Raw genomic sequence first — 144,179 nt, forward strand, 5'->3', positions numbered from 1 at the left:
AGTGTCTACCTCACTTTGACAGCTTTAAGCTGTTTACAGTTTTAAGAGGTAGAGAGAGAGAGCTGAAAAGAGAGCTGAAAGCCTAGTATGACTCTCTTCACTGATAAAATGTATGCTCCATATTTATTGACTTGCAAATTTTTACAATAAAATAATAAAAAAATAAAGCGGAGGTCATTACAAGGTTTTGTTGTACTTTTGTTATGATTTGCTGTTCTGCTACAGTGTTTTTGCAAACAAAACACTGGTTGCCACAGCTACCAATTAATATACCTCTGTTTTATAGATAAAATTAACACTGTATTTCTAACAGTTGATTTTTCTAAGAATATGGAAAATCCAAGCAGGCCAGTAAGGAAAAATGATATTTGAGAATTCTGAAAATCCTGCTTAGGTAAAAAAGATTATTTTGGTAGTAGGAGTGTGATTCAGCTTTCAGAGAGGAAAACCTGGCTTTAAGCAAATATTTGTCTGACTCTGGATGGAAGAAATAATTAGGTGGCTGAAGGTGGAAAGCTGAAGAAAAAAAGGAGGCCATTCAAAACAAACTGCAAGGACCACTGGGGAGGACCACAGTTGTCTCAGTCTGCAATGGCAAAATAGACTGAGCCCTAAAATCGCTTTCAGAAGATTCCCCAGGAACTAAGGGACATCAGGAAAGTCTTGCTTTCTTGGAATTTGTTGAAGTGTCTACAGTGTTAGAACACAATGCTAAAAGGACACTTCTGTGTCATTGAGACAACCTGAGAAAAGTATAGTACTATTTTAGGAAGCAGAGACAAACAACACACCATTTGTAGGAGATTACATGTACCCTTGTAATTTACCAAGCAAATCTCAAACAGATTAGAATAAATAAAGATTTTATTAAAAAGATGAACAAATACACAAATTAGCATAAGTCAAGCTGCTACAAATGTTCTGGAAGCTAATTAAAGAAAGGGCTCTTTTTCCATAACAGAAAGCAAGGTCATAAGTAAGACATGATGAATATATCCAAATCATCAAACCAGTGGATATTCAGAGCATGTAATCAAACTGAACTACAGATGAGAAAATTACTTTGTCATCTTAAATCATGAAAATTTACAGAGGAGTCAGATTTTTCCTGCTTGAGGTACTTAGCCAATGCTTCAGACAATACAGTGTTCTTTCTACTGAAGGACAGAAAGATTTGTAAGACATAAGTGTCTGTGGGGCCAGAGTCTCTTTTGAACTCATATTCTGGAAAGAATAAATTGTCCAAACAATTATTGTTTCTTGGCTCTCCTTCTGAAAGTATAGCAATACTTACAAAAAAAAAAAAAAATCTGATTTATCATATTTTCCTCCAGTTTCTAATTGCTACAATTTGTTTTCTTTCATCTCCTTTTAATTTTCTTCCTTCAGATTGTCTCTTTCAAAGACTGCACAGAGGTAGGACAGTTAAACCCACAGCTTCTGAACAACTCTATTCTTAACTCCAGAGGATATACAGACTAATCAGAGGGTATCTGGGACTTACTTAAAGAAAACTAATAAATTAGCAGGTCCCACACCAACAGACATGGATTATGCACATAAATAACATCAGAATTGAAGGAGTCCCTCGTTAAAACAAATATTGCTTTACATTTCTGTGAAAGGGTGACAGTTCACACTCATTTTGAGAAGTAGCATTGGCAAAACATCTCTAAAACTCTAATGGGTCTGGTGTAAGACCAAATTCTTGCTGATGTCTTTGACATTTAAAGCAGCAAAAGTAAATAGATTGTATATGGCCACTTGATCCCCTGGCCACTACTGGCTCCTCCAGGGTAAAAACATAGCAGATGGAAAACAGGATGGGAGGTTTAGGTAATATTAGGACAGAGAAAACAGAGAAGGAAGCTCTAGTCTCTGCTGATCTCCTTTCACATGCAATGGCACTTTAAAGAACATTGATAACAAATTTGTTTTGGAGACTTTCTTGATTGCTATTAGGAATTCCATCATTATGGAATTTCATCCCACAGAGATACAAGACTGTCTAAGAAGAGCAGACCCACTGAATGGCCACCTTTATGCTTACAACTGAGAAAGGGAGAGCCACAGAGGAGTCATGTCAGGGAAGCACAAGTTGACTGTTCAACGATTTCTTGGACCGTGCCCCTGATTCTGGTAGGAAAAACAACAACAAAAAAAAGGCAGCTAGTTAGCAGCACTGCGTTTTGTGTGGATCTGAATGGTCACTTGGAAGGATTTTTGCAAATTACCTCAAATAGATTATACCTTAGGTGCTGTGTGACAAGTGCCGTGTGATTTGCCATGCTGGATCTTAAACTGTGCTTTGGCAGGACATAGCAAGACAAAGTCTGTGGCAGTTTAATGAAATGGCTTTTGGCTTCTGCACAAAGATAAAAAAGAAGCCAAAGGCACACCAGCTTCAAAATGTGAGCTCTTCTGTAAGCTAGTATCTCAAGGACATTATGTACACAAAGTATGCCTATGGTAACAGGAAGTCTAATTTTAAAGAAATCCTTCATCAAAAAATAAGAATCCCAATGTACACCATCCAGCATGCAACAGAACAACTGTCACAGACATGCAAAGCACACACCTGCCCTACATCTGGACAGATGGGAACTCTCTGGGAGAAAATCTCCCATGCAGAAATGCCACCTGAGCTGCCTCACTACAGGTGTGCCAGATCGCTCAGGACATCATTAGCAGTGGTTATGCTGGGCAAGGGGGAATAAGCAATAAATGTATGGAAATGTTCTCCTCTGTCTGTGGCTTCTTAACGCTGGTGGAATGTCAACAAAATCCTACCTAGGTGTTCATGGAAAGGAGAAGAGGAATAATAGCCTAACTACAAAAACTGTATGATCACCTTATCTGTGGAGGAGATGGTCATCTTTTGATAACACTGGAAAGAAAACATGCCAGGAAAACACTGACAGAGAGGGAAAATCATCCACAAAGTAGATTTATTGTGGTAAACAGTGACAGTACGGTTGCAGGTACCTATGCTCTGACCCACAAAAAAATGTGACTTTTGGTGCTGCCACGTTACAGTACAAAGAGGCTGTAGAAGTATGTCTCAGAATATTGCTTTGAAGTGACTAGTGAGAGCATGTCAGCCAGGATCCATAGCAGAAAGTACACTGTAAAGTGATACTCGCTTTTCATTGCATTGAGACTTTGCTTTACCTAAATTACTGTGGCTACTGGTGAGCCAAAGCTCAGACAGGTGAAAGGAACTGATAGATGCATTTGCTTTACCTAAATGACTATAGCTCTTAGCAAGTAAAGACCCTGCCAGGTGAAAGGAACAGATTGAGTCAACACCAATAAAACTTTCCTAAAAGTCTTACTTTTACTCTGTAAAGTAGCTTTTCTAAAATGTGCAAGATAAACAAAAATCCTGGGTTGTGTGCTGTAGTGGATGGGTTTATTTTATATGTTCAGGACAAGCAGAATAATTCATACATGGTTTTATTTTTTTTATGGATCAGCCAGCTGTTTTGTGCTTGAGCCAATATAAATTTTGCTCACATGTCCAAGAAAAGCAGCAAATGCACTATGAAGTACTATCCAAAATGAGTACCTAATGAAAGTAAGTTGCTTAGTCTCTTGAAAATTGTATTCAACAGTGATTTGAATGTCAAATTAAAAAAGATATACAAAATCATATCTGAATTTTATCTGACAACCTCAGCATTTTTCCACATTTAAACAACAATGGATTATGACTATGTGCTTTCTGGTAGATGTAGATGTAGCCTTGAGGAAAAATTCTGGGATAGAGACTACCAAAAAAAATCCCTTACTGATTAGTTTATGAATCAAAAATATATATTTCACATTTTACAGTCTGAAATCCTACCACAGCATTTGGAAACCATCTGTCAACATCAAACTTAATGACAAAATAAATTGGATTCCTTTTATTTTTAATTTTTCTTCCAGCTACACTGACTCCAAATAGCCATCAAGATCACCATTAGCTGCTAAGTCAATGTGGCTTTAGAAAGCAGTTCCATAAACCTCCTGTGGTTACTTTCCAGACACTTCACTTTACAAGAGCTTGATGAAAGACATGTTACACTAGCTCATCACTAGTTCTGCTTCCATCTCTTGCAACAGGATCAGCACACCCTAAGGGCTTCTGAAGTCCAGCATCCTAAGAAGCCCTAGAACATTACCTGTTGAGGGAATAGACTGGCACATTTAGGGTACATTCAAGGTCTCCCTTCCTTTTTACCAATATTAATAGCAATCTATATATTGCCACTGACATCTCCTATTGTTTCAGTAAGATATTTCTTCCGATATTCAGTAAGACACAAAGATATTGTATCAGTAACATAGGACTGCGTCAGCTACCATTCTGAAGGTCACCTGTTCTCTTTCTACCAAGTGTTTAGGTTGTACTTGGTTATCTGCACTTCTGGCTTCAGGGGAGCACCTTAATGATCCTCTCATTTTTTTTTCCCCGAATGTTTTTGTCCACTCACGCCCCCATCCCCCCCCCTTTTTTTTTCTTTTTTTTGATCCCCCTCCACATCCCCCAAAAGGCAAGGACAGAATGTCATTTCAAGCTGTGAGACCCAAACTTGGATGTTGCTCTTTCTCCCAGGATCTCTCACTAGAAGGCATCTTCTTTTCTTCACATGTACTCTGTAAACTATGTGGATGTTCATCACTTCCAGTCCCTGCAGATGTTCCCTTGCCACTCCAAGTCCCCTCTACAATTCCCCAGACCATGAAGCATATACTTCTCCATTACTATCTCCATTTCTTACAGTGAAAGGGATTGGGCTCATTCCAGATTTAACTGGTTTTTTTAATGGGTGAAAATCAGGAGGTACGTACCTTTTCAAACATTAACATATAAATCCACTCTCGAAATAACAGTTTAATGCTTGTAAATTGTATCAGTGTAGTGAAAGTCATGAGTCACACAAAAGAAGTACCAAAATATTTCTAAAAGCCCCTAGAAACAGATACAATTAGAACCAAACATGAAAAATTTTAGTAGGGCTCTTCAAAAGCCCCTTAAAATATGAAATGCCCTTTCCTCCTCTGTAAAAGGCTATATTTTTGGAACTGATGGTTTCAGCAGTTTTGAAATATTGCTTCAGCTGTTGGCTAGAGCATCATCTCACTCCTTGTTTCGTGGGTTAACACATCTGAAATATATGAACAGGAACATTGTGTTACAGGAGCATTGAGCATCTTAGCTTTCTACTGTAAGAAACTGCACGTTTCTGCTGAGTAAGCATGCACTCTAGATTACATCTTCATTGTACAACTGAAAAATTGAATTTATCTTTTGTGGTTTTGAAATGTATGTTTTGTTCCACTCAGAATGGGGAATCAAGTTCATTCCCTCTCCTGTTTTCAAAACATATCTAATATAGTAAATCAAAGTTGAAACAAAATATTACATTGAGACATTTCAATGTTACAATTACAATTCAACTTGTAGAAAATGTTGACAAAATTTTTATTTTCCTAAGAAATAATTTGATGTTATCACATCAGTATTTTGTATAGAGAAATTATTCACTTGTAACATGCCAATCTGTTCATCAAAATTATTTTGATTGCTGTTTTAATTTATTGAAATGTCCCATAAAGAAAATCTGTGCTACAAAGTGCATTGTAATATATTTAAATGTACCTGATTTTATCTCCTGTCAGCAGTTTGTGTCACCAAAATTTCTACATGGGAATTCTCTTTATCTACACATCTTTCATTTCTGCCTTTGATCCATAAGTACAAAATGAGCAAAAAGACTTTATAAATATTGTCCTGTTTGCAATTATCCGCATCTGATTAGTACAGATCCTTTCCAGGAACATAACACAGGTAAAGTGTTCATGCTTGTGAATCCCACAAGAAAATATAAAGGTATCTGTCATGTCTACACTATTTTTCATCCCAATATTTCAGTGAACTCTCTCTGCTTAAAGTAGTAATAAGGAACCAAAAAAATTCATTATGCTTTGTAACTTGGGGATAGCTTTTTACTGTCTATCATTTCACATCAGCAAAGTGCCTTAGAGCTACTCTTGTTACACACTCTGAAAAAAAAAAAAAAAAAAAAAAAAGGATCAAATTGAATATGCTCATTGATCATTATTCTTTAACATTAAAAATTAACTGCCACTTAAAGGTCTCCAATTATGGTTCAGTTCAAGAAGGACATCACATGCAATGTGTTCAGTTGTGCTCTCCTGGATTTATCTGTGTTGCCCCAGCTTGCTTGCTGCAACCTTCCAGTGATGGCTCATGACATCCTTGTGCATCTATTTGCCAGTATTTCAGAACAGTCATAGACATAGTATTAGCCTGTTTTTACTACTTCAAGACCATCATCTATGTTCCTTATTAAAAATGATAATAATAATTAAGAATAAATTCCAAACAGACTGGAGATGTTTGGAAAGAAATGTTGATATTTAAAAATCTAAATAAAGACTGTAATAAAGAAAGGTAGAGGTGAAAATCTGGGTGTAGATGAAAGTAGATATATCAAAATAACAGAACTTGGATGCTGCTAGCTATATGTAGCAAGACATAGAGTAAAATAAATTAAAGGTCATTAGTATATATAGCAACCTGAAAAAAGAGATGTTTATTCTGATTGCAATAAATATGAAAAAAGATGCTTTAAACAGAGAGAGAGAAGAGCTGAAGAGGAATAATTTATCTGAACAAAGGAGGCAATAAATATGAATAGATGTAGATAAAAAGATCTTTCAGCACCTTTACAAAAAAAAAATAATAAAAAAAATCTCTTGACAATTTTTGTAATTTATGCTCACACAAGAATGCAGCTATACATAATATTCAGTTTTAGCTAACTACTTGTGAAGGTTGCTGGGTGCTTCTAAGATATTTCTACCACATCAAGTTTTCTCCTCTTTACCTTTTTTTTTTTTTTTTTTTAATCTGCTGGAAAAATAACCTGATGCAATACTAACTTGGCTTCTGAGAAAGGATATCCCATACATTTCATATCTAGATGACTCTTACTGAAGAATATCAGGCAGTTGTTTGCCCAAAAAAGCTGTGGCAGAAAATGGAATAGTGGATATTGATTATGACATTCATGAAAAATGTTGATATATCATATGCAAAAAAAGGAGCATAAATTAACATCTGCCTGTCAAGAAGATGACAGATATCTGTTATAAAATACCTGCATGGTCTTTTCTTTCAGGCTCAGCAACCTGCTCAAATGTCATTCAATTAAAAATAATAATAATAAAAAAAAGTTAACTGACAAATGACAAGCTTTGTCATATACCCAATCATACGCTATAAAATTTGTCAGCAAGGAGTGCTCACCCACAAAGATAAAGAGAGACAGGTAATTAAAGAAGTCATTTGGCTTGCTTGCATGAAGTGTTACACTACATAAAAGATTTAGGGTCAGGAAGAAATTTTCTCCCAAATGAGAGCTAAATAACATTCTTGCTGGTTTCCCTTGACTGAAGTACACTCACAAGTTAATTAGGAATACATGGATTATATTCCCTGATAGGTATTGAATGGATAATGCTGAGCATAGATTTCCATTTTAATTCTTGTCAGTTGAGGAAAGAAATGCTCACATTTGCAGGTTGTGTGAGCTCATGAGAATCTGCTGAAAGCTAGAGTCAGTCAAACTTGGTACTTTGAACCTCTCCAGGCTTCATGCTATGACACCATAATTCACATAGCTCCCGCTAGGACCCATCCAAGGAAATAAAAACCCTGTACAGAGCTCACAGTGACAGACACAGAGGGGCTAGTTGTTGTTTCTGAACATATGTTTGATTATTGCTTTGGCCATGAAACTTATAAACCTCAATTACAACTCAGGAGAAGTGTCTCTTCTAATCAAATCATCTCTCAAGCAGTCTGGGACCTCTCCAGTCACAGCCATTATATTTTTTTTTCTCTTGTGGGATGACTAAGCTGTTATTCAGTTTTCCATCCTACCTGTAAATTGAAAACAAGTTTTCACACATCACAAGCAGATACAGCTGAAATAAGGCCTTCACATTTCCCAAAGTCCTAAAATATATTTTCAGAGTTAGTCAGCATACAAATGTTAAACAAGAAGAGTCTGAGGACAACTGATTCTTACTGAACCACCATGTTTAAACCAAACCTCAGTGGAAATAAAAAATAAAATAAATAAAATAAAATAAAATAAAATAAAATAAAATAAAATAAAATAAAATAAATAAAATAATAATAATAAAAAAAAGAGAGTGTCCAGTTTAGGGCTTTACATGAAAATGATTCTGTCAAACAAAATTGCTGTTAAAATTAAGCAGTACCAGTATGTTGTGAAATACAGTATATTGGGTATTAAAAAGCTTTTAATATTTTTTTTTTCTCTAGGAATAATTTTTTTCTCCCTTCAAATACATCTTTTAAGTATAGAGAAAATAAGTTATTCTAAAAATATTTTAATTTTGGTGAAAATGGGCAAATAATATTAACCCATATGGGTAGTTATTGTTCATCTGTGTTTTCAGCCATCATTGAGAGAGAAAGACAGAACATATATTCATACATGTATCATTCACATACACAAACAAATTCTTCAGGCTGCAAATAAGTGTATAAAAATACTTTCAGAAGTTTATTTTCCATCTCAAAAAACATTGCTTACTTTAATAAAAACACAGAACTATTTCAGGAAATTAAGTTAGATAGACACTGTTGTCATGCAAGATTTTAACCAGTTTTTGTGTAGAAGAAGGCCTTAGGGAGCTGGATTAGGACACTGCAGAGGATGGGATATATACATAAATGTCTATATCTGAGCTAATCATTCTAGGCTGCTTTTACTGTCAATGGAGAAAAATAGTCACTCCTAGGCATAATTCGTCTGTCACTGAAGTTGGTGGCTAGATGAATGATGCCTAAAAATTGCCTATAGGGAGCCCGGAGTGACTAACTTGGAGCTAAACTACGCTGCAGATTACAAAGTTAGATGAGTTGGAGCTCATACTGCATGAAGGAATTAATTACACTAAAAGCGAACTTTTCTGTTCCTTCCTTTTCAGAGCCATGCTCCGCAGCCAGACATTTTTGTCATGAAATGTAGTTGTTGTAGCTGTGGCATGAGTGCATCTGTGTTGCCTGTCATGGGAGGGGAGGGAAGGAATGTATAGTTTCATGGCTATTCCTATTCCCTTGATAATTTGACCACGTGCTGTGCCCCTTGTTCTCTCCATCTGTTGTGACACTGTTGAATCAGGTCCCCAAGACCAGCTGGTAGAGCCATCTTCCCACCCTGTGCACATGCTGGTCATTGCCATTCTCCTGTTGTAAGAATCAAAGTTGTGTTTTTGCAGTAGAAAATTCCACTAAGCTTGTATATTCAAAAGTGATTGTGCAGTCATAACAGTGGGGAATGTCAAGCAGATAAGGGGACAGTGGAAAGTCCCACTGTTCCAAAACAAAGAGGATGGCTAAGAAAAACAAGATGAGCAGTGCAATATCAGTAAGAACAAAAAATCATGGGCCCTCTAGTCGTGAGAGAAGAAGGGGGGGAAAAAGGAAAAGGAGAAATTAAATGTTGTTCAAATAGAACTGTACATGTATGGTAGAGTAATAAGTGTCGAGTAGTTTGTGGACCTGTAGTACTCAGCCAATGAGGAAACAGGCGAGGAATTAAGCATCGGGTAATATGAAATATAGGGTTATGATATACTTTCTCTGTGTGATCCTACTTGCAGGATGCCCGCCATTGCAATTGCAAATAAATTAGCTTCAAAGAGAAAATTATTGAGATATTTCTCACACTATTCTGTTGCCACTAGTAGCAAATGATGTTTATCCACTTGGGATGCTATCGTGCCTTTTTTTTTTTTTTTAAGTTTAGGATCAAATGTTTACTAAGGACCTCTGAGAGTTTTTCATCTAAGGACAGTCATTGCAGTGGGTTGCAAGAAGGTTTGAAGTTCAACCCTCACAGTGGGGTAGAACTCACAACCCTCACATTTTCATTCTTGTAAACGGAAACTGTGCACATAGCCTTGTCTCCTTTGAAAAATCTCAGACTGAGCAGGGGAATGAAGAAAGGTAGACAGTGTACAATAGCAATTAGGAAGTCATTAAGGTTCCTTCTAAATTTATGTGTTTTTTTTTGTTTGTTTGTTGTTGTTGTTTTTTCTCCCTTTAATTAACATTCACTTGCAAAGGAAACCTAAGGTTTAAAATATTTGTTAAGAGCATGTTTGCAGGGTTAACACATCCTGCTGATTATTTACTCTAAAACTATTAGTAAGGGGAAGGAACATTTTTGCAAGTACTTGTCTTAAAATATTCCTCTTTGAAATATTATTGCACACAGTATGATGTTTTTCTGCAGTTGACTCACACACTAAGTTTCAAACTTCATTGATATCTCATGAAACACTCACCTTGACTAGGTTTTGAACTAAGCCTTCAGTATACAACATGAGAGCCATAAGTAGAGTTGATCTGATGATTCATAACATCAAAAAAAAGCACAATATTGTTGTACTACACTGAATGGATATTTTCCTGAAGCAAAGTTCCCCAAAGGTATTTCTTACTACAGTTTTCATATATTTCAGAGCTGAAGAGACCAACCAGCCTTTATATTATTCGGCTTATAAATAAGCTGAATCTGATTTATGTTAAAACCTCATTACATTTCTGTGATCCTCTTCTCAGATCCATTTACACCTAGAGTAAACAAAGACCTAGTGACAGTTATGAACATGCTGATCCGCAGATTTTTTTTTCTATTATTAATATTTTTTAATATTAATGATCTCTACATTGCCAGTATATTTTTTTAACAACTTATACAAGGTTGTACTGGGTTGTGATATTTGCCATTCCATGTGGTGTTAGTAAAACATGGCAGATCACCTGCTTTGTATTTCCCTCCTGCTAAACACAATGGAATGAGGACAGGAAGAAATATGTGAACTTTGAATTTCTGAAGTATATTTAGAGAAATAAAAATATATCATATTAGAAAATGATAGTTCTTTCTCCATCTGAACTCCACAGGGTAATATGGGTTTATATTTTTATTGGCTGCATGTATTTTCCTAAATTAATCATTGTCTTGAAGTCAGGCAAATTCCATACCTACTAAAGCACCCCCTCTAAAGAGCACAGGCAGTTATTACTCTTGGACTTTCTGTGTTTGGATATGTTCAGAGCTGCAAGGAGTACTAACCTCCAGTGGCATAATTTTTTTTTCACTCATTGAAAATATATAATGGACATGGCGATCTTCCTTCATTCACATGGAGGTCTCTTCCAACCTGTTATCCTTTGATTGAATCTGAATTACACAAATATTGCCAGAAAACAAATAAAATGGCCAGATCTATTTTATTTTATTTTTTTAATTAAATAGTTTCAGAATTTGCTTTGGTTTAAAATAAATAAATAAATAAATAAATGGGCAAATAATGAAGCTTGTAGGAAAGGCAAAATTAGCTGCTATAAGAGTACATGTAACTCACTGCCCAGATAAACCTTTCTATAGTATCATTATGTAAATAAAAATTTCTGTGCTGGAAAAATAAATTCAGTAGTTTGGCTGACAGAGGAGGAAAGAACTGCTGTGGTGCATAAGAAGGCCTCAGCACAGGCCAGTATTCCCTTCATGGAGATTTAAGGACCCTCAGCTGAAGCTGGTGGAGAAGACAGCGTGGCTACCACATATGGGTAGGGGGAACCAGCCCATGCACAGCTACATGCTGCAAATACATACTACAGGAGCTGAGCCAAGTGGGGCCAAGTTCATGCTAGATCCTCAGAGTCAGCGTTATCAAAGAAAAATGTAATGGGGGAATTTATCATCTATTCCTTGCTTCTGTTAACAGAAAAATTTAACAATGTAAAGTTCTTACTCCTTTATAATGCTGTTCCAAGGCCATTCCATAATGACTTCATGACAGAATTGCAGTGTCATTTCAGTGGAAGCTAACTGCCAAAGGTTAAAAATATTTTATTTACCTATCCATGTGTATTGCTGCCTAAATAACTTCAAAAACTGGATCCTTCATAGCTACTTAGAAAAACAAAACAAAACAAAGCAACAATGCCATACTTTTCTGTTCATATTATATAGAAAAACTAGTGCAAAAGCAACAGAAAGTCAAAACCGCAGCCTTTCATCTAATGTGTCCATAATATGAATTACTCCCAATGACAGTAGAAAATTGTTCTGAGAGGTTTCTTTTTTCTTTTTTTTTTTTCTCCTTGTCATAATCTAGTGCATTTCATCAAGAATTGGCAAATATTTTTAAACTGAAAAAATCAAAATAAACATAAAAAATGGGTAAAGTTTTTAGCAAGCAATAAAATAAATATATTTCATAATTCAAAATAGCACCTAAACATCAAGAAATAATTATTGTATCATTGTCAAACTCTGCACAATGGAAGTAATTTTGAAAGGTGCATAGTTTATTCATTTTAATTTGCTTTTTGGTTTGGTTTGGTTTTGTTGTTGTTTTTTGGCTTGCTAGTTTTTTCTTTCAATTGTTCAGTCAGGTTCATTTGACTCCCAAGGGAAGCAAAAATGCAGCCAGGAGATCCCTATCCCTTCTGTTATTTATTTTTCTGTCATTTGGCAACTGGGTTGGCATTTTATTTTTTTCTATTTTTTTCTAATTTAGACTGATCTTCTGCAGTAAGCCATGAGATCAGAAATTAAGATGGTAAGATATGGAATTTATAATATGACACCTCAACAAGGCTCTAAAATTTTACATAACTAGGCGTATTTTAACAAGAATGGCTCAGTTTCATAGCAAGTAGCTCTCTAAATTCATATGGATATTCCTTGCACTCTTAAGGAATTTGGCTTGCTGTCACATTATCCCCTACCTTTGTGGTTTGTAGGTTTTAGTTTCTGGGGCAAAAAAAAAGGAAAAAAAAAAAAGTAAGGAAAAAAAAAAAAGAAACAGCAGCACAACACTCCTGAATTTATTTACACAGGTGAGAAGGCATTGGATATAGTCAAGTTTATTTATCTTTTTAAAGGGAGAACTCTGGCACACACTCAAAATATGAAGCCATGAATAATAGGCTTATTAGAGGCAAACCATACTGACCAAAGGGTGCAGAGAAAAAAAGGGTCAGTTGCACAGAGAGATTACGTTAGGCATTTGACAATCGCATATTGCCAGAAGGACTGTGCAGGCGAAGCTGCTTACGCTCCTGACAAAGCTCAAGTGCCTCAGGTTTCAGGACGACACTCTGCTAGATACCCAAGGCTGTGGCATTAGACATACTGTTTGTCAACTTCGTACTAATTTCCTTCCCAAGGGTGTTCGCAATGCAGAAAACCACATCACTACTAAATTCTCTCAATAGCAAACAGCCTTGCTTCCTTCATGTGCTCAGAAAATACCTAATTTAAAATAATAATAAACAAACAAAAAAAAGAATGAAAAGTATGAATTTGAAAGCGTGGTGGCACTCTGCAAACTTTTGAGTAACAATTTATTGTCTATAAAACCAGTTTCTCACTGAGCCCTCAGCTGCCTCTTGCAAGTTAATAACTTATTAAAAGGCAAGTGAGCTCTACAAGGATCTGGAGTCTGGGCTGTTCAGTGAGCTGGAAAAGATACGGATATAATTCAGGGGAGTAAAGCAGAAACTTACTGAGAAAACAAGTTGCAGAGGATCTCATGATATTAAGCAACAGTGATGAAATTCCATTCAAAATAGTCTAGCTAAAATGAAATTCGATGTTGATAAAAGGAACCCGAGTGAGGAATAAACCAACTTAACTACCTGAACACAATGTTAGGCCTGATATTACCTAATAACACTAAGGAAGAGATTTTGGAGTCACTGAAGATAGTTCTCTGAAAATGTCACTTTCCTAACAGTGGTGTCAAAGAATAAATGGAACTAGATAAATTAACAGGACAGAAATAGAGGATAAAGAAAATATTATATGGCACTGTATATATCCATGGCATATCTGTATCTTGATTCCTATAAGGAATTATGGTCACCTGTTTTAAATGGGATGAGATACAGCTAGGACAGATACAAAGAAAAGTTAAAAGGTTGATCAAAGGTATGGAATGACTTCTGCATGACTAGATCTAATTCACTGAAATTGTTAAACTGATAAAAGAAAGGACCACAGGTGGGAATATGGCAGAGGTATATAAAATAATGAGTGGCATGAAGAAGAAATATTATCCTGATGGACTTAACGTCAGAACAAAAGGGCATCAAATGAAATTATCAAATTGCAGGCTTAAGGTGAGCATACTTAAACTACAGAAGTGTCTGCCACAGGAAACCAAGGAGGCCAAAACAGTAAATGGGATCAAAAAGTAGTGTTACAATTAAAAAAGAGTTCTCACTTTAGCATCACAGTGTCACATTTTTACTGGCTGGATGGTCACACTCAAAAAGTTGCAGTCAGCAGCTCAATGTCCAATTGGAGATCAGTAACGAGTGGTTTTCCTCAGTGATCAGTATTAGAACCAGCACTGATTCACATCTTTGTCAGCAACATGGACAGTGGGATTGAGGGCACCCTTCACAAGCTTGCGAAAGACCCCAGGTGCTGCACCTGGGCCAGGACAATCCCTAGCAAGGATACAGGCTGGGTGGAGAATGAATTGAGAGCAGCCTTGAGGAGAAGAACCTGGTGGTGTTCATTGAGGAGAAACTCAACATGAGCCAGCAGTGTGCAGCCCAGAAAAGTAGCCGTATCCTGGGCTGCATCAAGTGAGACCCCACCTGCAGTACTGCGTTCAATCTGGGGCTCCCAGCACAAGAAGGACATAGAAGTATTGGAACGAGTCCAGAGGAGGGCCACAAAGAGAACCAAAGGACTGGAGCACCTCTTCTGTGAAGACAGGCTGAGGAAGTTGGGGTTGTTCAGCCTGGAGAAGAGAAGGCTCCAGGGAGACCTTACAGTGGCCTTACAGTACCTAAAGGGGGCCTACAGGAAAGCTGGGGAGGGACTCTGTCAGGGAGTGTAGTGATAGGACAAGGGGTAGTGGCTTTAAACTAAAAAAGGGTAAATTTACGTTAGATATTAGGAAAAAAATCCTTACTAGAAGGGTGGTGGGGCAATGGAGCAAGTTACCCAGAGAAGCTGTGGATGCCCTATCTCTGGAAGTGTTCAAGGTCAGGTTGGATGAGGCTTTGGGCAACCTGGTGTAGTGGGAGATGTCCTTGCTCATGGCAGTGGTAAGGTCCCTTCTAAAGTAAACCATTCTATGATTCTGTGATTTTTAAATATTTAATTTTAACAGAAAGGATACAATCATCATTACCAACAAAGGGGAGTCATTACATGGTTAGGATCCCTACCCTAGTCTCTGTTAACCCCAGAGATCCTTTCAGTGCTGCACATAAACACCTTTCCTATGCATTGTAAGCACTTCTGTGGATTACATGAAACGCTTTTTTCACTCCATCTAGGGAAAGGAGCACTTGTGCTTTAATGTATTTGCTGTTTACATGAATCAGTCTGCAGCTCTGGCAGCAGTGACAGCTGCTCTACGAAAAGGTATGTGACACCTTGAGACCCATTTCATGCTCCCAGATTATTAGAAGCCGGAACGGTGTTGTTTCTAGATAAAGGTGCCTGCCCCGATTTGGTGAGTGAAAACAATTTAAAAGATCTTGAATGTTGGTAGCATTATCCATTCTCATTACAAAAAGTTTTTCTTTACTAGCAAGTAAAATGCAAGGCATATGAGCTAGCTAATTGCTATAAAAATTGTTTCTGTAAGGATTATTCATAATTTAGCCTTTTTGGATGAAGGTACATGGTTTAAACAACATCCATGGTAGAAATGTGTATGATGTGTATGACGTGGTACCAGAAAATAAATAATTAATGATGGATGGTATTCCTTTCCTCTCTTTCTCCTTTCTGTAATTATCTGTGTTATGTGAATCTGAGTGCAGTTATAGAACTTCAAACAGGAAAAATAAGATGTGTTACCAGGCCAAGGCAGTTTTGTTATTTTTTGTAATAAAACAAAAAATCCTCAACTTGAATTCCTGGTTACAGTTCTCATCATTGATCCAGGAATCAAACATAACAATCAACAAAGAAAAGCTTTCTGAAACACCAGTTCATTCTTGCTCATACCTAGTACAACTTCAGAATTAAAAGCATCTACCTAAACTGTGTTTCACCCCATCTCCCTCACTCCTTTATCTCAACTAAATGTACCACTCCTCCCAAACAAATACCTGAACAACTTAAAAGGTGACCCATTAGAGTATGTTGAATAACAGCAGTTTGAAGTCTATCAAAGCCTCTGTGTCTAGCATTTCCAACTAGCTGGAGCTATCTGGCTTCCATCTGGGAGCAGCAATGTACCCAGTGTGACCACCTATGCTGAAGAGGCTGTCAGATGCTCCTAGTGCTCTTCATTAGCTGGGCACAGGGACAGTGAGGAAGGAGGATTTCCCACTCTAGAAAAACTCACGTTTTCTCTGTGGTAGATTCCCCTCAGCTGTAGGTCCTGTCTCTTGAGTCCAACAAAGCTCTGGCCCCTTCTGACTTAGCACCACAAGCCTCAGGTATCACCTACTTAGAGGTTGAACAAAGGATTTTTCCAATTTCTGTTTTTCACTGAGGTTTTGAACTCATAAGGTGCTGAGTTACTGTCACTGATCAGCTCATAGTGTGTAGGTCCATGCACCATAGGCCAGACTGCACTAACACAGGCTTTTTCAGTCATTTATGGGTTATTGCTAGCAGGCACCGTATACTATATACCTCTACATTCAGAAAAATAAAGTCTTACAAATAAAGTCTTAAACAGATTCCTCACCCTTGCCTAAGTTCTGTACCTCTCCTCTGAACACACCTTTTTTGCCACTCTTACAAAATTCTGGCACAAATGATTTCTCCATCGTTAACATAGAATTGCAACAATAATTTTTCAGTGAACTGAAGCTGAATTACAACATCTCAGACAGGTATATTCTGAAATCCATCTTCCAGTGAGCAGTTGGCTGCTCAATTACAAAGCTAGGCAGATTGGCCTCACATCTGTAGCCTTTCGAACACTGCACTGTCAGTGCCGTTCTGTTGCTGAAACCACTCCCAAGCTAGAATGGAGCTGTAATACCCAGTTTTGATAGGTGTTGGTTAAGTATGTTTATAATTCATTCCTGGGTTGTATGTGTAATTTCACCTGCCAGTTTCATCTTTACCTCCACCTGGATCCAAACATATACCCTATCATACTCAGGACTAGCCTCTCTAGCACACAGGCTAGCTTTTCAAACTTAAGATGTCTAAAGTTTGCCCCCAGCTCTATGTTTAAGTTCTCATCAAGGTCCTAATAACCCCAAGGTAGGTTTGCTCCTGAACTGCAAAATTAGCTTACATCAACATTTAGTTCCTATTTTGTTCTTTTAGCAAAAGTATGAATTTTATCTTCATTAAGAGTATCAGAACTAATTCACAGTAAAACAGTGCTTTACAGTGCTCGATTCAACCTCCTTCCTGGTTCAACTAGTTTGGTTCACAAGCTGTAGTTCTTTTCTCAAGTACTCAGTGCACTAATGCCTTACTCCAGCACAGATCTTCAATAATCTTGTGAATTCTTACAAATTATTTCTTAGGAGCATTTTGTAACAAATTTCTCACAGGATGTAGAATTTGCTGCAGCCCTGAAACTTAAAACCATACTGAATATTATGTCTGCTTTTTAGATGTTGGAATGTTGAAAGGAGCTTGTTATCTCTAAAAGTACTCTATTACTCTCTATATAGTTTTGTCAAAAGTTATTTTCTTAGGAAAAAAAATGTACCATTATATATTGAGCTACCTTACATCAAGCAATACTCCCAATAGGTGACTAACCTTTAAAGATAACAAAATCACCACAGATGTCAGATATTTGCCAAGAGCAGTTAGGCCTCTGGTGACTCAAGGCATGGCAGGAAACAAAAACAAACAAACAAAAACAAACAAACAAAAACAAACAAACAAACAAACAAACAAACAAACAAAAACCCCCATATCTTTCTGGGGAAAACTTTGGTGGCTATCTAAGCCACTGTTTTTACTCTTTGGCTTAAAAGTGTTCACACTTTTCCCTTAAAATGAAACAAAACCCAACTTTCTTCATTACCTCAAGAAAGACTGCCCTCTACTCCCTACCCGGCAGATAGACCATTTCTTTCCACTTACAAAGATGTCATCTACTTATTATCTTTCTCTAAAAATTATGTTTTTAATTCCATTCCAAAAGAATTTAAAGGATTTGCAACTACCATTTATAAGTCAAAACCACTGAAGCATCAAATCATATCAGACTCGTAATAGTATAAGTCTTCTGTAAGAGCAAAAGCTATGCAAATCCTTCTTTGCAGCTTGGGTTTGTCACATCAGGATGGTCACAAGAGTACAGTCTTCAAATTATAATAAAAAAAAAGGTTAAATGTATGCATCATTTTTTGTTCTTATTAAAATCATGCATATTCATGAATATATATGTTAGCTGTCTATTGCAATAGTTCAAGAAATCAGAACTATTGTGCCTAACAACATCTGTTAAAGATAGTTATAAAGACACTATATTGATTTAACCTTTTCAATATCCTATAATTTTGTCTAGCTGGCAATTTGCCCCTATTTCACAGCCCAAAAGCTGAAGCCACAAGTTTTATGAAATCAATTGAGCTGTGGAAGAACTCTGAAAAGGTCACTACAGTACATTCAGCTACTGCCTTTCACAGCTTGTATGGGGGCTTGAAACCACCTTCTTGTGCCAAAGACAGCAAGCACAAATCCAGAAGAATGGGTATGCCTACACTGTGGCTTGTAGGCAGACAAAAAGTTGTTCTGCCCATGTTCCAAAGTTGTTGGATAGGATCCAGCTATGATCTGGTTGTAATGTAGATATATTTGAATAGCAGTATGGCCCTGTGTTTGAACTAACGTTTCTCTGAGGCACTTATGTAATGCACAAGTAAAATGTTCCACTGCATTCTCATTCTAGCTGAAATATAAGCCTCAGGCAGAGCAACCCTAGGAAATGTCATCCCAGTGAAATGCCTTGAGAGAGTCTCAAGAGTCTCCACCTTGAGAGGGTGGAGGAATAATCAGGATCTCTTGTCACCCCCTTCTCCTTCACAGAAATGTTTTCAGATACTTCATTAGTAACAGAGATGCTTCAGTAAAGCACCAGATAACTTTAACAAGAATTGGATCAGCTCATAGAGTATCAAAACTTTTCTTCTGTTTGATTTTGCATCACAGCTCAGGAGAGTATTTCAAAGCAGGGGATATACATTTGAACTCTGACTTCATGTAACAGGCAAACATGGGAAACAGAGAAAGAGAGCCTGAGAGGACAATCTTTGCAATATTTCCTGAAAATAATCATTCCAGTTAGGATATCTGCAAGGGTAATTTTGCTGGTTTGTCAAATATTTGTATCAGAAAGTACATTCAAATGATATCTTTTTACAGTATACCAGATTTCAGTGCTTTTTTACAGGTTTAATGAACACCAGAAATGATCAATTACTTCCAAGCTTTACACTTACATCAGACCAAAGACAACTAGTCTGGTACATGGACAGAGAATCACAACAACACAAATGGTATTTTTAACAGAATGTTGCACTTTATTATCATCTTTTAACTTTAATATCAAACCTTCTCCATCTCAAAGAATCTGGCATTCCTTGAGCCAACTGCAGCATTAAAGCAGCCTCATGCCAAGTAGCAACTTTTGAGATTGGCCTTTTCATCTTCTTCTGTTGGATTCTGTTTTCCTCTGACTCTACTCATCTTCTTCCTGCAGGGAGAAATGCAGTACACATGAAGGTAGCTGGAGCAGAGTCTGTAAAATCTCTTCTCCAGCCAAGAAATCAGTGGTTATCTGAAAGGTTTCATTTTCACCTGTGGGAGCTGTTTCCTTTGAACTTCTCACTTGTTCTTGACAGGTTTTAGCAAAAAAACAAACTCCATTTTAAGGGTGAAAATTTAAAATTTTTATTTGTGCTTTTTATTAACTAACACTGGCGTTCTGGCAGAGTGAACAGAAGAATCTACTAAATAACTTATTCTGAAAGAAAAAAAGAAAAAAGAAAAAAGTCCCTCTGCATTCGAAAATTCTGATGATAATATTTGATTAAATACTGTCCTTAGAACTTCTCAGAAATGCAGTTCAAATACGTTTTTGGAGCAGGAACTGTAAAACACATGCACAGAAAATTTTAACTACATAGGTTTATTTCATTCACACACAGCTAATTCTCCCTCTTTCCTGCCTTATAACTCAGCCAAAGGCAACATGTAGAGCCTGTGAAGCGTTATTTAACACCACCATCAGAAGCAGGTATTCTAAGGAAGTAGGGAAAAGAGGAAATATCCCAAGCATCAGAGCCTACTTCTCCACTTATGTTCCTATGGGTCCACCGTCTTGCAATAATCTCAGCAAATTTGCCCCATTTATTAAGACAAAGGCTATGTTCTACCATTTGTTACAGTAGTAGAATCTTGTGGAAGACAGTCAAATGCTAGCAAATCACATGAAGTACATGATGGCACTGTTTCAAAATTCCAAAAAAATTTGCATTGAGTTACCAAACTTCCTAAAAGGACAAGAGAGAAAGTGCATTGTGCAACACTCTGGTGATAGTGACTGATTGAAATCAGTTCTGTTTGTGGGACATTCCACAACACATTTAAGCCAAATTAAAAGAGAGAGACAAGTTGGCCAGACCAGGCTACATTAGTAAGAGACACAGCCAGGTGCATGTATTCCCCTGACCAAACCACCAGTGTGGAAGTTGGGTAAGACAAAGAGATACTTTCAACTCTTCAGCAAAGATAGAAACATGCCATGATAGAAAACACGATAGAAGCTGAAACAAGACAGGCAGTAACATAACTTCTGCTCTGTGAATATGATTTCTGTTTTGTAGTTCAGGTTCAGTACCCCTGACTAAAATTACCTCTAATGCTGATAACAATCAAGGGCATCGTGACATAAACTCATTACTGGTTTGCCTGTAACATAAACTTAAATAGCAATATAAAGCAAACAGGTATGGAATATTGATGTCTCCAAGACCTTATCCTCAACAGAGATGAGCTGATGATTTTTTTCTAACACTGCATTTATTAAATGTATTATTAAAAACACATTGCATTTATTTCAAAGAGTCTGTGTGCACTATTTATTGTTTTGTTTCTAGAACCCACCTTTTTAGTGGAAAAAGGTGCTTTGCCCTTCTAGATTTTCAGCTCCTTAAGATATAAGTTAATGCTGAAGTACGAGACACCTCTTTTAGTACTCTGACTTTTGATTTGCTTTCCAGCTTCCGTAGTTACCAACAACATGACACAGCTTAAGGGCCAAGGAAGACTATTCCCTGTGGCAAAAGTAATTTTGCGAAAGATGGGTACAGCGCAAAATTTCTCCCAAGTGCTGTACTGCACGTTATCTGCACTTTTGAGCAAGGAATCCATCAAGATGCTTATTAGGATAAGAAAAGTTCTGTATTAAAAGAGGCCCCCTTTCATTCCCATCCTGCTCTCTATTTTCACTGTTTAACTTCACGTAACTTATCTACTCATTACTTCTCAAAATGGGAAATGAATCAAGCTCTTTTTACATGTATATGTGCATGGAGAGGGGGGTGTTTTTTCTTTTTCTTTTCATAAAACTTTCTACTGAGCCAAGAATGCCTGAATATTCATAATTAAATGTTATTTTACTTTTAAATCAGATATTAATGATATATATGATTCATGCTCTGCAAATTGCATATTCCAGGGGGAGGGACTTCTGTTAAAAGGCACAATAAAGTGAATATCTGGATAGAACAAGATCTGCTTAATAGATGGAACAAGAAACATAGACAGCCTGAGGAGCTTTTCAGGTGGAGATGAAAGTCACAAGTGTGTGTGTGAATTAAAAAGAACAGATCCATTTATCTCTGTCTTTTTACACCTGGGCTGAATGCTAAGAACCATCTGTCAAAATTGTATGTGAGGCAATAAAGAGCAGTTTGTTTATCCTTGAATAAATTAAGAGACTCAGACAGGATTCCAGCAGAATCACGGTGAGTTAAGTTAATTTTCTTGCAATCCACTCTGGCAGTTGTCCTTTCTGAAGAACCCCAAGAGGGCTTTTGATGGATTTTCTCAGTGGTGAAGGGGACAAATATCCAAGACATTTCACGATCGGCTCTTTCCTTGCAGTATTGTCTTCCTGGTTGTCAATGTTCTCCTTTCAGAGCAGGCAGATGTTATAGCTCTGAAGAGGGAGAATGCTAACTGGAGTTGCTAGAAACACAAGACTATACCATTAAGGGATGAATGATTCTGGGAAAGAAAGAAGAAATTTTCAGCTTTGGAGCATCTGAACATTATGGTGTCCATCATTGCTGACGGAAAGTATGTTTCCACATATGAAACCAAAGAACTTATTAATGGAAAGGTCCAAATGTGATTATATGGCTGGGAGTCCTTCAAGAGACTTTTGATCAAAGCCAAGTCAGGCTTCCAAACAGAATAAATGAAACACCATTACTTATTATTAGAAACATCGGAACTGTAAACTACCTGTTAGCTGTGCTGTAAATGATGCACAAATTTGAACAAGTTATTTAAATTTCATCTTTCTCTGTTGTAGTGAGTAGGGAAAAAAATTATATATGGTATAGAATATATTCTATTGTCTATATGCTACGTACGTCTTCAGCCAGACTGACTCAAAATAGCAATAAGCTTTAAAAATAAATATTAAAGTTTACAAATAAGCAATTCCCGTGTGTCAAAATAAAACTTTCTAAACATGCAGAATAGTTCCAGGACCAATAGACCAGTGACATTTGGAGTAAGAGAGATTTGGATGGGAAAAGGGATGGAAATCTCCCAGAGAAGGAACTGGAGAGGAAGAAATGCCTAATAAAATGTTTGGTGTTCATCCTCATGGAAACATGACCTTGTAATTACAGTACTCTCAGAAGAACTCAAAAGAACCTAGTTCAGCTCCCTCTTCGTCCCCAGGCTTCTGGCACAGCCTTGGCTAATTAACCAGATCCCTTTGAACCGCAGAAAGGGCAGGCATAATTGTAACCCTCCTCACTGCCTAGTCATGTCTAGTTAGACTGTCTGTTTAAAATGTTTTTTCCTTGTAAGGTATGAATTGTTCCCACTTATGCTTTTGTGCATGGTACTTAGCACAGCTGGAGTAAAGGCTTTAAGTTTTAAAAGGGAAAAACAAGGTGGGGAAGGAATTTTTTGTTTCTCATTACTATTCAAGTGTCTTGCTGGAATTAATCCAGGAGCTTTTCTTCTAAGGGCAGATTTTGTGGCATGACACCAAATTCTCAGAATGGCAGACCTTGCCATCTCAGCAATGCAAATGAAGAGCAGAGGATCTGCACATGAAATTTTAGGGTAAACATACTGCTGGACCCTCTATGGAGAAGTGAAAAGGACTCAGAGAATCTTGGCAGCCTTAAGCCATTATCTGATATGTGATTTTGAGTACTTTTAGCAATCCTCTTGTAGGGAGGCAAAGGATAAATTTTTGTCTGGCAGGTTATGGAAAGGATTTCAGTGTACAAAATTAACATAAACTGAGAAGCATGGATATTGATCACAGAGAGAAAATATAAGGTTCCCTGCCTCTTAATGCTCAGTGAATTTTCTCAATGTGAGCTGTAAGTGGCAGAAATCTGACCCTGCTAAAACTACCTTAAGTATTTTTTCAGACTGACTTAATTAGACTGACCCTGCCTGGGGTCCTCACACTATTGCACAAATTAGTGTTTTCTGTTTGTGTGACCCACAGGCAAATCTCTTAGGGTGGTTTGAACTTGTCATTCTGCTTTTCTTGTTTACAAAACTTGTGCTTTTTGTAGCCTCTGGGTTCATGTAATGGCCTCTTTTCTCTCCTCTATTCACCAAAAAAAAAAAAAAGTGTAAAACTGTGTGTACATGCCTATTTATATGTCTTGACATTATTAACTCATGCAATGTGGAGAAACACCCTGTACTAGAGGGCTCTGTTGCCTACCATAAATCAATACAGATGATGGTATTGGTGGTCTATTAAAGGCACAGTGGTGCAATATGTGTTGTAACCTCAGAGAAGTAGCCAATTTGTTATTGATTGCTTTACTGATCATCTCATTTGCCTTATTACCACAAGACTCAACTCCTGGAATTCACTTTAATGTTCCAAATCCAATTTCACCCAAGAAATCTCAAAAAGACTGGAAAAGTCTTGATTAAAAAAAAAAAAAAAAGAGAAAGAAAAAAGATACTTTTAAAAGATACTTAATATACTTCCCTGCAGGCAGTAAATAGAAGTAGTGCCAGATAGTGATCAGTCATATCACAAAGAATTCAGATGAACAATTTTAAAATAATCCATAAGATAAAATTGTTTTGCTGTTTGGCAAATGCTTGCAAGTGATAATTCTTTTCTTTCCATAGAATTTTAGATCTTCCTCAGAACAAGGAAGAAAAAAAAAAAAAAGAAAAAAAAAAAGGCTTCATTCAGGTATTTCAAAGTAATACTTTGACAGAGATAATAGAAAATGTCATTACCCTTGAGAGAAACTACGATAGATGTGATGCTTTCCTGATGGTATAAACAGATATTACATTGTTCAGAAAATCCAGGTACATTTTAACAGATCAAAAAGTTAAACAAATCTATCATAAATATCTTCTGTGCTCAGAGGTAGGTCAGAAGTACAGAGGAAAACAAAGGAAGCCAATCCAATTTTCCAAGATTAACAGATCTCCACTAATGACAGAAAATGTGCTCAGATGATTTGCAAAAATGCATGGTCTTAATTTGAAAGAGCCTAAATTATTTTTTTTCTACAAATAATAATAATAATAAAAGGTAAAAGTTAAATAAAATTTTGTAGTAATATTTCACTCAGTAAATTTCATTTTCACTTCTCTGTTATTTTTTGTCTTGGCTAAAAGCAGACAGCTTAGTCAAGACATCCAAAAAATCTTTTGATTCTCTTATATTTATTTAAAACAATTAAAATTGCCTAACCCCTTGGTGTTTTTTTGTGGCTGATCACTTATTATAAATACTCTATTCTGTTCACACACTGTTCTTCAAAGATATATGTGCAAATAAAAATGTGCTATGGTCATAAACAACTGACACTTTCTGGGTTAAGTATTGCCACCACAAGCAACAAAAAAGTGAAGTCTTGGATATTCTCTTTCTAGCAGAATAAACAAGTTCAGGCATGAAACTTTAAGTAGAGTCTAAGAGAGAAAGAGAGAAAGTCATTTTCCCTCTGTAACAGCATATATTAAATTCTGTTGATTTTATATGTTGAGTAGAATTTTTCCATTGTTCTGAATAAGATATTCCGTAACTTATGCATGCTAGTAACAATTCATGAGATGTGTTAGACAAAGAATAAACCAACACAGATAAGCTTTTTAAAATTAGAATAGAAATGAAGTAGCGAATGAAAGCCATCTAATTATTGATCTCCTTTCCTGCAGCAGCTTTTTTGTACATGCGAAATGTGCGTAGTTCAGATGGAGCAGTTGCTCTAGCAAAATTTTGCTTCTGAAATGCACTCTCCAGTTAAATACAGCTGGCAGTCAACAGATTTAAAACAAACAAACAAACAAACAAACAAAAAACTAAATTGAGACATTAATTTGAGACATGAATCAAAACCTTAATTGATAACACATTTTTATTTTTTTTCAGTTCCTGGTCCTTTTCCTTTCTTTTGATTAAGTTCTCAGAGAGTTAATATATGTACTTCTGAGAAGTATAAAGCCATTATTATAAGTCTCAGTACCGTGGAGACATTTCTCATTGAGCCCTAAAGAGAAATAAATTAATTTTCATATACTGTTCAATCATAGCAGAAGAAAAACTGAGCCCCTTAAACTCAGCCATATCAATGAGCTGAACATAGATAATGATTTCCTGTTACACAGAAATTGTTCAAATCTTTGATTCTCATAAAAATCCAGAGAGTGTGTCAGAAAACATCAAAGACCTAACATCTCAACATTACACACTCCCTGAATTAAGAAAAACAAAGTTCATCGTTAAGGAGATTTGAGTGAAATGAGCAACCCTAATCCAAAAACAAAACTAAATTTGGTATTCAAGTCTTAAATGGAACCATTCTAATTTAGTGAATACTTGTTGGAAAAAAAAAAAATATTAATGAATATCATGGACTTTTCTTTCACCTTGTTGATGAGTGGCTCAGGATATGTAAATTTCTTCATTATATCTCAAATTAGAAATTGTTCAGGAAGTAACAGTTTTGTAAGCACACATACATGCTCATAATTTTTTACAAGAAGATGAAAGCTCAGAGAAAATGATGTAACTCATCTTCCCTTATGCTCACAAATCTGAAATGGTCATCTCTATAAAGTATGGGCTGAAAAAAAAAGCCCTCCTGTCCTCAGCCACTATGACTGAGATTTCCCGGGTACTCTAGCTCCAAAGAATGAAGAGCACAGAGAAAAATTCTCCAGGAAGAGCAAGGAAAAATGGGATACTAATTTAATTCCATTTTTGTTTATTTCAGACATTATTGTCAGCATAAGGAGGGGATGCAGGAGATTGTTTTAGGAGATCTGCCTGTGTCAGTGGTCTCAGAAATATTAGCTTTATAACAGAGAAAAAAAAATATTTTGTAAATATATTTTTGAAATGATTGAAATACCGCTCATTGTTATGTGAGGGCATCTGCAAAGAGGTGGAGATAGCACTGTATTTGCCATGAGGAAATGTGAAATCGTACCTGCATCTGGAAAACAACTATTCATTTCCTCTTGGGAACACAGTCAGTGCTGGCCCATCAGGTGAATGTCACTGATAATGCTACACAGTTTTGGAGAAGTCTTATTTTCCTTATGTCCCTTGAGTTCAACATCAGAATCAGGAAATTGAATTTTATCTGGGAGTGGAGATAGTTTTTAGTCTCGAGAAGAGGATTTAGTCTGGAGAAAAGGAGGCTCGGGGGAGTCCTTATTGCTCTCTACAGCTACCTGAAAGGAAGGTGTGGTCAGCTGGGGGTCAGCCTCTTCTCACAGATAACTAGCAATAGGACAAGAGGGAACGGCCTCAAGTTGCACCAGGGGAGGTTCAAGTTGGAAATTAGGAAATATACTCAGAAAGTGCAGTTAGGCATTGGAACAGGTTGCCCAGGGTGGGGGTGGAGTCACTGTCCCTGGGGATGTTTAAGGAAAGGTTGGACCTGGTGCCTAGGGTTAGTGGGTGATATTGGTAGTAGGGTAATGGTTGGACCACATGATCTTGGAGGTCTTTTCCAACCTTAATGATTGTATGATTCTATAATGAAGCACACTGAATCCAGGGCTGAGGGACATTTGACGTGCTTACAAAAACCACTTACAGATTGCTAGACAGCTTATTTCAGTGGTCCCTCTGACTACCTGACATCTGTCACTTGCAAGAGCAGCAACTCTCCTGACATTGCTTTAGGGCAGAAAGTTTAGTCCTGACAACAAGAAGGGCCACACCCAGAAAATTTCCAGGGACACATTTGATTTCCACAATGGCATTCAGTAGAGAACTGACCCAGCAGTGCAAGCAGATATCTATGATCAGTAGGTGTCCCCAAGAGGGTTTGCTCAGTGAATGCCACCTAGCTGCAGAGTCACAGGCAAGGAGTATGAAGTGGAGCTTTCGGTAGACCAGTGGCAATGAGTGAAGTATGGAACAGCTCCTGGGGACATGGAGTGGAGGCAGAGAAACATTTTTTAACTGCCAGTTGTACTAAACTGGAGAAAGAGTCCTCTAGCACCACTGTAGCTTGGCCACAGGCTCTCACCACCCTCTTCTCAATGTTTACTCCCTGTCCATGTACACAGCAGTGTCCTGACATAAATAGTCCTACACCTCAGAAAAGAGATTACTCATTCCTAAATATTTCAGCTTTAAATTTAATATTTCAGTGTTAATCATCCATTTGAGTTTATACAGGAATATCAGAAAGCTGTGAGACTTCTAAGGAAGAATTTGCAACTCAAATTTAGATAACAGTAGAACCTGTCTTTATATAGAACATGGAAAAAGTACGTTAATTGTAGGGATTCAGTTGTCTTCATGCATCTCTACACTTAACTCATTTCCCCGTGTCCTTTGAAAATCAGTGCTACTTTCACTGCATGGCTCTCCAGATTAAGAGCTCCAACTAAGTCCTTATCCACTTTCTAGCAACAGTGAGGAAGCTTTTCTTCAAGAATACAGTGCAGCAAAGTATCCCCAGGAACATGGCCATATTTGCAGTTTGCCTCATAAAAGACATCTAATGAATACAGTGAAGAAAGGAAATTTTAAATTATCATCCGCAGTCACTTGTGGGTATGTGGAATGATTCTGGTGTTGCAGATATATCTCTTTTGGAAATATTACCCATGGTTAGTTTTTCTGTCTTTTGTTTCCACTGCTAACATTAAAGATTAAAGATTTCACTTATTTTTCGCTTCCTATGCTTCCTAAACATTGTTCTTTCTCTCTCTCTCTCTTTTTTTTTTTCATCTCTTCCTCCTCCTGATTTCTTTGGCACAGTGCTCAAGTGGATGCGTGTCTTTTCCTGTATCTTCCTGCATATTTTTTGGACTCCTTGGAGTCAGCCAGCGTTACCATATCAGGTCTCATAAGGTCATTCATTCTCACACCCTTCAAAGTCTCCACAAATTAAACAGCCAGCTTTCTATGAACTAACACTTTTAAATTGCTTCTATTCACACTTTCCAGCATATTCTGCTTTGATAAAGAAGATTTCAGGACAGATCTCAATGGTTTGCCTGCCTGAACAGGTTATCTTTTTTTTTTTTTTTTTCCTATAACTCCTCTCACAGCAAGGTACCACCAGCAAAATACATCATCCCACAGGGAACTTCCTTCAAAACAAGTCAGTTGACTTTCACCTGGGCTTACTGAAAGACACATACTGAGGTAGAAATCACAAAAGATGTTTTCTGAGAGAGAAAGAAAATAAGGTTTGGGTTCATATGCACATCGTTAGCATGCATATATAATACCCCAAACTACTGCAGTAGTCCCTGTTTTTTATGCAATCAGAACATGCAGAAAATAGATTATTTTGTTTTGCTTTCAAAACAAACCGAAGACAAGCAGAAAAATGTTCATAGTACTCAAATAAACAAACACATTTTTGTGCTTGTCATATGGACAGATAGAAGAAGGTACAAAAGCAAGAACATGGGCAAAAGATAAACATAATTATAGTTACCCCTGAAGTATGTTAACCATCTCTTCAAAAAGAACTTTTAATTTTTTTGTTTTCAAGTGACAGAGGCAATGTGAAGTGAAGCCCAAGTAAAAGCTGGTCTTCCTAAGGCTGAACTAAAAATAAAAAAATAACTATCAAGAATATGTTTTTACTATCTCAGTAGTAATTTTTAATGATTAAACATGGAAAGAATGCAGAATATGAATATGCTATACAATTAATGCACACATACTGTGCGGGGTACTACACCACAAACAGACTGGGTTCAGACTTTGTAAACTAAGCATCTATAAAGCACTGAACATACATCTTTGAGAACTGTACTGCAACAGTATCTTGTTCGAATTCCTACACCCTTGCTCTGGCTGGACCTCTTGCTACCGAAGAAATGATGTTGAAACAGCATAAAAGTGTTTTAAAAGAGGCAAGATTAAGTCTGCAATAGACACTGCTTCAGATATTCCAGATGTTGTTATAGCTGCTGTAATTGAATGTTTCTAACAGAAAAAGGGCTGCCACAAGACACACCACCACTGGAAGAACGTAAAGTAGTTCAAAATCACCTTACACCACTGTATCTTGGGCTACAGGCTCTCAGATGCACAGCACAGACTACCAGCTCCTATTTCACTAAGGTGCATCATTGCTTCCTGCAGAGGTTTTGTTTCTAGGCTTATATGAAACAAAAATGTTATGATGTGTATGGAAACAAAATTCAGTAAGAAAAACATTAAATTCATCTAGAGTTTTGGCCAGAAACTGTGAGTGCCCTTTAGTTTAATTGGAAGAGCTTTACTGTTCTCTACCCTTGGTCACTGATGGTAGGAGAATTGTTCATAGAACATAATTATGAAATGGAGGAAGATTTTTCAAAGGATCCAAAATGTATTTCATTCTTGAATTCCCCTAAAATAAAGATTAGATAAATAGAGTACTTGACCTTCCTATGTATCACCCTTAACCAAATCTCAAGCCACAACCAAAACCAGACAAAAAGAATGAACATCAGCACATTCTGCTTTTGAGCCCATGGCATGGGCTCATAAACACTTTATCAGAATTTGAATTTGAGGCCAAAATTTAAGTATGCAATATACTATTTCAGGGACATTAAAAAAAAAAAAAAAGTAATAATACAAATAAGCCACCAGCCATATGTTAGTAAGTGGTGCTTGGCTTTCCAGTGAAAGAAAAGTTAGTTGTCGGAACTGAAAAATCACATCTAGGCAATGGTTGTCCCAATGGTTGTCCCAAGCCAGGGCAATTTGGCAAAGTTGATCACTTCAGGAAAGAAAATCAGGCCAAGAGGCCTTTAACTTAATACATTGCCAATTTAATAAAATGCTCTTTGATTCTTATATGTTTAAGCTCATGTTCACTGAGCAATAAGTAAACTGGGAACAGGCCTGACCCAAGACATGTGAAACCACCTGTAGTAATGAACAGTAGTGGTATCTGATAATCACCAAATGATCCACTGCCAGTGTGAGTACTGTCCTCATTCCAGAATGGAGTGACCTACCTCTTAAAAATAAAAAATCCTCTATTAAATATTGAGATATAAGAAAACAGCTTATTTATAAGGCTTTGAACAAAATAATAGTTGATGATTTCCAGAGGCTGACCTTTGGAGTCACAGCTAATAATTACTGTTCTCAGGACTGCAAAGTTCCTTGGTCATAGTAGAAATTAATATTCACACACTGCCAACCTATCTAATAAAAATATAGAAGAAAAGGAAGTCTTCTGTGAAGTGATTTTATTTGGGGTATTTAAAAGGAACAGTACAAAATGTCACCACTGCTAACACCAGAAGATGCCAGGATTCATCTTTCATAGCTCAAAACATCAAGAAATTAGGTCTCTGAATCTGAATTAATCACCTTCAAGTCCCTTTATAATCAGTAGAGGGAAAAAAGAAAAAAAAAAAAAGAAGAAAAAAAGAAAGAAAAAAGAAAAAAAGAAAAAACAAGCACTGCCCAATCAAATTCATTCGAGTTTAGAGATCTCTTAAGCATTTACATCCTGCAGCTACAAAAAAGTAAACTTTGGACTGTTGCACTATAATTAATATGTCAGTGCCCAGGCAATAATCTCAATTTTCATCATAATCTGCTGTAATTTCATTTTCTTTTAAATAAATGTTTACTTGACATTTATGGACTTAAAAGGTCATGGCAAGACAAGTGCCTGGGAAAGCTTGTTTCCAAGACCTGTTAGAGAATCCCTCCCCACTCTCTTACAATACTTATTGTGAAATTAATATAGTACAAGCAAGAATAATTCAAAAACTTAAGATAATACCACAGTGGACAACAGACAACTCTGAAAAAATCAGAAGAGAGAAGTTGGAAATATACTTGATCAGGCAATACAACATTTATTATTATTTTAAAATTAAACTGACAGTTAAAGAAAAGAACAAATAAAATAACTGTCCTCAAAATAAGCTAGTTAGCCTTCCTGCCTCAGTTTCTTTAGGCATAAAAACTTGGGATAATACACTGCATTTTATTAAATACCGGTAAAAGTAAGCATGTGCCTTACATGATCAGTATAAAAAGTATTATAAATTCTATAACAGAACATTTTCTCACCAACAGTGAAATAAAAATATATTTCTGCTGTCAAGTGATTTATGAATAGCTCTGACCTTAGGTTAGGCAAGAATAGATTATAAACTCCCACCTTCCTATATTCCAGCAGCAGACACAAACACTGTTTACTTTCCCCATAATTTAAAAATAAAAAAATAAAAAATACTAAAAGACTTGAAAGCTCCTATGGCTTTTTCAGTCTATAAACTGCATACTGTAGTCAGTGTATCATTTCAATAATACCCCCATATAAGGTTATTTATACACAGTGTAACATTTCTGTACCTAAGGAAGCTGGAAGCCAGAAAGTTTACCGAAATCTTCTACACTGATGTGCTTTAGAACTGAATGAATAATTATTAAATCTTTTCTATTATGGTCTATTTTTCAGATTTTCAGAAGATATTTAATCCCCTTAGTATTTCCCTTATTGCTACCCCCGACTGTATATTATGCACTGCAAAATTAAAACACTTCATCCCACTCCCACGTCGATTTTTTCATTTCTGCTACTGTTATTTTTTGAGGTAGAAAAGTACACATGTGAAAGACTACCTGAGTCTTGTCACCAGCATTTATCACGCTTCATTCCTCTTCCATACAAATACATACACACACATATGCTTGAGGGCTTTACTCCTGACATCTAATACACAGAAACATATTGACTCATAACTTGAAAAATCAGCCTTGCTTAAGTCCATTTGCAGAGAGAACAGGACCTGAGACTATCCACGTATTGACTGCATTTCTTCTACAGAAAAAAATATTTGCATATTTATGAGATGAGTTTACTCAATGTGGCTGTGTAAGGCTTCCCATATTGGTCAAAATCAGGACCCAATACCATGAAAAGCAATGTGGTAGACTGAGAATGATTTTTTTAATTCATGTCTATCATTATACAATGTAAACTAAGCCTTTTAAAAGCATTCTCTTCTAACAAGTCACTTATTTGACTTAAGCATATATACAACTGGTAATCATGGTCTATAATTATGGAACTTGATTTATCCCCCAAAGCCTCCATTTAAAATTTTGAGATCAATGTAGAAAACAGAGAAAAAATAATGTTGAAGGAGATGAGGTGACAGAGGAGAAATTGATATTTTCCCTTTATAAAATTTCAGCTTATGGATAAGTATCTCACCTTCCCACTTTCTTTGCTTATGTTCACAAAGCAAAACCTTCTGCATGTTGCATTTTCAGCCAAGTAATTTTTTTTCTCTACTGAGCAGCACAGGGTGTTTCCCATATTAATTATACCCTTAAAATTCATTCTCTTTGTTTGCAGAGCTTCCCGTCCAAACTCTTGGACTTGCATGAAAAGTCGTTTTTATTGCTTCATGTTGCAGCAGACTCTGTCACATTTGTGGATGAAGACATACCAGAGTGAGGAAACTACCTCTGTTTCTGTTTCCCTGTATGCTGCCCCTGAGAGAAGTGGAACAATAATTAACAACCTGCAAGCATCTGAAAAGCCTTCTGCTTCACTCCTTGCTTATTTCAGCTTCTCAGGAAAGCAATTGGAAGAGGCTGGTCCCAAACCAGCCATTTTCCCCTTTCATTTTCTGCTGCGCGTATGTGCCAGCTAACACCACATCTATTTTGTACTTCAAATCCAGTGCACACACAGTCACTTCTGGTGTTTACTGTCTCCCACACACCCCTGGGGAGCATGCAAGGAAGAACACGAAATCACCAAAACTTAATGGTGTCTGTTTTACTTATTTTGCTTACTGTAAATCGATCCAGGGATTTAACACACACACACACACACACATACACACAAACAACAAAAAAAAAAACACTTCAGGACTTTTACAAAAAATCATCCAAGAATTTCTGGGGTTTCTTCACTTCTGTGTGCAGAAGCAGCATGTAGAGAATCATCATCCCTGTAATTCAAATGAATGTTGGCATTCACTCTTCTTCCTAAAGGATGTTATTTCCAGGGTCCATGTAGGTCCATTTCCAGGGACAGTAGGCAGGTCTTTGCCTTTCACTGGGTTCCAGTGCAGGGATGGATCGTGAGACTCCCTCTCTGGAAAAAAAGCTATCGAGTTATGTTTCAGGGTTATTTGAAAGTTGAATACTTTCCTGACGAATTGTTTCTGCAGTGATTGCCAATTTTCTGCTTGAGAGGTTTATGATCAAATAGTTTCTGGCAGGAGCTTTTTGTTGGGTTCTTTCAACTGCTGGTTTTCCGAGGACATTTGTTAGTGAATGTTCAAATTTTTTCTGCCGTTTCTGTTAACATTTACAGAACAAATTTCAGCACCTGCTAGAAGATGTGAGGCACTGATAATACATAGATGGAGAGGATATGGGATCAGCTGTGGCAGGAAATAATAAATGGAGTACTTTGACTATGCAGCAGTAGATAAAGGTATGAATCCAGTGGTAGATGTTAATAATTTAACATTAAAAATAAAAGTCTTGATATTTATTTTACACTAACTTCAAAAGGGCTCCTCAGGCTGATAGGAGACATCTGTCCCCAATATGATCCCAGAGCAAGTCCATTTCCAGCATAGTTTTCAAGAAGTATATGTTGAGGTCATTTTTGGACATCTGAGCATACCTGTTATAAAAACAAATCTAAACTATGATATTTATGCCGAAATGCACTTGCAAAATCAACTAAATCAATTAAAAATGCACATAGTTAACACACATAAAAAGCTTGCATATGCTGGGAGAGTCAAGATGAACACATTGAATAATCTGATGCTTGCATGGGGCAATATGATAATATTAATAACTATTTTATTCCTCTACTATATGCAGCAGAAGGCTGAGTAAATGAGACTCACTTAAGTTAATACTCGACATAAAAATAAACCATTAAGAGGCCATTCCTATATCATTTGCATTTACAAGGAAAGCTGTTTTAAAATATATGTACTTAGAAAATTGATACTCACCATGGAGACTTGAGATAAGCTGAAAAAAAAAAAAAAAGTAGTTAGCATTATTCTCTCGAGATAATCCCAGCTGATGAAGAAGTGGGACACCCATTACAGTGGTAAGCAAGCAACTTTATTCATAGTGGATTCTTCTTTTTGTCATTTTTTAAAATTGGTTTTGGTGTTCTTCCTAATTGAATGTAATGCTTGTGAGAGTTGGGCTGATAGCAATTGAAAATTAAGTCCAATATGTTCCTTCCTAAAATCAGCACAGCACAGCAAAGACAGAAACTGTGCAGCCCTGCCCAGCTAAATATGCCCTCTGTGTTCCTCTGTTGGGACCTGGGGGAGAAACCATTAGCTTTCCTATTTTCTGTGATGAAGGTATCTTGATCCAGCAACTGCATTAAAACCATGTATTTTCCAGGTAAATATAGTTGTCATTCACTTTCAAAATCAATTACATCTAACCTAGAGATCTATCTCTGAATCATTTACTATTATTATAATTATCAACATTATGTCTATTATTGTTATTATCACTCTCCTCAGAGCCAACAGACTACTTTGTGATGGGCTACATACTGTGTGTATATATTTAGAGAAAAAACACATGGGCCACATTTAAAGACAGGTCCCACACTGAGGTGGGCTGAGACCACAGCTCTAGCATTCTCTGCCAAGGAAACCCATCACACAGGTGAAAGTCCTTTCTCAAGTGGTTATGATTTACATTCGTGAATGAGATAGGTGACAGATTAAGCAAGACCATTTTAACAAAGACTCAAGACACAAGCCAATAAAGTTAATTGCCAGCACTCATTTTAAAATAAGGACTATCATGCAGCATTTTTGGAGCACCATAAATAGCTATATCTATTTTGTTAGGATCTTTCCCTCTTTCTGTTTTTCTTTCTGTTGATGTGCAGCCCTAATTTATATTGCATACTGTGCTCCTTCTAGGATGGCAACACCTGACAAGTGGGGAGAGTTGGGTAGATTCAAATGACACTGCCTACATCCCCGCACCTCCTCTGTTCTCTTTTGCCTGGTAAGAGTATCCCTACTGACAGCCTCTGTGGGGAGTCTCCTCAGACAGAAAAAAAATCACTCTTTGAACTGTTTTCTCACCTGTGCCTTAGTTAATTCTTTTCTTCTTTCCTTCTTCAATGCACACTTTCATCCTCCCCATGCCAACATTGCCATATAAAGCAGAAACAACTCATTTTATTCACCACCATTCACTCCTTCTTCCTCTTGTTCTGTAGTTTCTCTGCCCACACTATGGAGAGATATATTTTAATTTTCTTGTAGCCATCACTTACTCAGAAGGTTTAGTTTCTGCATCTTGTAGGAATCTGTAGTTATTATTTACTATACAGTTTCCACATCATGGTGTCTCTTGATTTGTTCAGAAATAATGATGATAATTACCACTACAACCCTGAAGTGAGAGATCCTCTACCTTACTGCAGTTTACATCTTTCCAATATATGTTATGTATTGTTTCTAAGTCTCCATTCACAAGTTTTGTCTAAGCCAAACTGGAAACAAAGATAAAGCAAATTAATGAATTGGCATAAATATAACACTTGCACTTGCTGTGTATCTTTTTAAAGCTGCTGGTTTTTTTTTTGTTTGTTTTTTTTTTTGTTTTTTTTTTTTTTAATGAACCAGAGGGAAGATAACTTGTAAATGCTAAAAGATAATTGGTGACAGGGCAAAGAAGACAGGAGGACACTGAGCTTTTACAGCAGGGGAGCAAACATTCCCTTCCGAATAAAGGCTGAGGCAGTATTTCAGATAATTCCACTCAACAGTGAAAAATCTGTTCAAAATAAGCCAAACAAGAAGGCACTGGGTCTCAGATGAATATATTTATTACATTCTGTAACCTTCTCAACAAAGCTATCAAGGCTAATAGTAGCATTAATAGGAGAATGCAAATCAAAAGCAATCCCTGGAGTAATTTATATCTAGTCAGCATGAGGGAATGCAAGCTGGTCTCTGAAAATTAACACTTTATCAGACAGGAATAATGATGAGAGAAACTCAGGATTACCATTTGGTAGTTAAAACATATATACCAAGACACTCTACTTTTTTTTTTTTCTTTCATTTCTTTTTTTTTTTCTTTTTTACTGATTTCCTGTTACAGTCCTACAGCTTTAATAAATGATCAAGTCAAAGGTCAGTCCCTGCTAATTGGGATATAGGCACTTCCAGGTCTGCCTGCTGCAAAGAGTCACTAATTCTAAATTACTGCTTTTGAACTTGATGTTGGGAGTCATGGTTACAGCACCACATATGGATTCCAAAGTTTCAGAGGAGAGCACCTATGAAATCTCCTATAATGCACATACCAGTGTGTGTGTGTCGGGGGGGGGGAGAGGGGTGGGGAATAGTACACTGTACTGCATATATGCTAATTTTTTCATAGTTAGATAGACATTATGCCACTACTCATGGGAACAAGAAAAAGAAGCTTCTTAATGGCAGGGGTCTTCTAATAAAACAAAACAGATATGTGTTCTGTTCTGGGAACACAGAGGTGAGTGTCTTAAAATTCATTGTTGCCAAATAATGATAGTTTCTTTTTGAATTAGAAGAATTTATTAAAAGTATTATGTGAAATGCTACTATTCTGGCCATGATTTGAAAAAAGCATTTTGGTTTACATTATAATGAAGTATTCACACTTAAGGACTGGGACAAGGTCTGTAGCACACTGCAAAACTGAGCCAATAATCTGACATAACAATAAACATTCCTGTGTCACGACATGTTGCAACTTATATTTTATGAGACTGCCAATCCTTTTTACTTCTGTATTTCCCCTTTTCTGTAAGTTAAAACCCTCCTTCCTTCCCTTTAGAGAGCTGAACTAAGTAACGTTTTCTATACAAGCCTGATTATTGGTATTATTAGTATCACCACTGAAAATACATACTTTCAAGATGGCAATGTGGTAAATCATTCTGAAGAGATGCCACAGGTGCATTTATATTCCATGTATACACAAAATACAGAATTTTTTCTCCACACAGAAATTTTGGCCTATGTCTTTCTATCATAGAATCATTAGGGTTGGAAAAGGCCTCCAAGATCATCTGGTCCAACCATCCCCCTACCACCAATATCGCTAATCCTATCGCTAGTTACTTGTGAGAAGAGGCCAATCCCCAGCTGACCACAACTTCCTTTCAGGTAGTTGTAGAGAGCAATAAGGTCTCCCCTGAGCCTCCTCTTCTCCAGACTAAACCACCTCAGTTCCCTCAGCTGCTCCTCATAGGACCTGTGTTCCGTGCCCTTCACTATCCTACCACTTATTACCACATCCTACCACTATGCTACCACACTGGGCAAGGAACACAATTTTGTCTTCTGCAAAGGTGAAACAACACCTTCATTACCTTCCATGAGGAGATAAGGAAGATAGGGAGATAAGGAACCTCAGCCTTTCTATGATTCCATGAAATTCATATCCACCTTAAAATGCCCCATATTATCTTATGCTATTCATTTCAGTACATACAGTCTGGGCATATTTAAAGCAGATCTTGAAGCAACGTCCTTACACTACCATGTAATATTGTCCAAGCAATATGTTTCTCTGTCCTTACTGGGTTCTGACATTTTTAATTGGATTTTGGGTGTCCAAAATCTACATTTCAAGTAGGAAGGATTTGTAGAAATATCAGAAATATTCAGGAATACAGAAAAGAATTATATTGACAATTCTTCCACTGAATTTGAGGGGAATCAGTGAGTTCTGAGATACGGAGAACAGTTTTCCAGACGATAAAAAATAAAGCTCTTTAAGAACAGGAGTATTTACAATTAGAATGATCATTTACATTAGTAAGGATGGTAATGACTTTATAATAGGTATAGGCCTCTAGAAATCATACACTATTGTGTTAGACATGTTGTAAACTAGAATTAATGTTCAAGTCAGATATGAGTATATCTACACTGCAAATAAAAGAGACCATGGAATGAGGCTGAGCAGAACATACCTGAATTTTTGAAGTACATCATCAGTTACAAGCATACCTCTACAGAATGAAGGAGAGGCATTGATATTCAGTCAGTGCTTTTGACCCCAAAACCGTCCAGCCAAATAAGATGGTAGTGAGGAACTGACAAGAAGCTGACCTTATAACAGAGAGTGTTTTACTCATATTGAATCTCATTTAGTGACATGACAAGCTGGATTGAGGCAATTTCAAAAAGCACAGCATGCAGGAGGGAACACAAAGGAAGGGGTGGATGAGTGTGGTGGATGTGGTGAAGCTCCTTACTGGGCAGAGAACGCTTATGCTGGGTAGCACTTATAAGCTTATAAACATGACTGGCAGTGTAAGAGTCAAAAGAAAGCAACAGAAAAGAAGGCCCTCTTCTAAGGAAAGGTAAGCACCAGGACACAAGAAACAATAACAGAACCCAGTGTGATACAGACCTAGAGGGTGTTACACATGGTGCACATGGCAAATATGCTCTGGAAGCAGTTAGCCTTAACTGGTGTGGAGATATAGCACTTAACCTCATTGCCATTGACTGTTTCTATTTTGGCATAGAGGGACAGATTGCCAGGACAGAGAGACAGGGAGATGAAGGAAGAAGACAGATAAGGGGAAGAGGAATAGGGAAAAAAAATTAGAAAAGAAAGAAAGAAAGAAAGAAAGAAAGAAAGAAAGAAAGAAAGAAAGAAAGAAAGAAAGAAAGAAAGAAAGAAAGAAAGAAAGAAAGAAAGAAAGAAAGAAAGAAAGAAAGAAAGAAAGAGAAAGAAAGAAAAAGAAGGGAAAAGAAGGGAAAGGGAAAGGGAAAGGGAAAGGGAAAGGGAAAGGGAAAGGGAAAGGGAAAGGGAAAGGGAAAGGGAAAGGGAAAGGGAAAGGAAGAGAAAAAGAAAAAGAAAAAGAAAAAGAAAAAGAAAAAGAAAAAGAAAAAGAAAAAGAAAAAGAAAAAGAAAAAGAAAAAGAAAAAGAAAAAGAAAAAGAAAAAGAAAAAGAAAAAGAAAAAGAAAAAGAAAAAGAAATAAAAGAAAAAGAAAAAGAAAAAGAAAAAGAAAAAGAAAAAGAAAAAGAAAAAGAAAAAGAAAAAGAAATAAAAGAAAAAGAAAAAGAAAAAGAAAAAAAAGAAAAAGAAAGAGAAAGAGAAAGAGAAAAAGAGAAAGAGAAAGAGAAAGAGAAAGAGAAAGAGAAAAAGAAAAAGAAAAAGAAAAAGAAAAAGAAAAAGAAAAAGAAAAAGAAAAAGAAAAAGAAAAAGAAAAAGAAAAAGAAAAAGAAAAAAAGAAAAAGAAAAAGAAAAAGAAAAAGAAAAAGAAAAAGAAAAAGAAAAAGAAAAAGAAAAAGAAAAAGAAAAAGAAAAAGAAAAAGAAAAAGAAAAAGAAAAAGAAAAAGAAAAAGAAAAAGAAAAAGAAAAGAAAAAGAAAAAGAAAGAAAAAGAAAAAGAAAAAGAAAAAGAAAAAGAAAAAGAAAAAGAAAAAGAAAAAGAAAAAGAAAAAGAAAAAGAAAAAGAAAAAAAAAAGAAAAAGAAAAAGAAAAAGAAAAAGAAAAAGAAAAAGAAAAAGAAAAAGAAAGAAAAAGAAAAAGAAAGAAAAAGAAAAAGAAAAAATGTGGATGCAAAACACAACAAGGACTAATTTCCCCAGTGATGCTCATATGTTCAGAAAGGTGCTAAGTCTTCACACACTTTCCAGTTTCCAGATGAGCAGACAGTGATAACAGATTGGTTCTCTTTCCTCTATGTCTGTCAAACACAGTCTTCTCTAACCTCTGAAACTGTAATTATGGCCAAAGCTGAAGGTTACTTGGTCTTTTAAGATGTTATCCCCTGTAGGCCAGCTTCCCTGATGTTGCAATTCAGTACAGACCAGGTTCAAAAGACTTCAAACCACGAGGAAAGACAATAGAGAGAAAATGGAAAAATAATGAAGCATTTATAGTGTCAAGCTGAAAGAGCAGGAATGAGCAAAAAGCATGGATATGCTTTTGAAAGACTGCAATACAAATACACAAGTCCAAGTACAACACTGCCTTGCCAACAGACCTACTCAGCAAAGTGTGCTGTAAAGACCTGTGAAGGTATGAATCCTGTTTGTGACTGTGTATGATTCAGTGAGTAGAAGAATTTTTAAGATGCTCCTGTCAGGCAGAAAAAACAAGGCTTAGCAAGAAAAACACCTAAAGAAAAGCATACAGTGCTGGTAAATAAGATTACTGAATGCCTTAAGGTTAAGTTTGTATCTAGCTTAGTTTTTCATCAGTCATCTGATGCACCAAAAAGTCTGGTGTTTGCATTTCATTTTCAAAATTTTGACTTTGTTGCATTTAAACCAGCTCTAATTTGTGCAAACATTTACTTAATACCTACCATAAATTGTGAAACAAGGAGTACTTGCGAGGTAGTTAAAACAGAGCTCCTTCTCTCTAGGGATGCCATTACTTCTGCAAACATGGATTCAGCCTCTCACAGTATGTGGAAAATATGCCAGAGAAATATAGTTAAATGCTAGATTTACCCTCTGGTGACTTTCTCCTGCATATTGTAGGAATAATAGCAGCCACCAAGGAAAATAGAAGAGGTACTAAAATATTTATGTCACTTATAGAGCAGGAACGAAACCTGGCAGCAATTTTATTGCATTATTCTGTTAAACAAGAGACAAACAGAAGTGCTTCATCATTTTTGGCTGCACATGCTGTATTAGCCAGATGGTATCAGATGTGCAGCACCACTGTAGTCCTCATATTGCAATACCACTCTAGTCTAATATTTGTCTGCATTCCATTCACACCTTTATTTGCTTATGGCATAACTTGCTCAAAATGTTCAGTTTGATGTAAATTTTCCAGATTTCACTTTCTCTACATTTAAGAATAGACAAAAGCAGATCAGTCATTTGGAAAGAAGGGAATGACAAATTTCCAATGTTGTGAAAAACTATGTTAAAAATATTGAATACTTATGAATGTTTGATCAGATTTTAAAACAAAACTCAAAAACTAAAAGTTAGACCTTTAAGTGCACTTGCAATGTTTTAAAACATCATTTATATGCATGTTGCTTACCTCCGCAACCCTTGTGTCTAGTTGTGGGACTGGGACTTTCTTTTCTGTATATATCTTTTTTTTTTTTTTTGCCATAGTGTCTAACTGTTGCATAAGGGGATTGAAATATTGTGTGGTCCTCTAGCACTCAAATAAACAAACAAACAAAGACATAATGTTAGGCATATTCAAGTTGGGAAACATCATCACCTAGAATAGAACAAATTACTTTAGTTATGGATATTTGGTCTCTAATTCCAGTACAGTTTTTTTATATCTAAAGCACAGTGCTTCTGCGAGACCTCACCAAAGCAGCTGAGTGGGTTTAGACGGCTGCAAAAAGCCTCAATGAAATCACTATGGCAGGGCTAATAACAGAAAAATCTCACGTCTCTGTAATTGAGGACATGCCTTGTCATCTCAATCAGTAGCTATACAGCACTGATGTCATCTTAGAGACGCTGGATCAGTGTAGTAGGTAAAATGTTTGGGGTTTGGATGTTATTGTGAGGAATACAGAAAACTGGGAATTGATACGGGTTTTTTGGTTGGTTGGTTGGTTTGTTGGTTGTTGGTTTTTTTCAACAAAGTTTCATTGTGAAGATTTTGGTGTTTGAAACATTGATACTTGAAGAAATTTTCAGTTTTTTAAATTAAAAACTAATTTTTTAGGAGAAAAAAGGTTTTGTGACTTTTTTTCATATTTATATTTATAATCAATGACTAGGGAGAGAAAATATTTCTTGTGTAAAAAAAAATGAAATAAAATGTCTCTATGAAAAAAAAATCATTTTATCAAAAGGAAAGATTTAGTTAGATTTAGTTAGATATTTTTACCAGCTCTACAAAGCACCTGTGTAGATCCAAGTTGATCTTAGTGTCAGTGTATAACTTTTAAATGGGTAGAAATTCCTACCTATAATACTGTGGTCCATGCACTATTTTGTGTAGGCCAGATATACAGAAGTTCTGAAATGTGAAAACTTCTTAGCTGGCTTCCCTGTGTTAAGCCACACTGACGTGTGGGAAATACTCTATTAGCTGTGCAAAAGTACTGGCAAAAGTTAGCGAGTTAAATTAGTCCCCAAATTAAACTTATCTCCCCTTGTTATACTTGAGAAAGTTGTTCCCAGGAGTTAGAAATAAAACAGTAGGGTGCACCACGCTGTAATACACCGCACAGTAATTTTACACAGGTGAGGTCTAAGTAAAAATAAGTATAGTAAGAAATTGGTTCTTTTAAAACTAGTTCATAAATGGAAACAGTTTAATTACCACCCATCATTCAATAATCCTGAGGACTACAAAAAATAAATAGAAGTGAAGAGTCCTGGGAGAAAGAAGAGAAAAATTAAATGACAATATCCAAATAGGTCTGAAGGAGGAGAAAAAAAGACTTAGAACTACATAAATTCAGGGTAATAGAAAATAAATAAATAAATATAAAGGAATAATTAAAACTGAAACGAAAGACAACAACCCATAAGATGTAAGGTAATTTACATAAATTGAAAATTATTAAATCCATAGTTTTTATTGGGGGGGTCTAAATGTACAATCTCAGTTTCTAATCAGTGTAGGTGAACTGAGTTCTTTACATTGTATACTTACCTCATGAATCTTTGTTTTTTAATTAGAGCATTCACTTAGAAAATAAAAATAAACCAACTATTTTTGCATACAAATTAATCCTAAGAGAGAAAAGAGATTGATCAAGTTGCTGTTATTATAAGACAGAGTTAAATTTTTTTTCTATTAGTATTCCTCTCACTAACAAATATGTATTCAAAAGATAGCAGATCTTCAGCTAGTACAAACTGGAATTGCTGTATAGTCTTCAGTACAGTCACACTGATATACACCATCTTAGCATCTGGCTTGTTGTTTCTATTACCATTTTTCTATTACTTGATGCTGTTTCAATTTCCTTCAAAACTAGAGAGATCTAATAGGCAGTTACTTATACTATTGTTTGAAAATAAAATAAAAAGAAATGTTCCTAATGGCATTTAATGGGTATGCAGAAAAGCAAAGACAAGCGTGTTACTCTAATGAGATTGCAATCTATGTTATGTGTCAGCTAATACCACCCCCTGTTCAAATTTTCTAGTGCTTCACATTCTTAAGTACTTTACCATTTCTACAAACTGTTTTGCCTGAAATGTTAGGAGGGAATAGCGACCAAGAGCTCTGATGGATCAAGGGCAAAGAGGACTTTGCTGAGTAAGCAAAATTTGAAAGAGACTGGGACTAGGAGCTAGTAAAGGACAGAGTTGCTTGGTTAGCGTAGACAAACAGCTGAAAAATGTGGAGAAGTTTGTTTCTAGAGCTTAAGCAATTTGGAACAACTGCGTAGGAAATGGAGAAATAAAGGGAAGAACTGTGTGAGACATGCTGGGGTTCAGAAATATGACAAATGGACAAAGAGAGGGAGTGAGATTGCTAAAAGAGCCAAACAGGTAGCATGGAGGTGATCTGAGACTGATTAAAAGCTCAGAGAGACTAGGATTGGCACAAACAGGAAGGGAGGTGGACATCAGAAGAGTCAAGAGTGGATTGGCCAGTCAGACTGCAGTGACATATCGACAGAGGACTGATTAAAACAATATAGGAAAAGAAATGGGAGTGGGAAGAACCCAGAAAGGGGAAAATACAGTGACTAAACAGGGTCAGACGAGAGATTTAAGCTCTCCTTGGTCAGCTGGCATTTACAAACCCACTCTGCAGGGGTTGGTGAGAAACATCAACAAACAAAAATTATCCCCCAAATTTTCCCCACTTCCACCTAAATTGTCACTGTGTATATCTCATGCATCCAGAAATTTAAGTTCTGTGAACACAACAGGGAATTATAAACTTTGTTCACTTCTGAACACTGCTCTGGGGAGAGGGAAGTTCTAGACTTTCTTTCTTTCTTTCTTTCTTTCTTTCTTTCTTTCTTTCTTTCTTTCTTTCTTTCTTTCTTTCTTTCTTTCTTTCTTTCTTTCTTTCTTTCTTTCTTTCTCTTTCTTTCTTTCTTTCTTTCTTTCTTTCTCTTTCTTTCTTTTTCTTTCTTTCTTTCTTTCTTTCTTTCTTTCTTTCTTTCTTTCTTTCTTTTTTCCTTCTTTGTTCGTTTGTTCGTTTGTTTGTTTCTTTCTTTCTTTCTTTCTTCCTTCTTTCTTTCTTTCTTTCTTTCTTTCTTTCTTTCTTTCTTTCTTTCTTTCTTTCTTTCTTTCTCTCTCTCTTTCTTTCTTTCTTTCTCTCTTTCTCTCTCTCTTTCTTTCTTTCTTTCTCTTTCCTTCCCTCCTTCCTTCCTTCCTTCCTTCCTTCCTTCCTTCCTTCCTTCCTTCCTACTTTCCTACTTTCCTACTTTCTCCCTTCTCTGAAGCTGGATAGTGGTGGATGTACAAGGCTAAGTCTAGAAACAACCTATGGGAAACTCCTTTATCACCTCTGCATCTGTAAATAGCCAATACAGTAGCCAGCAGTGTAAACAATTTCACTCTCTCCCTTCCTGATGTTAGCATCATTGCTACTGCCTAGCAAAACAAACAAAATTTCAATCTCTTGGAAAAATAGAAATCCTTTTATATATCTGTGCTCCATCTTAAACTTGGGAACATTTGCAGTTGTGGTCAAACTAACACCTGTGAAAGAGTCTACAAACCCCACAATATTTAAAATTTTTTTAAAATTTTTTTTAAAAAAATTTAAAATCTGTGGGTTGCTTATTACAGCCTTGTAACTATCAGTGTTTAGTGAGCAGCCTGGGAATTACTGTTCTAGTGGAAACAGGAACAATTTTAGAAACCATCATAACAGAATAAACAGCAAGTGAGAGGGAAGAGTCAGTGGGATGATTGAAAATTCATGTGGGAAAAGTGTCTTGACAGCTTACCAGAAAAGTCCATTAAAAAAGATGGCCTTCAGACTAGTTACTTCTACATCCCACTGCTGTGCAACCCATACAGGGATTTCTTTAATTGTCTTTGAAAAAGCATCAGTTCCCACTGAAGCTTTTGTCTTGTTGCTCTGATTTCTTACATTCTTAGAAAATATTACTTTTGAAATAAGTTTTTCTTCTTGCCAGGGGTTTTTGGTGTGCTTTTTGGGTGATAAAAGAAGGGAAACTGGGGACATCTCTGTTTTTTACACAGTAGCTCTGAAATGTTCTCCCCCCAAAATGTCTGATCTGATTGAAATGCCGAGGAGTGGTGTTTGTACTGAAGAAGCGGAGGCTGGCTTGTTATAGCAGTACTCTGTCAGACTCACTTGAAATAGAAGTGCTGTGCTGCCTTTGCAACACCAGTGCTTGAGTGACTGACAAACCTGTCACAGCACTTCAACAAACAGCAGGGAAAGGCACACATTTTTCCTAACAAGAGGATAGTTTTTACAGAAATCTTATATTACAGCCCAATTATCCCCTTTCTTAAAGAATAAGCCCTGTTCTCCAGATATGACTAATACCTCTGAATAGTTTTTGTTTTCTTTTTTTATCTAAAGTTTAATGGCTTCCTCATTTATATTTGCAAGATTCTGTTACATTAATGACAAATAAGGCATCTTTGAGCCACTTGGCATTTGTTTATTATATCAATTTTTAGCTATTTTGCTATGGAGTGGTGATTTTTTTGGCACGATGTTTCTTGTAAATCCATGTGCAGTCTTTTCATGAATAAATACGATATATAGATGGGCTTGTGTTTTTTTGTTGGTGGTGGTGGTGTTTGTTTGTTTGTTTAAAATGACTTTGTGTAAAAAGATTTTATTTGTGAAAGGACTGACTGAAAAGGAGTGGCAGATTAGGAAAAACTGCCATCTCCTTAAAGTGAAGGTTTGGATTTTTGGATGACAGAAGAAAAAAACAGACCTTAATTTCTTTCTGCATTTAAGCTTACTCCTTTTTCTCCCCTCTTTCAATCCACTGCCACAATACTCAAGCCCTCTTGAGTAGTAGGACTACTCTTCTAACAACTCATCAGTCCCTTGCCAAGAAACTAAGGTGGTTTTAAGCTGACATACTTTGGGAGTCTGTTGAATCTCTTTGGTCTTTTGACTGCTGCCATGCTGAAAGGAAACTGCACCTTAAAGCAGCTATTGTTTCATAATTCAAAGGCAGTAGAAACTGAATCAATAAATTAAAAAGGTCTGAGAAAAACAGCAGATCACATATTACCCATATCGATAAAAAGTAAAAGAAATTGTACTAAAATACTTTAAAAGATAGGATGGACCTGCTAAAAGCTCTATCAGAGTATCGGAATCTCTCTTGAAATGTAGGTAATAGTGGAAGAAAACTCAAATGACATTTTCTTCTGCATGTAATGAGGACAAGTAAATGGAAGACAGATTTTTTTAGTGGTTGGCTGGTTCCACAGCATCTGATGTGCCTAACAACTTGTACAGGAACTTAGGTAGTACTGTTCTTCATTCTAAAAATATATTTCAGATACATCTGATTTTTATCAGAGGAGACTAAGGAAATGTGAGAGAAAAGGAGAATTTAAAACTCATCTGAGGCTTAAAAGTCCACTTTACAACTTCAGAAACCAAGTTCCCAATTGGATTTAGAATAAAATAAGTCAGAGTAAGACTATGTGGACATCAAGATTTCATCCTCTGCCTTTTGTTATACAATGGCAGTCACACGTTTCTGGGCAGACTCTGATCTTCCATCTGTGAGCGGTACTCTACATGTGCATAAAAAAAAAAAAAAAAAAAAAAGAACCTATGGCAGAAGGACCACAAAACTCTGTGTTCAAGATGAACAAAATAATATACGACATGGTATTTTTTCTGACAGAGCACTGGCTTAGGCAATGCCTAGAAAATAGGAAACATGCAACTGAATAAAAGGAACTGCATTATTTCTCAAAATTTCTGAGTACTTGTAGTGCACAGACACAGAGAATTATGGCAACCCTGCTAGCACATAAGAATTCCTCACAGAGCTATAGACAATGTTCCTGCAATACTTGAGTTGACAGCCCACCGAAGAAGTGAAACAGTATTACTCCCAAGTTAGGTGTTGGCATATAAGTCATCGTGTTGCTATATGATGTTTAGTGATTCTAAAAGTTAAACACTACTGATTCTAGTGATTGCTCTGAACAGTGCAAGAAAATATATATTACTTTTATATATATATATATATGATAAAATATGTAACTGCGTCTTATCAAAAATATTTTTCCTACTTTAAAATTATGCCAATTATGCCAACACCATGAATGTTCCCTGCGGTACAAATGGTGATTTCAGATAGCTATGAGTCTAGCAAGAGTCTGGGAAGCTAAATGAAGTGATTTTAAAGATGTGCCAGTCCTGAGGAACTGGGACAGAACAGTGAAAATCCTGGAGACAACAGATGCCCTCCAAGCAGGGTGTTGCAGAGTCTGCTTTCAACACTAATATAAAATGGGTAAGACCACTGTCTTGTGACAGAAGGAATCAAATCTATCAAGGAGTGGTTTGGTGTAAAAACTTCCATATTTGTATCTTTGGGTGACTGCAGTTATCTGAAACACAATGAAAACAGATTACCAGTACTAACAAAAGAAACTAGCAAGTTGTCCTAGGAGAGCAAATCTTATGACGTTTGTTGGGGGAAAATAAATAAATAAATAAGAGGACAATTAAAACCACACCACAGAATTGATGTTTTACTCAGTCCTCTACTGAATAGCCATACTGGGGGGCTATCAAGACATGTTTTACATGCTAAAACATAAAGCAGAGGCCAGGACAAGCAGAAGGGTGCATGCTGGTGGTGCCAAACCACAGTAAGTATTGGTACATATACAGGATATGTGGAAAAATGTTTTCATGATTATTATTCAGCTTTCTGTGAAATAGTTTCTTCTGAAAGACAGAGTGACTGTGCCTGTCAAAGATGGTTTATTGTTAGGTGTGGTATACCTGATGTAACAGTAACAATCTACTGATTTAGTGAGCATTAACTTAAACAATTTGCAGTAACATTTATTTAGTTATTTCATGGAAAGGAAATTTCCCGATTTTCATTAACCTCAGAACCCCTGATCTAACAGATTAGTAAATTAAGGAGTAAAAATTGTTACAGAGAAAGATTCAATTTATTTCATTTTTCAGGGGCAGGCTGCATGGCAGATAAAGTGAAGTACTGGTTGCCACCTTCTGACACTCATCGAACATAACATGAGGAAGACGAAGGTCTTTGACTAATATGGGAAAGAAGAATTCAGCATATGCAGAAATGTAAAGAGGAAAAATAAAACACAGCAAGAAGAGTTAGGTCCTGGAAGCAGTGATGACTTCAGGTAAATGATGAAATGCATATTTCCATCAAGTATTGTGACTGCTGGCAATAATGGTTGTCCAACGGCTTGCTCACAGCCTCATGAGGTTGTTATCTCCCCTGGACACATCCTGAGGAGGAACGGACTACTGCACTTTCAGAAGCAAGCAGAAAATAAGAGAAAAGTGTGCTCAAATTTGTGTGCAAAGATAAAAGTTTCAGACATATGGGTAAGTCCCAACACATTATACTGTCAGAACAAATGAACTTAATACCAGAGTCCCAAAAGTTAAGTACTGCAATTGCAAGCATCGTAGAGTCTTGCATCAAATTTTACAACAGAACTTGTCTTTTGAAGCAGAAAAAAAGAATAGCACAAACGCAGATGTTTGTGTTAGGTAAGGATGCTGGAAAAGTAAGGATGGGTGAGGTGAAATTAGATCATACATGTACGACTACAAGACTCTCCCTGTCTAAAATAAGATTAATCAAATTAAATTTATGTGCTAATTTTTACTTCAGGGATAAGTGAAGGATAAAACACTAAGATGGAGTCACAGAGCAATTCAGATTTCAGAAGGGAAATATATACTTAGTTCTCAGCCAGATAATTAAAATATATATATATATTAGATAAATACTGAGAAATACTGTTTTGCTGTGTCCCTTTAAAAGAAACACTGTTTTTCAGACATATGTAACACAAAAGGTTAATACATACAAATGCACAGAGGGCTCATTTTAAAGTCTTTTTTAATATTTTCCTTACAGCACTAACAGAAAGTATATGGAGATATTGCTCTCTCACGTAATTCATGGGGTGTTTGGAGGATTAATTAGTTAATGTTTATACAGTACTTTGAAGATCAAAAGCACGGAATAAGCACTAAGTATTATTGTAAGAGGCAACAAGAAGCAGGAAATGAGAAACCTCCATCTCATAAAAGGAAAGAATTTGGTGCTTGTTAGTTATCAAGTGTTCCCCTCATTTGTTAGGTCTTTCATTCAGGGAGACTGTCATTTATTCTTTATGTTGCTAAGGGTTACATTTCAGTGGCTGTGAACTGGAGCTAGTAACACTAGCTCTTCAGGCTGGTAGACAGCTGGGAAGAATATCATAATATTACAGCTACTCAGCTGCACTTTTTGCTTCTTTGCAGCAGAAGGGAAAAGTAGGGGAGAGGATTCAATAACAGCATGTCTTGGATGTTTTAATTCTGCCTTCTATGTAACTATCCAAAAGTCCAAAATTGTGGCAGAAAGTAAATATCACAGTCCAGAAAATGTTTTCAAGGGCACAGTCATCATCAGACAGGGCCTGTAAGTCACAGCTGCCTGTCCTCTGAAAGATCAGGCACAATTTGTTGGCTTCTGAACATGCTGATGTTTGCCTTTATGGGTATGCTGTGGTCAAGTTCCAGAACTGTGCCTAAGCAGTAACAACAGCTAAGCTTTCTGATCTTTTAGGAAAACCAGATGGTCAGGAAGCTTGTTCAGAATCAGACAACATTTCTAGGTGGAAAAGGAGAGCTTGTTCAAGCAATCTCAGGTATGGAAGTTTGTTCATTTGTTTTACGCAAAAAGTCAGATTAGATAATTAACATGGTCTAAACTGGCCAGACCTAAGGTCATGTGCCAGTCCTCATGATGCTACAAGAACAGAAATTCATTCACAGGGAACCTTCTCATCAAACAGAAACTCAGATCAAGGATCCAAAGCTTTTCCTAGCTTTCTGAGCTTTTTAAATAAAATATTTCAAGAGGTGTCCCTGCTTTCTAATCTGTTCAAGGTGAGGTTTCCCTTTTCATTCTGAGTGTTTCATTCTCCTGGCTCTACTACTAGATATATTATTTTAATTTTATGTGGTTGGGAAAAAAAAAAAAATTCATTAACAGCCACCAGCATTTTAGTATTCTGCCTAATTCTGCCTAGCACTACATTCATTCCCAGTTGCATTTGCTACTGGTGAAATTGCAGCCCAGGGTTCTTACATCTTTTATGCTCCACAGTGCAGCACGCATACCCTAAGGAAAAACAAAGCACATGAGTTTAAAATGCCTTCAGGGTAGGGTTCAGTACCTCTGTTGAGATATTCCGTTGCTCCACTCGCCTCATCAGAGTACCTCAAGTTGAACTGCTTCCTCTGTAAGTAACATAAAAATCATCACCTTTATCTGAAGGAAGTGAAGATTCTTGGGAAAGGCAGAAGACCATGTGGATCTGACTGACTTTCCAAGTCTCCTAGACTGGGCTGACTTTGGCCTGCCTTAGACATCCTGCATATTTATTTTAGTGCACAAAGTGGAGAATCTGCCAGCCCAAAACCAGTTGAATTCCTGGGGAAAGAGGTTTCTATTTAGCAGCAGAATGGATTTCTGTCAGGGAAACATTATCCAGAAGCTTCATCACGAATTCTTATTTCACTCTTTACTTCTTGTTTAACAGGATCACTCCAAGAAAACATGGAACTCAGCAGTAGTTATTTCAGTGTTATATTCAGTAAGTGAATGGCCCTTAAATTAATCTTTTGAGATACAGGAAACCCTAAACTAACTTGACTGTCATATGCATCATAACTTAGTTCATTAACACAAGAGTATGGCAGCAGAATAGTTGAAGTGGTTTACTTCAGATGTCTGCTTGAGTTCAATAATCCCTGAGAACTGTCAGAAAGACCTACTCCCATTTATCTTGGCAGAAAATAGGTATCTGGTAAATACAGTAGAGATAATTGCTGACCCCATTACTTTTTTGAACATAACTGGAAACAGACACAGTTCTGCTTAACCCATATTAATCTGCTAGGATGACTTGGCTTCAAGCAGCCCACAGGTAGCAGTGAGCCTCAGAAGACTAAATGGGGACTAGGCTCAAAAGTCTCTTTAACTGTTGACTACCCAGTAAACACTGAATTTATAGTAACTGTAATTAACTAGAAAATCTGCAGTGTTTCCCAGACTAAACTTAGATAAGTTCAAAATCTTGTTCAGTGCAGAGATACACTCTAGAAATAATCAATCTTTTCTAATTCTGGAGTTAAAAGACTTAAGGTCTCCTGATCCTCCTCCTCTTCCACCTTCTTCTTTCTTCTTCTTCTTCTTCTTCTTCTTCTTCTTCTTCTTCTTCTTCTTCTTCTTCTTCTTTCAGTAAAACAGGAGCACATCCACCAGTTTCTAAAAGCTAACCGAACAACATAAAAAAAATGTTGAAAAGGCAGCTGTGTCTTCTCCCTCCACCCTGAGAAGAGAAAGCTCCTAAAAGGATTAATGGTTTCAAATGGCTATGGGGAAAGCTGTAATCTGTATTTAAATAGAAAGATTACCTAATGCCTGAGTATTCATTTTTCTTTTTATAGCAGGAGGCGTATTATTTTTTATCTGTATATTTTAATGTTAAAAGGACACTGTGGTGCAGGTCTGTGGTTTATCTCACCAGTGCACAGATAGATGGGTGTAACTTAACCTGGCAGAATAATTCTGAACATTTGTCCTGAGCAACAGCACAAGAAACAAAATATGGCTAAAACACAAAAATGTGTGAGGTTGTTTTTCTTGCAGCTAATATAGGAAGCAAGCATGATGCAGAGGCCAAGTTCATCGTAGCCCAAGTGCTATGGCAGCACTACCAGTATGATTTGGGAATGAGGACCTTGGAAGAGCTGTCTGACTCATCAAATCTTGTCCCTTTCCAATGCAGATGATTCATGCCTTTCTCATATGAGGATGTTACCAGAAAAAAATAAAATAAAATAAAATAAAATAAAATAAAATAAAATAAAATAAAATAAAATAAAATAAAATAAAATAAAATAAAATAAAATAAAATAAATCCAGTGACATCTTATTCTAATGTACAGAAGAAATATAAAGTGCAACAAAATCTATGCAATCCCCAGCCAAAAACCTGGGGAGGCCACATGAAATTGATAGGCACAAAACTCAAGGGATATGAAAGAATACGAGCAAATTTCCCTGAGTATATAAAATCCCTCACTGCACTAATGATGAGTTAATATTCAGATAACTATGTCAGGTGAAATTGCTTAATTAGAGCTCTAATTCGTTTCCAACCATTAAGAAAAAAACATTAAGAAGAATCTCCTATTTTAATTAAGCATTCATTTTTGATAAGCAGTTGATTTTATCAGTCACTGACAGCTACATGGAGGACAGCATATTTATGTGTTTATATTTTTGCCTCACTATATATTCACACCCACAATCAGGTTGGATGTGTGACATATTTAAGGCTCAGTTCTGACTGATGCTCAATCATATGAGTAATCCCCTGGGTTTCCAGGAGTAAATGTTTGTGGAGCAGAGACCCATTTAGATTTCATTGCTATTATGTGAATTTCCATTATGGCTTAGGCCCCATGTATCGCGTGTCCTGTATAGACTATGGTTCCTTTCTCTGATGCAATGAATCTCAGACAGCTTATGGGAAGCAAAACTGCTTTTATGGGTATTCTCTGACTGCAGACTACCTGTAATCCTATTACTTATTGCATTATTCTGACAGGTGAGAAATGTGGAGAGAAGTAGTACATGAGCAAGCCTGGCTCTCCCCCTTCTCAGGAGTGTGGTCCTGACACTCTCAGCCAGCCTTTAGGAAAATAACTGTTGCTGGTGCATTTGGCATGGATCCTGGTGCATTTGTTGCTCTTGGTTCTTATTCAATTAGGATCACTTTGGAAAGAAAGGCAGAAGAATGTTTTGCTTGGTACCTTAATTGTGAGCTAGACACAAAACTGTGCAGTAATATAAAAAGCTGATGCTTTTTTGACATGCGTAGTTGTGGTTTAAGCCGGCCGTCAGCTAAACACCACACAGCCGTTCACTCACCCTCCCCCCTCCCTCTCTGGGATGGGGGCGAGAAACAAGAAAACTGAAGCCTGTGGGTTGAGATAGAGACAGTTTATTAGGACAGAAAATAAAATTAAAATAAAATAAAATTAAAATAAAATAAATAAAATGAAATGAAGTGAAATGAAATGAAATAAATAATAATAGTAATAATATGTACAAAACAAGTGATGCACAATACAATTGCTCACCACCCACTGACCGATGCCCAGCCTATCCCCGAGCAGCCGGACACCCACCCCGGCTAGCCACCCCTATATATTGTTTAGCATGACGTCAGATGGTATGGAATACCCCTTTGGCCAGTTTGGGTCAGCTGTCCTGGGTCTGTCCCCTCCCAGCTCCTGCTGAACCCCCAGCCTGCCCGCTGGCAGGACAGAGCGAGAAACTGAAAAGTCCTTGGCTTGGTGTAAGAAATGCTCTGCAACAATTAAAACATCAGTGTGTTATCAACATTATTCTCATCCTAAATCCAAAACATAGCACCCTACCAGCTACTAGGAGGAAAATTAACCCTATCCTAGCTAAAACCAGGACAGTAGTAGTAGCTACACAGAAAATGCCCCCCATAAAAACAAACAAAAAACAGCAACAACAAAATAACCCTGAGACACATTCTATGTTTAAATACCTACTGGGCATGCAAGGAGTTTGTGGCTCACAGTTTTGTATGTGGGTATTTTAGATGACCCTTTAGGCAACTACACTTCTTCTGGATCCAACTTTTTTTTTCTTTTTTTTTTTTTTCTGCTATGCAGTACCCAGAAGACATCTAGAAAATGCATTACAACAGTGCTGCAAATTCCCACTCTCCCATTGGTCTTCTTCCCTCCTATCCAAAGTGGCTGGTTTCACCTTCTGAAAAAGCACATCCCAAAAGTTCTGTCGCAACAACTTGGTACAAATTAGCCAAAGTTACTATACTGCGAAAAATAACCCACTTCTAAGTATTAATTTATATGGAAGTCTTACTTTGTATTATTTAAGCTTTCCTTTTTGTTCTTCTAAAGTACAGCATTAACGAAATGATTTAAAAGTTATTCCACTCTTTCCTCTCTTGCTGTTACATTAAATCTGCTTTTGTTAATTGCTAAAACATTTAAAAATCGTTAAAGCAATTAGTTCCTTATTAACAAACATCTGTTATTTCCAAACTTTTAACAGCCTGAAAAATTGGTATATAGTGAGAATGTCAAAGACATTCAGATGTCTTTTACATACATGTTCATCCCAGACCCCAGGCCACCATACAGGCCTTTGTACATGCCATCCTCTTAAATTATTACAGAATTTTCTCCTCCCTGTAAAAGTGCTTTTCCTTCATTTGGAGAAAGTGGTTTCATCCACACTGCTAAGTTTTTGCCTGATCACTGACATGGCAGCACTGAGCACATCTGGGTCAGTATCCCTCTGTAACTGAGCTTGGTGCTTGCAGGTATGAAGAGGTAATGGCAGATGGAGGATTAGACCTAATTACTTTTGTGGATCAATGTAGACTTCAATGGTGTCTGCAGACACCTGATGATCAGAATTGAAGCTTCAAGACATATTCTCAGGCCTAAGAAGAGTTTATGTTCCAAATGCATGGTAGTTTTAATAAATAATTATTAAAATATTAAAAAATCTAAAAAAACTGATTTTAATGTCCATAATAATGAAGGATGTTAGTTTTCCTATAGACAGCAACGTGCAGTAAATGTGCAATTTGAATGGCAGTTAGGTGACAAATTGAGAATTAACTCAGTCTGAAGTATTAAACTAACATTTTACAATAAGCTAACATTAAACCCTCGACTACCACCAGGGTTTGAAGTACAGAAGCTCCAGCTGGGCATTCAAGACACACTAACGTCAAACTCAGACTATGCATTACTACTACTGCATTACTCAGGCTTCTGCCAGAGCCAAAGGAGGGTAAGCATTCTTCTTTTCATTCTGCTGCTTGCAAATCTTCTTTCCATGTTATTTTGTTTTTGTTTTCTTTTTCCGTGATGAAAAATGCTTATATGGGAAACAATGGAAGAAAAGTATAAAAACAGTAAAACAGTAGGTGAGGAATGTAGGAATGACATCAGCCCAAGGTCTGGGCAGATTTTGCTTTGTTGTAGATGAATAGCCACAGTGTTTACTTCAAAATTAGTTTGACTTCAGACCATTCCAAGCGTATGCAATCACATACAAAACAAAATTTCACACAGACACCTTTGCTGTGTGTGAGATGAACAGTAATATTTATTTATCTGTCTCACTGTCCTTGCTAGAACCTCCTCATGTTTACCTAATATAATTCCATTTGGTTGTCAGATCACTGGCCTTCTCTTATCATGATCAGATTACACTTGGAAAGTTTCTATTTTAAAGTCTATTTCATATTTCCTATAACTCTAAAAACATCTCCTAAGCAAAATTTATTTAAGAATTGACTCAGTTTGGAGCCTATCAAGGTGATAGAGCAGTGATGAAGGTGCCAGCTTTGAGTCTTGCTGTCTATGGTAACCTCTGACACTTGCAGCCACCAAGTCTGTGAATTTTAAATTAAGACATGTACTGTGAAGAATGATTTACCAGCTTCTTCATGTACAATATGTATTGCCTGTATATAGGTTGTTTAGTAAGAAAGCTAGCATCCTGCATTGCTCCTGAATACAGCTTGCTAGTTTGCAAATTAAGCCAAAAGAAACAAACGGTGTCTCAATTTCCCTACCATTCCTAAGTGATGAAAATGCGAATCTGGCCTTGAATTCTGAATTTCAGGTCAGATCTCTGTATTCTCAGGCCCCAAACACTGGATATCTAACAATGTCATTCACGTATGGGGACTCCTGATAACAGGGCTCATGCTATAATGGTTTTTAGGCCAGCACTAAAGGTCACCTGGCAGGAGAGTTCTAGTTTAGTAGATTTTTTTCTTCTATCCAAAATATAAAGTACTATGGTTTGGTTTTGCTATTTGTCAAACAATCAGAACAGAATGAGCATGTTATTTCTTATCTTCCAATATCTCATAAAGCATTCTGATTGCTGTTTTAAATATATTAATAGCTGTGCTAGATGTTATTACTTTTCATTTTCTGGACATGTTCTCATTTAGCAAAGATAAATGGATTTAGTTCACTCAGTGAAGAACAATATACTCTACAGTTTTTCAAGTACATCACAGATACGCCACATATATGAAATATCTTCATGCTGACTGTAATATACAAAATAGGTTGATTTCCATTTCTTTTACAGTCCATTTATTATTTAAAATGTAAAATGATTAAATTCTATAATGAATTTCTTAGCTTTTATAAAAATCATAACATGTCTATTGTACAGACAGTAATTGGAAACCATATATGAAGTGCATGTAAGTCAACAAACAACAAGGAAAATTTTTCCTGACTAACCCACTCTGTCTTTATTATTATTATTATTATTTTTTTTTTTCCTTTACAAAGGACAGATTACTGTGCCCTGGGGTAGTGTGCCCTGGGACTCACTTGGCCATGTGGGGACATGAGCTGCAAGAATCAACCACCAATGCAACCATCTTAGATGGGGTGATCTGATAGTGCAGAAGCCTACTGAAATTACTGCAGAGGTGAATGGACAGAGGTAAATTTTCATGAGTTTCAAGGACTACAAGAAGGGCTTCTTCCAATACATCAGTAGCAAGAGGAAGTCTAGGCCCGCTGCTGAATGAGGTAGGTGCCCTGGTGATGAATGATACACAGAAGGCAGAGTTACTGAATGCCTTCTTTGCTTCAGTCTTCATTGTGAAGACCAGCCCTCAGGAATCCCAGACCCTGGAGATAAGAGGAAAAGTCTGGAGGAAGGAAGACTTTCTCTTGGTCAAGGGGGATCAGGTTAGGGATCATTTAGGCAAACTTGATACCCACAGATCCATGGGCCCAGATGGGATGCACCCACAAGTTCTGATGGAGCTGGTGGATGTTGTTGCTATGCCACTCTCCATCATCCTTGATAGGTCATGGAGAACAAGGTAGGTGCCTGAGGACTGGAAGAAAGGCACTGTGTCAGTCCCGTCTTCCTAAAGGGCAAGAAGGAGGACCCAGAAAACTACAGGCCAGTCAGTATAACCTCCATCCCTGAAAAGGTGATGGAACAGCTCATCCTTCTATGATGGAATGACTGTCTGGGTGGATGAGAGGAGAGGAATGGATGTTGTCTACCTCAAGGTAGCCTTCAGCAAGGTTTTTGACACAGTCTCCCGTAACATCCTCATAGGTAAGCTCAAGAAGTGTGGGTTAGATGAGTGGACAGTGAGGTGGACTGAGAACTGGATGGGTGGCAGAGCATTGTGCTCAACGGTATAGAGTCCAGTTGGAGATCTGTAGCTAGTCGTGTCCCCCAGGGGTCAGTACTGGGTCTAGTTTTGTTCAATTTATTCATCAATGACCTGGATGAAGGGACAGCATGCACCCATAGCAAGTTTGCTCATGACACAAAGCTGGGAGGAGTGGCTGAGACACCAGAGGTCTGTGCTGCCATTCAGAGGGACCTGGACAGGCCAGAGAGCTGGGCAGAGAGGAACCTCATGAAGTTCAACAAAGGCAAGTGCAGGGTCCTGCACCTAGGTAGGAATAACCCCAGTAACCCTGCACCAGTACAGGTTCGGGGCTGACCTGCTGGAAAGCAGTTCTGCAGCATTAACCATAAGCCAGCAATGTGCCCTCATGGCCAAGAAAGCCAATGGTATCCTGGGGTGCACTAGGAAAATTGTTGCCAGCAGGTCGGGGGAGGTGATCCTCCCCATCTACTCAGCCCTGGTGAGGCCACACCTGAAGTTTTGTGTCCAGTTCTGGGCTCTCCATTACAAGAGGGACATGAAGCTACTCAGGAGAGCCCAGTGGAGGGCTATGAAGATGATAAGGGGACTGGACTCTTTTATGAGGAGAAGCTGAGAGAGCTGGGCCTGTTAGCCTGGAGAAGAGAAGGCTGAGACGGGATCTTATCAATGTCTATAAATATCTGAAGGGAGGGTGTCAGGATGATGGGGCTGGACTCTTTTCAGTGGTACCCAGCAACAGGACAAGAACCAACAGGTACAATCTGAAACACGGGAAGTTCCAGTTGAATATGAGGAAGAACTTTACTGTGAGGGTGACAGAGCCCTGAAACAGTTGCCCAGAGAAGCTGTGAGGTCTCCTTCTCTGGAGATATTCAAAACCTGCCTGGGCGTGATCCTGTGCAGTGTGCTGTAGGTGGGCCTGCTTGGCAGGCAGGGTTGGACTAGAGGATCTCCAGAGATGCCTTCCAACCTCAGTCATTCTGTGATTTGCAGCACCCAAAATATTAAAATCTTTATAAACAACAACCAAAATGTTGGGAAATGAAACATGCTTTTTACCTGTGAAGGGACATAACCTTCCACTCATTTACATATTCCACCATCACATATCAATATCTGATTTCTTCCCTGATGTGGATGACAGCTTATTCCTTGAGCTCTAAGAATATTACATGCTGGATGTTGTATACTCTGGAGTTTAGTAAACCCCAGTTGAGATTAACAGTCTGTTAAAAGCACTTTTACCACAGCTTGTGTTGAAATTTTCCTTAAAACATTTGATTGTTTGGTATCAAATTGCTATACTCCAAGTGGATATAAGGCTTTGCCTTGTCTTTTAAACTTTGGTATCTGAGTCCATGACTCAGTATGATCTGTTGGAAAAGGAAGTTTTACGTAAGTTAAAAACATATGCATGTTTTATAACAGTGATAACTTCTTATGAAAAAGTGATATATTTTTATTATATAAGAGACACTGCCAATTCATGAGAGACTCACAATGCTCAGTGATTCAATGCCTGAAATGTACTTAAAATGTTTTGTGGAGTACTTCAGTATGTTTGCCTAAGAAGTAAAAATTGCTGTAAAAATGTAAGTTGCAGTAATGGTGTTATTGTAAGACATTTTTGCTAGCTACAATGAATGATTTCTAAATGCCACACTGTGATTAAGCAGTAAGGCACAACAAGTTATATTACAGTGTGAAGCCCTAGGTGTGCTGAAATTACCTTTCAACAGCTCACACGGGAGTATCTGTGGGAGATTATAACATGACAACTTTAACGTTTTCTAAAAATGAATAAATGAAGTCATTAAAAAGCATTTTTTTCCCTGATAAGTGAAGTGCCTTCCATCACCCAGTGTGCAGTCATTAGATGTAATGTGCTTTTCTGCAAAAATTTTTCAAAATGATCCAGGGTTCCCTTCCTCGCAATTGAGGCAATGGGAAGATTTGTTATGGGGATCCTGGTTCTTTCTGAACAAAAGATGTATGCATAGTTACACAACATGCCCAACCGCCAGATTCTGTAAAACTGCACTACCAACAGATCCTCTGTGTTTTCTAAAACAGTTTTGCTCCAAAGCACTTGCTATTTCAGTCTATACATTTTTCTTCCCCATTTCCTTCTTCCAAGAACAATTAATACTAGAGACCTCCCTAACTGACTGCCCTATAGTGTGTCTGAACTCTCAGGAGTTGTTTTCAGTGGACAGCTTTTGGAAAGCTCACAGCAGAAAACTCATTAAGTTTTCATCTTTTTTTTTTTTCTTTTGTCTTTTTTAATTAAACAATGTGACAGACCGGTCTTCCTTTTGCTTTGGGGAATACACACTCTAGGAAAACAAGCAGAAAGCATAAACCATTCTTCTATTCACTTGTATATTGTTTACACATACAGACATCATGCTGCAATGATTTCAGTCCAGCAAACTGTAAGGCCCTTGCAGAAGGTAGGTGACAGCACTGTAGCTCTTTTGTGATCAGGACACCCTGCTATAAACCCACCAGCACAGTACAACATCGACATTTAGTTCAGGTCTCACCAATGTTCCTTGGGAACTACTGAGCTTTTCCCTCTGCTCCAGCACCACAGCACTGCTATCTCTGAGCTGAGCTGAGACCGGAGCCACTGTGGACTAGCAAGCAGCCCAGGTAGTGATCAAACCTCCAACATTGCTTCTGCAGCCTCCAGCCAACCTGGGGCTATACTTAACCCTCAGCAGCCCTGCCAGAAACATCTGTCCTCCCTGCAGCTCCACCATGAAACATCTGTCTTCTCTGTCACTTCACCAGAAAGCAGCCAGCAGCTGGGGAAAATGTGAAGATAAGTTATTTGAGGTAAAGGAAATGATAGTTGAAGATAAAAGCAAGCTAAGGGGCTGCATATAAGTATGGGAAAACCTAAAGCACCAGGGCAGTAAGTTTGGAGTCTTTCATTAAACTTACTTAAAAAGTTAAAGTCCATCAGGCTTCCCAAGTTCTGCACACGAGATAAACCACAGTGCTTCTATAGTTTCCCTGTCACTGCTTTTTGATCGTCTCAATTTTCATTATACCTGCACGTCAACTTTTAAGAAGAATGCAAGCTCCTAAACAATTAGAATAGTGTGTGTGTGTGCAATTTGTCTAACACCAGGGAGGTCCCAGGGCACCCAGACTATCTAATGTAATGAGCGATCAGCACAGAGGCAGGAGCGTGGCACCCCCTGTGGGCTCTTGCAAACATGTCCTAACTGGATTCAGTGACCCGTGATTTCTTCAACCCATGTGCAGGGTTAGAGGTACATGGGGGTAGTCGTCCACAGTAGCTATACCTTTTAAACTCAGGCAAATACAACTAAAGTAAGAAAAGTGAAATATATAACACAATCACTGCTTGCACTGTTTCGTTAACCAAAGCTGTGGAGTGTTGGCATTTACTTTACATGGTTTGTTCTACAGGTAAATCCATAGTGTTAAAAAACAACCACTGTCTTTTCACAGTACAGATGGCAAGAGCTTATCCTTGCATTGGTGTCAGAATGGATCTTACTTACTGTGGATTGTTTTGATGATGCTTCCCTGGTGACAACACAAACTCCATACTCATTTCAGTCCAAACAAGTTTTTATTTCTACTCTGCTAGGAGGGCGGTCGCTGCAAGCATTTGAGATTTTCTTGCTACAAGAATTAAAGCTGTTTAGCTATTTTCAAAAATCCCTAAACCATCTCCTATAATACTTCCTTCCATTTTACTTGGAAGATATTCCAATTTAGATAAAATGAAAATACTGCTCTGATAAAAAAGAACAGCATATTCCATAACACAGTATGTGAAAATTAATGAGACTTTTTTTTTTTTTTTTTGGTCTCATTGTGGCTCAAATGTTGTTGCTAGAAAAATAAAGGTAAAATTGTCTAGAAGCAGAATAAATTTATCCCACTATTAACTACATTCCAGACTTGATTTTGGAAAAATAGAGTTCAGAGATGTTGAAGTATATTACCATATGCAGTTGGATTTGATCATTTTGAAGAACTGTGCCTTTTCACAATTTCTTTTGGCATCTGAATCTGATTGAATTATTTGTTTTGATGGAAAAAGCTGCAAGCAGAAATCCCTCCACTGGGAAGAAAAGAGCTGCCATAAAATTAATGGCATATATGCAGCTCGTAAGTGGAAGCATTTAGTACATTATATCTCTCCCTCTCTCAAGTGTTACAATGTGAGCCCAGTTTTACTAGACATACTGTATAAGCAAAAAGCAAGTGTGTTGTAGCTGTCCTAGACTTGTGGAATTTAGATCTGGAAATGACAAGTTCCTTTTTCTCAGCTGTCCTTCACCAACGCAGACCTCTTCCCTTTACTACTTTCTCAAATGTTTTATCAGACTAATTTTTAAATGGTTCACTGCTGGAGTTTCTACTGCTTCCCTCTAGAGAGTGTATCACTCTGATAGATGTCACTGTTACAAAGTGCATCAGCAGCCAGGCTCAAATAGCTTTTGTCCAGTTTCATCTCAATACAACTTCATGGGCTACATTAGAGAAATCGTCTCCCGCTTTGGCATCCACAATGCTCTTACTTGCATTATTCTAGTCTCTGGAAACTCACATCAGGACTGAGGTCTCTTTGAACCATGTTTCTAGTATAAATGTTTTATAAATTATTGCTTCACCTTGACAGCTTCCAGTCTCTCAAGACAAGTGACTTGGCAAATGTGAAGTGCTAAAGAGACAGACATAATATAAAAACAAGCTTATACAAGTGTTTAGGTACTTATAGACTGACAAGTGCACTGACATTTAACCTACCTTTCCCTCCTTTAAATGTTTGTTTCTCATCAGCCATCACAGGCTTGTTAGTTGCAAATCAGCCAAACTGAAAGTTTTCAAGAGTGATTGACATCTTTCTATATGGCCAGCTGCTGTTTTTTGCAAATATTTTTCTTGTGCAGAAGTACGCAAACATATGTATGTTATATCACATGGTATTATTCAAAGACAGTAGAAGAACCTAAGTTACCTTTTTGATTCCAGTGAAGAAGCACCTTTACAGGCATTTCAGTATAAGTCTTGGCTCAATACGCAATGCTTGTCACAAAAGTTACGGTGGTAGGATAACACAGAAAGGACTAAAAAGCAAGATGAGAATTATAGGGTGCCATTAAAAACCGGTAGTGTCTTATCATTTAGAATCCAGAATCCAGGTCTAAGGATCTCAATGAAGGTAGCCAGTGAATTAAGGACAGGAGAAAAATAAAATGCTCAAGACACAGTGAAAGAGTGGTAAAAGATGAACATAAGCAAGATAGTTGATTTTGCAATAATATGGGTAAAACGACACAAGGAAGGAATGAAAAATTCTATGGGGTATAATTGTTTTCAGCCAGAGGACATCAAGGATAAGAGGTCTTAAAAGGCAATCAAATGGTCCTACAGGACTCAAAAATGCATTGCAATTTTAAATTAGTGAACTTTTGTTCACCTTTCACCACACATCCTTGCCCTTCAAGATCAAGTATTTTCTGTCAAAATCTCAAACTGAACCAAAAATATATGACATATGGCTTTGACAACGTTATCATGGATGCACTTTTTTCAGCAAAAATATAATGGATGAAGTGAAAAATATTCTGAACAAAGGTTTATCAGCCCACAGGAGTGACTTAGGATCATGTCTGTCCTCTTTCATTCTCTAGTACATACAGAGATTTATTTATATATTTTTGTTAATAAAAGAGTTTAATGAGTATTAGAAAAGCCAGCTGAAATGTTTGATTCTAATTCACCAGATGTGCCATGCTTGCAGCAGATTCTCTCAGGATAACAAGAGAAGAAATTTGTCGGCTTGTTTTACCTAATTAAGCAGCAGATCATGCACAGCAGCCAGGACAAGGGTCACTATGGTTGCCACCTGCCTGGGAAAAGCCGTCCCAGAGACCTGCCTGTTAACACTCTAGGGCAGAGTGATGATGGCTTCTCAAACTCTCTCACTGAAGCTCTTCAACCTCACATGAAATTATTAAAGATTCATTGCACACAGATATTCCACCTCTCTAGCAAGTACCCTAGCTGCCACAATGAAGCACCATTCCCAGGGACTCTCTGACCTGATTAATACTTTAAAAAACTTATTCAAAATCAAATACCTCCAGTAAGTGAGATCAAGGAAGACCTGCACTTATGACCCCAGAAATACATTACTGTAGACCTCTCCCAGGGGCTTGGGGATCTTCTTTCCCTGCTCAGAATCAGCCTAGAGTAAATCTGAGCTGGCCTCTCTTACACAGATGTCCTAGCTGCCAGCTTAGGGAGTCATTGATATTCATTTCAGTCAGTTTTGTGTGAGAGTGTCAGTACTTTATACACACTGGAATAAGATCAAAGGGAGACTGAGGGCACTTCAATCAGACCATCCCTCCCCTGAGGCACGGAAAGTGAATTAGAGGGAATATTAAAAAGTCTGGGCTGATACAACCAACAGCACTGTGGGTTTGGTCTCCAGATAAAGTAGATATTGTCTTTCCCAAACCTGCCAATAATTTCTGCCTGAGCTGTCACCTGCACGCCCATCTCTAGGGGTAAGAGGGTAGCTCTGGCTTCAGCACCAGTTTCTTGTGACACTGCTTTCCCTCAGTGCCACATAGTGCTGGCTGTGTCAGGTCCTTGGTCTGCACCCTCATCTGGTTGCAGCTGAACTTAAGACTCTAGCAACATTTGGTGCAGGCCACAGAACCAGACCCAGCCAGCTGATATCACCCTAGAAAAAACAGCATTTAATCTAAGGGTTAATGAATTCAATGCAAAAAGAGATCTGTCACTCAGATCCAAATAAGATGATAATTAGGAAAAAAAATAATATTTTTTTAATAAAAAAATAACCCTTTCCAAAGCTAAATAACTCAAACACAAACCTTAAATACTTCAGAATGAAACATATTGGTTTTGAAGCATTATACTGAACTGATGCAAACAGAAGCTATTTCCAAATGACAAGTTTCTTTCTAACTCTTGTACTCGGAGTTCTTTGCAGGTGAAAGATGCAGTAACAATTCAGTCACCTTCATCATCCTTACACCAAACCATATATGTGGACTCTTAGATACTTTTTTTAAATGCAGTAATTGCAACGGTATTTGTATTACAGCTGCTTTAACTACAAGTTATTCCAAGAAAAAATATATAAGTATATTCTTTAAAAAAATTTTTTTTGAAGAACTCTGAAATTAGAGCTACTTGGTGCTATGCTCCACATGATTTCAGAAGCACTGAAGCATTTTTACACAAGCACATCAGAGCTTATAGGAAGGACAGTCTGCTTATTTAAAAAAAAATGTTTTGGTGCTGAAGATGAAACTGACTCATTTCAATGTGGCATGAGGAAGCCACGGGAAAGTAAAAATAAAAACATCCCTACTCTAGGGATGTTGTACTCCCGTACAACAAACTAGTTGTATGTTCAGACTAGAACCATGGATATTTTTGCTTTTATGTGCCTAAAGCTCTATCTGTGTCATCAGTGCCAAAAGATTGCTTTTTGTCGTGGTGGATAAACTCCTGCAGCAAATACACTGACAGCTTCCAAGTAAGAGTTAGAATATTCTCTTCTCATACTCTTACTTGTTCACACAGCTTTCATCATTAAATTATCTTCTCCGTATCTCAAAAACCTAGGAACATAACACAGTAAATCAACAGTTAGTTTATTAACCTATTTTGATTTCCATTATTTTCTGTATTTATTTCAGCCTAATAATTTCAGTTAATATATTATAGAATAATTATTTTATTTTTTACAGCAGATATTTATCTACGGTACATAGAAGATATAAGGTTGACATATACTGCCAGCAACTTCTTATATTGTGCCTTGGCAGAAATTACTGTTCAGTCTGCTTTGGATTGTCTAAGACTCAGTCTTTAGTTCAGCCCCAGCCTGGGCTGTGAGGATGAAAGGATTCAATTCATCCCATTACTCCTCAAAGTGTTCCTAGCATCATCTGTGTAAATGCTTTCTGTTTGATTGCCATAATATTTTGGGGATGTAGAGCAAGAATGTGTGGCCTGAGATTGAATTCATTTTGTAACACAAAGATGAGCACTGTATAGTTTGGAATATACAGGCCATTGTTTTTTTCTTTATTCACACAGGCTAAAATGCAGTGTATTGTAATAACAGAATTGTAGCTTGGATAATACTAGTCTAAACTATTATCTTGTATCACAGATTATGGCAAAATATGTTTCAATGAAGAGCTTTAATTAAAATGTGCTTCTCTGGGTTACTTAAGCTTTAGTGATCCTGTCATATGTGGTACTCTGACATTAAAAGTACTTTATATTGTCAGTCAGAAACACTGATGTCATATTCAAAAGTGCTATAGGTGAAAAATTTTTCTCCAGTTTCTAGATGAGCTTTTTGCAAGCATGGCTCAGAGCAAAATCACAAGCTGGATTTCACTGCCAGAGTTTTTCTCCCAAAATCATATCTATTAGTCCACATATAAAACCATGCATGAAAAGGAGCTGACAGAGCACAGTGAGGCATGAATTTCAAGTATATTCCAGCATCAAAGGTCAGAAGCAGATTTCCCATTTGAGTAGCAATTATAAATAGCCATCAGAGGTGAAATAGGATTGCGGTACTGGGTTATGTTGTGCTTCCTGTTGATTTTGAAAGGTTAACAATATGAAGAAAAGAAGAAAAACCCCTATTCCACATCTTAAAAAAATTAAATGCTTTCTAAAAAGAGTAGAAATGTGGTACCAGAGCACAATTTTTCTTCAGAAAGGTATTCAAAGACTGAGTCCAGAAGGAGAATCCAAGGACGTCTCCCTGTTCATGTACTATCTGTTTTCTTCTTCCACACTAGATTCCTCAATACATGCTGCATACCCCCAAAAAACAGACTGCCTAGACTAAGCAGCAAATGGCTGCCGATGCATAGCCCATGACCGTGCTCTCCTGGTCACTTACAACACAATGAGGCCATGCAAAGTCCTCTGTCCTGAAAGCCTTGTCTCAGAGTAGTCAAATCCAACAAGGACTCAGGAAGAAGGATCTCCAGGACCACAGATTTCCCCAAACATGTACTGCTCTTCCAAGACATGTCTTCCTTTCTGTATCTCTTAAAACACAATCTTTTCAGCTTCTTTTTCCCCCTCCATTCATGGGTAACACTTGATTTGCACACCCTCATGGCAGCTTCTCCTTGGACACCATTCCTTGTTCTCTTTGTGGTCTTCTGTTTCAGCACATCATCCATAATGATATCCTTGTTGTCATCTCCATCCTTATTTCCCATGTTCTTTCACTTACACAAAATATACCCAATTCTACTCCCATATTACCTAAACTCAATAATTATTGCTAGAGGGAAAATAAAAATAAAAACCACTTGCCTGCTCCCAGTACATATTTGGTCGTGTTTTACTACTTTTCAGTGAGAATGCCTGGAATATTTACAGAACTGAAGAGATAAAACAAGTCAGCAATAGGGCTCCTATTTTATGTGAAAATCCTTGTGATTGTGGAATGTTTCATTAAACATCTGCTGTAATTATTCTGTACTTTAGCATTTAGGAGAAATATCACATAACTGCTTTGCTTAAGCTGACTTTGCATAGACAAACTATGAAACACATCTTTATAAATTAAATGACTTTGACAAGTGACAATCCTCACAGCTACTTTGGCCTAATGCTCTCCATGACTGTCTCTGGATACAGGGTTTATCGAGGTGACATCATCAAGAAGCCAAAGAAGGAAATTAAACATGTCCTAGGTGATTTCCTCTGAACAGGCTTTATACGAAAAGATGATAAATAGAGCTCTGCATTTTGAACAGGAGGTTGCAGCAGGGGCAGTGCTGACAGGCTCCAGGCTCTTCGCCAAGGTATTTATTTACTTGTTGTGTCATGACAACTATTAAGCCACAATCTGAAGTCTTCCCGAGCAGCTAAACCTCAGAGGGGCTGGCACAGAGGATCTTGCTGTGTCTGTGTCCCCTCTCAGCAGGGAATAAGGAGTCCATGTGTTTCATTAGTGTGCTAAACACAAGGGTTTACACTTCACCTTAGGGACAAAAACTATTGCCCTTTTGGCAATGAATACCCAAAGTGCTTCTTTTGTGACTGTCAGATTTGCACTATGCTCCACATTTCTGGACAAGTCCAAAGCAAAACAGTTTTGATTTAACAACAGAAAAATATGTTTTAAATGGTAAGAGTCTGTGTTTGGAAGCAGTACTGGCTTAGATCTCTGCATATCAGGAAATGGCGTCTATCAGACATTTGCTAAATAGAAAATGACACAAAATTTCACAGACTGTTGGTAAAACTGCATGAATTACTACTTAATTAAATGGTTACAGACTAGTGACTGCTGACGTTACCTTTTACTGAGAAGAGCTTTCTAGGTTACAAGAGCAATAGTAAAGAACGAGAATTATAAAATAGATACTTAATGAAAAAAATGGCTATATTCATTTAAGATAATTTACCACTTGTGTTTGTGTAGGCACTGAAAATGGTTTCACTTGGATGCTATAAAAGCATAATTTGGTATGTAAGTTATCAGCCAGTACAAATAACATCGTTCCCATCTTATTCAAGATCTGAACAGTACTCACGGCAATAATAGAAAGGCTCCAGCATTAGGCAGACTCTCAGAAAAAAAGCTTATTTGAGCTTCTGTACAAATCACTGCAAAAGTGTGCACTAAATGTGGCTGTGAGATGAGGATGCAAACTTAAACCACCACTGAAGGAATACAAAAGTGGCTGGATCCAAATCACATTTGTGCACATTATGTACTCAGACACTGGGTCATGAAGCAGTAATTGAAAAATTATGTGTGGCTTTTTTGCCCACATTTGATTAAATTGCCTCTCTTAGTCACTTCAGTAATAGCTCAGTGATAGACTCTGCTACCCTACTTCAAAAGGCTCTGTTTTCTCTCCCTGGTCCTTTGCTTCTGAGTCTGGGAGAACAGTAAGCACCACAAGATGATATTTTGTGAGCCTGATTCTCCACTCCTTCCCCAGTGGCATAATGGTAATATCCTGAATTAATTTTCCTAAGCAAAAGGAAGAAGGAATCAGACCTATTGTCTTCAAAGGAAAGATCTTGTTCCCAGCACCTGCTAGTAAGATACATTTTACAACTTTTGAAGGAACTGTCTCTGTGCCCTAGATGAACACAAATCGTGACGTTTCAACTAATACTTGAAAGAAAGTGAGATTTGGGCAACGAAATTTGTTTTGCAGTGCATAAGATTAAAGAAGGCCCAGGACAAGAAATCAAAAAGCAGCACTGTTGTTTACAGTATCCATAATGCAATTTTCCCAGTCTGAACATAGAGGCTTCGCACCTTCCAATACAATATGAAAAGGCACCCACTTTCCTCCATAAACCTATAGTATTCAGTCTTGGAGCTAGTTTGGATGTTAATCTGCAAACACTATGAATTTGCATCTGGAGTGAGTACAGAAAAGCACAAGGTTGGAGGAGGCTGGCACTTTCAGTAAGGAGCTACAGGGTAGCTGTGCTGCCCTTCTCACTAAATTGTTGTCTCTGCCAGGTAATGCTGGAAGAGAATTTAAAAACTATGAAAGAGCAGAGAAGTGGGGAAATAAATAAATAAATAGAATTAAAAAAAAAAAAAAATCCAGCTACAGAGCCTTTGTTGTCAAATGTATTCTGACACTGTTTTCATATTTACAGGAAAGCCAATAGCAGAAGAAAATTTTAACTTTCTACCAGCAACAAAACATCTTTGAAGATGATAACACAGCTGCCTTCACAGTGAACACTACTGTTTTGCTACCTGAATTTCAGTATGCATTATTGTATTGGTCTTCTCCATCCTTTTCCAGGTTTCATTCCAGAAACACTTGTTCAGTCAGTAACCTTCAATTATCTGTGATAAAAATGCAACTTGTGCTATTGATAGTCTTTCACTTGAAAATTAACCCTAATTAGGATAAGTCTTGTCTCTTCATCTGGTAGTTTCTTCCCACTTTAAACATGGAAGAATTGCTTAAAAGTAAACAATCAAAAATGTGCTGTTAGAGATAGGTTAAGACTGAAGTACTGAAGCTTGAAAGATACCTCTGCTAATGGCTACCAGGAATCAGTTGATCTCTCAAGATCTAGGACTGTATGTTTCATAGAGACTTCACTATTGAAACAATTTGTGAGGATTTAGGAGGAAGAGTCTCACAACTGTGTGTGGTAGAAATGTAAAAGTATAGAAATGGAAAAATGTCATTCAGAGGAGATAAGAGATGAGTGAAATTAGGCAGCATTACTGGACTGTGGAGGAACTGAAAGCACAGTGTAAAACTCTCTGGCTCTTATTCTGTGCGTGACAGTCTTTATATTTTAAAATCGAATTTTTAATTCTTGTACTCTTTTATCACTTCATTATAACAAGCAAAGTGACGTGGGACTTAAAGATGATATATGACAAGCCAGTGCCGTCGCAAAGCTGCTCATGATATGGCTGTGGCTTGTCCTGCCAAGCTGTGGGCTGCAGTTTCCATCTCATGCTTGTCCAAGTAAAGGAAACAACATGTGCCAGGCACCACAGATGGGTCAGCAGCTGGCACACGTGATGTTTGTGTACTCCCAGCCAACAAGATAGTTTTGGAAAACATTCAGGGGAGGCGTTAGAAAGCTGTCCAGTGCCATTGATAACAAGAAGAATAATGCTCTACAGAAGACTTGCTGCCAGAGCAAAACGTTGGCATGCAATAAATACCACAAAACTTGCAACTTTTTCATTGCTAGCTCACCAACCAAATGCGAACCAAATCCAAGGAGGCTCTCACAGCTGTTTTATAAAAATAGAAAAAGACCCTCAATAAGACTAATAAACTCCCTCTACAATAGGCTCAGTACTTGAACCAGAGCCAATGCTAACAATCAGACCCCAAATCTGACCCCATGTCTTAAGTCATTGTCAGTTTTGATAACATTTTCCAGCAGAGAGTAAGAGGACATTTGCTGTGAAATTTAAACACACAACAGCAGCAACATTCTCCATGAGCTTGCTGCATCTTTTTAAACCATAAAAGTTTTCTGTCACCAACTCACTCAGTATGTCAAGAGGCAGAGAAAGAGGCCAGTGCCATTGTAGGATTATTCAACACTGTCAGTAGCTTTTCTGCAGACATATTAGGTAACATTGAAAAGAAAAACTGAAAACTCAATGTCCTCAGTCTCCAGGACATATGTAAATGCTGTATTGACTGCTCCCATGAGGGACTATCATCTTCAGGCACTTTATTTCATTATAATCTATTAGTTACTGTTGAACACAAGGACAATCTTACCAAAATACTTTGAAAGTGAAGCTAGTGAAGGACACTAGCATATGCATATATCACAGCATATGTTCAATGGCATTTTTCACAAAGTCTGTGTATGGTCCCATGCGCCTCTGACAAAACATTCCTGGGAAGTCTTCTCTGACACAGTCCTCAAAACCCAACTGCAGTTCAGCAGATGAGTCAATGCAGTCACTTTTTTTCTCCACACTGACCACCACCATCTTGCATGTTCATGTACTGCACTTTCCTCCATTATCCATTCACTGCTTACATCTTGCATTTGGCAATATAACCCTTAGAGCAAGAGCCAACCCCTTTGCCTTGCACAGTAGGGCTCTGGCCTCTAGGTGTTACCATAATACAAAGAATAAAAAAAAAATCTATTTTGGGATAAGCAGCCATTTTTCAAGCACAAAGTAAGGGTCTATGCTAATAATATGTAATTACTTAGCATCATTTTCTACAACAAACAGTAGTGGGGTGCTAGGCCGATATGAACCATAGGTTCATATTGCTTGTTCCTGAAAGTGTTTAATTTAGGAGTGCTGGAAGGTTCTCTTTATCACAGATTTTTTTTTTTCTTTTCTTTTTAGGTCAATAGCATGACAGTGGAAATTGCCCAAGGTTGTAACAGAGCCCTAATATAATTGAGAGGGGATGATACAGAGTGTTCTGACAAAAGGTCTTGAACTCCAGAACTTGCTTTTCCTATCCTTCCATAAGGCTTGAATTAGTTGACCTTTAGGTCATGCTATAAAGGATACCTTTTTCTACCAGGTTCTTTCTGGGAAAGCAGGATGAGTGGATTGTGCTGGATGGTGAGCAAGACCTCATTTTCAGTACTTTCAGTCCACTTTTATATTATGGCATTGATTTTGACTTGTGTTTTATTTCATGCACTTCCTTACACTTTGGATAGACTTGTTTTTCACTAAATTAAAATAATAAATAATGATGCAGTAGAGTGCTGTTGAAACTGCAATACTTACTTTTACAATAGCTCTAGTAATTTCTGAACAGTTTGTTCCAAACAGAAGTAGGTAGGAGGAGGAGGGAGGGACAGTCTGTCACTCACTATTGTGGTTAAACACAATTTTTCTTCAGTTGCTTGCCCAGGGTGACACTGCAGCTACCTCATGTTGTTTTAGTCAACACCATCCCAGTAGTGCTCTCCAAAGCTAAAGCAGTAATGAACTTGGGGTCACTTTACACACCAAGGAAATTCAGGAGAGAAATCCATGGGAGGTCATATCCAGAAAGAGCTTCAAACAACGTCATTTGTTATACTTCAGTCTGAAAAGAGGTCTGATCCCAGGAAAGTCATAGCTTGTCCTCAGCTCCTAATAGTATCAGTGGGAACTGAGTTGGTTCAGTTTCATCTGCGTCCTGAGGCTGGTTATAGTTTGTCTAAGTTGGTTGAAAAAATGCAATTGTATCAGGTTTGCTGGATGAAGTCAAAAAAATTAAGTGCAATAGGTATCTTGCCAAACTGTTTTTTTTTTGTTGTTGTTGTTTTTCAAGAAGAGTTCAGTTAAGGACAGATTACTTTGTTGTGAAACCCACAATGAAGGTGTTTAAATGCCACAGATCTTGAAGCATGTTTTAACGTGTAGGCATCCACTTGAAAGAGCTGAGGAAGCCAGCAAGAAGAGTCCAACATCTTTATTTTATGTAATCTAACTCCCAAACAACATCCATACAAAATGAGCTCTGAAAGGAGTTCATTTTTCTATTTTTTTTTTTTTGGAGCTTGCCAAGACCACTGGCTAGTATGGTCTTTCCCAAAGACAGAATAGGTTTTTCTTTGTGAAAAAATTAAACTCTATCTAAAATGGTTTGCAATCCCACTATATAAGTGACCTTCTAAACACACACACACACACACCTTTTTTTTTTCTTAGGCTGTTCTCTGGTCTAGGGCAAAGCTGCCAATTGCTCTATACATGTATTACTTTAGAGCAGCTGGCACTCACCTCACTGGGAATGACATAATTCAAAAATATGACATGAAGTACGTCCCTACTTTTATTGATTTTACAGGATGATACACTGAGCCAGAGTGCTTGGTGTAGTTGAGACCTATATGGGCAGTGGAAAACTTTTGTCCCATACCTCAAGAGAGAGACTTCCTCCCTCTGCCAGTTTTTACAATACCTGGTTATAACCAAAGAAGATTTCTAAGCTTTTATCTGACTTGGGGTCCTTTTTCTTTTTTTTTTTTTTTTTCTCTTTTTTTTTTTTCTTTTGTTATTTCAAAAGTTTCACCTTCTTCAGTCTGTGTTTGGAAAGAAGAGTCAAGCGTCATCCCTTCCATTTCATTTCTCTTTTTATTATGTGCAGGCCCCCTGCTTTAGTAAGAAAGCTATGCGGAACCCTCCAAACGCCTAAATAACAGATTTTTAAGTAGAGCTTTTAGAACAAAAACACATGTGTATCATCATCAGAAACATTAGGCAGAAGACCTGAATTTTTCATCTGAGTAATTGAGCTTACAGATTTTCATGCTATTTGATACGTTGCATGGTAACAGCAATGAGGAAGATATTTCTCTTAAGCTAGGATGCTGCTGGAAAACCCTGGCCCAATTATGTTGATGCAATTGTTGAAACCACAGCCATTTCTTTCCTTCTGGCATCACCATCATCTTTGCCCCAAACTTCTGAACAAACTAGAGTTAAAATTTCAGCACCCAGCTGACTTGTTCTATTTATGTGGTGGTCTACAGCAGTTCCTCATTTTGTTGTGACAAGAAAATACTGAGCCAAGGATGGTATTTATTAGACTAGGTTAGACTCCTAGGAAGAAACCAGTAGCATTTTTGCTACTGGCATTTTAAACAAACAAAATATATTTATACTTGGGGGAGGCTTTAAAGGATTTAAAGTCTCAAAGTGACTAGTCTCAGTGCAACTGGCACCTAACTGAATAAGACAGACTACTTCACATCGCATATCCTACTCCTTGGGAAATTGCTGCATTATATCTGTCTAAGGCCTGGCCTACATAAATGAAAGGCATGATTCAAAATGTATGCTTTTAAACTAAATCATCTTCAGTGAAGCCAAAAACCTTCTACTACACTAAAATAAGAGTACACAACAGCAGCTTTCATTGGTTTTCATTGACAGTTCTGTCATTTAAGGAAACTCTAGTTAAATTGACATAGTTTCCTTGTATAGAATAAGATCATACAGCAAATGTCATATCATCAAGTTATAGGAAAGAGGATCATGACTTTTCCCTCCCAACTTCCCGGTGTCACTAAAAGGTGAGGCAGCTCCAGGAATGTGTGGAGAGACCCCATCCAGACTTTTAAATGCCCAACCAGACTCTACATTCCCCTGCAAAAAGGAGCTGACTTTTGTATCACTTCACAGTGAAACTGAACATTTTATAAGACTTCTAAGAAGAGAAAATAAACCCCCTTCGGTACATTTCTTTAGACATAGATTCCCACGTAAGTCAAGCCTCAGGGCATGGTGTGAGTTGGTTTCTCAAGAGGGCAAGACTCATGAAAAGAGGAAACAACAGAGAGAAAAATAAGAGCACAGCATTCCTCCCACATCATCAAGCACCAGCCTTTGCTTCAAACAAGGATCAACACATCACTGTGTGAGCAATAAGAAGTATGATAAATTTACTACAGTGTAATAAAATCGATTGTAACGGTAACTACTCTACTGCTCAGAAAATGTTAGGCTGGTTTCCTTTGGTTGTGAATCTAACCAAGACATTAGTCTCTAGTGTTTTCAGCTACTGAAGGCTGGCAAGATGGTATGAACTTATCTGAACTAAAAATAAAAATGAAAACTTTCCTTGACTTCTTGAACTGTGGCAGTGGAGCACAATCTCTGCTCACTTCTGTCTTTACCACTCTGTGTCCACATTTGCCCTGCATGGTAAAAAGTGTTTGGGGGATTTAGAAACCCACTGAGTTATTGAGTTCTATTTTCTTCTTTATGAAGATATGATTTCTGGGATTTAAAATATTACCTTTGGGACTTGTGAATTTTGAATATGTCTGGGAGCAGAAGTAAAATTTTAGATAACTGCAACTTCACAGAAAAAAAAAATACATTTCATTGGAACAATACTGCTCCCCAAAATAAGAAAACTCAAATATTTGGGTTGAAGAAAAATAGAATGGATTTTATTAAAAAATATTTATTAAATTAATTATTATTAATATTTATTATTATTATTATTTACTAAAAAATTCAAGATTAAAATAGTTATTTCCAGCCCTTTTAAGACTTTTTGTAAGAAAAGAAAAAAAATCAGTGTTTTCTTTTAAATGTAGTAGTTTTCATTTCAAAACTTGATTTTAAGAAAAAAATTAATTAAATAGCCTATGATATTAAGAACAAATTTTTGCATCAGGTTGACCTAAAATGTAAATTTGTTTTTTTTTCTCTGTTATACAAGAATTTGAACCTTTTTTTTTTTCCCTGCTTTCAGAGCAAATAGATTTTGCTCAGCTATATTTTCTGGTTTACCCTTGAGTCCCTTAGCTATAAACTAAAGCATTTAGGAAATCTCACAAATGTTTGCTACATAATCTGTTCTCGTAAAAAAACATGTATACAACATAGCTCCTTCCACTTGCTGGCTTAGACATTCAACTTATCCCACAGCTGCCTCTGGATCCCAATCTCCCCAGCTGCTGGCATTGGGACACTGGAGACCCCAAGGCCTCAGCCGCACTCCAGCTGCTGGTATTCAGACCTACACACACACGCTGTAGATCCCTGGACTAACTGCTCATAGACATAGAGACCACCCAGTAGCAGCCCTGGATCCTCACTCTCCCCCTGTGAGACACACACTTAACCAAGTGCGTCTAAGCTGACCCCCAGACCCTGTAACCTCTCCGGGATTTGACCTGGGCCTTCTGGTCCCAAATCCTCCAGTCACACCACTCTGAGGCACACACGTAGACCTGGCTTCCAAGCCACCAAGCTCATTATTCACCAGCAATCACACGCACACCCTCACCTGCTGCAGGTGCTCTGGCTTCTGTGCCCTGTAGTTCCCTCCCCAGTGCCTGTACTTAGGCACCTGTACATGCACATGCACTCAAGGGAGCCCCTCACCCAGGAAAAGAATTACAAAAGGGATTTAGTAAATTTGGGGTATTAAACAACTGCACTGGCCAGCCACCTGTTTACAAACTGTTTCTCTGTTACCCCATAATGAGCCGCCCACCCCCAGCAGTTCCCCTGTCTGTGGTGATCTCAGGACAGGGTCTCCTGATGATGCCGGGTGGTGGGTGTCACCTTGATGCACTTCCAGGATACCCTGGCGTGGACGGGACTCAGGAGGGCTTGTGTCTCTGAGTGGGTTATTGGGATTCCCTCAATGGTCACTGTTCCTCTATGCTCCTTTGTGGGTGTGGAGACCAGATTCTCATCATATTTCCTTACAATACTGAGTGTAAGAGGCTGGTTTGGTAGAGTGAGAGTTCTTGGACTCTTTACCCTTAGTGGAGCTCCTCTTTACTCACATTCATGTCCCTCTCCTTGTTGCATTTTTTTAAGCATTTTGAGCAGATGCTTTCTTTGTAGGGTTGCTTTGAGAATGACTGTTGCTAGCACTGACTTATGATAATGAACAAAAGGGAGGGGGGAGGGGAGGATTTCTGTTTGTGGCTCTAATTGAAAATATTCATCCGTCAGTTCAGGAAAGAGGGAGGAGATTAAAAAAAAATGCTTATCCTTTGAGATTTTGTCAGTTGCTGATGTATCAGAAACAGATGGCAGTTGACATGACAAACACCCTTGGATGGTGTGGTATAGGTATACAAAGAGCTCTGAGTTCTGTCACAGAAGATGCACTCTGCCATACCACCCCACGCTGGAACAGCTTTGAACTGCTGATTCTTTATAAACTGTTCCTGCAGTTCACTGCAGTATGAAAGCTATCAGTCAAGATTTTACATTTCAAGAGGAATCTTCCATTCCTACAAATTCTCTCTTTTCTTTCTTTTTTTCTTTTTTTTTTTTTTTTTTTGACAGCTTTTAATTTCTTCCAGTCCCTTTTGTAATACCCAAGCTCTGTTCTTCCACGTTTACTAGTCCATCTGCTGGAGACACACATTGCTACAAGCACAGATGATGAAGAGTTGAGGTAATTCTTCTTTCAATTCTAAAAAGAAATCAAAGTCCTGCTTCTTTTGCTTTGGCAGGATTTCAGCAATTACTGCAGTGGCTGGCCACTGAGCCAGGAAAATGAGGCAACTGTGGGAAGTGGGTTGATGTGATATAAAATGAGAATTGTCAGGTGATGAAGGCATTCATTGGCCAACTACAGAGTATGGAGTGGTGCCCCGGGCCTCCAAAACAGCTGAGAGTTCATAGTAATTCAAATCCAGTAATCAGAAAACCCAGCAGAAATTTCCAATATAGAAAATAAAACCTCTGGTGGTCCTACTTGGGGTAGCATCAAGTTCTGCTCAGGACTAGCAGTAGCAGAATGTAACCCTGCATTTGGCATCAGCTCTTTGCACTGTAGTCAAACTGAATTTTTTTTCCTTTTGCCTTAGTCTTGCTTATTCATCTTTTCCTTGGTTTGTTCAGCATTTGAATAAGGATTGTTAATTTCTGTACTTATTTAACAGCTAGGACTGCACTGTGGGCTGAGGCAAGGTAGGACTTTTTATACGTACTCTAAGATCTTTTGTGTCTGAGACAAAGTCTGAGATCTTTTGTGTTGCCTGTTTGGATCCTGCAACATCTGTGTAATAGTGAAGTTTGGAAAAAATATGTGGTTTTTGTTGTTATTGTTTTTAGTTTTGTTTTTAAACACCCAAAGGAGTTTTTACAATTCCTAGCTCTCTTCTAGAGAGTTGGTTGGCAAGTGAACCGAGAAACAAAAAACGTTTAATCTAAAACCATTAACCCTTGCTTAATGTCTTCAGTCCTTTATCCACTTCAGTGATTACATCCTCCTTTGGAAGGAAATGGTCAGTCTTACATAGATAAGCGTATTTTGGTATATTAGTACTAACAATGCTGTTCCCACATAAGTGGGAGTTAGAATGAGTTAGAAGATTCTAATATGAGTTCCAACATGAGTTTGAAGTTACTTACTGAACTAAAAATGGAGAACTGATGCACACAAGGTAATGCTGTCATAAGGTAAGGTTTATTAGTCCAACATACTTCACACCAAAGGTAAGCTCTGCACAAATGATCACAAATATAAGTGCTGCATTTAACCATCTATACTTTATAATTCCTCAAGAAAAATCTGTTGAAAAGTCTGGATGGTAAAAATGCATAAAAAGTGTAAGATCAAGTTCATGTAATTCTTTACGTTGCACTAAACAAGGCTCAGTCACCTTATCTTGCCACGCGTTTTCCTATGACACCCTGCATCAGGCAATAATATCAATCTTTCTGATCAAGTAAGCCAATATTGGCATTTATAAATTAAAATACATATGATTTAGTATATCCTTTCTGATCTGAAGGAGGATCAGCTTTACCTTCAGTTAAATGGCAGCCAGGCTCTGTTTTTTGCTCACTTTACAGTCTGGGCCAGTGCCCTGTCTCATAATCTTCATGAAAGATGATGTTCACTGTTTTCAATGTGCAAATCAGTTTTATCTCTTATCTTTTGAGTTCTTAGCTCTTTTCCTTATATTAACTATGTACATTGCAAGGCTTGAGCCATAGACATGGTTACTTCCATACATATAAATTAGTATCAACCACTGTTTATAGATAGCAAAGGTACCACTTTATTTTACAGAATCTATATGAGTATGTATCTAACATATATTCTAGATGCTTTTTTATATAACCATGAATGATCATTTTAAATAATTCTCTGATACTGCTTGAGAAAATACTGGCTTATAGTTCCTGCAATCTTTCCTCACATTTCTTTTAATAATAAATTTAGTACCTTTGCCACAGTGCAGGAGAATAGCTGATTATAATGAGGCTGCAAAGTCTGATGACAGCCAACCCCATTACAGAGAAGAGCTGATGGATGTAGTAAGACACCAACTCCATCAGGAGCTCTTCAGTGATCAGGAAACAGGGGTAGGGGGGAGGGAAATGTACACAATGGAAACAAGGACATATTGCTAAAAACCAACTTAGAAGAATAGCACATGATGGAGGGATAAACATAGAAGACTATGGCACAAAATGATATACAGCTGGAAAAAAAAAACAACACATAAAAGGCAATCAGGAACTGCTCTGAAATGCATTAGATACAATAACGAGATGGGAGAAAGAAGAGCTTGTTATTTAAAGGTGGAAAGTGAGCTATTGCAGGTGACAGAGAAAGTTGAAGTTTTCTTGTTTCACTTTGGGTGCTTTATTCTATATAAAGAGGTTAATTGAGATCAGACACTTAACATGATTATAATTGATAACAAGGGATGAAGAATGCTGGGGATATTAGGGAAAGAACAGCCTAACAATATTAAGATGAATTAGATCTTTAAAGTTAACTGTCCCTGTTGAGAATCACTTAAGGCATCTAGTTTAGGCAGTTTTCTTGGAAGACTCATGAGGACTCAATGGACTGAAAGCAGGGAAACAACTAGTACCCATCAGTGGGGAGAGAGAGAGGAAGGGAGAAAGATTAAAGTAGGTGTAGACTCAACAGTATATACTGATGCCTGGAAAAACATTAGGTGATGCATCATAAAGCAATCAATTTGTAAGCACCTCAAGTATAATCAAGTAATAATGAACTGCCAACATTTGTTAGTCAAAAACAATTTTTAATTAAAACAATCTTCCTTCCTCTTAATAGGACAAATTTCCTAGAAGACACAGAGAAAAAGGAGATGACTTTATTTTCACTTTAGTAATGCTTATGATCTAATTTGGTATAGCAATCTCAAAAGCAGACTGGAAAACTTACTAGAAGGAAAATGTATGACTGGACAAACAAATACTTTAAAAAGTTATTGAGTTCAGTGTCAAAACAGAGAGAGTATTTCAGCTAAAACAATGGTCTCGCCTATCCAGTATTTATTATCTGATTATTATTTATGACAGTGATATAAACAGTGAAACAGAAAATCACGCATTTCATATTTGACATGTCATCAAACTAGAAAACAAAGATTTTGTAAACATAATAAGAATTCAAATTATATTGATATGAAATTATTGGAAATACAATAAAATTCCAAAATTGCAAGATCAAAGCACTATATTAAAGAGGGAAAAAAGTCTAATTTTAAAATGTCAGACAATAGCTATCTTGACACCAGAAAAAGTTCTGACACTTGAAGTGGATTGCACACATCACAAGTCAATAATGTGTCATTGAAAATAGGACAAACATCATTTTAAGAAGCTTTACTTAGAGTTTTGTATACATGACAAAAGGAAAGGAATTATACTTTTTTCACTCAACCCTGCTAAGATTTCTAATGAAAGATCATACCCAGAAAAAATGGAGAGAAGTGTAAACAGCCTTAGAAAATGTGGTCCATGTGGGAAAGTTAAAACAAACAAACAAAAACTTGTTTTGTTTGGAGGAGAGACTAGGAAAGAGGTAACAATATGTAAAAGGTTACTCTAAAGAGTACAAAAATGTCTCCATTGTCTACATGCATGGACTTAGGAAACAACTCATGGGTCTAATCTAGAGGACAGGAAACTCAGGATAGATGTAGGAGAAACTGTCCAGGTATAATAATGGTAAAATGTCAGAACAAGTTTTTCAGAATGGTTTCATACCAGAGATTTACAAACTATTGGTCAACATCTGCCAAGAGACATAAAACTACACACTGATTCTTCCTCGAAGTATGCACGTTGATTAAGTGAACTCTTCAAAGGCTATTACTTTACATTTCTTTAATATCAAAATCAAGCATTTCTCCAATCCATTCAAAAAACTATAGTTAGTGACATCTCATCCTAAAACAAATCTGTACTAATTGGAACAAAGCTAAGACCACAGTATATTCCAGTGCATACTGTTTATTTTTCAATACTGATTCAATCTTATTGCGTAAATCACCACTTTCTAGTAAAGAAAAGTGAAAAAAAATGCCCTTCCACCTGACTGAAAGTTCAAGCTGATCTCAAAGGAAAATTTCTCCTTGTATATCTTAACACATTTTTCCTTCCTTGGAGGTTTGAATGAGAGCCAATTCTACACTTACTTATAGTCTGTGCCTTAACTCTTTCTTAAAAGAAAACAAAAAAGGAAAACAAACACTCAACAATGACAACAAAACCCATCCCAGTGTACACAAAAGGAAATGAAGTGTTAGTTCTGGGCAGAAGAAATGGGATGTTTATCTGATTGTGTCTTTCCACATCCTGTACCCTAAAATGTCAAGATGAGTTTTCAAATGTGTGCACTTGACCGCAAATCTACTAATATTAAAATCTGTGCTACCCAATACTGTGCATCAGCTAGAATTTTCAAACCCAGTAGCACGAGCTGTTTGTTTTTGTCCTGTGAAAAGATTGTCCTTGCCCAACTCCAGTGCAGCAAACCTGTTTTAAGAAACAGAACACATTTAAATCTCCTAGAGACTGGAAACTGTATGATTCTTTGGTTTTCTGGTGGTCTCTGAAATACCAGCTTAGTTGAGAAGCTTTGCAAAATAAATCATCAGATATCTCTTAAATAAAAAATAATAATAAAATAAAATAAAGGTTACAACCCCACTCTTCCCCATCAACATCATAGGAAAGGTGAACTCAAAGGAAAAATATTAAGAAAGTTTCTACACTGATTCAACAAAACACATTTTGTTTGCTTGTCCTATGCCTTAGAAATACAAAAGACAGTACTTCTCTGGCCTCCATTTTCTGGGAAACAAAGGAAAAAATGGGGATGTTGGACTGAAAGAATATACTGGGGATGCAGATAAGATCATTCCATGAATTCAACCAGAAACTTCACACAGTCACTTTAGAAAAGTTCATTGTCAACAGTCAGAACTGTGGGGTAATTTTTCCTTCATCTAGAATTAATCTCAAATAAGCCACCATTTCAGAGAAGGAGGATAGACCCAAAACGCCGATCAGACAATTACTTTGTTCATATTTGAGTAGCTGGGCAAAAATAGCATTTTTGCAAAGCAGAATGCACATTTTTATGGTATCATTCAACAGCATCAATGAATATTTATCTTTTAAAAGTATAATTGGGCAGGGAATGGGACTAAAGTATCAAAAATTAACTGAAGTGGAAAAATCTTTCTTAATAAAGACACGCACAACAAATTTATAACTCTAGAGAAAATTAGAACTACTTTCATTTCTTCCTCTCCCACATCCCAAAGAATGTCTTGATGTTCCAGTTTTATGTATGATTTGTTTATTCATAATTTTCATTATTTTATTTTTTAAACTGTTTATTATAATCTCTCCCTTTTTGCTTTGACAAACAGCTATCAGCATAATAGTGTTTGGAACTGAGTGAATGCCAGGGAGCAGATGTTTGAAATGAAGTTTAGGCAACTAGAAACAGAGAACAGTATGTTGCAGCACAGTATTAGCCATTTAACTTTCTTCCCAACAAAGCCATGATTCATTTTCTTTTTCATGCAGAAGTGTTAGCTATAGGGATTAGTACCATGAGGTGAAATCCAGTGACCCCAATTTTGTGAGATCAGGATATAACTTGACCTGCAGCCAGTGGGCTGGGTTACATAACTCTAAGGTAAATGCTGCAAGAGATTTTTTTGTCCCCAGCTTACGTCAGCTGATTTTGACTCCTGTGCTGAAAGTCTTTGCTCCAGTGATACCACATCAAAGATTTTCACTGGCCACTCCAGAAGAATGGACTTAAAACCATTAAATTTGGTTTTAGTCTACTATTATGTCTCATTTCACTTCACATGCACTAGAATCTACCACATTTTTCCTTTTCTTCCTCTCTTTTAATTTCTTAACAAAGCAGATAAAGGAATGATAGTAGTTGCTTACTATAAAATACAACTGCAGTTGGAAACTTTCCTCTTTTAATCTGTCAGCTGCTTTTAGACAAAAATAAGAGATTTTGCAACATGTCTTGAATAAATTCTGTTCACTCAGTTACTATGAAGGCAACTCATCCCACTCGGGATCTAGTTATATAGTTCCTTTTTCTTGTGAGGTTTTGAATAGAGGGCACAGAGGAATAAATAAATAAATTTTGTTCTGTCAGAGTCCGTTAAGAACAGACCACCAACAAAATAAACCACTATTTACAAACATCCAGGAGAATAAAAACAACATTTAGCCACTTCAGCATTTGTGCCCTACCTGAAGCTGCAAATATAATACTGCTGATATAATTATTTCTGGTCTGAGAGTAGGCTTGCGTCATTCCTTTCTTCCATCTCACATTGATGAAGCTTAATAGAAACCCAGTTAAGCCTTTTTTGCATCACTGCTTTTGCAGTCTTAGGGAGATAAAACAGTTGCAAAGCAAGCACATAAATAACATTAGAGGGGTTCTTTGGAGGCAATCTATTTACTGATATTTATTTATTTATTTAAATAGGCAACTTTAAAACAGAAACACTGCTTCAATTTTATCTTTTTAAGGGATTTGAAAAGAGCAGGAAAGTTACATGACTATCACTTGAAAAAGATAGATGGACCCTCTCCAACTCGGTCAGGAGTTTTTTTCCACACAAGTCCACGCTTTCTGTTGCTATGTTGAATGGCTGGTCTGATTCACCTGTAGGACTCTCCCTACTCAGAACGTTTCCTTGTGAGCAGTAAATATGCTCATTAACTTGTATGAAGATTTTCACAGGTCTCAATGCATCACTACTAGCCTTTCATGAATTCCAGTTCCCACAAGAAAGTACATGACAGCCTGTTTGTCTTGCCCAGAAACAAATATAGGATGAGTATGAGCAAAATTAGACACTGGCATTATACACTTGGAACATTCTAGTGCCTTTTATCTCTTTCTCCATTTAACTTTAAATGATGACACCTGTTTATAAAGGCTTGGCCTTCTTCTTCCCTTCTTTTCAGGCCTTCTTTTACCTTCATCTCTCCCACAAATCAGCAATTGATGATAGTTGTGGTCATCTGGGGAAGCAAAATCCTAACTTGTAGAGGAGGCAATACTGTATGAATACAGAACATGTAATATAAAACTTAAGACAAATTTCTAGTTTTGACAGGTGCAAACTTTGTACCTGTTTACAAACTTAAGCAAAAAAAATATATCTTGCAAAATATGCCCCCCAAAGACACATCCTTCTGTCTCACTATGAGAAGTGGAACTGGATTCTACAAAAGTCCCATGAGAAAAGTGAACAGAATATCACCCTGTAAGAAAGGCATGAGTAAATAAATAAGTTGTTCATATGTGAGTAAATGAACACAAAGAGTGGGTTGTCCTTCCAAGTCACCAATAAAACAGCTGTCATTAGAAACAGCATCTAGATTCTGAGTAACATTACTATGCCTGCAAAGGTAGGATGGGGTACAATGGCTCCTCCTTTCCTGGACCAGTAGGATCAAAGAGGTTGACCACTTGTACAGAGGAGCAGGAGCCTTCCTGCATAAACTGTTCCACCAGTTATTTGAATATCAGAATATTGCAACATTTGGAAGGTGATCATCTGCTTATTCTTCATGTCACAGGAAATATCTGAAACTCAACAGGGACACAGATGGTGTGAAGCTAGTACATTCTTTAGAAGTTTAAGAGGCAATCCGAAAGACTAGTAGAAGTTTAAGAACTAAGAAGAGCACAGTGATTCCTTACTATCCACACACAGTTCATTCTGGGAAAAAGTAATGAGTTTAGCTGCCAGGAGAAATACATTCTAAATTATAGGGACAGTTAAATCTTCTACTATATTTGCCATCAATTTCAAATAGACCAATTCATTAGTTCAGACTCTCTGAAGGAAAAATAAAGGAATCCCGCTTTGATCTTAAAGCTTAAATTACTTGGGTGTGCCAATATTAATAAAATATTTGATATTGGTCACTAGGAATTAATACTTTAAGCACAAAAAAAAAAAAAAAAAAGACAGCTAACAATGACCCAGCCATACTCGAAAGTTTGGATACCACTGGCAAGAACACATTAATTTAACATATTTTATCATGGATATGTTGTTTGGTAGGACAATTTAGTTCTTAGATCAGTAACTTAAAGTGAACAAATAATTTTATGAAGGAGGTAAGCACATGCAGCCACTGTTTGTAGGTGATGTATCTGGTTTTGCAATTTGGAGTACCTTTCAGTTTCAAGCAGCAGCTCTAACAACATTAGCAGCAGTAATGAGAGGCTGCTAAACTGTCTAAAATTTGTACAAAGTGTCCAAGGGAAAATATGGATTTCCTTGAATTTTATTGAAACCATTTAACACAAATGACCTAAATCAGCCTAATTCTGTTTATATCCATCCATTCTTCAGTTAATAAACACAACCTTGGCTATATACATACATTAAAAACGTGAATAAAACCAAAAAATCAAAATAAAAAATAAATGAAAATAAAAAAATAAATGAAAATAAAATATTTGCATCGACTAAAATACTAGTAAACAACATGGACAAAAGGAAAAGTTGTTTTCCTGTCTTCTACATCTAAGAATCTAGATGGACTTCCAGCAACCACATGATGCAGAAAGGAAATGAAATTTGGTGTGACAAAAATTGAAATAAGAACACATGATTACCACTTGTGTTAATTTACAGCTGCAGAGTCTTCTCCATAATATATGCACACTCTACTTAGTCAATGAGAAGAAAAAAACAAAAAACACCCTGAGTCTTAAAATTAATTCCAAATCTTAGCTGACAGAAGATTAGGGCAAACTTCATTGACACCAAGAAAAGCCCAAAGCAGGATGAGAATGCTTGGTGCAGCTACAGGGAGCTTTGCCAGCCTGGAAGCTGAAACTGAACTGCTTTCTCCATAGATTTCTTTTTTTTTTTTTTTTTTCTGCAGCACCTTCCAACTTAAATAGACCCATCCCAGATATTAAATACAGCAACTAGCTAAATCCTACCTGTAACTGTAAGACATCAGGATATAAGGAATTTCCTTTTACTACTTCACTCACTGTAAGACTGCTGCTGCAAACATTATCAATTAATTATTTTCTTCTTTTTTCTCCTTCCTCCTGTTCCTAGACCATACCATAAATGAGTAAAACTCAGGCAATGCTAAAAGTTCAGTAAAACTCAACTGAATTACCAGTCAAGTCCCGAGCCTGGGTGCTCGCAGGTCTGGTTGTCCCTGCCCAGTGCCTCCTCCACCATGTCCATAGCCCAGGATCCCACTTCCCTGAGTCCTACACAGAAATTTCTGCTCCTGAGTGTAAAGGGAGGCTATGTCCTCCTGATGCCCTGAGCCAGCTCCATGGTGCAGCCTCCCCTGGGACAGGATATACTCTGACCCTCCTCCTATCCCCACCTCTGCTCTGACAGCCCTGCTCCAGGGGTGCCTAGGAAAAAAGTCCTAATCAGGACTGATATGAACTTAGAACTAAACAGTGATAAAAACAGCATTTTATTCTCTTATGACTTATAAAATGGACTGGCACTTCTCCTTAAGTAAGCTACAGAAAAAAGCCTTACTCAACAGGCACTTACTAATAGCTCAATTGAATATACTACAATAGGTGACAGGTAAAATGAAGTGGGATCAGGGGTGAAGAGGAAAGTTTTGATGCCAGTACAACTTTTCTTAACTGGAATCCACACTGAAAATTCAGGAAAGAGACTAAATGAAAAATGGAATTGAAACTACAGTCTACATCTGACACACAAGGGACGTTTCCCCAAGTAAAGGCTGAGCAAACCAGACCAGGAGGCTTTTTTGAATAACAGTTGCTCATGTCATCACTACAAATGAGAGAATGAGAGAAACTGAGAGAAAGAGAAAGGAGGGAAGGAAGAGAAAAGAAACAGGTCAATCAGGAACGCTAGTAACGTTTTTGTTTGCTTGCGTTTTTTGTGGGTGCTAATGATTATGCTAGGAAGAATTACAATATTGGTTTATCAGTTTGGGACACTTCGAATTTAAAACAAACAAAACAACAACAGTGTCATATCTTTAAAAGAAAATGAAGTATTTTTTTTTTAAATATGACCAAGATTCAAAAAGATATAATTAATTTCCCTCACTCTGTGATTTTGTTCCACAAAAGGAACAGTTCTGCAGTTTCTACTTAAAGTCTCCCTTCTTTTGTTGTCTTCATCTCTTCCTATTCCATCTCTCCCCCATATTACTCCACAGTACTGTTAGTCCCACTCCCGTGTCTAGGGGAGTGACACATTTTGACACAGGTGTTTTTTTCCCTTTCCTCCTGGTACTTTTTTTGTCCTTTTGTCATCTTATTTTCCTTACATTTCCTTATCTCCCTCCCTCCAGGCTTAAGCATCATTTCCAGCTCCATTCCCTGACTTTGTATTTTTCTCCCTTCTCTCTCCATTGTTTCTTTCTGTCATCCTAGAAGCGAACTTCTCATCACTTTTCCACATACTTTCTACCTTCCTTCCTCATTTCTTCTTTTCCTCCTCATGCCCTTCATCATCCCCATCTGTACAATCACTACATGAGGAAGAAATGGTAAGATAAAGAAGAGAGAAAAGTCATACCCTGTATGAGACCTGCCTCTCTCCCTTCTTCTTGCTCTCAAACAACATTACTAATCCAAGAACTGCCTTTTTCAAAGGGCAGAAGGCATCCATCTCCTCCCTGGGGAAGGAAGGGGGGGAAGAACCACTGACATACCCCTTCCTTTTGCTAGAGATGAAACTGATTTTGTTGCCCCAGGAGACAAACGAAAAACATTTGCCTGGAAACCAGAACACACAGTCTCAAATGCTGTTGATATTTCCCATGTTTCCAATCATGTCAGGAGTCCCAGAAATTCCTTTCAGGAATAGGGTTGACAGCTTCAAACTATCCTGCTGCTGACTCCTCGCTTTTAAAGCTTCTGAGAAAGGTGAGTTGCATTATGAATGAGCCCTATTTTTTAGCTGGGCAAAATTGTCAAACTGCCTCAGCGGGGAACAAAATAAAATAACAGTTTTAAAATAGTGCCCACACTTTTCTGCCATACTTCACTTTCGGGCATAGCTATAACAGAGCTATGATGCAGCCGTTCTACTAACACCAGTGATCAAGACCACTGTGTGGGCACACACAAGACCACTGTGTGGGCACTCTCATCCCCAACTTCCAGCTAAGAACATCCGAATCTATCTCCTCATAGAGTACATAATGTCGGCACAGTAGGCACTTCTGAGCTGCATGGCGCTCATCAGCTTCATTTTTACAGACTTCCTAAACACTCATTAAAACAGAAAGACCCCCTTCTTTAGAGCATGGGAGGGGAGATATGTGTGTTTTAATTAGGAGGTCCTCCCTCCTGAGAGCATTGCACCATGAGAATATAGAAATATTCTCACTTACTTCCCACTCATCACTGAAATTAATGCAAGAATTTCTACTGACTTAAGGCTTGAATAAGATCCAGTGTAATTATATTACTGTACTTTATACTGTTAAAATTTTATATTATATACTGTAATTACACAGTATAGAATTAATTGCATGCAAATACGCTAGCACATATTTAATAAGGTTTTACAAGCATTCTTCAGGTAAATTACAAGAAATTATCATTACATGGTAAGGATGCAGCATGACATATTTTTGGAACACCTGAATGGAGTGTTAGGGTTTTTGTATTGTTACAGTCATCATTATGCCACCTACAGCAATACTGTTGATTCAGAAGAGTTGATTCAGAAGAGCACATGCACACCTGTAATAGCTTAGCCAAAATGCACAGACATCACTGAAAAAAAAGTGTGTTCTCAAGTGCTGCCTTAAGACAGGATTTTTTCTTCACCAGGCCTTAAGCTTTCCATGTCTCTGCATGTCTGTCTACAGGAAAGTGTAATATATTGTATACCTTAGGCATGACGGAAGGCTTAATCTTGAACAATATAAAATGTCTACAGTTCTAGAAATAGCTGAAAAAACTCACATTGGTTGCCAATATTAAGAGAATAAATCTAGAATATTTCATCTTCCTATAGTGCTTTTATGTGTACCTCAGACATTTTTTATGCTGTGCCTTACTGTGCTCTCTAATGTCTTCTATCAGAATCCAAGATTTTCATGACAGAGACTGCTTTTCTTTGTGCATTCTGTAGATTACCAGGCATGATTCTGGTACTTAGTAAAGTATTGGGTCAGAAAAAGTTGAAATGTTGAAAACAAAACAGGGAACATCCAGAATAGGATGCCTGACACACTGCTGCATGGGGCTCTCTCTGGCTGCACACTCCAGACAATTGTGGTGTGGTTTTTTTCACCTTGCAAGTACAGTGAATTATCCATGCCTTTAAGGGGCAATAATGTTTTCCTCTAGTAATTTAATTTATCAAAAAAAAACAAAAACTAATACTTCTTGAAATTATGTCTAGCAAAGTTCTTACGAAAATCCTTACTGTCAGTTCAGAGGAGCTTAACATTTGCGACAACTCATTAGAAATATTAGCTATGAAATCGATGCCAGGAAACTCGATAATATGTGTATTAAGGTAAGAATAGAACACACAGGTTTAATCCCCCAGACTCACATATTTAAATGGGTTCCACTTATAATTAAATTTCACACTGTTTCTGACAGGAAGAAAAAGAAATAGCCTCAGTTGCTGATAATGTACTTGCCACACAATTTTGGCAGCTTTGATCAGCTTTGTCATTTCAGGCATCCGGTAGTTTTAATATTGATTCAGGCATTAATCAGAACACATTTTTATTTCAGAATTAGCATACCAAAACTGTTTTGTGAGTTATCATGCTAATATGTTCCATCAAAGACTAAATTAACATTTTACTGCTGTTAACCAGAGGCAACATTTCATATACAATTCAGATGACGTTGCCAAACTTTTCATATTACCAGCTGCTTAAATTTGAGGGTGCTTAATATCTGTGGACATAAAGATACATCTTCTCAAAATAACTGCACAACAAAGCTCGCCGAAATCTACTACTGGTATTCCCAGAGCTAACGAAGCTCCATGCTGTTCTAAGGTTTTACCATGCTTACAGTGGTGAGGTAAAGCACAATGCTCCAAATACCACTATGTAAAATCCCTTTCCATCTTCACCTTCCTTTCATTTTTTCAATCTTCTTTTAGTCTCAATGATAATATGAAAGAGGATAGTCTTTGTCAGTCTCACCTCTGTCCCTGGAAAGGTGTTGGAACAGCCTGTTCTGGATGCCATCTCCAAGCAATTGGAAGAGAAGAATGTTATGAGGAGTAGGCAGCATGGATTCACCAAGGGGAAGTCGTGCTCGACCAACCTCATTGCCTTCTATGATGGCATCACCAGCTGGGTAGATGAGGGGAGAGCAGTGGATGTCATCTACCTTGACTTCAGCAAGGCTTTCGATACTGTATGCCACGATATCCTAATAGCAAAGCTGAGGAAGTATGGGATAGAGGAGTGGACAGTAAGGTGGGTTGAGAACTGGCTGACTGGCTGAGCTCAGAGGGTGATGATCAGCGGCGCAGAGTCCAGGTGGAGACCTGTGACTAGCGGTGTTCCCCAGGGTTCGATGCTGGGTCCGCTCTTGTTCACCATCTTCATCAACAACCTTGACGAGGGAATAGTGTCTGCCCTCAGCAAGTACGCCAATGACACAAAGCTGGGAGGAGTGGCTGACACGCCAGAAGGCTGTGCTGCCATTCAGTGACACCTGGACCGGCTGGAGAGATGGGCAGGAAGAAACCAAATGAGGTTTAATAAGAGCAAGCTTAGAGTCCTGCACCTGGGAAGGAACAACCAGACGTATCAGTACAGGCTGGGGGACGATCTGCTGGAGAGGAGCTCTGAGGAGAAGGACCTGGGGGTCCTGGTGGACCACAGGTTGACCATGAGCCAGCAGTGTGCCCTAGTGGCCAAGAAGGTCAATGGGATCCTGGCGTGCATTAAAAGGAGCGTGGCCAGCACGTCAAGGGAGGTGATCCTCCCCCTCTACTCTGCCCTGGTCAGGCCTCACCTGGAGTACTGTGTCCAGTTCTGGGCTCCCCGGTACAAAAAAAAAGACAAGGATCTCCTGGAAAGAGTCCAGCGGAGGGCCACAAAGATGATACGGGACCTGGAGCATCTTCCCTATGAGGAAAGGCTGAGAGACCTGGGGCTGTTCAGCCTGGAGAAAAGACTGAGAGGGGATCTCATCAATGTGTATAAATACCTGAGGTGTGGGAGACAGAGGGATTTGGCCAACCTCTTTTCAGTGGTTTGTGGGGACAGGACAAGGGGTAATAGCCACAAGATGGAACACAGGAAGTTCCGCACCAACATGAGAAAGAACTTCTTCACGGTGAGGGTGACGGAGCACTGGAACAGGCTGCCCAGCGAGGTTGTGGAGTCTCCTTCTCTGGAGAAATTCAAGGCCCGTCTGGATGCCTACCTGGGCAGCCTGCTCTAAGGAACCTGCTTTGGCAGGGGGGTTGGATGCAATGATCTTTCGAGGTCCGTTCCAACCCCTTCAATTCTGTGATAGGAGAGAGGAAGGGAGAAGGGAACTGCAAACCCACCATATGTGAACTGTTTTCCTTTCCTGGGAGTGAAAGAGAAAGGCAAAGTAGTAAGACTTTCTTTTGCTTCTCTCCAGTTTCTTCTCATGAAAATTCCTAACCTTCTTTTAACACAACTGCTTAATGCTGACAGTTACCATGATGTGTTAGTGTTTTGCTGGCACAACTCTTGGCTCTCAACCCAGGGGTGTCCTATGGCAAGTGTACTAGCTTCAGTCTACATGTAAATGCACAGATTATGTATGCAGATACTAACTGCCAGGGAGCATCCACATGATATAGGTCAAACTTTCTGGACTTCTGTGAGATCTGCATAGTAATATTCAGCAGGATACCTGAGAAACTGTGTCAGTAGCAGTTTATATCTTGCAGATATACAAAGAATTTTTTGCCAGGAGTCTGACAGCAATGGATGAGGGTAAATGGAAGTTTTCACTTTTCATCTATGAATGGCTGCTGTCCACTATGGGGAATATTGCTTACCTACTTCATTCAGACTTAGAATAACAAACCCACAAATTTGTCTTGCTCCCCGTATTTTCTGTCTCCTTATCATCCTTGCAACATGCTCAAGATTATCCAAAAGACTTTTTCACCATGATAAGGACCACCAGATTTGGGCAATGCAGACCATAGACACCAAATTCCTGACTTCTAATATCATTTTAGTTAATACTGCAAAGAAATACCAACTGCAGCTATAATGGACGGAGAAAAAAAAAAAAAGGAAAAAAATGGATTATTCCTCAACTGTTCTTCACATCATTCACTCTGACATCCACAAGAAGTCTGTAGAGACTCCTGAGAGCAACCGTGTTCCCATCAAGCTTCACTCCCTATAATCAAATTGCTGCAATTCCCATTAGTCTCTCTCTAAAAATGTCAAATGTTTAGCAATATTTTAATTTTAAAGGGAATAAGACTTGGATGCCACTACCAACGCCTGTATCCACAAAGAAAGGTCACAGCTCCTTAGCCAAACACCAGTAATTCAAGACTATTTGGGATGCCACTGTGACATAATTGTCAAACAGCAGCTAGGAGTTTATAATCACATCTAAACTGTGGGTACTGCTAATGGCAGATATATTTCTTCCTATAGAGGAGCTAAGATTACTTCCTCTTTCTCCTCTGGCTACTTTCCCAACCTGTCATCACAATCTCAATTAATCTGAGTTGAGACTCAGCCAACTAATTCATATCTCTGCTGTGGTCTTCTTTGCAAATTGAGGTGTTGTGTCACCCATCGTGGGTGGAAGATATAGATTAATACATGTGTTCTTTGTCAACAGAACAAAAATAATCAGATCCCTTCCTTTCTAAGGGTGGGTTTCCTTCATGTTAACTTTTATCCACCTGAAATCCAGTCCACTCTTTCTTAACTCCCTACAAAGTCAAAAGGAAGTAATAAGCAGAACCAGAAGGCAAGCTGTTTGATTTAGTGTAAACTTATCCTGCTTTCAGTGCCTGTTTCTCTCTTTTGATTGTGAAGCGAACCAAAGTTTCTAGCTCAGACTTCGGACCAGAGGTTTTTTGACCCCAGTTAGATCCCATTCTAACTTCTGAATAGCTCCTTTTCTGTTTGAATGGAAGTGAAAAGAGTGAAAAGAGATACCAGTGTCCAGCAGCATCCACACTAGAGAGGAGTTTGGGGGGGATAAAAAGTCACCCATACTTATCTGCTGAAACCTGTCTAAGAGGAAGAAGGAAGGTACTGAAAAAAACCAGCTTCATCTTGCTCTGATCAGAGCATACGAATAAGCCACAGTCCTTCACAAGAAACGCCACTGAAAACAGCTGCAAGGTTTTCAATGACAAAAACACCAAGTTATCAAACACTTCTTGCACAGATGCTATCAACCACCTCAATCTCTCTGGCACAACCATCCTCACTTCTTATACGCTACCTCTTTAAGTCCTCACTCTTACAAGCTATGTAACCATTCACACTGTCTTCAGACAGGCTGCAACCTCAGTGAAAACAATGCAGGTTTTCATTAGCTTCATACTAGATTTCTTCCAAAGACCTTCTTAAATTATGGCTTTTTTGGAAAAAAAAAAAACAAAAAAACAAAACAAAACACTCACACTCGCTTTAACCCCTTAAAGATATAAAAGCAAGAATAGCTTTCTTGTAATGAGTAAATGACACATTTGAAAAATAAGCTTTTTACATACAAATATTTGATATTAAAAGATATTTGATATTTTACTCTTAGTAAACATTCTCTTTTGGAACACAGTCTTCAAATCTTTAAAAATGAATTTCTTACTTGTGTTGATTTAACAGATCAAGAAGAGACCACACTTCTTAAAAAATACATTTAGCTTTTTAGAATCGGAGTTCTGCAATGAAGAATTTGCAGATTTATCCTTAATATTTTGATTGTGGCAATACAGCAAGATTTACTGAAGGGTTGGTGTCTAGCATAGCAAAGAGGTAAATAACGCTATTTACTAACACAGCAAGCTGCTTCTCTTTGACTTTCAAAAGAATACCTGTAACCTGCAGAGAGAGTTTTGAGGACCTTACTGCCCACTTTCTGCACCTTTGGGAGACCAACTGCCATTGAATCTCTAGGTCTACATATTTTCTAACACAAATAACAGTATCACTGTAATTGCCACTCAATTATGAAACAAGTACAAAATACTACTACAGCACTTCACATATAAGATGCAACACAGCACACAAGGGATCAATAACTAAGCACGGAGTATTTGACTAACGAGCCACCAGCCAAGGCTGCTTACTCCATCATTAGCGTGAAAGAAACCCTTGTGGTAGTTCAGTGATCTCTGCATCAGCTCATCCCCCACAGCACGACATGGCTTGTTGAAGAAGCAGAGCCCAGAGACTTGCTTCTTTTCAGCCTACTGAGCCATTTGTATCAGCATTATGCTTTCAGAGCTGCCTTTTACTGGGAAGTAATCAAACTCCTGTTTACAGAAGGAATCTGTTTTTATACCAAGACTCAAAAAAAAATAAAAAATTAATCAGGGAGTCACAATAGTTAACCCATTGGTGATGCAAGATGGGGTATTTAAAAAGGTTTTCTTTAAGCCAGGAAAGCAAATGTCCCAGAGTTCTCTCTATAAAGCAAAAATGGTTTCTCTGAAGGGCAATTGAATGCAGGTTCTGAAACACAGGTGATCTGACTTGCCCACTAAAGGAGCCTGTTGATTGTAAGTCAGCTTTTCTTAAGCTCCCTGCAAGCCTGACCTTTTCTAGTTTTCATAAACCTTTGTAATATCCCCGTCCCCAAAGAGGGGAAAAGCTACTACCTTTGACAGCAGCAGCTCCTCTCCTAGGGAGTAAGGAAGGCAAAAGCCAATATAATTATTGGGAACAACTTTGTTCATTTCCCCCCCATCACACAGGAGCTAAGCTGATGCTTGTAATTCGAGGTTGTTAGCTGTTCCCTGAATGGCATAAACAGTAGTAACTAGCAGTTGCAGCTGCTTTGTACTCCATTACACAGGAGAAATTGAGCTGCTACTAGTAATAAATCAACAGAATTTAGTTTTGATTTAACATGTATCCTTTCTTGTTCAGTAACTAATAATATTTTGATCCCCTTTTAAATGTTCCTCTCTCTCTTTCGTCACAGTGATCGCTTTGACAAACTCTGCTGACGACAGGCTAAAATTTACTTTTAAAAATACCTTTTTTACCATAAACTTTCCATCTGTATATCATCACAATATCTCTTCTATACAGCTAATATATAGGTGATAACCACATTCAATGACCAATATGTTGCTCACATTTTTTGTTTCACTTGTCTTTCTGTAGCATCTTGGGGCAGGGGGAGATGTACAGTGAAGACAAGCTGTAATAATTACCTGCAGTTGTAAATATGCACATCCAAACTCTGGAAGTGAGTCACTTCTGTCATAAAAGTTATGTAAACGTTTGAAGTCTGTAATGACAGCTTGTTCTCATTTCCCTGCTTACAGAAATTGGACTGCTGGCTACTATCAATTAGCATGTCCTGATACTTCCTAGGACTGTGATTACCAGTGACCATTGTGATTGTTCATGTGTCAGGATAGAAGCTGTGTGCATCTGAATGTCTTTTCCTTGGCTCTCCTAAGCATGATAACATCTTGTGTTGCTAAAATTCTCAGTCTGGCACTTCACCAAGCAACAGCTTGTAATAATATCTTCATAAAAAGCTAAGAAACTTATAATAAATGGAATAAATGGAATCTTATTTCCTGCTGAAGAGTATAAGGCTACACTAGAACAAGACGTTTTTCAGCTTGATCTCTTATCCAGTACCCAACTCCTAAACTAAGGAGTTAAAAGTAAGTCAAAATCTCACATTTCATTTATGAAAAGCACAGGTTTTTTTTGTTTTGTTTTTTTTTTTTTTTGTTTTGTTTTTTTTAGGAACTCTTGGAAATAGAAGAAGAGAAATACCTATGAATTTTTAAACAGTCTATGTAACTTAATGATTAATGATGAAATATGGGACTAGATAGTTTCTGCCTCTTCTTTAAGGAACTGCTTAGATGCCTGAGAACCTAGAAGTGAACAATCATACTTTACATCTTTCTTGTATTTGCTCTTGTATTTTCTCTGGATGTTTTCAATAATTAAGCTTACGCTTCCTATCTTACTGTTTCCTTAAAAATTTCAGCTGAAGTGTTTTGGTAGTGGTAGGATGCCTTCCCTTCAGAAACTTTAGCTAATAAAAGCTTATATCATGCTAATGCTATAAGGAGACATAATTGCCTGAGCTGAAAAATTCAAAGATCAAAAGATTAAGTTTCTTAATAAAACCACATTAGAAGCGTAGCCAGAAGTAGGACTGATATCAACAGAGTGAAAATCATGTGTTTTAGCTGCAGGAACATTTTTGCCACCTCCATATTTTGTATGAGATAGTTAGATCTGGAAAGGCTATAGTTAGGCTAAGCTATTACCACTGCAGCTTGCGTTCCTTGGTAGTTCAGATAATCTAGTGCATTGTTCTGTGTCATGAGATGCAACATCACACTAAATGCTGAACAGTTACAAAGAACTACCAAACACAAACAAACATTCCTCTTTTAGGGATTAATCTTGTTGCTCTAACTCATGTCTATTTCAATTTACATGTGAATTTAGCCATGGAATACATGTGAGAAATAGGAAAATTAATTCTCCCAATTGTGCCCCCAGTAGTGAGTTACCAGGGAGTCCAACCTATATGACAAAAAAAGTCAGCTGCATTTAAACAAGTTGTTTATTAATTGCAATCAGTTTTGTTCTTTCCCATCTGTTCTACAAAAGTCTGATTTCTGAGTTAGAGGAAAGTAACAACCTATTTGCAACCAACTTAAAGCCTGCCTCCTGCTCCTTCATTCAAAAGAAGGAAAGGGGTAAGTTGTCTTTCTTTACTGCCACATTGTTATACATTCAATTCCTTGAAATAAATGGGGTTCTTTGAGCATGCCAAAGTATTTCAGTCAGTTGACAAGATCATTACCACAGTATGGATTTGATTTAAGATTATCTGCCAGACTTAACATTCAAAATACTACATCTTATAGAGCAGTTTTAGAAAGCAAATGGCTTAATGTTTGTTGCTTGTAAGTTTAGCAACTACAATACAGTAGGTTTTCTTTCATTTTATCAATTCTTGTCAATAAATATCTACCTCATTGAGAAGAGGACAGTTTCAACCATTTTCAGTTTATTTGAAAAATCAGGTTGTTTCAAAAATTTTGGTTGAAATTTTATTTGCAAGGTGCAGAGGAGGAAGGAATAGGTTCACAGAACTGATGAAGTAATGGAGTTAGCATGCTAGCTCCTGTCTAGAAATCCAGATTCATTTCTTTCTGGAGATCTGAGTCTACATCTCATCATCAAAAATTTGAAGTAGAGAATTTTATTTAAGCTCATTATATAAGCTAGTCAAAGAGTGGGTCTAAACATCTACTCCTGTCCTGATTTTGGTTGAGATAGTTAATTTTCTTCCTATTAGCTGGTACAATGCTGTATTTTGGATTTAAGATGAGAATAAGGCTGATAACACACTGAAATTTTAGTTGTTGCAGAACAGTGTTCACACAGATCCAAGGACTTTTCAGCTGTTCATGCTGGTCTGTCAGTGTGGAGGCTGGGCGTGCACAAGAAGCTGAGAGGGGACAGAACCAGGACAGATGACCCAAACTGGCCAAAGGGATATCTCATAACATATTGTGTCATATAAATAAATATCATCAATAAAAACGGGAGGGAGTTGGCTGGGGGGTTTGGCTTCTGCTTAGGGACAGACTACCAGTCAGCAAGTGGTAAGCAATCGTATTGTGCATCACTTGCTTTGGATATATATATTATTATTTTCCCTTCCTTTTCTGTCCCACTGAGCTGTCTTTATCTCAATTCACAAGTTTTACCTTTTTTTCACATTCTCTCTCCCATCCCACTGGAGGGTGGAGGAGGGGGAGGGGAGTGAGTGAGTGAAGGGCTGCGTGGTGCTTAGGTGACTGCTGGGTTAAACCACAACATCTCGGCTGACTCCAGTAATCCAGTAACACCCAGGACAATTTACAGGAGGTATTTCTCACTCCTCATTGATGGAGCTATGCTATTTGGAGTAATTAGTCACTATCCCAAAAAAAGGTGCTCCAGGACAGGAGGAAGGACGCTTATGGACCACCACCCACAGAGTCCACTTGTTGGTCCTGTAGATACTGCCATTGTTCTATTTTCTCTAGGTAATGCTGTGGGGAAAAAAATATGATCCTATCTATCCCTTAGGATCTTGAGAAAAAGAATACATAGAAACAAAATTCCTTCTAGCAAATGAGGAGACTAAACATCCCTATTCCATATTGTAGTTCCCAATAAATTCACATTTTTCTGTAGAAATAAAGGTGAAGTTCTATCAGAGACAAAGCTAAAGTCTTGGTATCACCAAATTAAGGAGTTGACAGAGAACTGATAACATTTGCCTGTAAATGCTAAAAATGTGCGCAGGAGAAGAGAATGAAATACTTTTTGGTTTAGATTTGTAATGAAATTTTCAATCCATGGTACTTCTGGTAGCTCTTCACAAGCTCTCTAAGGAGCTGTCACTCATCAGATGAAGAATATTAGTCTACATTAATACTATTCATCCAGAGATTTTTTTTTTAATGAATAAACATCTCTGAGGCCATCCTGCCTTTTCTTTAGTGCATACATCCATGACAAAAGCAGTACAAGTAAACAGCTTACAACTTTGCTTTTTTTTTTTTTTTGCCTTTTTTTTTTTGTTTGTTTTGCTTTTTGCACGGTAAATGTGTTTGTGAAAACATCTTACATTCATAAACATCCATTGCTCTGTTCTACACAAATTACTCATGGTTAAATTTTCATGTTAATGGCATTGGGGAGTAGCAGAGAACAAAGCCAATGCAATGAAAGAAACTTATAAAGAAAGGCATCTCTGGGCCTTCTGGTTCCCTGTGTTATCACTGCTATAGCCTAGTCAGCTGCACATCCTAAATTTTGTGATAGTGTAAACCCAGAACCTCTAACTGGGAATGCTCTGGTTAACTCAGAGATGAATCAGAAAGGCTTGTGATGAAAGAGAAAAAGAAGAGAGCAAAAGTCCCATTGGACATGAGTTCTCCAGAACATTTTTATGTGGGTTTCTGATTTGTGTGTATTCTTAAAGGATCTTAATGCTCAATAAATAAATAAATAAATAAACAAACAAACTAATGTGAAACATGTATGGACAGGAAACATGATCAGAAACATTTCTGAGTTTTAAATTGCTTTGAAGGAAAACCATGTATTTAAGAAGATCTGGGAAACCTAAAATATGATCTCGTCATGTCAGAATGATAACAACTTTGGTGGCACTGTAGATGTGAATCAATATCAGAGTGACACAATGTCAGTACAAGTTATCCCACTATAAAAACAAATACACCAAGAAATTTAAGACCTGGTTACGGTGTGTGCAGAAAGGGAAGCCTGAAGCAACAGATACAAAGATGAGGGAAAGGTGGTGCTCTATCAGTAAATCTGAAGTCTAAATCAAGCAGAAAAAGAAAGACAAATGCTGAAGGAAAAGGAAAAGGAAGAACACACATTACTTCAGGGCCTCCTCCTCTTCTGAGTGGCATCCACAACAAAGGAAAGCACCAATTCTCCTAGACAAAATAACATTCACCACAAGAAGGGAGACAAAAAAAAAAAAAAAAAAAAAAAGGTTATAACTTTGCCAGGCCAAATTTTGGGACTTCCAGTCTCTCTGACCTATGTAAAAATCAGAGCCTCATGACAGGAGTACTTCCCATTGTGGAGATCTGCTGACTTAATAGCACCTTTATACAGCCAAAAAAGGTTAAGAAAAATGAAAAAAACAGGCCTGTGATGTGCAAATAATACAGGACAAGTTGAGAGTTAAGATCCTCACACATAGTAAAAAAAAAAACTTTTATGCAATAGGTAGCTCATTCTTGCTGAAGAGAGTTACAGCCAGCAAGGGCAAATGAGACCTTTTGGCACAACAACACTCTGAAAGGACTTCAGTGTTTAGAGCTATGTCTGAAAGGCCCACGCCCAAATCCAGCTCACATGCTCTGATTATCCACACGCTGGCACAAGAGCTCTGCTCAGACCCAGGTATACAGTGTGGTTGAAAACAACAGAGGCCATAGATGAATTTGGGTGGGTACATGGGTCCTACCTGAATGGTTACCAAGAACAGTGAGAACATGACCTACAAGATCAGAAACCAACATCTGCACAAAATGTTAAAATTGTGAGAATTCAAAAAATGCGTTACAAAAATGCTCAGACTGCATCAGTGTTGCTAGGTTAGGGGTATCCCTGCCCATGGCAGGCAGGTTGGAACTAGATGACCTTTACAGTCCCTCCCAACCCAAACCACTCTATGCTTTGAGAAAAAGACAAGAAGCCTGCTGGACTGAAAAAACTAAGACTCAGTCTAAATGTTATGTGCTAAAGAATAATTAAAGCAGGTTAGAAAACAATTGGAAGGAAGAACTAAAGGAAAAACTACAAGGTATATACTTTTACCAATTTTAGTAGTTCACAGAAGTCCAAATATAGTGTTTCAATACTCAATAATTGAAAGAGAACACAATTTAGGAACAGATAGTTGTTGCATGAATGTTATGGAGCTGAATAACCAAACCATCAGTAAGTGCTCTGATATATTGCAAAAATCACAGCAAAAACAAAAACACCTATACAAGTTTTTAGTATCTATGCAAAGCTTAATTAACCTGAATTCAAAAATTCATGCTAAAGTAAACTATTCAGGCCTTGGGTTCAAAATGTACAGCCAGGTTCTTACACTTATTTCTCCACAATGCTCATTTTATTTTCCCTTTCTTTCTGCCTCCCACTGTACATTCTCATCAGATTTTAACTTGATTTTTCACTCCAGAACTTAAATTTGCTGTTTTACAAATGAAAACAAAAATAAATAAATAAATCACTTAGTTCCACAAGAATGCTATGATGGCAAAAGCCCGCTGATTTTCTCTTATTGCACTCACAGGCTTCTGTTTAGTAAAAGTTTCCTGTTCAGGTAGGCATTTTTAGAGGGTACTTATTAAAAGAGATTAGCTTGGAAGCTGTAGGGAAGCTTCACCATTTGGTATACACAAATTACCAACACAATAAACTACAGGTCATCATGTCATACTCCTGTATCATGCATACCTCATTGCCCCAGCTTGTAGCAGAGGTCTGAGTTAGAAGACATGAGATAATGCCTATATGACAACTCTCATTCTCCAAATAGTCCATAGCAAAATTTATTTCTAAGGTGTAAAATGAGGTTGCACATAAAATCTTTCTTGAGTAGACCAGATATTGACCTCCTCCGTTCCCGAATGGTTTCCAGGTCCAGAAACATGCAAGTGACCCAATGCAGAAAAGTAAGAGTACTCATATAGTCTTTAAATTTCCTCTTGAAGCCTCAGCTCTCTGACTCAACAGGTGATTAACTATTGCCCTGCAACGTAAGTAAAATACAGTCCAAGTGCTCATAAGGTCTTTGCACTACCATACATACATACAGATGGTACAAAGTACCTGGGAGTCTGACCTAGAAATCTGTCTATTCTGAGGTCCCTTTAAATCCTTTGCTCACTCTCTTTGGAGCCCTCACTGAAAAGCTTTTTGCTTCCCTTCTTTTTTAAAAAGTAACTCCATTTTTAAAAGTCTTTTTGAAAAGACTACCAGCCACTGTTAAAGTTTCACACAGTGAAGTACCTAAAAACACTCTCCTGAAACTCTGTGATTTGGGAAGGAGGCAAAAGAGAGAGAAACAAGGAAAGATGGAAGGAGAAAGAGAAAGACAGCTCACTTGCTGTCTGAAAAAGAGCAGGAAGGTGGGATTAAAGCATTAGATGAAACAGTACAGACACAAAAGCACAAGTGACAGACAGAACAGGTTCATCACACATCTGAGTGGTGGTGTCTGCAGGCTGATTTTTGGCAGCTGCTTCTGCAAGCACAGCCACTTGCTGTAACTCTACCAGCCAATGGCTGAGAGCAAAGCTGAGCATTCATCACTCCCACAAAAAGCACTCTACCATCCAGCAGCAGGAATCCTTGTGCTACAGATCTGCAGGGCAGAGGATGAGCGTTATAGTCTGTTTATTCTTAGCTAAATTGCATAATTTTTAGGTATCATTCACAAGATAGCTGGTAGGAGAAAGAAAAAAAAAAAAAACACAGGCATTGGTTCAGCAGTAATGAGGTCTGCAGGTAGGAGCTTACATAAACATATGCCTTTTACTTTGTCTGTTTATTTTGATTTTTCTACCCTTTTAAATACCTGAGTTGTCATCATTCAATTTACAAATGTTCAAATTGCCGTTCTAACTCAAAAGGCACACTGTAAGCCAATATGGGATGCAATTATAAACCTTTAGTATCATCACAAAGTTAAATGATAGCTTTTTATGAACTTCCAACTAAACATGCTACATAGCTGGTAAAAATATACTATACTACTTCTAAGTGAAGCTGGAAACAGGACCGGGTGCTGACAGGAACCAGTTGCAAATGTAAAATTGATCACCAGTTGGCCAAAACTTCACAGACAATCAAGCTAATAAGAGCTAATCAAAGTGTTACAAGTTGAACAAATACATCCTTTCCTACCAGTCCCTCCTTTTCTTTTAATACCCTGCTAGCTCTGAAGTGTGAATCCACTCACTGGTCATTTAACAGAGCAATAGTTTTTAGAGTCCAGCCTTGCTCAAACTGAGACTGATTTCATAAAATAAAGCCTTCAGTGCTGGTGACTCCTGTCACTGCACATTACCTCCTCAGCTGTACTGGCACAGCTGGCTGATAGGCTTTCCTGTGAACCAGACCAGGAACTGATCCAGCTGGAAATAATCCCATTGATTTTTTTTTTCCCTTCTTCTTCAAGCTAAATCACTTTCCCAGTCTAGATCACAGCAGGAGTGGAAATGTGCAGGGAGGTGGCAGTTGTCCCTGACCTGCCTTGCTGCTGGGTACTTCAAAAGTGCTAAGCCACACCCTAGGAACTTCTTTTTGAGGCCTGCTTCTTTCAAACAGTTACAGATTATATACAAAAAAGCAGTCACAAATATTTGGTATTAAAAGCAGGTCCCAGAATCCCTGGACTCTAGTAAGGCGCATAGTGCAGCCTGTAGCACAGCTGCCCTCCTAATCTGTGCAGGACTGTACCTCCGGGACTGCATTGCATGGCATTGACATTACATTTTTTATCTTCCATTTTCCTCTCTACAACAGCAAGTTTACAGCAGCTAAGCCCAGAATGTTGGATGTCCTGTGCTCTGTCAGCACTTAATGGAGAAGAAGAGGCTCAAGAAAAGCACACAAGTGTTTTCAGTCTACTTTGCCAGCTGTAGCCCCAAATCAAAAAATCTGCTTAACTTGGAAAAGCTGAGTTGTAACAGACTGTCTCACTCCACCTCAGTCTATCCAGGACACTTCAGTGAAAGCTTACACATGCAATTAGCGGCAGTCTTGTGCAAGTTCTCTGTTTGCAGAGAAATCCAAGCTTGGGTTCAGATGAGCAATACATGCAGGTTGGAGGATTTATAATGTGGGGTTGTGAGGAAATCTGTCTTGGCAACATGCACTTAACGGATGTTATAGACATGCTGAGTGTTATTCTGCTGAGAGCAGTTTGTTCCTGCAACATTCATTTATTGCTTCAGGGGACTTTAAATATTATTACCTGTTGCCCAGATGATCACAGGTATTCAGGCTCATACAAGAAATGTAAGCTTTCCACTGTGCTGTTTTACTGAGACACAGATGGAGCAATATGATTTATCTGAAGTCACCCAGGGATACAACAGCAATCAACCTCACCAAGCCTATTCCCAAAAGCACAGCCAGCCTTCATAATAGATGCTGACTAAGAACACAGTAGATGTTAGGAGTGGAAATGGATTTGTCAACCAAATTCCCTTTATTGCTATAAACAGTTTACATGGATAACAGCTTGTTGGGTGGTTGATAATTCATTAAGATGTCTTACTAGGTCATCCTTTGGTGAAAAGTGGAAGTCAAAAGTATAACTCGGTCTGCTGTTGTGACAAGTCTGTGAGGTGGCTATATTTTGGCTAACTTGTTGGCAATTAAAACACAGGACTTCTAAGCCAGAGCATCAGACTCAGTGTCAGGTGACAGACAGCCACACAGAGAGGCAAGGGCTGTGGAGAAACACATAAAATTGTCATCTGTGAGTTATGCTTGTGGTCCAAAGTTGATGTGACATCACTGGAGCCATGTACACAATGTTTATGATGTCTCTACTGTCTGGCATTATCTGCACTTGTTCTTTTAAGTCTAGTGATGATGATCTCAACCCAAGTTCTCATTTACACAAAGATCATTTATATGATTTGACTGTTACAAAGGTTGCATACTTTTCATTGACACCTGCTGTAAGATTATTTTTCACTGGCAGTGCAGTAAAAAAAGACCATGAGATAAACGGGAATCATGTCCCTGTTCTACCCTGCGTATCTCACTCTCAAACATATGTTGCAGAGTCTATAATGGTTTGCTGTAACAAGCAATTCACTGTGGAACAGATGATGAATCAGTTATAATGTTTAACTGCTCTTGGCTAAGTACACGAAATGGCATGTGCAGTGAGCATATTTTAGGATTTATTCAAGAATGATCATTGAAACACTCATGTTCTTTGCAGGAGATGAGAGGAAATAAAGACTTGCATGTTTTTTAATAAATCTGAGACATTCTTTGAAAGGATCTGCTCCCTTTTCCCCATTTTGTAGCATTAACTATAAAGTAGTTTGGCAGAGTTATGCTTAAATGAATAGCTCTAGCTCTTGTCACTGTGTATATCTTGGAGGAAAAAGATGTTTGTGAGATTCTCCTTAAAGATACAGCTGTGCTGGGTACCGCAGGGAGGCTGCCCATGTCAAGGAAGCCTTACATTGGTAGTCCTGTTTGCTCTCTGCCATTTAGTTTCCTTTCTGCTAGAGTGGGCTTCTCTAGGGGAAAGAGCCACACTATACCTTCCCTATACCAACAAAGTTAGAGGACTGTTTTTGAAATATAGCATTGATAATTGTAAAAATAAGTTGTGTTTTGATGCAATTAGCACAATTTGTCCTGACATCTGTTTTAAGCCAGAGGTTTTTCTTAAATCTGAATATCTTAATTCTTAGGACTGAACTTGCGTCAAGAATCTTCTTCCCCCTCTTCTGCACTCTTCTCCCCTCCGTCCCCTTGATTTCCATAAAAATCTGCTCTTTGGCTGGTTTGCACCCCCAGTGGACAGCTATCATCAGGCCCTATTACTCCTCCTTTCTTTCAGATCCTAATGACCACTTTTCCCTGTTTGGGTCAACATCAGGATGTTGACATTGAATGTCTCCTATTTGAATTTCATGCCAGACTGGTGCCTGGTGGTTATCTGATCAGTACATGACATCAGCAAAACTCAACTTACATGAACGTCAAAGAACAGAGAAACTCAAGAGTCAGGAAAAATAATTCCAGCCTTTTTCTTTTGTGCTATAACAATGCAAGTACTCACCGACTGGAGAGCGTTTACTTCCCCTGACATCAGATACAGTATACCAGTCCTCATCTAACCTAATGTGCTGACTTAGCTTTACAGAGTTGGGATGGTCATCTTTTTCTCCCACAGTCAGAGCACTGGGAATCAGATTTTAGGCTTCTGAAGCCAGAATTTGTCATCCACAAAGGGATGAAGAACAAAACTGATTGAAACAAAGCTGCACCGCCAGCGACATTTGCTTCTTGATTCTGAATCTGCAAAAGACCACAATACTTTACATAATTCACATATTTTAATGTCAGGATTATATGCATTGTTTTACACTGTTAATTATAGCACCCTGGCCAGTGCATTCCACTTCTGACAATTTATCATAGTTTAAAAGATGCTTTCTCCAATTTCATCTTCACCATTGACTAGAAGATGAAAGTCTGAAAAAAGACACTTAGTTGAGTGTTTTCCTATTGATTTATTGTGAAGTATTATAAACTTTTTTTTCCCCCAAGTATAAAATAGCAAAACAGTTAAAATCTGGGTGGCATTTTTTTTAAATAACTGAATAAATATTCCACATTGAATCTATGAAAATAAGGTGATTTTGTATAGATGTTAAATAACATTAAGCCATTAGCCCACAGGTAGGAATAGTCATAAAATACCACAGGCAACAACATGTTATTCTCCTGTTAACCATAACAGCATCAAGTTCCCACGTCTATAAGCAACATTAGACCATTCTCTAGAAAAAGCATTACTTACAAGCTTTGGGTTAAACACCATAACATTAGACCTTCAATTTCAGCTATTCAAGGTTTAAAAGTACATCCTGTTTGGAGCACAGTGCAAGAGGAAGAAGTGTGTTGTGGACCTCATGTTCACAAGGTAAGCAAACCATGATGAGAATCTAAAAGACTCTGTGAGAAGTTGCTTATTGAGCAACTCACACAGAGACTCCTTTTCTCTGCCCTTAGACCAGCATACACCACCCAACTCTGCAGCCTCTTGTTCACTGACTCTATAAGGGCTTCAGCTGCCTGATTGCAGTGTCAGGTCTGATGTGGCACAGCTGTATAACCTCAGATCAAATTGCTGTGAAAACATCTAAGCTGGTAGAAAAAGCTCTGAAAGGCCTTGTCTGGGACCTCTGTGCTTTTGCTCAGGAGCTGTATTTCATCTCAGGTCTTTGCTGCAGCTGCATTTTAGCTACGCTGGTGGCTTGCTCTGTTTTCTGCTGACCCTGAACTTTCATTGCTGATTTTGACTTCCTGGCTGGTTCTCAGACCTGCCTCATTACTACAGACTTGTGTCTCAGGAAATAGCACTAACAGGAGCAGCTGTCTCTGTCCCCTCAGAAACCTCAGCCCAGATGGAGCTCTTGAGAGAGGAGCAGCTCAGGCCCTCAGATTCAGCAAACACCGGGAGCTCTCCCTGCGGCAGGGGCTGGCAGATCCTCCTCCAGAAGGTGCACACCCTGGTCCCTGTGCTGAGGGGGGGGTACCCTGGTGGACATCTTTCTAGACTTCCCCATGAAGAGGAGGCAGACAAAGCCTTCTTAGACAAATGGAAAAAAACATAATTTCAGGCCCTGACTCTCAAGATTGACTAGAAGGGCAACATGTTAGGGTATGAGAAATCCTATTTCTGGAGTATGCTGGGGACAGGTTTTGGCACAGATACTGGACAGATTGAGGGAGATGCTCATTGATATCTTCTGTTCCACGGGAAACTGTCCTGAAGGGCAAAGGTGCCCAGCAGGCCTGTTCAGCCTTCATGCAAAATACAGTCCATGCTTGCACTTGGGACAACAAAGACTGTGTGGTAGGACGCCACTGCAGCTGGATGGGGAGCACCTAGATGAGACCACCACCCCCTGAAGGAAACACACAGAGAGGGAGCAGCCAGGACTTCCCCAGAGTAGGGTGGAAGCACTGCTTGGGCACATGAGGATGGAATTAACAAGGACAAAGATTGGCTGAAAGGTAGAAGTGACATGGGACATGCAGGGCTGCATGGGTTTCTACAGGTGCGTGAGCCACAAGATGAGGGAAAATGTTGGCCCAATGATAAAAGTGGAAGGCAGTCTAATGACAGGACATGGCAAAGACTCAGAGCCTTCCTTGCCTTGACCTTTACTGGCAAGGCCTACTCTCAGGCCTCCCATGTCTCTGAGCTTAGTCACTGAGCTTGAGGGAGAGAGAGGCTCATGGTACGTGAAGGTGAATTTAGGGACCACTTAAGTAAATTGGACGTACATGGGAATGAATGGGATACCTCTGAGAGTGCTGAGACTGCTGTCTATTCTGTCATGTTAAGATGCAAATGTGTGAAAATTAAAATATGTATAATTCACAAGGAACAAGAAATGCATGAGAGAGAACGCAAGTCAGGAAAGCCCGAGAATTCAAATGTCAGTCATGAACCATTCTCACCAATGCCATTTGCAGAGCTCTCTCTTCCCATTCAGAGTTACTTTAGATTATTTGAAGCTGGCTATTTGACTCCATGTTGACACTCAGGATCCAATTTCTAAATTGGATCACTTAATTCTTATCACATAGAGGAGATATGCAAAATATTCCCCAGAAATGTGCCATTGCACATTTTACATCCTGGAGAACTGAACTCAGATCTACAGGATCCATATATGGGTAATTAATGAATCTTCTCTAACTAGCCAACCACATGCCCATTACTGAGCTTGTGAGTCAATACTACTAATTCACAATGACGTTGGCTGGTGGCTGGGGATTGTCCCTCTCAGTGTGCCACTGTTTAACTCATGTTTATGACACTAATTACACTGGCACATGATAAATAATTCAGGCTTCCTTGGACTCACACACAAAACATCAGTAAGGTTTATTCGTGCCCGTTAAGCACTGACCCATACTGGAAACCATGCACAGTACATGCTGTCCCAATTTTCCTCACAGAAATTGACAACTCCAGATATAGCTGAGGTTGCCAGACTTGTTTTCTGGACTTGTCTTTTTTTCCTGACCAGAAATTTTTCCCAGGTGGAATACGAAATGTCACAAAATGTCGACACTTTTATTAGTGAGGTCCAAGCATGATCATCAATGAAGTACCCAGTATACTGTATGCCTGACGTACCTCCCCATAGGCCATGCTGGTGGTCTGGATGCAGCAGACTCAAGTCAGATGTAAAAAGGGTGAAATAGGGTTGCCATTTCCTAGATGTGTTAGACATCCCAAACAGGTCTGTGCTGATGGCCTGTAAATTTACAGTAAATCTGAGGTACTCAAGAGATGCCAACTCATGTGTCACCTGAGTTTATGGATTACATACACGCAGGTTAGGAACTACAACTACCTCTGTTAGGGAGATATAAAACATAGCGTGACAATCATTTGAGAAAATTCAGTGGTGTTACCATTCTGAAAATGGCATTGCCAGAGAGAGATCTCTTTCACAAGCCTTATGAGCTACTTATTTACTGTAAAGAGACAAAGGAAAAGGAGACTGCACAAGACTAACCCTATGTCTGTCATGTGAATGCAGAAGTGTTTGGTTATAGTGAGTGATAGGACCATTTCTCAGAGGCTGTCTTCCAACATGGCACAAGCATCTCAACCAAGCAGTGGGCAAAGCAATTACTGCTAATGAGGAAACTGGACCTGTTTGTATGTCTCCATTTCTCATGCATGCACTGAACTAGTAGCGCTCCTACATATCAGTCCCTGCCACATGTTGATAATGTAACTCTTATATATTCAAAACTATGGATAAAATGTGGGGCCAACAGAGAATAACTGAGAAACCAAAGGCCATTTCATTCTGTACATGTAAAGTATTTGCTGCAGTGAAAGCTTGTTACAGCTTTGGTTTAAAACAATACATTTTAAAAAATGTGATATCTTGTCAAGACTCTAGATAGTGATCTGCAAATTACAGGAAAAAAAACCACTATATTCATGAAGAAATAATTTGTTTACTGAAGTTATTCTCTTAGCTTTACTGATTGGTGTCATCTGTGTTTTCAGAACAAAGCATAAGTCCCTAACTCTATGACAGTTTTAGGTGAGTTTCAAGACCATAAATATAGCAAAGAGGAAATAGCTGAAAATATATTGAAGAAATTTGGCTCAGCTTTAAAATATGCAATAATTTAATTAAGAATAAGAAAGCTAAATTTCACCCACCAGCCCACTCCTCAGTCCGCACATTCAAAATACATCACATCAAGAACTCAAGCACTCTGTTAATTTTTTGTTATAATAGAGTTTTTGGTACCTGCTCTATCTATTCTACATCTTTACTGATAAATTCAATATTTGCTGAAATTAAATTACTTCTGAAATAAGAAAATACTTTATTCACATGCTCAGAAGAACAGATCTTGCACAAACCTAAAAGTGGTGTTTTTATTCAGGGAAAAAAAAAAAAAAAAAAAAGGAAGAAGAATAGAATTAAACTGCTGAGACAGATTTCACTCAGCTTGGAACACTTTGCTTCTTAAAATGGCAGTCACCACACTGCTGTCCCTGAAGCCAGAAGAAAACAACACCTTTTCAATGAAAGAACTGCCTACACACAATCAAATGTCATTCTCAGTCAGGCATTTCCATTCCATTCCTCTTGTCTAACATATTTTTTTTTTCTTTAATTCATTGTTGGATGGTTTTAGGCTTTGGGAGAGTTTATACCACAATGTTGAGGCCAAACATGTCTATCAGAAGAGGCGACTGGCATGTGTTCTTTCTCATTTTCACCTCTAGATTTACCATCTGCCACATGGCGCTAGGAGAGAGTCGCTGAAACATTTGTGTTCTTCAAACATTGAACAAGGAACTTGATTAGTAAAAGGAACATTGTATTAACCCTACAGCTATTGTTCTTCTTTTTCCATTCTATTGCAAAATTTTTGCATAAAATCTCTCTGTGCATGGTTTCTCACTGCAAGCCAAGATAAACAATTTACAATATCATCACAGCACCAAGCACACTGTTACATTTACATTGCCTTTAGGCTGATAAGAAGTGTGATCATTTTCTTTTTCATTAATCACATTACCTTCATTTCAGATTTGAAAGTTGTTTCTTCTAACTGGCTAAGAGTTAATCAGTCAGAAGGTCCTTTTTTTAACTCACTTAATATTGCCTCCCAGCATATTCTTAACACTTTTCTCCTTCAAGTATTGCTTCATTTGTAATTTTATATCCAAACTCTCTGTTCTAAACATAAAGCCCCAGGGGGCTTTATTATTATTGCTGTTACTCTTTTCTCTGCATTTTTCCCTATGCAGTGCTTTTTTCTGAATCTAGTAATTTGATCTAGAAAATCAAATCTAGATTGTAACAAACACTTTAGAAATCAGGCTACTGGAGCTTTCAGCACAACATGGAATTTACATTACACTGTTTCAAAACACTACTGTCATGTTTTCTTGTTGCCTTTTTAAGTATTTTCAAAAGACATTTGGGTAGCCTATTAAGAGTTATCAAAAGATGGTTTTATTTCCATCTATGTTGTTCTTACAATTTGACTTCAACAGATGTGGAATTAAGTCTTTAAAGCTCAATTAATTCTGAGAAATTGAGGATCAGTAACAAAGAGCTGTTACCTAAGACAATGTCCTCAAGATAATTTCCATGCAGTAAACAACATACAGTGTTCCAATACTTATGTTACAGAACCATTTTTTGTGTGTACAGTTTCTAGTCACTGGAAATTAACAATAATATTATTAGTCAATTTTACATATTTAATCATTTATTTCAAATCATTTCAGTCTTTGCTAGGGTTTACTGTGCCAGTTTTAAATACAATTCCAAAATCTACTATCTACTTACTTTACTCATTCATCAGAAATCTCTTCAACAATCTTCTCTTTGCTTGATGTTACATGATCAAGAAAAAAAAAAAAAAAAGTGGGGTTCAGAGTTTCTTTCTATGCCTTTTGGGAACACTGTATCATTCTAGTGTTAGAAAAATGTATTTTTTATTATGACATGCGCTTTTGAACAGTTCAGGAAAAGAAAAGCATTGTCTTCCAGAGCAAATGAAGCTGATGAGTTCCCTTCCTTTGCTTGGAACATTTCCACACAGAAAAGAGTTAACACCAGAATCACCATTATCTTCAGCATGCAGCAAATCCTAACTATCCTAGATTAACAGGCCACAAGTTTTACTACGTAGAGTTTAGTAAATTATATTATTCTCCTTAGAATAGGCACAGAACATATTCTGAGGTTTAATTCCTTCAGTTCTTCCTCTCCTAAACTCAAAATATTATATCCCCCTTACCTAAATCTGGTTAAACTGATAATCTGTTTCCCTCTTCAAATAGAAAACATTGTCATTATTCTTAGAATCCTCCTCAGCCATTTTTCTCTTGTTTGTTTTTTCTGATACCTAGTTTACTGAACTTGATTATCTCAGACTATGCCAAATATCTACCAGATAGCATTATCTCTGATTTTCACACTTTTCCCAAATTTAGGTATTAAGTCGAATCAAAAAATATATATCCATTCATAGAAAATGTCAAGGGTGAAAACACTCCTGTTACAAGATCCAGGTAATACTGATTTATTTATAGAAAACATTCTGTATCTAAACACAACATAATACTTAAGCAACCTCTCCAGGATATATCAATAACGTTTTTCAGAAACACCAGAAAAAGGAAAAAAAAAAAAAAAAGGGAAAAAAAGGAAAAAAAAAGAGGAAAATACAACAAAGATTACATTTGGAAATTCAATAAGTGCAAAGTATTACTGTTAAAAATGTTAGATGAAAATGCCACATGATTTCATCAGTTTGCCAAAAAGAAAACTTAAGCCTCTCAAGAGATTCTACAAAATCAAAATAAAAGAACAAGCAAGCAGAATTTACTACGCACATTCACCTTTTTCTTCTGTTGGAATACATAAGCATTTTTCATTTATATGTATATATATCAAAAGGTATTTAAAAATGTTAAGGTTGCAAAATCAAGTGCTGAAAAATTCTAGGATTAAGATTGCAGTTCCACTATCATTGTTGATACGTATACATCATGATGTTTGGCAGTTCTGATGCTTTTCAGAAGTTGAGAATCTTCACAGTGCTTCCATTCTGTTTCATCATAGAAAAAGGGATCAACGTATTCAAACAATTAATTCTTACTTCTTACCTTATGAATGCAATTCCAGGACAGTCAGGATGTTGGAATCCTCTAATTCTACCTTATGTCACGCTTTCCATGCTCAATCCATGCTGCTGCATACTCCTCTCTGCAGCTTTGGGGTAGCCAAGTAAATCTCCACTGAGAGTTATTACCCAAGGACGACGTAACCTGGTGTGCTGAGGTCTCTGCCAGCATGTGCTCTGTTTGCATTTACTTAACAGAGGAGGGAAAAGACTCAGAAAGGTCCTACTAAAAACCTTTAAAGTTCTGGTGGCAATGGACCTCTTTATCTCTGAGGCTATTGCCAAGGCCACTCACTTACATTTTCAATGCATGATCCTACAAGGCTTTTCCTTGTGGCCAATGCTTCATTCAATATACCAATGAGTGCAGTGCCCTTATATAATTCACCTTTATGATGTGTGTGGAGCCCAAGATATCTTCTCCAGCTAGATAATGGACTAGATAAGTCCATTTATATCACGTGTACAGTTTCTACAATTCAGTTACAGCCTAAGGCTAATATCTTTTGTTTCCAAAATTTTGGACTTTTCTTTAACTTTTCTTCCATTATTTTCTACAGTATCAGAATTATTTTCTAATTGTACACATAAAAATAAAAACTAATACTATTATTAGGAGAAAAGGAAGTAAAAATGCACACATATGTAGTTGACATACTTTTTCTTGTTTTTAACTTTCTTGAGCCTTTGCTGAAATTCTAAAAGAAATTCAGCACTGTGTAGAATATTAGATGTTCATGGTAATTTTACTGAACAACCAACATTATCAGAAATATTATCTAGAATGAACGTATACAACTATTATACATTTACTCTGCATTCATTAAAGAATTTTCACTTCAAATAATTTTGAACAAATAACTGGAATTAACATCCCCATTAATAAACCAGATACTAAAAAACATGCTTGATAACAGTGTAATTGTTGCCAAAATTAATACTTTTCAGACACTATTCTTTTCCCATGTTTCATATCAAATTAAAAATTGTAAGAAATGCACGATAGACTGACAAACAATATATGATACAAAGCAATGCAATGGAGAGAAGCAATGATATGTAGGCTGTGACACTTAACAAACAAAAGGTAGTAGTGGTTAGCAAAAAAGGTGCCACCACAAACACCACCTTTATGTGGAACATGGTGCACTTCCAAAGACCAATTCATTGCACTCTCAAATACATATGAAATATGTATAATTTTTTTAGGTAATTCTATTTCTCTTCATTACACAGCAATTCCAAAAATTAATGGTTGTACAAAATATTACCACAGAATTCAACCATTCTGTGATTCTATAATATAACAAGTTACATCACTAGCTGTGAGGGAAAAAAAAAAAAAAGAGAGAGAGAGAGAGGATCTAATTTATGGGGAGAGAGAAACATGAAATAAATTTACTTTCCCACACACCCAGTGCCCCCATACTTTCTCTCACCTGAAAAGAGGCAAGTGAATATACAAGCTTTGACTGAATTTCCCTTTGATGCTGTTAAACATTAGAGTGTTAAACATAGAGTGTTTTGTTATACAAGTCCAAAGAAGAGGGAAACCAATGGCATTCAGAAAAAGGAAATTCACATAAATACATCCCAAAATGTTGGAAGTCGCAGTATTTCTTACTTAATGCTGTGCAGACATTCAAGGTGCTTTTCACTTCTCGAATTTGATACGTCTTTGCCCAAATACAACATATTTCCCTTTTGCCACCAGACAAACATCTAAAGATGTTGTATGTATTGCATGTGAAACTTTATTTAATTCTTCTTGGAAAGGAAAAGATTTTCTGAGTTGCATTAATGAATATTAACTGAAATATAGTAAGTGAAAATGTACATAGTAATCAGAAAAAAGGAGGAATCTTATACCAGGATTTAAAAAATAAATTTCAAACCTATGAAATAGCTTAAAGTCAGTCAAATAGTGAATATCCCAAGTGGAAAATATAATTTCTGTGACAAGAGTTGATGGCATATGGAAATATAGGATAAACACAAGGAGCATTTATATATTCAAAACTGAACATATGTAAATGAAAGGTGAAATTAACAGTCATTTTTATTTTAATGTGCAAAATTCAGACAATAGGCACCAAGATACATCTGTTTTTCAGACTCTTATATATGAAATGAAAAAGAAACATTTCAGCCTAAACTAAAAAAAAAAAAAAACAAAACTCTTATTCTATATTCTGTAGTTTAAATCAACAGATTTCCATGTTGAGAATCATCCATTCTCAAAGTTTCACTAGACAATAGTATAACTGCAGAGATGTCTTCCTATTGACAATTTAGTTGTGGTTCACCTTTGCCTGATTTAATTGCATGATCATGCAAAGGAAGATTAAATTAACACCTCTTCTCCTCTAAAGAATGATTCAGCCCAGATTCTCTACATTATTTTTCATTAGATAATCAGGCATCTGCAAAAGTGGAAGACTAAATAATTAATCAATCACTGAGATAAAAACATGAAAAACTAATGAGCCAAGGTTTATATAAGAATCACAATCCGTGTATGATGGAATATGTCTGGCTCCGATTTATATGTTTATTTAGAGTTCACCTTTACAAGTATTCAGCACGAATATCTATAGCCATTTTAAAGGTCAACAGGATTGAGTATACTGATGTTTTTATATACCAATCTGAATTATTTTTAAGGCTGCACCTGATGTGAGTGACTTTTGAATCATTCCTTGATCTTTACTGAAATAGATCAGTTAGCAAAAGAAATTGCGTTTCTCAGCAAGTTCCATCTAATGTATGGAGATTGCCATCTCCTTTGGAAAGGTTACAAGACACCTGATCATGTTAATCCTTCTGTATAATAACTTCTCTCTTTTTTTTTCTCTCTCTTTTTTTTTTTTTTTTTTAATATAGAGCAAAACAGGCAATGTTTTCCCACTAAATTTTGAGTCACCAGGTATTGCTAGTCCTCAGTTGATTCTGGGTTTTAATGAACTTGTATTGCAAAACTGGATGTAGTAGAAGTATTATCCAAAAGTGCTGCAAGGAAAAGGAGAGAGAAAGGACCATATAAGTAATAGAAGAAGAGCGGAAGGAAAATATTATATTGGGAGCTGAAAATGCAAATGAGATCAGGCCAACTGCCTTACATGTGTCAATGTATAAACTACTGTCTGCAAGGGAATTATAATATATTGACATGGTATGGAGATGTTTGTTGACTGTCCCACTTCACTCTGTGCCATATTTTCATTTATTCTGACTTCTCAGAGCAGAAACACGTCCAGGCAGGACAGTCCATTCCTGCGGTAAACATCCTAGTCTGAGCTGCCAAAGTTTTGGGATATCTCCAATTTAAAGCTCTGTTAAGAATGTTTTTGGGATATTTCTAAGGGCAGTCCAGGACCAAATATATATATATATATATATATATATATAAAATGGGCAGCTGGAGAATAGAATCACAGAATCTTTTAGGTTGGAAAAGACCCATAAGATCATCAAGTCCAACCACTACCTAACACTACCAAGTCCATCACTAATCCACATCTCTAAGTACTACATCCACACATCTTCTTAAATGCCTCCAAGGGTGGTGACTTCACCACTTCCCTGGGCCAACTTTTCCATTAATTTAGCCACCTAAGAGGGAAACAGTAGCATAATGGATAGGGTTTTGTACAATCACAGGATTTTCCAGTGTCTTGGTGGGGTAGCAGGGTGAATGAGGCATGCGACACGTGAGAGTGGTCTCAGACAGGAGATGGGAACATTTTCTCTGATGTGTAAAGTAGCTTTTTTTTCTCTTTAAGAAGCATGAGAAACCTTCTCTGGTCTTTTCTTCTTGCTGAACCTATTAGAACAAATAGAAGTGTAAGAGTGAAAGCCAACCAAGATGGAGAATTGCATTTTTTATTGTTTTTGTTTTTGTTTCAGTGGCCATTGGCAACCTCTAAAGCAATAAAATAAAAAACATGAGATCTCCTGCTTGATCGCTAACACACCATCACACTAACAATTAAACCATTAGCAAGGGCTCTGTGTCATCTAGCAAGCAACCTCTCAGACAAAGCCTGGGTATGATTTAGCAGTTAGTATGGGCCAGGAATCATCTCCAACAAACTGTCTGAAAATGGCCACGCTTTTTTAGTGGGTATCAGAGTTAACGGCATGGACAGAGGTTGTATCATGCCAGCTGGCCACAATAAACTGTCCCTGCTCTGCTTTTTAGAGAATGGATGTAGCCATTGGATTCTGCCAGCCCAACAGCCTGTCTGTGGCAATGACAAATAGAATATGCCTAAGGAAAGCATTTAAAGAGCAGGAAAGGCACACAGTGATATTTCCCTTGGTGTATCCTGCTGGCTTCCAAGAAACAATCAACAACCTAGGGATTTCATGAGTCACAGACTGCATCTAGATGAATTGATTTTAACAGCTTCCTCTTCCAAATTCCAGCTGTTTTCAGCTTTGCATTTGCCATTTTATTTAGGTGTATTTTTAGAACAAGCTCTCGGGACACCAGGGGAGCACGATCTGCCTCTTCCAGTTTCTAAGACCAGCTATGTACAAGCTGCATTTGGTCACACCAGCTCCAGGAGAAGTAATGGGCTGGACCCAGAATATTAGGAGTTCAGTCCTGGAAATATCCAAGTATTTGTCTGGTTTGTTAGACTTCTCTTTTAGGAAATTAGTGACCTACTTTAGGCTCCCATGTGGAACAGAAATGTTTTGTCTATGACAAAAGTTCCATCATGAGATGGTGTATTTTGTACACTTGAAGCTCAGGTTAGCAATGTTTGATTTTATTTAAAAATTTGATTTTTTATTTTGAAATTTAATCAGCACGTCATATGATTTCTGTGTTTGTTTGCTGGTTGGTTTGTTTGTTGTTTTTTTTGTTTGTTTGTTTGTTTCCTTTTGTGTGTGTGTGTGTGCGCACGCATGCGTATTTTCATGAAACCTACCAAAGCTTCCTCAGTTGACAAACCTGTATGGATAATTGAAGGCCTTCATATAAATAATTTATTTTGAAGTTACTTGTTCTCCAGTTTAATTAACATCTCAGCATGGAGTGGAAATGTGTCATGTGCCTACACAAGAAATGGATTTTTCAGAGTTCAGGAGCTGGTGTCATTGCACAGAGAGAAAGTGGGGATCTTTTCAAATGCACAGAAATTAGAAGAGGAAAGCAGACATGAAACCTTTTGAATTTCCAAGAGGAGAAAAGGAGGGGAAGAGCAGAGGCTGTTGGTTTGAGAGGGGAAGACAGGTCACATTCTCTTTCATCAGTCACCCCTTGGAGAAGAGAAACCCCATAAAAAAAATTACACCAGGCTATAGTTCAACTGCCCTTTACATTAAGACAGCTGCTAATACACTTTAACAGGCTAAGGAAGTTAACAAAACCAAGATTTGACTTTTCTCATCTGTCACAGGAATCCATGACATAAAAGATCTAGACAAAACCTTACAGGGCCTTGAAGATGAGCAGTGCAGTAGCAGATAGCGCTGCTGGGGGAGGTAGCTCTTGTCTTTGTGCTGATCACTTGGAGGTGGCTTACAAGCCAACTGTGGCACATATGCTACAGTTTAGGAATCTGTGATCCGGGCCAAAATATGTGTTTTTTAAAACAAAAAGACAAAAACATGCTCTAGCAGATTCTTAGTCTGTGCCCAGTGGTACTTTTACACGTATTAAAAGCCAGTTTTGTTCCCAACTGTTTTTTAATGGTTTTCAAAACATGGTGTCCCTGTTCATCAAGATGTATTATTCTGTGTCATATTTCCTGGTGCAAAAGAAATTGAATTAAAAATAAATTACTCAGAGTAATTATATTACTCACAAACACTTTGTTCATGACAGATAAAAAACAGACCTGTTACTAGCTGTATTCTAATTACAGCTGTAAAAGGATTTAGTAATATAGTCTAAGATGAACATTAAATTACCTTTTGGCTTCTCTTATGCTACCTTGGTCAGGAAGGTTGATTGGGGTTATGAGCTAGGCCATGAAACCTTTCTTCTACTGGCACTTTCATTATTTTTTTAAAACTTTTTTTTTATTATTATTATTAAAGGGAAAACAATTCTATATTTTTATTTGATTTTGTTTCTAAATTAATTTTCCATCTCATCTGCTAAGGAAATGAGATGTAAAAACAGTTCCATACTGTGTGTGAGCACATTAGTTGAGGAACATACTTTCAGACTTAATCTAGCTAACACTATAGCAAGGCTACATTTATCTGGTTTTCCTATCAGAAAATACGAATAAAAATGAATTAAAAAAAAAAGTGAAAAAAAAATCTTATTTTTCCGTTAGTAAAAGAGCTTTAAATGTATTAACATATATATACATATATATACATATATATATATATATATGTATTGCTGTTGCATTTAATCAGTCTTAGGAACCCAGGAAGTCTTAGACTATCAGTGACCTGGGAGGATAAGCAGTACATCACCGAGATTTGGAAATGTCTCAGAATTTGCAAAAATCTCTGTCACATTATAAATGCCTGCCCTCTGCACCATTAAGAGGACTGGATTACTGATCTATGTATCACACCTGAAACAACAGAATTCTGATTTTGACCCCACATCAAGTTCACTCTACTGTAGTTATGAAGACTCCAGCAGAGTTATTTCAGAAATACATCTGTGCAGCAGAAACCAGTAGAAAGCCACAGCTCTCTGATAACACTACATGAGCTCATCTTCATTCTCTCTCATATTTGTTCTCCACTCTCACACCACAGTCAACCATTGCCTCACTTTCCTTTTATAGTGCAAGATGTCTCGGACAGAGACTACCTATTTATGACTTCCCAGTCAGAGTTTCTGGACATTTCTGTAAAGCTAATGTGAAATAATAATAATATTCAGACAGAATCTAGACAAGACAGAAGCAATTACTGTACCAAGGATCTTCATGTATTGTCTACAATCTGTTGAATAATAAACTGATTAATAATAATCTGATCTAATGTTAATCTGTTAAAAGCTGACAGCCAGGTAACCCATAGAACCATTTTGCAATTTCTTCTCATATCCGTAATGTATCCAGGCAGTCTACCTAAATCAGAACATAACAGGTTGCAGTACCCATTCAGCACCCTTAAGATTTATTTAGCTTGCTTTGGCTGATCATCAGTCTGCACTTACTGCTCTCTGCAATTCCATCTGATGATGCCCACCGGATGCCTACTTTTTATATTTTCCTGCAATATCAAGTGTTTTCATTTTTCAGAATTTGTTCCAGGAAGCAGGTCTTCTTTCAGAGATCTCTACATAAACTAATGAAAAAATCAAAAATCTATTTTGCAACAGGATTCAAGGTTTCATGCTTTTGCTCTCATTTTGTATCCAACAAGCCTCAGACACTCTACAATGTTTTCAGATTTCCCATCATCCAGGTAGAGCCCAGAGATTAGAGTCCCCACCAGGATTAGGGACTCAGGACATTCGAAGACAGAAGTCAGGAATGGACTTTCCGAATATGCTTTTGTAGGTGGAAAAACAGCTTAACTTTTGAATGCTAGCAGGTGGTAGATAACTGAGCTTTTGGACTCTCAGGCAGAAGACTGCAACGTGCTAACTGCAGTTGGTGTGGGCTGGTTATGAATTTTGGTGAAGTCTGGACATCCTGAATCCTCCAACTAATAAGAAAAAATGAGTCAGAGCCACCAATTAGAAAGCTGATCACATATTGTGCCTCTGCACATAGACTGTTTAGAGTCAGAAAATGGTAGGCTTGGGAGCCAAGAGGGAAGACCTGACTCCAAAAGAAAATGGTCTCAGAAAGAAGAAGGGAGCCTAAAAAGCAGAAGGTGAAGTTCTTGGCTAGTGGGAAGATCCTGTAGCTCAGAAAGCTACACGGAGATGAATGCCAGGTGATGCCAGGCCTGCTGATGCCCAAGACTGGTAACTAGGAGCAATGGACCAGTAGGAACTGTCCTGACTTTTTGCCTAACTGTCCCTGTCACCTACTCTCTTCCTTCTCTCTCCCTCAGCTAAATTCTGTATGAAAAGCCTCTATTTCAAGAATCTCCATTTTCTGCAGAGTTCATCAAAATGTCCTAACTATTTCTATTAGACAGTGAATGATGGTAAGAACTCTTTCATTTCCAAAATGAATTTGGGAATTTTTCTGCCTTATTGACTGCTACTTTCTCTCAGCTGGATCTCTGACTTGCTTGCTAATTGTTTCCAAGGAGCCTTGGATGACTGTGACAAAGGCAGCACTTATTTCTCTTGAGATTTAGGCCCACACACCTTTTTGTTTCAATATAATAGACTTATTACATTCTTCTTCAGAAAGGTCGTACAACACAGCCTGTAAGTGATCACCTTTCAGGTGCTGCAGTTGCTATTATTTTCTTCTTTATGAGTTGAAGTGTGTGAATAATGTCAAGGGGAAATTGTCTATTCAAATTGTTAAATAAAATTAGCTAACTTGACACTTCATGAATGTAGAGGAATCTGGGGAGAAATGAAAGACTGTAAGGAAGCAAAACTGCACTTTGTTAATCTGGAAAAAAAAAAAATCTCGTCCAGTATAGGTATGATTTCCTTAACCTTTTTTTTTTTTTTTAAGATTAAAAATTAATCCAAATGAAATAAGTCTGATTTAGCTGTTCCATTTATTTCCAAGTGAACATTTTCTTTGAGTTATCCAGCTGCCTGTCAATCCTAACCTTGCAAAATTTTGATTGGTAAAGTCCCTATCATATACTGAAATGTGGCAAAATTCTCAAAACCATGCTTATTGAAGCTTCTGAAAGAAACCTTTTCTATAATTTAAAATGTTGTCTCTCTTTAATTGTGACGATATGCAATGTTGTGAGATTTAGTATTTTTGTTAAGTGCAAATGCAGCTTTTTCTGTCAACTCTTTCTGAATTAACCCTCTTCAGGCTTTCAGTAAACCTGGACAAGGAATATTCAAGATTGGAAAATACCACTAAAAGGTGGCTTCTGTCATCTCAAACTATTTATAAATTTGACTTGATTTTCATCAAGTTCTGTCACATGAGAAGAAAAGTGTTCAGGGTTGGGTTGGAGAAAATGGAGATATTTCCCTCTGTTAGAGGAGAAAAGGAAGATATTCCCCTCTTTTCTCTATCAGTTCAGTAGTTAAACCACAGAGGAAACAGGACACTCCTGGCTTCTGTCTGTACAACCCCAGACAGGATTTCAGCAAATCTTTTGCTTTCCCTTCTCTCACTCAAACAACATGATCAGAGGCTTTCAAACAAGTCTGTGCTCAGTTTCCCATGCTGAAAACATAGCATTTTTCATATCAAAAATATAAATAGTCAGAGACTTATAAAACCGCTGACCAGACTGGTGCACCGGGACTGGTTGTCCTGTCCCACCACCCATGCAGCACAGGATTAATACCTAAAGGGTTAATATGGAGCTTTGCCTAGCTGAAACTTAAAATCTTCCAAGCGCAGAAATTTCATTTCTCCAGATAATCTGTTCCACCACCGACTGTAACCATTGCTCCCTGTTGTATCACCTGTCAATATGGAGGAGAGTTTGGCTCTCTGATCTCTCTCTACATTTGGCAATTTTGAGCCTCCACTTCAGCAAACTAAACATGCCTTTTTCCATCAGTGTTTCTACTTATCCAACCAGCCCCCAGCCAGTACCAATACACAAGGATTATTCCTCTGAGGTTTGGGACTTTGCAATTCTCCTTGTTTAACTTCATGAAGTTTCTGTTGGCCCCATTTTCAAGTTTGTCAAGGTCCCTGTGAGTTGAAGCTCTGCTGTTTTGATGTGCTATGCATGTCAGCCACCTCCACCCACATGCATATAGTGTTGTATCACACAACATTTGGTGTTGGGAAAATTCAAAAGTTGCTAAGCCTGCTTCCAGCCTTCACTGCAAAGTCATTTGTACAGATGAGGCAAAGGAGATTCTACAGAAGTGACTGAGATCTCCAAAGACAGAACATTTATGGCAAGGTTATTAATGCACTTTCCTGGGAAGAGAGTAATCGGGGTCAAACCTCAGGCAAAAGAAGTAATTGCAGTGCCTGTCCCACAGTCTTATTCAGTAATCTGGCTGTTGGTAGCAGAAAGAAATGACACAATCATCTCTTCCCTCTCTGAAAGTTTTGTGCATGCATTTAGCCCTTTTTTCCTACCTTTTCTTGTTTGTTCTTGAAAATGAAATTTTAGAGGTTTGTGTCAGCAGTCTATTCTTGATACAAAACACTTTTGCTTTGGTAAAAAGCATAATATTGAAAAAATATGCATTTTATTAAAATCTCATGCCAAACTTTGTTTTTACATAATAAATTGTTTGCACGTACCTAGCTCTATTTTTGCTATTCCCACACTTTATCTTTCAATTTACTCATCTTAGTTTCAAAAACACTGAAAATGGAATATTTTTGTTACCAAAAAAATATTTAAGAGATTGAATCTTAAAGTAAAATAAAATGAGTTTATCAGTTATTTTCTTTAAAATTGGAGATCACTCCAAAAAAAACAAAAACAAAAACAAAAACAAAAACAAAAACCAGCTTTGCCATGTCAAAAAAGATGTTAATCTGTGGTTGTTTTACACAGAATTAATATGTTTTAGCTTTATCATTTTCTAGAAAATTCTTGCACAGCATTATATTCTCCTCCTAGGCTGTCTCTAAATAAGTTAGGATATGTTAACCAAGAAGGATTTTTCAGATCCAATTAGAAGATCATAGAATCATAGAATCATAGAAAATCCCAAGTTGGAAGAGAGCCATAAGGGTCATCGAGTCCAAACCCTGGCTCCACACAGGTCTACCTAAAAATTCAGACCATATGACTAAGTGCACAGTCCAAACACTTCTTGAACTCTGATAGGCTTGGTGCCATGACTACTGTCTCAGTGCGTGACAACCTTCTCAGTGAAGAACCTCTTCCTGATATCCAATTTGCAAGGTCCTGCAGTTTTGCCACCTAACCTAACCCATAAAAGTGGCCTAAAAGAAAGCTGGAGAGGGACTCTATCAGGGAGTGTAGCGATGGAACAAGGAATGATGGCTTTGAACAAATGGAGGGGAGATTTAGATTAGATGTGATGTAAGGAAGAAATTCTTCACTCAGAGCACAAAGTGCACATGGGAATTAGGGCTGAAGATGCACCTTGCTTCTGTTCTTTTCCGTAAATTAATTTTAGTTACATAAAAACTAGTGTTAAAAATAAACCCAGGGCACGGGATGGGAGGTGGAGGGCAGTCCCTGTGGCCGAGGGGCAGCCTTTCTCTCTGGCAAGCCAAATGGCCTGGGGGAGTCAGCCCCAGAAAAGGGGCCCTTAGCCCCCCCAACCCTCCTCCTTCTTCCATGTGAGGGCATCTTCCAGGCTGCTCCCAACACAGCTGCCTTTGGCCACACGTGGGCCACTCCATCACTTGCTGAAGTCTTGCTGAAGGCTTGCTGAAGTCACAGTGGCCACCACTGCTCCGCCCTTGCTCCGGGCCCTATAAAACAGGACCCCTGCAACTGGCTCACCATTCGCTGAGCTTCTACGCACTCTGACAGCCAGCTTGTGTGGCAGGAAGAAGAGCTGAAGCAGGAAGGTGAGAGGCAGGCCTCCTCGGTGTGAGAGAACAGCGATGCAGTCCAAGGAAGCACCGAGAAGGAATGCACCTAATGAGAAGTGTCATGGGCAGAGGGACAGCGCCTGCAGCAGAACTGACACCAGTGGTCGAGGTACCTCTAGCACGCAGCCCACAGGCACTTACAGGTGGTACCACTGGCACCGCAACGACACAGGGAACAGGCCGCACCTTCAGCCATACAGCGACAGGAGGCCTGGGCCTTCCCATTGGCACAACAATGGTGTGGGGTGAAGGCAGAAGAGTCAGGAAGACAGCTGGGTGGAGCAGAGGCGTGCCCGTAGTCCAGAACACAGCGTGGGACCCAGCCATGGCCGTATATCAGACGACAGCATCAAACCCACAAATGGAAATCAACAGGACAGTGGCATGGGACCAAGGGGTGGAAGTGGATGAGCCCCTGGTTCTGCACCCTGGCCTGAAAACATTCCTGATGGAAGGCATCCCGTTTGGGCAGTCCCAGACAAGGAGTGGCTTATTCTTCTGCCAAACACCGTGGAGCCCATGCAGGTGGATCCACCAGCAGAAGTCGTGGAACCAATGGAAGTGGATCCACCTCGGCCAGATCAAACCTGCAGCTACCCTGGCATGTCTTTGCTCTCTGTCATCCAAGTCCACCAACAGCGTCGCAGGAGTGCCCGGTGAGTTCCCTACTTGTCGCTCAGGCTCCATCCCAAGCATTATCTTGGAGCCACCAAACACCATGGACATCCCGCAGGCTTACCTGCAAGATGTCCCGGCAATAAAGAACTCTGTTGCTGATTCTCAGGGGTTGTGTGAGTTCTTTCCCATTCCCCAGCCGTTGTGCAAGAGGTGGCATCCCTTCTGCACAAAGCCTTAAGGAAGAGCACAAGAGAGGACCCAGCTCCCTTCGGGCTGCTGCACTGGGGTGACAGGAGGAGTCCCTGAGGGCCACCATGAGCCTTTAACATTTGTGAAAATAGACTGAGGGGTGGAAATAGTAGTGTGTAAGCAATTACAGGTGGCTAATTTCTTATATTAGGAGTGAGTTCCTACATCTGAGTAATTGGCAGTGACAGACATGGAGAAGACTGAGGTACTCAACAACTTCTTTGCTTCCGTCTGCACTGGTAGACAGGCTTCCCAAGTCTTTAATTTCCCTGAACCCGTAGATGAAGGCTGGAGGATCAAAGTCCCACCCACTGTAAGTGAAGAGTAGGTTTGAGACCACCTGATGAATATAAACAGGTACGAGTCTACGGGACCCAATGACATGAATCCCAGGGTCCTGAGGGAACTGGCTGATGTAGTCGCCAAGCCTCTCTCCATCATAGCTGAAAAGTCCTGGCAGTTGAGCGGTGTCCCTGGTGAGTGGCAAAAGGGAAACATCATGCCCCTAGTCTTCAACAATTAAAACAAAGAATTGAACAAAGAGCACTACTCTTCAACAATTAAAACAACTGGAAGACATTTCTTCTCAGAAAGAGTGGTCAGGCATTAGAACAGGTTGCCCAGGGAAGAGGTCAAGTCACCGTCCCCGGGGGTGTTCAAGGAAAGCACAGAATCATAGAATATCCCAAGTAGGAAGGGACCCACAAGGATCATCGAGTCCAACTCCTGGCTCCACACAGGTCTATCCAAAATTCAGACCATATAGCTAAGTGCACAGTCCAAATGATTCTTGAACTTTGACAGGCTTGATGCAGTGACTACATCCCTGGGGAGCCTGTTCCAGTGCACGACAACCTTCTCAGTGAAGAACCTCTTCCTGATATCCAGCCTGAACCTCCCCTGTTGCAGCTTGACACCATTCCCTCAGGTTCTATTGCTGGTCACTAAAGAGAATAGGCTGGCACCTGCCCCTCCACTTACCCTCGTGAGGAAGCTGTAGACCATGATGAGGTCTCTCCTCAGCCTCCTCTTTTCCAGGCTGAACAGTCCAACTGACCTCAGCTGCTCCTCATACGTCTTCCCCTCTAGGCCCTTCACCATCTCAGTAGCCAAGGAAAGGTTGGGCCTGGTTCATAGGGACATGGTTTAGTGGGTGACGTTGGTAGTAGTGTGATGGTTGGACCAGATGATCTCGAAAGTCTTTTCCAACATTAATGTTTTTATGATTCTATGATCTTGCTCTTGCAAAAATCCCATCACTGAGTCTAGAACTGAGGGTTTGGTTGCACAAAAGTCTGTATGACACATTTAGAGTCTGTATGACACAGAGTCTTTCAGAAGACCAGCCCATCAAACAAACAAACAAATAAATAAAAACAGCAACAGCAAAAACCTGTAACAAATCCTCATGGTATCATGGTATCTATAGGTGTAGTTCATTTCATGTAGGCATTTCCATGTCAAAACAAAAGGCTTTGGAAGAACCTCATTAGTGTTGCTGTCTCATGGTTGGCAGGAAAGAAAGAGATGAAGAGTGAAAAAGCAAGCTCTGAAGGGCTGCTCTGAGTGGTATCTGGCCAAATAATTTTGGGGAACTAATGCAATACTGAATTAAATCATATTGCACTTACCTCTATTAATTATATTAATATTTTTATCCTTCATTAATTTAAAGTTGACTTTAGTGTTACTGATTAAGAGACTCACCTTAAAGGACAGACTAAAAGTATGCAGCCATAAGATGATTCAAGAAGAGATGCATTATCATTTACTACTGTTTTAATTTCTGTTACTTCTGTTATATAAAACACAACAGCAAAAAGTTTTTCTCCTTCTCTGTCATCGTCGTTCTCAGGTAGTCATTCCCCTGACATGCAGAGTCTATTTAAGACTTTTCCTTTGTATTTTGAATGTTTCATTTTTCTCCAAAGATTTCATCCTCTGAAGAACTAAGGTACATATATTACCTTTTCCAGTTCTTATAACTGCTTTAAAAGTACTTTGAAATGTAATAATTAATAACTATGTGAATTCTTTCAAAATTTCTGCATGCTTAAACAAAATTAAAACTATTTTTGGAGGGGGTCTTTATTCAGCAGTTCAGTGAAAACCTGGTACCTCTTGTTCATGTTTAACAATTGCCTATTAATTACTTGGAAGTCCTTATAAACATTTTTATTGTTTTGCCATGCAATTAAAATGTTCTTTTATGAATTAGACTTTACCACACAATAAAATGTCAGAAAATACTATTGCTATATCACAATAATTTTCTCCCATTTAGTTTGTAATGAGAAGACTATATATAGTATTCTAGACTAGATTTTGCTTCCCAGTAAGCTAAGTTTCATGACAGGTTCTACTAGAAAGAAAAAAAAAAAATGCTCTGACCAGCCACCTTTCTACTCTCTCTCCCCAGAATGACAAGCCGGCCTAGATATATTCTGTGCCTTCAGAGACAGAATTCTTCTCCTGAACTATTTCGAAACACAGATCCCACAAACAGAAGGTATGGTTTCATTTTTGTATCTAAAGCCTATCAGGCTTCACAGAGTTTTGTTCACATGTACATTAAAATGTAAGCTGTGCATGCCTGCTTTTCTGATAGGAAAATGTTGAAGGATTACTAATATGGAGAGGTTGTGTGATAATCTTTGCAACAATAATTTTGAAAAAACAACAACAACAACAACAACAACAACAAAAACAGCAGCCATAAATATGAAGTACTCAAGAGCTAAATCTTAAAAGTACATTGAGGTCGGAGAAAATACATAAACTTCAAAAATTAAACAAAATTGCAAAGCCTAGTGTGGATTTTAAAATTTAGCTACTAGGAGATCTGCAGTAGGGAGATGATATTCTAAAATATTCTTTTCTAACAGCTGTGAAACTGCTGGTGAAGGATTAAATATAACATAAACAATTCTCATGTCTTTGGTCAGTAGAAGCCCCAGATGGAATACTTGCCAAAAGGTTTTGCCCCTTATAAATAGTACACTGACACAAGTACTTTCAAAGCAAAGTAATTGTAAAGGCTTTAGAACCATCTCATTAATTTACACAACATCAGCACCTTGAAGGAAAGCGTTAACCTCCAGAAAATGATTGAATTTGATCAAATCCATTCCCACCAAACACTCTCCTTACTTAGATATGTCTTTAAGAATTGTTCATAGTTTGAAATATTAAAAAGATTTTATTACAAATGCCAAATAAAGGAAATCAAGGAATTCACTTCAATAACTGGTCCCACTATGTTTGAGAATTCAATCAGAGTTTAAAAAGGGGAAAGGATAAAAGGGTAAAAACTCTGTCTAATAAATGAATTAGAAAATCCAAGTCTCTTGTTTTTAAGTAAAAGCATTCATCAATTTCAGAATATCTGGAACAAAACTGACCTTTCATCCTGAAATCAAAACAACTTTTTTGCACCAGTCTATTGAAATTATTCTTCTTCCTCTTTTTCAATGGGTCCTAATTGGACTGATATATTAACAGAAGGAGGTTTGTGAGGATTTCTTCCTCACTTAACTGCTTAGAAAATTCTCAGCCCACATTCTAATCAAGCTTTGAGAATGTCACAATGGATCAGAGGAACTTTTTCCAACACTTCCTTTCCACCTCTGCTACAAACACACCTTGCCAACAAGTATCTTATACCTGCTTCAGGGGTCCCTGGTATCACCCCATACCAAAAAGGTACCCAGAGCAATGCCATTGGTGATGGGTTTTGAGAGCTCACGAAACTGAACCCATTTCTGTTATATGGTGTGTTACTCATGCAAAATACTGTGTCAGTAACCATAGCCCAGGATACCAAAGAAACCTTTGAAATATTTACAAGGAAAAGTGAGTGTATCTTGAGAAATTCAATATAAATTTAATTTGGGGGAAAAAAATACCATCAAGCCACACGCAATGCCAGTATTAGCTGTATATCAAAAGGATGTGTGTAAAATAATTAAAATTTAATTTAGAAACTAAATTACCTTTTTAGCAAATTACAGGTTTTTAGGATTTCTGTTAAAAGTGCATTACAGGTTGTTAGAAATTAATTGATGTCATTTAGTATTGATATGTAATTAAGTTCAAAAAATAACTTAGTTTCAGTAGAAAAGCTTCCCTCATTATTTTATGAAACTTAATCAGGTACAGGAGTTACAAAGGCATTCCCCTCCCTCTCTTGACAAGCAGCAATCTATATTGTCTTAGTTTGACAGGCAACAGTTTATATCTACATAATTTTAAGCCAATTACTTATCTTACCTTTTACATAATAAAAGCATGCATTTATTTGTATTATTTCTCCCAAGAAAAATTCTAGCTAACTAAATTACAGGATGGAAATAGATGCATGGATCAGAATAGGTAGGCATAAGTTTTAAAACAAATACTAGGCAATTTGTACTCACATTGAAATAACAGTCTAAGTTGAATATTAAGCTTAAATGTTTTATAAATTTCCTAGTTTCAGCTTCTTTTTTATTTATTTATTTATTTATTTTTTACATTCAGAGCTGGAGAAAAATATGCAGATAAGGAGTATGCTTTTAAAATCTTTTATTTTCCTACTTCCAAATGATTCTTTAAGAACTTTTGCCAAAATTCATTGTTGATCATGGCAGGAAAGGCCCTGGGGTCCTGGTGGATAACATGGCAACCACAAGCCAGCTGCATGCCCTCCCTGCAAAGAACACTAACAGCCTCCTGGGCTGCATTAGGAAGAGTCCACCAACAGGCAGGACAGATAATCCTTCTCCTCTGTTCAACACTGGTGAGGCCACACCTAGATTACTGGATCCAGTTCTGGGCTCCCCAGTGCAAGAGAAATGGACATACTGGAGTAAATCCAGCAAAGGGCTACAAGGATTATTAAGACGCTGGAGAATCTCTCATGTCAGAATTGAGAGAAGTGGGGCTGTTCAGCCTAGAGAGGAGAAAGCTCAGGGGGATCTTGTGCATGTGTGTAAATGACCAACGTAGGGGAGTAAAGAAGACTGAGGCAAACTCTCCTCACTGGTGGCCAGTGAAAGACAAGAGACAATGGGCACTGCTCAAAACAGAGAAAATTCTATATGAACAAAAGAAAAAGTTTTTTGTTTTGTTTTGTTTGTTTGTTTTTAGTTTTGGTTTTGGTTTTGTTTTATTGTGAAAGTATTTGAACACTGGAATGGGTTATCCAGAGATGTTGTGGAATCTCCATCCTTGGAAGTATTCAAAACCCATCTGAGCATGGTCCTGAGCACCCTTTGCTCTGAGAAAGGGCTTGGACTAGATGATCTCCAAGGGTCCCTTCCAACCTCTGCTATTCTATGACTGTGAATAAAAGTAATTTCCAGTGTCTACGGACAACCAGTTGAGACCACTGTGGTTTTTGCTATTGATTTTAAAAGGGCATGATCAGACCTAATGGATGGGTTGGTGGCCTTTTTATACCATGAGCTTGTTAATGCAGTGAATTTAAAGTTAAAGAACAACACTGGTGTGCTTAATTATTTTGTTGCCTTAAAGGTCAATATAAAAATGGTCTGAAATAGTGAGAAAACTACACAGCAGATTGCAAATGATAGCTGTGAGTTAAGATTCATGGAGCTAACGTGTTTGAGTAAATGGAAAGATAATTATTTCTCAGAAGGTCCATGTGTAAATTAACCTTGGTATAAAATGAATGACAGATGCCTGAATTTACGGGAAGTAGAACATCAGTTTCAGGATACTCAGTTCTTGTGGCTATTTTAATATTTGCTGTTCAATTAAGGCATTTTCTCCCCTAAAGGAAAAGGTTTACTTTTTTTTCAAAACACTATTCTGCTCTAGAGCGAGGAGAACTTTCAGCACAGAAGCAACCATCAAAGGCTGTGACTGCTAAGATACATTTGTTTTACTTGCTTCAAACTTGCATTGCATGAAAATGAGATAGCTAAATGCAGAGATTTACTGTGTTTTGTATTTGTTCTGCAGCAAAGGTTTCAAAGTCCAGGAGAACGTGAGCACATTACAAAATGCAGTACTGTCAGGTCCCTTCTTTTGATCCTTTACCCATTGAATTACCCTGTAAAACCCTTTTTCTATCACCTGCCCCTCTCCTCCACTTCAAAAACCTACAAACAATTCCTTTTTATCATGGTCACACTGATGAATGGGTTAAAGTTCAACAGTTCCACCTGGTAGATGAGACAGTGGTTCAGAAGCGTCTGAGTGGGCTCAATGCACACAAATCCATGGTTCCCAATGGGATGCATCCACGTGTGCTAAGGGAGTTGGCAGAGGTGATCAACAAACCACTCTGTCATCTTTGAAAGGTCCTGGAGAAAAGGAGAGGTGCCTGAAGATTGGAGGATAGCCAATGGCACTCCAGTCTTCAAGAAGGGCAAGAAGGAGGATCCGGGAAACTACAGGCAAGTCAGTCTCACCTCTGTCCCTGGAAAGGTGTTGGAACAGCTTGTTCTGGATGCCATCTCCAAGCAATTGGAAGAGAAGAATGTTATGAGGAGTAGGCAGCATGGATTCACCAAGGGGAAGTCGTGCTCGACCAACCTCATTGCCTTCTATGATGGCATCACCAGCTGGGTAGATGAGGGGAGAGCAGTGGATGTCATCTACCTTGACTTCAGCAAGGCTTTCGATACTGTATGCCACGATATCCTAATAGCAAAGCTGAGGAAGTATGGGATAGAGGAGTGGACATTAAGGTGGGTTGAGAACTGGCTGACTGGCCAAGCTCAGAGGGTGGTGATCGGTGGCACAGAGTCCAGGTCGGTGCTGGGTCCGCTCTTGCTCAACATCTTCATCGACAACCTTGACGAGGGAATAGTGTCTGCCCTCAGCAAGTACGCCGATGACACAAAGCTGGGAGGAGTGGCTGACACGCCAGAAGGCTGTGCTGCCATTCAGCGACACCTGGACCGGCTGGAGAGATGGGCAGGAAGAAGCCAAATGAGGTTTAATAAGAGCAAGCTTAGAGTCCTGCACCTGGGAAGGAACAACCGGACGTATCAGTACAGGCTGGGGGACGATCTGCTGGAGAGGAGCTCTGAGGAGAAGGACCTGGGGGTCCTGGTGGACCACAGGTTGACCATGAGCCAGCAGTGTGCCCTAGTGGCCAAGAAGGTCAATGGGATCCTGGCGTGCATTAAAAGGAGCGTGGCCAGCAGGTCAAGGGAGGTGATCCTCCGCCTCTACTCTGCCCTGGTCAGGCCTCACCTGGAGTACTGTGTCCAGTTCTGGGCTCCCCGGTTAAAAAAAAAGACAGGGATCTCCTGGAAAGAGTCCAGCGGAGGGCCACAAAGATGATACGGGGCCTGGAGCATCTTCCCTATGAGGAAAGGCTGAGAGACCTGTGTCTGTTCAGCCTGGAGAAAAGAAGACTGAGAGGGGATCTCATCAATGTGTATAAATACCTGAAGTGTGGGAGACAGAGGGATTTGGCCAACCTCTTTTCAGTGGTTTGTGGGGACAGGACAAGGAGTAATAGCCACAAGATGGAACACAGGAAGTTCCGCACCAACATGAGAAAGAACTTCTTCACGGTGAGGGTGACGGAGCACTGGAACAGGCTGCCCAGCGAGGTTGTGGAGTCTCCTTCTCTGGAGAAATTCAAGGCCCGTCTGGACGCCTAACTGGGCAGCCTGCTCTAAGCAACCTGCTATGGCGGGGGGTTGGACGCAATGATCTTTCGAGGTCCCTTCCAACCCCTTCAGTTCTGTGATTCTGTGATTCTGTGATTCAGTCAGGGTCAGCAGTATCATTTGGGCTACAATATGTCTAAATTTAATTTATCATATAACTCTAAAAGTGAGACTTTTGAACTGCAGTGCACCTCTCTTGCTTCCAAGCAGCTCCCACTTCTGAACTTCTCATATATTTTGCAACATCATTTGGTTGGTTTTTGTTTTGTTTTGTTTTGTTTTGTTTTGTTTTGTTTTGTTTTTAGGGAGGACTCATTCCCTAACCAAGGTATTAAGGCCATGGAGGAGAATATATGCAAGCAGGTAAGTTTCAAGCATTTAACCTCAGTATCTCTACCACTAATAACAGCAAGGCAGCAAGCTTTGAAGATTTTACAGATCACCCCCTCGGAATAATGTAACAAAGTCAACAGTCCTCTTTTTTAAAACATCTAGTCCGGACTATCAACAAACTAAACCTCAGACCATTAGCAATGAGCACATCAGTATAAATCAATAATTCCCGGAGTAAAAAAACTTCATCTTCCAACTGCAGTAGACTATGAACTTTAACCATTCCAGCACTGGATGAGAGAATCACTCAAACTGTGGCAGCTTTGCTATTTCAATTACAGGAAATTATTTTATCATTTTTGTTTCTGTGACAAAAAGAGTAAAAAATTTCATTTTGAAATCACTTCATTTCCTTCCTTAAATAGTAAATCAAATTACAAGGACTTCTAACAGAGCCTCTAGTGGTAGGGCTCAGTTTCTGACTACCATTTGTGAGAAGAAGTTCAAATTTGGTCTCTTTAATTTTCTTGGTTTCACTTTTATTTGCTGCTAAAGAAAAGTCTGCAAAATGGCATCATACAAGAAAAACTGTGTAACTTAATACAGATTATAGAAATTAATTCATTCTCTTATAATTTTACATTGGTGTTCTGTCCAGTTCTATTCACACTGAAAACACTGGGAGAATTTAATAAAAATAAATAAATAAATAAATAAATAAATAAATAAATAAAGATGAATCATTTCAGGTTGTACAGTGAGAAGTTAAATGAAACTTTTTTTTTTTTTTGTAATTATGAGCAGGTTAAGGTCTGACATAATAACAGTTTGAATGCATTATCAAATACTTTTTGGAAATTTGTAATACTTAGGCTTAGTTTAATAGAAAAAATAAGATCTAATGAAAGAAGTAAGATCTGGACAATAGCAGATTTAAAATGAATCATCAGTGCCACCACGGATATTACCCTTTAGAACAATTTACCAAGTGATATTGCAGATGATATCACCTGATATCTTCATTAAAAATTAAGCATTTTGCTCAAACAAAAGTTGCAAGCTACAGAAACCACTGCATGCCAGTTTCACAGAAAATAAAAAAGCAGCCAACACAGTAGTAAGACCTTTCTGTCCCTCACATGCAACTCTAACTTGACTGTTCTTGACACTTATTTGATCATGCAGTGAGATCCAGAAGAATACTTTGGCATCAGCAGTATAGTATAGATGGAATTTAAACACCCAAGTTTGTGATACAATTCCAAAAACCTGCTTAGGTGATGAAGAGGTCATATCCTCTTAAGTTTTCAAAAAAAAAACCTTTGCTGTTACATATACCACAGGCATTTTCATCTTCTCTGAGCATGCAGGTACCTCTGCTGCTAGTGCTGATTCAGTAGGTAGGCTCAAAGCAAGATTAATGTTCACTGATACCTTTGAGTACAACACAGTATGTAGCAATTGTTGTTACTTACATTAAAGAAAAAATGCAGAAGATGAATGGTGCTAATGACCCTTTATGTGATACCCTCTTAAGGATATCCCTTATCCAGCAATAGAGATTTCGGTTTTTTTCCCACTAAGCTGTTCAACAGATTGTAAAATTTGTGCAAGTGAACTTTAAAACAAAAATCCTCTAATAGCTCTTAGTTATGCTCCTCTCTGAGGATTTTGAGAGACAAAAGCAGGAAATAGAAACAGTAGGATAAAAAGATATTTTTATCAGAATGAATTAGAGTGCTTCTTTTCCTGCTCCCTGACTTCACCACACTGGGCTCAAATAGTTCTCACATAGAAAACGTGATAAGCAAAAGTGGCTGACACTGGGAGAGAAGGAAAGTGCAAGAGATATGAACATTGAATGATTAGACAGCTGGCATCTGTCATTGTGCTCAGAATGCAGAAATGAAAAATTTCAGAGCATCCAGGCACTGTGGTGTCCAGCACTGCACACGTTCCCCAGCGCTATCAACTTGTGGCTTGTGGCTGATGGGTAAAAAATTATGAGAGGAAAGAACACATAAAAAAAATGTTATTACATTCTACAAGAAGAATCTCCTACCTTTAATCTCTACACTTGTTTTTCTCTCTGCCCTTTTGATTGTTCTGTCTCACATGTAACAAAACCTCCAGAAATAACCATTGTTTATATATGAGATTCAAAATGCTAGCTATAAGGCACTGTGCAAACTAAAGTGATGTAGAGCTATTACTTTTCATTTTCATACACATATACATGTCTGTATATCAACACATGAAAAAAAAAAATCTGAGAATTAAGAGCACTTACGATTAAGAGCATTCATGATGTTTATAGAGCCAATTCGCTATCCCGAACTTAGCAATGAAAGGAAAGATTGACGTCATTTCTTTATCAAATAGTACAGTTGATTCTGTTCTTCTGTGCTGGTTTTGGAAGGGGGACATCATAAAACATAGTCTTAATGAATACTTTCTGTGCCAATTACTGATGAAAAACTGAAATTGTTATCTTTGTTGAACTGAACTATAACACTTTGTGATAATACTTTATATTTTGACTTGATGTCCATAAAATATCAGAAATTATCTCTCTATGCACTTATGCAAATCAATAACATACTTGACAAGAGGAAGCAAAGAAAAAATTAGACATATCTGAACATCTTAAAGAGAAAAATACAGATATTGGTAATTCCAGGCATCTAACACAGTTTATCTTGATACAATTAGGATTGACTAGATTAAAATAATAATAATAATAATAATAATAATAATAATAATAATAATAATAATAATAAAGGCTCTCATTAAATGTGTTCTAGTCCAGTTTCTTTCTTTCTCCTCACTCTTTTAACATGTAGCTCCATTCACTATTTACTGTCCATCATGTGAGTGTAAAAAGGCAATTATTTCTTTCTGGGCTCTTCTCTAACAGTCAGAGTAGATAGTCTTAGATCTGTCTCTTAAAAGAAGGTGAGATAGTATTATTCATTTGCTCTATTTTGGGTCAAAGTACTACATCTAAGGCAAGTATCAAAAATGAGCCAGACAAACCTCACACTAGAAAGGCCCCATTTCTCATGGATGGAATAGCAAACAAGGCTACACTGCTAGCTCCATTATAGATTTCAGTTCTTTGCCATCTACTGTTGCTGAAATAACCCCCCACTGCCACCACCACCACTAATGTAGCATGTAGGCACACTAACTCACACAACTGATCAGTGAAGATCATGAGTAACACAATGTGGTTATATGAGTAACCTTGGTACCAACTGGCAAGCTCCATGAGCCCTGCATGTTCAGAGATCGAGGCTCCTCCCTCCCACCTGACAGAGCAAGAGCTGTGACACCCCTCACACAGCTTTGCCCCTTTGGATCCCCAACCCCTGAGTTTGCTATGCTGGTTTAGGTCCTCAAGAGCCATGTCTCCCAACCATGCTCACAGGAGTTCTAACTCTTTTGTGCAACAGTAAACCTTTCCACCACGCTGACTTTGAGGAAAGTTGGTCTAGACTTAGAGTCAAAGCTGAAGCATGGAAGCATTTTGAGGTCTTGCAGTTTAGATGCAGATTTTTTATTTTTTTTTTTTGAGAATCTGGATGTCAGCTCTTTACCAACATTAATTTCTACCGTATTCCTGTAAAATATATTTCTCTTCCCATAGAAAGGAAAATGTTTTTGTTTAGTACATGAGACTGAGATTCAGAGTTTAAAACTGAACATGTTAAAACTTTTTTTCATTCAGGATGCTCAGTTTGAGAAGACTTGAGACTGACTTAATGAAGTAATTATAATTTTAGACTATTTTGTATAAGTAAGAGAGAGTTACAACTAGAGGCAGCTAGTCAATACTTCTGGAAGTCAGTCATCAAATTGTGGAAAAACAGGTAACCAGAAAAGGAAGAGCTTGATATTATCAACCATCTGTGAAAACTTTGGGTATGGGGCCCACAATTACATTGAAAAAAAATGTGGAAGACCAGGAATAGAATACTTAATAGTCTACAGGTTTTGCCCTCAAAATATCCTTTCTCTTTGCACTGTTGACTTCTGGGGGTCATTTTTTAACAAATAGAAAATTTGTCAGAAAACGCAATTTTAGAGTGAATAAAATAAGAAGAGATTAAGAGAGAATAGTATAAGAGGAGTTTAAACAGAATACACCTTCACAGCAAAACAGTGTGCAGAATTACATGAAAGAAAAGGAGCTTTCAAATACAAGCACTTATATTATTGACCCTTGGTTTAAAAACTGTCTGCTTCCAAAATTCTCCTATATCAACGAGAAAAGACAAATATATTTGGTATTTATTTTTTTTATTATTATTAAATGTAGATATTTTGGTACATTTTTGGTTTGTTTTACTTTTTGACATATTGAAATCATAATAACCTCTCCAAAACTTTTATTTTTGTGTTCTGAAGCAAATGGAAAAAGAAAAAAAATAGTAGTGTTGCCAAAGCTGTATTTACTGCTTTACTCATCACCTCCTTTCTAGTGTCTCAGAAGTTCGTAGGACTTATGAACATCAAACTTTTTAAGTACAAACCTTTGATTCATCTCAAAAGAAAAAAAAAAGTCTGTTCCATACTCCCATGAGGATTTATGTGGGTGATATAGTATATGATTAAATAATCACAGACAGTATTGTAATGCAAATAACAGAAAGGCACAAATTGGGGGGGATGGGGAGGGGGTAATCATAATCACAGAATCTCAGACTGATGCTAAGATCTTGATTGTCAGCACAGCCAAGAATGAGAAATATTTCTCCTCAGACAGTAGTATAACAACACCATGGCCATTTCTAACTTAGAGGAAGTATGATTAAGTAGGGTGCATTTGTGAATATTTGTTATTAATCTTTTTAGAAAGCATCCTTGCAAAGACATCCCTTAGAACAAACTACATTACATTCATTTGGTCATTTGTTTAATCTCTATATTGGTACCAGAATATTAAATAAACTGACTAAATTCACAGCTAAGCAGCCTGCTTGAAAGATTGTGTTTTCACAATGGTAGTACTGTATTTTTGTGGGCAGAACAGCACTGCCTTCCCACCTACCCTACCCATTCCCTATAACTGTGAAGAGACAAGCCAAAGGTCCACTTCACAGGCCTCACTGATGCTATGTTGTCCTGCCTGGCTAGAGCAGTCTTCCCATACCTGGAGCCAGACACTGTGTGTGTCTGTGATATTTGGAAATTGATGTACATCCAGAGTCTGTTTCCTTAGTACCTGTATCTGACATCGCACACGATAAACCTCTAGGGTTATGTAGTCCCTGAGATGCACTTCCCCGCAGTAGTTAGACAGAGAACATTTTTGGATCTGCCCATATTGTAATGCCTACAGCAACTCTCTTCATTTTACTTTTTTTTTTTTTTTTTTTCCCAGAGAAAGAGGATTAGCACTCACTGAAGACTAGATCTTTAATTTAACAGGCATAGTAAGGATATAAGTTTAAATCTTCTTGTAAGCCTGGGTAGACAGGCAAATTTAGAGAGTTTCCAGGAAATTATTTTGATCCTACTCATTCCCAGATGGATCTGCTCATAAAAATTTCTGTCGTGTTATTTAAAATCCAAGTACTTTGAGCTTTGCACTCCACTTAAGAAATGCACTATATTCCAAACATATAAGTTAATACTACTTACATCTTTTCAAGCCTGACCTACTCATCTACTCATTAAAGTGGTGAGTGACAAAGGTGGCCGGGGGGGAGGGGGGGGGGGCACAGATATTTGTAAATTTGCTGGGGCGGCAGATGGTGCAGAGAGACGTGCAGAGAGGTTTTAATAGGTGAAGACCCACAGCAGCATCTCCCACATGGAGTTGTTTTTTAGGAAGAAATTCTTTATTCTAAGGGTGGTGAGGCATTGGCACAAGTTGCCCAGAGAAACAGTGGATGCCCCATTCCTGGAAGTGTATAAGGCCAGATTGGATGGGGCTTTGGGCAACATGGTCTAGTGGGAGGTGCCGTTGCTCATGGCAAGAGGGTTGGAACTGGATGATCTTTAAGGTCCCTTTCAACCCAAACCATTCTATGATTCTATAATTCTATAATGACTTAGACTGTGTGTGCATACGAGTGGGTAGACATATATACATCACAGATTTTAAGTGTATTTAACACATGATTGGGCGACTTTACAAAACACAACTTCTGTTAATAACCCTGCACTATCAAGGTTAAGAAGCAGTAATTGTATTTGTGTATCTTCTGTTCTCTGCTATATCCTGCATGGTTCAAAACTATCAGATTGTGGCTACAGCTTACAAGCACACCACTCTGTTCCACTGCAAGTGGCTCTGCCAGGCATTTCTGAGCCCCTTCAAAATGTTTTCTTTCCAAAATACCTTGCAAAATGCATGTGGGAAGAAGCCTAAAATACTAATGGTGTTGCTAATCTGATTTGTAACAGCATAACAATGTATCAAGTGGAAACATAAATACAAGTTTCAAACGCATGAAAGCCCATTTAACAAAACTAAGGCTCTCAAACACATATGCAAAATCATTTGGAATGACATAAACTGTGGCATCAGTCCAGTTTGTATTATGATTTTAATAATGTTGATAGCTCCTCTTACATGCTTCCAGACTGCTTCTCCACTGAACAGTACTACCCAGAATCTCTGGAGAAGTCTGACAAAGGATTTATTTACATGTTGATGTGTCAGCTCCTGCCTCTCTCACACCTTGCCATGCAAATAAAACATTTATCAAACTCACAGAGGGGTTTGAAAGGCATTTGTTTGCTAAGAAATTGTGTGCTGTAGGTAAGTAGTGCTTATTGAACCTCTGCCTGGTGTGTATTGTACATCTTGCAGGACATAATTATCTTTCCAGATCCACATGCCAGCTGAGACTGCCAATATTTTGCTCTTTCATGCATGATACTATCCTTGGGCCAGATTCTCCTTCCCACTATGTCTATTTTACACCACTCAGGTAAAGTGGTGAAAGAACTTAGCAGGTACAGGAGGGTATACTGCATCCTTTGTACTGCCAGATCCCTGTAATGACAGCTTTGTACAAGTAAGAAAAGTTTGACTAATACTATTAGTGACATCAATGAATGGAAGGAAAACTCTCCTCCTAAATGTGCATGCCTTGAAATCTCTGTGAATTTTGCAATTTGCACATCCCATGCTGTTCTAATTCCTATTCTCATCCACTAAGACCAGCCAAAATTTTTAAGAACCGTATCAGAGCTGGAGGCAGTGGAGGGAGAAGGGAGAATACGGAAATCACAATCAGAATAGACAGACTTTACCAGATAATTTTCCTACTTTGTATCAACAATTCAACAAAAACTCCCTGGAAATTCAGTGCTCACAGTGTCCTAGTCTTCTTCACCTGCCACAGCCAACTCCGACTGCAGATGGAGAAATGAGTGCTGGGCAATTTTATACAAATGGAATTTGTCTAGACCCTGTCAAAATATTTATCTGAAATATCAGAGAACATCTGTGAGAAAAGCAGTGCTGCTCAGTATCTCACAGTCTAGAAGGAGGGTGGCACTGAGGTCTGTTTAATTTACTTTATGACTAAATATATATATATATATCTTTAGTTCATCTCATTCTAGGGCAATTTGGACTTTTAACTATCTAGATCAGTAAAGTGCAGCCGTTTGTTAAGCCCAGGGCTCCATATAAAAGGGGGGAAAAAAAGAAAAAAAAAAAAGTACTTAGTTTAAGCAGAGCAAAATGAATCTCTGTAAGCAACAGAAGACTGAACAGCAAATTACTGTATTGTTTATGGTAATTAAGCCCATAGAAAGAGCAAATTATAACTATAACTAGGTCAAAAAAACAACCCAGAGTTAACCCAGGACACAGTTAAAAGATCGTGTCACACAGAAGTGAGATGGCTCCAAAAAGATCATATGGAGTGTGGTCTATGGACAAACTATAGGGACACATTAGAGAATCCAAAATGCTAGGAGAGGAGGGACCTGACTGGCATTTAGAAAAAGATGAAAGAATAGCATTACTACATATCATCAGGTAAAGATCTGCACAGTGTATGGACAAGGTGAAAACAATATGACTAGCCAAACAGATACCTTTAAAGTCTCAATGGTCAGTGAGTGATGCAACAAAGAGTAATCCCTATATAGGTGGATAGATCCTTTGTTATTCAGCAATACTCAGCTCAAAATACAGAATGCACAAAACCATTTATTGACAGCTTTACAGACATTAGCACAGAGAGGAAAAAGCTCAACAAATAGAAAGTTAATTGATATACATTAAGGTTAGCAATCGTGACCTTACCCCTATAGGGAAGCATGCGAACTGAATGCATGAAAATGAAATAACAAATGGGAAATGACAAAATATATAATAGCAGCAGTGAGAAATGCATCTATTAGAGGGAAGAAAGCTCATCAAGCTATCATTCTTCCTTAAGAAAAAGCAGACATTGGAAGACTGAGGCTTAAAATAAATTAGGAAGAATCTGAGGCCATTTTCTTCCTAATGGTGAAGGAATTCTCGGAAAACCATAAAAACAGAGCTGAAAGACTAGAACCATAATTTACATTCAAATAATTTCCTGTACCCTAAAATAAAGGTTAAATGAAGCACTCATTGTTTGGTAAATCGTTGGTTAAGTAGAAGAGCTGCTAAAACAGGTATTTTCACTACTGTTTGCAACAGGAGGTAAAAGTCTTTCATTTTACACCAACTTGGAAAAAAAAAAAAAAGTATTTCCCATTATTTAACATGTAGAAAGCAATCAGATTTCTTAAGTAGAGATGCCTCAGTTAGATCCAAGCAAGTGTTCAGAAAAATTAGAAATGATTTAAACTTCTTTCACATCTGCCTTTTGGGCTTTGTTTCGCATACCCCAAAAAAGGACCTCACTGTAGGACTGCAGCACTCAACCTGCAATGACAGACGACAGAGGACAGAGAACAATAACCTGACTGATAACCTTTTCACAGTGGCCTCCTTTTCCTGAGGGAGTAAATTCTGGGCTGGATTAATTTCACAAGACAGAAGAATTCAGTCCAGGCAGCCAAATGTTAGAGGGTAGGAAAGTGTTATACAACAGGAAGGACACACCTCCAGGCTCAGTACTGCAGTGAACAATGTTATATTTGCATTTGAGGTCCAGTAATGTGATAGGTAGATGTTACAGTATATTGGCCCTGGAACTGGCCTTTGCTTGCTACTGGAATAAAGTACATGATCTGCCCAGCCAGAAAGGCAATCAGAGGTTAGACAGTTGACACGGCAATCTGTGGAGAAACAGCACAATAGAAACAAAAGAAAAGCATGTGGGGAGAAATAGGGCACAACAAGAAAGGATCTGAGTAGTTCTAAAGACTTTCTGGAGGGGAAAAAAAAAAAAAAAAAGGCAAAATGTAAATCCCATGTCATGAAAATGCCATATGAGGTCTCTTTATGGAGAACAATAAAAGTAACTAATAGCAGAGTTTTAGCCATCACTTGTCTACTTCATATACTTAGTGTAGCACCCAAACACCCCTTGAGCTTTGTAGGTATGTCTCCCATGGCTGTCTAAAACAACTAAGAAACAAAGACATGAAACTGAAATTGGATTGTTCAATGTAATAAAGCATATAAGAACAAGTCCAAGATCTATATAGCAATGACCCAATGTTTAGGCACTCTAAAGAAAGAAAGGAGGGGAAAAAAAAATGTTCACAAAAATTTCAAGAGATCAAAACAAAGCAATTTTTAGTCAGTGCAAAAATGCCACTTTCCTCTGTTCTCTACAGTCTGCTGTACATTATAGCCCTTAGTTTTCCCATGTTCAGCTCCTCATACAGTAATAGATATAGTGGAGAAGGAAGACAGTTAATTGGTAGCATCAAGAGAATTGATGTCATCAGATGACAAATGCAGCAAAAGAAGTCACTAATAAGAAGCTGGCTATACCATCAAAAGAGATGTCTTTTACAAGTAGTCAGTCTTGAAGACTTGCGTTTTTATGCATTGTCAAGACCTATGACTTGTGATTAGGAGCTGGAGAGAGTCCAGCAAAGGACAACAAAATGCTGAGGGGAGAGAGACCACAGGGTAGGAGGGGGGGCTGACAGAGATGGGTTTGTTTAACTTGGAGAACAGAAAACTAAGGGAATTTTTTTCTAATTTCTATCTTACACAGTCTAGAGGGAAACTATACAGAAAGTGAAACCAGACTCACCCCAGAGGTATACAGCAAAAAGGCACAGGTTACAGCAAGGTAAACTCGGTCTTGATATAAGGAAAGCTTTCTTCCCAGTAAGTAGGATTAAGCCCTGGAATAGGTTTCCATCCCTGGAGATTTTCAAAATTCAACTGGACAAAACCCTGAACAACCTGACCTAAACCTTGAAATTAGTCTTGCTTTGAGCAGGAGGTTTGGCTAGATGACATCCCATCCCCCTCCTCCACCTCCCTCCCCCCTCCCCCCCCCTTTTTTTTCCCTGTGATTCTATGATTGTAAGTAGAAATTAACTGGCAGATTGAGTATTAAAAGTAAAATTTTGGAATGC

The sequence above is a fragment of the Anser brachyrhynchus genome (assembly GCF_964034855.1).
Source record: "Anser brachyrhynchus genome assembly, chromosome: 3".
NCBI lineage: Eukaryota > Metazoa > Chordata > Aves > Anseriformes > Anatidae > Anser > Anser brachyrhynchus.